The sequence below is a fragment of the Bombina bombina genome, chromosome 1, assembly GCF_027579735.1.
Source record: "Bombina bombina isolate aBomBom1 chromosome 1, aBomBom1.pri, whole genome shotgun sequence".
Lineage (NCBI taxonomy): Eukaryota > Metazoa > Chordata > Amphibia > Anura > Bombinatoridae > Bombina > Bombina bombina.
Window position 1 is genome coordinate 242,020,016 of NC_069499.1, and position 144,179 is coordinate 242,164,194.

Consider the following 144,179-nt stretch of genomic DNA (forward strand, 5'->3'; position numbering starts at 1 on the left):
TGTTCAAAAGCAGTGAGAAAAGGGCACGTAAGGAACTACAGGTAGCCCTCAGTTTACGCCGGGGTTAGGTTCCAGAAGGAATGATTGTAAATCGAAACCGTTGTAAATTGAAACCCAGTTTATAATGTAAGTCAATGGGAAGTGAGGGAGATAGGTTCCAGGCCCCTCTCAAAATTGTCATAAGTAACACCTAATACATTATTTTTAAAGCTTTGAAATGAAGACTTCAAATGCTAAACAGCATTATAAACCTAATAAAATAATCACACAACACAGAATATATAATTAAACTAAGTTAAATGAACAAAAACATTTGCTAAACAGCATTATAAACCTAATAAAATAATCACACAACACAGACTTCACTTGCATTTTTCTGCAAACAGTTCTTTCTATGCATTCCAATCTGGACTGATTTATAGACAGGAAGATCTTGTTGCTTTGAAATCTGCTCGATAGCTCAGGTCTGGTTAAACTGATTAATTTCAGCTTGCTTGGCTTTGCTGCAACACAAGCGGACAGCTCCACCTACTGGCTATTTAAATAAAGGCGCTGCTTCTCAATGCTTTTCAATAGCAGTCACATGACTGGGAAAAAAGGTTGTTATTCTGAAACGGTGTAAATTGAACCGTTGTAAAACGAGGGTCACTTGTATTTACAGACAAGTGCAGAAAGGGTCAAATATATAAAAGACAAAATTCTGGAATTACTAAGAGATGCAGCAAATGAGGAGTGGTGAATAATGAAGATGAGTCTGGTACTCACTTTGGGTTGAAGTAAGGATTTATAGTAAATTGAGGTTAAAACAGATTATTTTCATTATTCAAGAATATGAGTGTGAATTAGATTTTTACTTGTCTTATGTGGGAAAAGGCATCATTTAGATAAGAAAATATCAAGATTTTGCCAAGACATGAATGTGAGGAGTAAATGATGGTAAAGAATCTAATGTGACCCCAAGGTTTGAAGTGATGATTTTATTATTAAGATTTGAGAGATGTGGTTAGCAGAAATAGAGGAAAGAGTAGGAGCTTTGTTATGTAGATGTTAAGTTATAGATAGAAATATGACATCCAGTATGAGATTACTAAATAGGCAGTTTATAATATAAGATAGTAAAGGAGATGATAAATCTACTGCACAGAGGTAGATATGCTTGCCGCCCGTCACCCTAGTGGTGTATTTATGTTTTCTGCAGCCCCAGGCACTCAAAATTCTGCTGCCCCACTCCCACAAAAGTTTTAGGCCTTTTGAGGTCATTATTTTTTTTGGTCAAGGACTAATGTAAATATTTTATGGCATTTCCAAAATAAATGTTCACACACACATAGTCACAGACACATACAGTGTCACATACACAGACACATACACACACACACAGTCACAGACACATACACACAGAGTCACACACACAGTCACAAACACATACACACACAGTCACACACACAGTCACAAACACATACACACACACAGTCACAGACACATAAACACACAGTCACAGACACATAAACACACAGTCACAGACACACAAAGGGGCCGATTTATCATCGGCCTGTCCGACATGATCCGCTCAGCGGATCATGTCCGACAGACATTGATGAATGCCAACAGCATACTTGTGAACTGCTTGTGCAATACCGCCCCTTCAGATTCACGGCCAATCGGCCGCTAGCAAGGGGTTTCAATCAGCCCGATCGTATAGGATCGGGTGGATTGTAGACCACAGCTTCAGAGGCAGTGGACCAGTTATGGAGCAGCGGTCTTAAGACTGCTGCTTCATAACTGCTGTTTCTGGCGAGCCTGAAGGCTCACGTGGAAACAGGGGCATCAGGAGCCGTTCGGCCCTTGATAATTCGGCCCCAAAGTCACAGACACATAATCAGACACACAATCACAGACACGTACACACAGAGTTATATACATACACACATCTACCTATTGCTGCAATATATATAAAAAACACATTTCTTTAAACAATACTTCTCCAAACACAATACTAAGTGCTGAAAGCCAACAGAACTAAAGGCAATAGCTTGCTGAATAAAAGAGAGGTTCAAAGCTACCTCTAAACTGTAAGCTCCATGGGCTGTCTCTTATTATACCCCCATAGAATGTAAGCTCTTTGGGCAAAATCTCTCATTATATACCTGTATAATACTTCTAAAATAACTGTTAGCTTCTTACAAATATAGATACAAAAAATTGCTGCCCCCTCCCAATCTGCCACCGTACGCAAGTGCCATGTTTGCCTATGCCAAAATATGCCCCTGCGTCACCATATAGATGATGCTGACACCCACAAGACTTGAGTATTGAACCCCAGAGATTATGTGTTGACTAAAAGAGTAATGGAATTAGAATATATCCATGTGTCACCTCAAAATAAAATAATAAAATCAAATGGGACATGCCCAAGGGAAATACCCTAAAGGGACAGTCAGATATGAAGAGAAGCAAAAGACAGCAATGCATAGGGTGTCTTGAGAGTACGAGTGGTTGGTCGAAATTATTAAGAAGCTGAGGTGAAACTGAGGGTTATTAACTAGTAGAAAGAAGTAGCCTTTGCACTTTGCTATACAGTAAGTGAGACAGCTGTCACATTATGGAGTGTTGTCTTGAATGACTATTGGATATGGATACAGCTAGTATTGAAGCACAAAATAGTAATGAAGGGGATAATGGAGAAGAATGAAGCATTAAGTGAAAGTTTTTTTTTAAAGGGCCACTTTAATTCATTGTTTTTTCCAAATTTTATTAATAAAGGTTAAAAAATACTGTTTTATCTTTGTTTTCGTGCCGAGCTTCCTCTGCCCGCCATATTGTCCCTCTCCATTAGAATTGACAGCAACTATTGCAAATCCGTTTTTTCCCCCACCGGGGCGTTCAAACCTTTTTAAGATACGTAATGCACTTCTTCTGATCTCAGAAGCGATGCGCGTTCACTTGACGTGCATGCTCTATAGCACACAATTCTAAATTGAGCAGTAAACAAAGATCGATCGGCTGCAAGTAAGTATCGTTATTCTACTGACAGGGTATAAGACGATTGCGAATGCTGAAATGGGCATATATTTCTAATAATAGAGCCTCTCCAGAGTTGTTAATATTTATTAACTCTTTATTTGAGATAAAAAAATGCATGCGCAGAAAAAATAGCTCCACGGGTGCGCGCTTCAGACATAGGTATAGAGCAGGTGGGACCGCTCTATACGTCACCCTGTGAATAACATGAAAGTGCCGGGTGGGAGGAGGAAGTTCGAAATGGGAACCAAGTTAGTGATTGAAATATATAATAAATGCTATTTTTTTTAATTTATTTTTTTAAACGTAGCGGTTTTAATACATATGTGTAAAAGAAGTATTAGGAGGCTGCAGCTGTTCACTTTAAAAGACTTTCAAATATACTTTAAATATCAAAATGTGAATAATCTTTTTATATGCACACCTACTGAGCATGTGCACAGTATATACAGATATGAATTTTGTGATTGGCTGATAGCTGTCACATGATACAGGGGGAGGGAAAATTGGTTTAACTTTAAAATTTGCCAGAAAATATTCTACTGCTCATTTAAAATTCAAAGTAAGTGCTACTGCATTGTCTTTATATTGTGCAATTTGTCAATTAATTTATTCTATTGTATTTAGTGTTACTTTAATGATAGATGAAAAAAGTATGTTTAAGAGGGCATTAGTGTTTTTTTATTTATATCGTACATACCAATTGTTCTCTGATCTTAAATGGTCCCCAGGAAAAAAAAAGTTTTATAAGGATTTAGAATTGCCATTTTGTTAGCAAAATATTCAGGGTTTTGAATTTCAGGGCAGTCCAGGAATAAATATTTTGAAAAGTCTCTTGAGTATGTTTTTTTTGTCTCCTTTGCTGTGGCCAGTTGATGCCAGGAGTAAATAAGATACTGTAACTGCACTTATCTAAGCACTGATCTATCTGTATATAGCAGGGTCCAATAACCTGCAGTATACTTAACCCTTTAACAGTCAAGCCATTTCCACTCCTATACTGAGCTGTTTTGTAGTTTTTAGATGCTGCTCACATTCAAAACCCACAGTGGATAATTTTTCAGTGAAAAACCCACACATATTATATATTGTTGTTGGATTCTTTATTTAATCAGACACAGCAGATTTTACGTATTTAGAAGAAAACGTGAGAACATTACAACAAAATATGTGGGGGAAAATGTATACTTTTATAAAAATTGTAATAAACAAGGTTGCAGAAAAGAAGAAGGTATTATCCTTATATAATTAAGGGCCTTTGGGTATAGGTATGTAACCTCTGATCTGCACATAGGGGCTCCAATGAGTCTTTATTCAAATATATGCACATTTATTCATGCCAGGTGATTACTATTACCTTAGTGATCACGTGGCTGTTAAAACTTATATAAGGACTTTATTTAAAAAAAGAGGAGCTTCTGGAATGTAAAAAAAAAGTGACCTTAGGGGTCTCCAGTGCTTTTGATAGCCTGTTATAAGAGTATATGTGTTAATTATGTATAAGAGTATGTATTTTTTTTTTTTTTTTTTTGTGCATATACTAATACCCCCAAGACACACAATGTTTGAAAAAGCTGGGGATTTCCTTCCAAACAGTCTTGGGGGTTTCTAGGGCTTTAGGTTGCTGGGATAAAGGGGTTTAAATACTTATCCCCGGGTGCTGGGAGTGAGAGAGAGAGGGGGGTTCTCTTCTTTTCTTCTCCCTTTTTTTTTTTTTTTTTTATTGTTTTGTTTTATTTTTGTCCATGGATTTCTGAATATGTATAGTATAAAACCCCACTAATGGAGATAGATGATCTCTTGATATGGCATGTAATATTTCTTTTTTGTTTTATTTTAGATTGTGTGATGTTTTGGGCTCTGCGTCATTGCCATTTCTTGTTTATCTGTATGCTGTATTTTCCTTCATATTTGGTTATAAATAAAAATTAAAAAAAAAACAACTTACCCCATATAGGGCTTGGTGATATCACTAGCATAGCCGGATTCCTCTGGCAATGCTGGACCACATGGCCACCAGGTATGTGGGAGTAAGTTCAGGGGGTAAAGTATTTAAGTTGGTAGTACACACTCTATAATTTCATGGGGAGGGAGGGAAAACACAGGAAAAGCAGGCAACACATATAATAAATTTACACTTTGATCAAATACTTCCTTACAAAGAGTGTCACTTTATCAATAATTATCAAAATTACTTGTCAGTTTGTAATACCTCCAAACAGTCCCAAATCTTGTGGGATTGTCACAGGCTTGGAGGTTTGCGCCCTGTCCCTTATGAAGCTTCCCCAGCTATGGCAAATGGTTTCCAGGAACTGTCTCAGCTCTACCAATTGTGCTAACAAATCTACTCTTTTTTCAGTCTATTACTGAATTGATGTTAATGTCAATTTCAGTACAAGCCCCTAACCCCACAAGCACTTTATAGAAAACCAATGAGCTACATATTAATGAGAGAATTGTCCTATACTAGAGTAGTGCCATTGGTATATAAGTTCATTTCAGCTCCACTTATGCCATGTGCTACTCCTCCCAACCCTGCCCATAACATTCCACCCACGGTGCCATCCCCTGTTATGGCTCCACCCACCAAATTCTGGAAGGCCCCAGCCCACAAGTCCCCCTCACCGCCCTATCCTGAAAAGACTCCAGTAAATGGAGGTACCATCATTTTTTTTATTTTTATATCTCTCTTAATTGTGGCCAGTTAATAGCCATAATTCATTTTCCACTGTTCTAAGCAATCAGGGTCTAGCATGTTGCTGGTTTAGGCAATTTGCAGCAACCTTGCTAAATGAATTTGTCTTTGGCCTCTCTAAGAATGTGGGAAAAGCACAATTTATAAAAAAAAAAAAAGCAAAGTTGTCAGGGTATCTGTGAGTAACATTAAATAAACTACAGATGTATCATAGAATATAATATTTAATTTTGAAGTGAATTGGTCTCCTAGCAGACCAACCCCAACCCCCCATTTTCCTGAATACAATACATCCAAATGAGAACAAAGGAATAAACATTTGGTTCAATTAGAAAAAGGCAATCTATTTCAACAAGATTTTCACTATATGGCTCTGTTTAAAGTTGATTTCCTGCCCAAGATGGGTAATAAACTTATCAGACCCCTGTAAAGAACAGTCGCTAGGTCTGGGAAAAATCTCTTTAAGGCTTAAGCATATTCAAAAATTAATTACCCCTGCTGTGTTTGAATACACGAAGCTCAGACATACGTCTCAAATGGGAAAAATAGCAAGAGCTGATTACCTCTGTGGTATTAGATACACAGCTGTAGTGAGCCAAGCAGAAACATATATTGCATTGTAGCTGTTAAATTCATTTTAAAATACAACTGGGATAGTTTTCAATACTGTATAAAAATGTACAATTCCATGGATCTGAGAAATGCATTTTAGGTTTGTAATAAAATTTAATGGATAACATATTCTTATATTTTTCAGGTATCTAATAAGTACATATGTGGTTTGTGTTTTAAATAGTGTCATGTTTTTATACACTCAGCAAGAAATATGCAGATATTAAATATTTATATGGGATAGTAATAAATATGAAACCACATATGATTGCTGATCTCAAGGTATGTATGTGATGTTAAGATGATGACAAAGATATTAATTGGATCCATGCTAAAAGTCTTAAAATCCTTTTAAATACCCATATATTTTAAATGTATAAGAATTACTTTGTATTATGAGAAATATATCATATCTGGTCTTGAAATGCTCAGGATGAGTGGTGTGACGTGGTCCACTATACATGGAACATGTGACTTATTAATACTAGAAAATATAATACATTGTAAACATATAAAGGTGGCCCTTGATTTACGCCGGTTCAATTTGCGACGTTTCAGAATAACAACCTTTTTTTTTAGTCATGTGACTGCTATTGAAAAGCATTGAGAAGCACTGCATTGATTAAAATAGACAGTAGGTGGAGTTTTCCGCTTGTGTTGCAGCAAAGATATGCAAAGCCAAGCACAGAAACAGGCTGGAATTAATTAGTCTAGCTAGACATGAGCTATCGAGCAGCTTTCATCGGAACAAGATCTTCCTCTCTATAAATCAGTCCAGATTGGAATGCATAGAAAGAACTGTTTGCAGAAAAATGCAAGTAAAGTCTGTGTTGTGTGATTATTTCATACGGTTTATAATGCAGTTTAGCAAATGTTTTTGTTCATTTAACTTAGTTTAATTATATATTCTGTGTTGTGTGATTATTTAATACCGTTAATAATGCTGTTTAGCAATTAAAATCTTCATTTCAAAGCTTTAAAAATAATGTATTAGGTGTTACTTATGACAATTTTGAGAGGGGCCTGGAATCTAACTCCCTCACTTCCCATTGACTAACATTATAAACTGGGTTTCAATTTACAACGGTTTCGATTTACAACCATTCCTTCTGGAACCTAACCCCGGCGTAAACTGAGGGCTACCTGTATATGAATCTATATTAAACTGTAGCAGCATTGATGGTAAAACTGCATTTCTGGTTATCTGCTGCCGCCTATAGTTCAAAAATGGTATTACACCAAAAGGCATTTGGCTACTCAGGGAGGCGTTTCCCAAACCTATGAGATGTTCAGATCCGAGGGCGAATCAGAGACAAGCACTGGTAAGGGCCTATCAAAATCTTGTGGGAATGATTAAAATAAAGGGTGTCACACACTCTAAGACAGAAGGATACAGACAGACTCAAAGAAGCATTAACTTTTGGAGAGAAACATACATAGGCTTTGGTGCCAAGTATATTCTCTGCCATTTTTGGGTACACTTTCTTGAACGAAGAAAGATTAACAATTCTTGAGGTCTATACCTGTGCACATTGTGAGTAAACCCTCCATAGATGACCTACAAGGAATTCTGGAAACTGAATAATCATTTGGTTATGTGGTAAAGTATAAGAAACTGTCAGGGTACCTATAAGTAACATTAAATAAGCTACAGATATATCATAGATATTTGATATTTCATTTTGTAGCTAAAAATCCAATGTAGTATGAGATGGTCTTGGCTGGGTGAGACACCCCCTTCTTCCTAATTACAATGCACCCAGGTGAGAACAAAGAAGAAACATTTGGTCATTAAGTCAGGCAATTTGTTCCAAAGAGATGGTTATCCATATTCTATGAATTCCAGATCTTAGATCAGACATGAAGATTCCCTTTCCTGATTAACAGGACATCTGAGAACAAAGATTATCAGATAAATGACCTCATGCAGTGATACAGACACAATGTCTGAAAAACCACTGGATTTCTTTTTAGAAAAACAGATTAAAAAAAACAGTTCTCAGCTGAACAAACGTTTTCAAAGGAAATGGTCTTATGCACATAGGTGCTAAACTGACACCTGCTGTGTACTGAACCCACAAATTCTAGACAGCATGTCTGGATGAAAAATGGCTAAACAGAGACAAATGTGGCATTGCAACTGAAATTCATTTTAAAATACAGCCTATATCATTTTAAATACTATATTAAATGTCTATATAGGGATCTGGGGAAATGCAATTCAGTTTGTAATACATTAAATGAATAACTACATTAGTATATATAAAAGTAAATTTATGCTTACATAATAAATTAATTTCTTCTACGATATGACGAGTCCACGGATTTCATCCTTACTTGTGGGATTAATCCTCCTGCTAACAGGAAGTGGCAAAGAGCACCACAGCAGAGATGTATATATAGCTCCTCCCTTCCCTCCACCTCCAGCAATTCGACTGAAGTTAAGAAGAGAAAGGAAAAGCTAAGGTGCAGAGGTGACTGAAGCTGATAAAATAAATTAAATTTGTCTCAAAAAATGACAGGGTGGGCCGTGGACTCGTCATATCGTAGAAAAAATTAATTTATCAGGAAAGCATAAATTTACTTTTCTTCTACAAGATATGACAAGTCCACGGATTTCATCCTTACTTGCAGGATACAATACCAAAGCTACAGGACACGGATGAAAGGGAGGGACAAGACAGGAACCTAAACGGAAGGCACCACTGCTTAAAGAACTTTTCTCCCAAAACCAGCCTCAGAAGAAGCAAAAGTATCAAATTTGGAAAATTTGGAAAAAGTGTGAAGAGACGACCAAGTTGTAGCCTTGCAAATCTGTTCAACAGAAGCATCGTTTTTAAATGCCCATGAGGAATCCACAGCTCTAGTGGAATGAGCCGTAATCCTTTCAGGAGGCTGGTGTCCAGCAGTCTCGTATGCTAGACGGATGATACTCTTCAGCCAAAAAGAAAGGGAGGTAGCCGTAGCTTTCTGACTCCTACGCTTTCCAGAAAAAACAATGAATAATGAAGATGATTGAAGGATATCATTAGTCGCCTGCAAGTAAAACTTCAGGGCACGGACCACGTCCAAGTTGTGCCACATACGCTCCTTCTTAGAAGAAGGATTAGGACACAATGAAGGAACAACGATTTCCTGATTAATATTCTTATTAGAAACAACCTTAGGTAGGAACCCAAGTTTGGTACGTAAAACCACCTTATCAGAATGGAAGAAAAGATAAGGCGAATCACATTGTAATGCTGAAAGCTCAGAAACTCTACGAGCAGAAGAAATAGCAACCAAAAACAAAACTTTCCAAGATAACAACTTAATATCTATGGAATGCATGGGTTCAAACGGAACCCCTTGAAGAACATTAAGAACTAAATTCAAACTCCAGGGTGGAGCAATTGGTCTAAACACAGGCTTGATTCTGGTCAGAGCTTGACAAAAAGACTGAACGTCTGGAACATCTGCCAAACGTTTGTGTAGCAAAATAGAAAAAGCTGAAATTTGTCCCTTTAAGGAACTCACTGATAATCCCTTCTTCAATCCTTCTTGGAGAAAGGACAGAATCCTTGGAATCCTAATTTTACTCCATGAGAAGCCCTTGGATTCAAACCAAAAAAGATATTTGTGCCATATCTTATGATAGATCTTTCTGGTTGCAGGCTTACGTGCCTGAATCAAAGTATCGATGACCGAATTAGAGAAACCCCGCTTAGATAAAATCAAGCGTTCAATCTCCAAGCAGTCAGCTGCAGAGATATTAGATTTGGATGTTGGAAAGGACCTTGAATGAGAAGGTCCTGTCTTACTGGAAGCTTCCATGGAGGCAGAGAGGACATGTCCACTAGATCTGCATACCAAGTCCTGCGTGGCCACGCAGGCACGATTAGAATTACTGAAGCTCTCTCCTGTTTGATCCGGGCAATCACCCGGGGAAGGAGAGGAAATGGTGGAAACACATAAGCCAGACTGAACGACCAAGGCACTGCCAGAGCATCTATCAGTTGAGGATCCCTCGACCTGGATCCGTATCATGGGAGCTTGGCATTCTGTCGAGACGCCATCAGATCCAATTCCGGTCTGCCCCATCGGAGAATCAGTGAGGCAAATACCTCCGGATGGAGTTCCCACTCCCCCGGATGAAAAGCCTGTCGGCTTAAAAAGTCTGCTTCCCGATTGTCCACTCCTGGGATGTAGATTGCTGACAGATAACAAGAGTGGGCCTCCGCCCATCAAATTATCTTGGATACTTCTGTCATCGCTAAGGAACTCCTTGTTCCTCCCTGATGATTGATGTAAGCCACAGTCGTGATGTTGTCCGACTGGAATCTGATGAATTTGGCCAAAGCCAACTGAGGCCACGCCTGAAGCGCATTGAATATTGCTCTCAATTCCAGAATATTGATTGGAACTAGAGCCTCCAACTGAGTCCATACACCCTGAGCTGTCAGGGAATTCTAGACTGCACCCCAGCCCAGTAGACTGGCATCTGTTGTCACTATCACCCACGAGGGTCTGTGGAAACACGTCCCTTGGGACAGATGATCCGGCGACAACCACCAAAGAAGAGAGTCTCTGGTCTCTTGATCCAGATTTATCAGAGGAGATAAATTTGCATAGTCCCCATTCCACTGTCCGAGCATGCACAGTTGCAGTGGTCTGAGATGAAACCGAGCAAATGGAACGATGTCCATTCCAGCCACCATCAACCCAATTACCTCCATACACTGAGCCACTGATGGCCGAGGATTGGACTGAAGGGCTCGGCCTGTATTTAGAATTTTTGACTTTCTGACCTCCGTCAGAAATATTTTCATGTCTATAGAATCTATCAGAGTTCCCAAGAAGGGAACCCTTGTCCGTGGAATTAGTGAACTCTTTTCTAGATTCACCTTCCATCCGTGAGTTCTCAGAAAGGATAACACTGTGTCTGTATGAGATTTCGTTAAATGATAAGTTGACGCCTGAATCAAAATATCGTCCAGATAAGGCGCCACTGCAATGCCCCGCGGCCTGAGAACCGCCAGAAGAGACTCTAGAACCTTTGTGAAGATCCTGGATGCTGTGGCCAACCCGAAGGGAAGAGCCACGAACTGAAAATGTTTGTCCAAGAAGGCAAACCTTAGGAGCTGATGATGATCCTTGTGGATAGGGATATGAAGGTATGCATCCTTCAAGTCCATGGTAGTCATATATTGACCCCCCTGGATCATTGGTAAAATTGTTCGGATGGTCTCCATCTTGAACTTGTTTAGACTCTTGAGGTCTAAAATAGGTCTGAACGTTCCCTCTTTTTTGGGAACCACGAAAAGATTTGAGTAAAATCACTGTCCCTGTTCTAGTCTTGGAACGGGATGAATTACTCCCATAGTAGAGAGGTCTTTTACACAACGTACGAACGCCTCTCTTTTTATCTGGTTTACAGACAATCGTGAAAGAAGAAATCTCACTCTTGGGAGAAAATTCTTGAATTCCAGTTGATACCCGTGGGTCACGATTTCCAGTGCCCAGGGGTCCTGAACATCTCTTGCCCAAGCCTGGGCAAAGAAAGAAAGTCTGCCCCCTACTAAATCCGGTCCCGGATCAGGGGCCGCCCCTTCATCCTGTCTTTGTAGCAGCAGCGGGCTTCTTGGGTTGTTAACCCTTGTTCCAGGCCTGGTTTAGTCTCCAGGCGGACTTGGCCTGAGCAAAATTCCCTTCCTGCTTTGTGGAGGAAGAGGAAGAAGAGGGTACTCCTTTAAAATTCCGAAAGGAACGAAAATAATTTTGTTTACCCCTCATCTTAACAGACTTATCCTGAGGTAGAGCGTGACCTTTACCTCCAGTAATGTCAGAAATGATTTCCTTCAACCAAATAGCCAAAAGCTTAGATTTAGATGACACATCAGCAGACCACGATTTTAACCATAACGCTCTTCACGCTAAAATGGCAAATTCTGTATTTTTAGCCGCCAATTTAGCAATTGAAAGGCGGCATCTGTGATAAAAGAATTAGCTATCTTGAGAGCCTTAATTCTATCTAAAATATCCTCTAAGGGGGTCTCAACTTTAAGAGACTCTTCCAAGGCATCAAACCAGAAAGCCGCTGCAGTAGTCACTGGAACAATGCAGGCTGTCAGTTGTAAAAGAAAACCTTGATGAATAAATAATTTCTTTAGAAGACCCTCTAATTTTTTTATCCATGGGGTCTTTGAAAGCACAACTGTCCTCAATAGGAATAGTTGTACGTTTAGCCAGGGTAGATATAGCTCACTTCACCTTAGGGACAGTCTGCCACGAGTCCCGAACGGCGTCTGATATGGGATCAAACCAGAAAGCCGCTGCAGTAGTCACTGGAACAATGCAGGCTGTCGGTTGTAAAAGAAAACCTTGATGAATAAATAATTTCTTTAGAAGACCCTCTAATTTTTTTATCCATGGGGTCTTTGAAAGCACAACTGTCCTCAATAGGAATAGTTGTACGTTTAGCCAGGGTAGATATAGCTCCCTTCACCTTAGGGACAGTCTGCCACGAGTCCCGAATGGCGTCTGATATGGGATACATTTTCTTAAAATTAGGAGGGGGAGAAAGCGGTATACCTGGTCTGTCCCACTCCTTCTTAATAATCTCCTAAATTCTCTTAGGAACCGGAAAAACATCAGTGTAAGCGGGTACTTCTAGATATTTGTCCATTCTACACAATTTCTCTGGTGGTACCATAATAGGGTCACAGTCATCCAGAGTCGCTAATACCTCCCGAAGTAACAGGCAGAGGTGTTCTAGCTTAAATTTAAAGGACATAACGTATGAATCTGTCTGATTATGGTAACATACTTCCTGGGTCCGAAAGTTCACCCTCAGACAAAATTTCCCTGACCCCCAACTCAGATCCCTGTGAGGGTACATCGGAAATAGCCAACAAAGCATCAGAGGACTCCGCATTCACATTAATTCCTGTCCTACTGTGTTTAGCCTGTAACACTGGTAACTTAGATAATACCTCTGTAGGGGTAGTTGACATAACTGCAGCCATATCCTTCAGAGTAAAAGAATTAGACGCATTTGAGGAACTCGGCGTCGCTTGCGTGGGGGTTAATGGTTGTGACACTTGGGGAGAATTAGATGGCATATACTGATTCTCTTGAGACTGAGAATCATCCTTAGGCACACTTTCTTTACATAAAATATGCTTTTTACATTGTAAGGCCCTTTCAGTACAAGAGGTACACAAAGTAAGAGGGGGTTCCACAATGGCTCCTAAACACATAGAACAAGGAGTTTCCTCCAGTTCAGACATGTTAAACAGACTAGCAATAGCCACAATAGTCGTAAATCACCTTATTTACTGATTCAAAAAACTTTTTGCAAAACACGTACTGCGCCTTTAAGAAATAAAAAGCGCAACAATTTTTCTAAACGATCCGGTGACTGGAAAAACAACTTTAGGCCCCACCGGAGCTAATGCCTGCTGCCTTCTTAGAGAGAGAAAACTGCACGTCTGAGCGCGCGAAATAGGCCCCGCCCATCATGGACGTCGCATCAACAAACTGTCTAACCACATGGGAAGCGGTTTGAATTAAGCCATGTGGTCCCCTGTACCTACAAACTTCTAACATATAATTGCAGCCCTACTGACCTTAAATAATAAAGATATATATGTCAAGCTGCGTCTCCCAGTGCCAATATAGCCACAATATAGATATGCAAACCGTTAATATCAATATGCATAGAAAACAGGCATTTCAGTAACACCCTCAGTTTCATATAGGTCTACTGCTTACCCCTTCCCTTGCAGGGAAAAAATGTCAGCCAGTTCTGATATAACAAGTCTCCTCAGAAATAAAAGACTGAACATACCTCAATGCTGCTTGTAGCATGACACCGGTCTCCACACTGACGATTTCTCTTGCACTACCTTCAGAAGTTCTGTGGGAAACAGAATGGATCTTAGTAACGTCTGCTAAGATCATCAACCTCAGGGCAGAAAAATCTTCATTCCATTTTTCCCTGAGGAAAATAGTACTCACCGGTACCATTTTAAAATAAAAAACTTCTTGATTGAAGAATCTAAAACTAACACCTCACTTTACCTCTTCCTATTACTAACACAGGCAAAGAGAATGACTGGGGGTGGAGGGAAGGGAGGAGCTATATATACAGCGCTGCTGTGGTGCTCTTTGCCACTTCCTGTTAGCAGGAGGATTAATCCCACAAGTAAGGATGAAATCCGTGGACTCGTCATATCTTGTAGAAGAAATGCTTAAGTTATTTCAAAATAAATACAGTTTCTCTGTGTTCCAGGAAGCTAATGAAAAATGACAGGAAGAACATTAATGAATATAAGATTATCTATTTGTATAACATTAAAAATGAATATGTATAAATATAGATTTACAAGGTCCAAGTTGTTTCAAGAATTACTAACATATTTCTTGATATTTTTCCAGGCATCTAATAAGTACATAGATAATATGATGTTAGAAATAATACTGATGTTTCATATTAAAATAATCAGGATGAATAATATGACATAGTCCAATACACTTGGAACATATGACTTGTTAATATAAAGAAATTATAGTATTTTAAATAAACATTTTTTAAAGAAATGTTTATACTGTATTAGCAGTGTTAAAAAAATGAAACTGTTGTCTCTGTCTGCTGTCCCCGATGGCTTAAATCCAGTATTACAGCCAAAAGGCATTTGGCTGTTAAAAATGAAATTTCCCAGTAGCCAATCGAATGTTTCGTCTCGAAGGGCCAATCCATGCTTAGCTTCCATTGTGTGTTTCCAATTTCACCAATGATTAGAATATATAAGATGAATGCAAGAGGAGAAAAAATGCTGGCTGAACTTTTTGCTGAAACCCTGGACTGATAACTGCTGTGTGGGGACACAGTTATTTTAAGCAAATTGTGCTACTTTTCTTATCCACTTTAAAAATACCCTTATTTTCATATGAGGTGAAACAAGGAAAATTGGAATAATAAATTGGTTCATGTTGGTAATGTAAGAATTCTATAATTTGATATTTTAAAGCAAATACATTCATTGTTGCTACAATCAAACTGCAGTTAAAAGATTTAAAAGAGCATTTTGTACTTTAGTTTACATTCATAGTCCTGTATAGTCCTAACTAGTCACTCTTGTATGCTAAATAATTAATTTATTTTAGAATTTGTCTTAATTGTAGATAAATAAGAATTTATTTCAGCTTAGATAAATTGGTATTTAAACTGACTGTTTACAATAAGAATATATATAACTTCTGGTGTTTGAATTAGATTTGTATAAAATCATTTGTGGGTTAAATAGCTTAGTTGTATTAATATGAATGTTAGTGGCTCATATCTTGGTATCTCATTGTGGTATTTTAAATGCAACTCTGATTTGAGAGACTATTGTGAATAAGGTAATTTTTATGATCTTTGCATAGCATATTATAACAGTTTAAACGTGTATAGTTTGATTCAGATATGGTTTTCTACAAATATATTTTAATGTGTCTATAAATTTTAACTAATACAAAAAATTTTGGAATTTACATTAATTTTATTGTTTTGTATATGCATTTTTATTGGGGGTTTATTTTAAAGAATAATTATTAAATATATTGTATTATAACTCGGCCATATACTGACAAAACTGTTAAGTATATTTAATATTTTAAATCAAAGGTTATAGCTAGATTGCAGTTAGAAATTTTAAAAGGCCACAATTTGTATTTTAAGTTATATCCATAGTCCTGTGTAGTCTTAACTAGTGATTATTGCTAAATAATTTATTTGCTAGACAAAGGTCCTTTGTATTTCATATTTCTAAGTCAGACCTATTATTGTAAGTAAATCTCTCTGGTGTGCATTAAGTTATTGGCAACTATATATATTTTCGAACGTGCCTTAATTGTAGCTAAAAAGAGTTTATTTCAGCTCAGAGAAATTGGCTGTTAAAGCATCCTGTTATATTGTTTAACTAAGCACTGTTTAAGTTAGTGATCCATACTGGTATTTCATTGTGGTAATTAAATGTAATCCATTGTGAATAAGGTAAATTGTAAAGGTATATTTTTATGATCTTTGTATAGAATATTGTAACAGTTTAAGCTTGTATAGCTTGATTCATAATCTGGTTTCTATAAATATAATTCAATGTGTTTATAACTTTAACTAATATAAAGAATGTAGGAATAAAATATTGATTTTAATTGTTTCGTATATGCATTTTATTTGTATTTATTTTTTTAAAGAATAATTATTAAATAAATTGTATTATAACCCGGCCATATACTGACAAAGTATTTTACAGCAAAAGCAAGGAAAAAAAAAATATATATATATATATATATATATATGTGTGTGTGTGTGTAATTTACAATCTCAAAGTGTTTCATATTCTTTTGTACACACACACACAAACACCCTTGTCTATCTGCTTAAAATGTGTGTGGCTGGTTTCTCAATTTTCCAGCTAGTTCTTAAATTTCAGATACATTTGTCAACCTCTGTAAAAAAAAAAAAATCAGCTTCTAAGTATCACATCTTCTTCTGGTAATAGTCAGCAAGTGCACAAGTACTGTTTTGTTAAAAAAAAAAACATGAATTGCACCTGGTCCTGAAAAGCTTGATAAGGTATACGAGTCATTAAATTACAAGTGATGCCTCTAAACTACAAGTGCTTATTATGAAACTGATCTGTCATAGAACTTGATCATTCTACTCCCTGTCAGGTCAACTGTATGAAAAAGTACCTGATTGTGCATTACATACGTGATCCATAGATACTGACAGTCTTTGTCTTTTTACAGAGATTAATTGCTCTGTTTCTATCCAAACCAGATATGTTTTGCTAATGGGAGATAGTGGTTTGGAGTAAAATCAATTTTTCAAACAGTAACATCATTTTGAGGTACCAGTTTCTATTTAATTTTAGATCAAAGCTTTTATCATTTTCTCAATATAAATCTCTCATGGTTGTTGGGTATACAGACATGCAGGACAGCAATCCCTTCACTAATCAGACATATTACACATTACATCACATTACATAATCACAGAAATGAATGGGTCTCACAAGCAGCTCAGATCACTAATGACACTGCTACTGGATAGGGATTACACCTGCACGGTTCATTGACTCTCTAAGTGCAATCTAAGTGTCTTTCTATCTGTAGCTTTACTCATACAGGGTGCATAGCTTGGCTTTGACAGAATGTGACACTCCTATGCTGCTATCACTCAGCCCAGGGACCATGCCATTCAAAGAATTTGCACTTTCCATTGAATGTTTAGGATTCCTTGTCTTTAACCCTTTCCTAGCAGTAAAACAATGATTTCTCTATAAATTGTTTACTTGTGTGTAGTAAAACTTTATTATTTACACTTTATTATGTATTCTTTTTATATACAGTATGTTGCCTGCATTTCATACTATGAAACAAGAACAAAGTCCTTCTCTAAAAGCAAGAACCATATTCAAAACGTTTCTAAATATAACTCAGAACAGCTTTCAGAAATGACAAAATATGGGACAATTTCAAAACTAACTTGCAAAAGAAAATGAAAATCTGAACTAATACATTTGCCTATAAATAAATTATTGCTATTTGATTATATGTATTCAAGTTTGTATAAACATTCTATGTGAAATCTTTTTTTTTTCAAAGCTATTAACCGTTGAATGAATACGCACATTTAAAAGAAATCCAGAAAAGATCCAGTAAGAAAAAAAGTGAGTTTGTTTTTTTTTGTTTTTTACAGAGCTTCAGCCCAAACTACTGCATTCAATTAATGAAATTTGGCAGGGATATAGATATGATGGAACCAAATATTGCTAGTTAGGTTTGTAAAAAAGTTGCTCAATAGATTCAGAGATATGATGCCTCACATTCACGCTATAATGATCTTGTATGAGCAAAAGGAAAAAACAGAACAGTTAATTTACATTAATGGACACATGCACAGCTGGGTTATTCTATAAAAGATTGTCATAAATGTAATTTCATTTGTGGGTTTGATTGAATTAAACAGTTAAGATGATTTAGGAAACAGCAAAATTAAATGTAATTCTTATTGTGACTTTGGTACTTAGAGTGACCACAGATAGCTCATTTAAGAGGAAAGTATACTCAAAAATTGTTACTGTTTAAAAAGATAGATAACACCATTCCCCAGCTTTGCACAACCAATATTGTATGTATGTATGTATTGGGTACTTGTAAAGCGTGGCTAATCACCCGTAAGGGTCTCAAGGCGCTGCTCATTTTATCGACCTCAGAAGGATGAAAGGCTGAGTGGACTTCGCCGGGGATCGAACCTGCAACCCTTGGGTTGCTACATGATCAGCCGCAGTGCCTTAGTATGCTGAGCTATTGTTTTATAAATATACTTTATAATATATAAAACTATAAATCTCTGCCTGTTTTTAGGCCTCGGCTGCAGGCCGCCTTTATCTCAGTCCATTTTATAAGCTTTTTACAGCAAGACAGAGCTAGTTAATGTGTACCATATAGATAACTCCTGTGGAGTAACAGATGAGACCGCACTGATTGGCTAAAATGCAAGTTATAAAAAGTCCTGAGATAAGGGGGCAGTCTACAGAGACTTAGATACAAGCTAATCACATAGGAACGGGTAATAAAAGGCTTATCTATGTTTTTAAACAATCACAATTTTAGAGTAGACTGTCCATTTAAGATTGCTTCATCCTAACACAATATTTGTTCCAGAGGTCTGGCTAATGAATATTTCAGGGGCCCAACCACCAACTTCAGCATGATATTAAAGTGAATGTAAATTTAGATGATAAAGTGCCCGGTTTTTAAAAATCTGATTAAAAACAGGGGCACTTTAATTCATAAAAATTTACATTTCACTTGTGTTGTGAAAATACTTACCTTTTAATTTTGTCAGCCGCTGCATCATTCCCACGCCCGTCGCAAAGCCTCTTCCCGGGTCTAAAATGAGGAATCCGACTTCCTCCAATAACGGCGTTGAATAAGACACTGATTCCCCCTGGGGGAGGAGCCGTGATTAGAGGATAACCGATCCGTAATTTCTGACGTATGAAGAGGCTTGCGACGACCAGGGGAATTACTGGAGCGGTTGCCAAGATTAAAAGGTAAGTATTTTCACAACACGAGTGAAATGTAAATTTTGATTAATTAAAGTGCCCTTGTTTTTAATCGGATTTTTAAAAACCAGGCACTTTATCATCTAAATTTACATTCACTTTAAATATCAGCCTTATTGGCTTACATAGCTCTTGCAAGAAGGCCTATGGAAATGTATTCATGCACATAAAAACTCTTGCTAAAATATGTGATATGGAAATGTGACAATTAGAAGAGTTAAATAGAGTATTAAAATTGTTTTTGTGCATGTTTTAAACACAAATATTTTTTTAGTGATGCCCACTTGCATGGACACCTCACTGTGAACACATTTTATCAGTGGCCATAATGGTCAGTGACTACTTCTGAATTTGATATAATCATGAAATAGAAAACTACTATACAAATTATCAAATCAAAATGGCACGAGATAGAGCATCTTACTGCTATGATGAGGATCACAATATCAACTACCACTCAAGTCCATTAATGTTTTTGAATATCATTTTCAAAGGTAATGTATGTATTAGAGATAAAACTAAAATACTTCATATTTTTCTGCTTTAAAGTAACCTTAACCTCTTAACTGCAACACGCTATGTAACAATGTAACAAATGAAGGGCATTTTTGATTTATTTAATATCTTTAAAATACACTAGGGAAATTAAATGGCAATACAATTAATGTTAAGGTAAGAGTTTAAAGGGCCACTAAATATTTTCTATGCCTGTTACTAACTAACTACCCCAAATACGCTTTTTATCAATAGCATTTCATTAACATATCTCTACCGTATGTCAGAAATCTTGTCTGCAAATGTAATTGTTTTCCAAACCCACTCCGTGGGTATCCTTTGCTCTGTACCAATCCGTTTACAATACCTAGGTTTCAAAATGGCGCTTTAAACACAAAGTTATTGGTTTAAGTATTTTGAACATGCAGTGCTGAAAATAGTGGGCAGGATAACATCATCGGCGAATAAAAGATATAACTTTTAGAACGTTATGAAACTTCGTTTTGGAGAAAATATAGGTCAGTAGGTTTTAATTAATGTTTATTAACTTTAATATGTTAGTTGTTTAGCTTAAAAATTATAACAGAAAGTAATCCTTTAAGTTATCGCTTAAATGCCAAAATGTAAGGGATTTCTTGGTTTCTGTAATAAAAAGCAATGAAAATAAAATTCTAAGCTCCCACAAATAAAAAATGGCAGTGTGCTTAGTATATGCTGTCCTCTTACAATTAAATACAAGTAGCACTTTGCTATTTTCAAACCACCTTTTTCAAAATTAGCGCTAGTTACATTGTAACACTGATATCTGTCAGGAATCCCTGAATATCCCTTGACATGTATATATTTTTTTTTAGAAGACATCCCAAAGTATTGATCTAGACCCATTTTGGCATATTTCATGCCACCATTTCACCGCCAAATGCGATCAAATAAAAAAAAGTTCACTTTTTCACAAATTTTTTCACAAACTTTAGGTTTCTCACTGAAATTATTTACAAACAACTTATGCAATTATGGCATAAATGGTTGTAAATGCTTCTCTGGGATCACCTTTGTTCATAAATAGCAGACATATATATATGGCTTTGGCTTTGCTTTTTGGTAATTAGAAGGCTGCTAAATGCCACTGCGCACCACACGTGTATTATGCCCAACAGTGAATGGGTTAATTAGGGAGCATGTAGGGAGCTTCTAGGGTTAATTTTAGCTTTAGTGTAGTGTAGTAGACAACCCCAAGTATTGATCTAGGCCCATTTTGGTATATTTCATGCCACCATTTCACCGCCAAATGCGATCAAATTAAAAAAAAAAGTTAAATTTTTTACAATTTTAGGTATCTCACTGAAATTATTTACAAACAGCTTGTGGAATTATGGCACAAATGGTTTTAAATGCTTCTCTGGGATCCCCTTACTTCAGAAATAGCAGACATGTATGGCTTTGGCGTTGCTTTTTGGTAATTAGAAGGCCGCTAAATGCCGTTGCACACCACACGTGTATTATGCCCAGCAGTGAAGGAGTTAATTAGGGAGCTTGTAGGGAGTTTGTAGGGTTAATTTTAGCTTTAATGTAGTGTAGTAGACAACCCAAAGTATTGATCTAGGCCCATTTTGGTATATTTCATGCCACCATTTCACCGCCAAATGTGATCAAATAAAAAAAAAATTGTTCACTTTTTCACAAAATTTTTCACAAACTTTAGGTTTCTCACTAAAATTATTTACAAACATCTTGTGCAATTATGGCACAAATGGTTGTAAATGCTTATCTGGAATCCCCTTTGTTAAGAAATAGCAGACATATATGGCATTGGCGTTGCTTTTTGGTAATTAGAAGGCCGCTAAATGCTGCTGCGCATCACACGTTTATTATGGCTTGCAGTGAAGGGGTTAATTAGGTAGTTTGTAGGGAGCTTGCAGGGTTAATTTTAGCTTTAGTGTAGAGATCAGCCTCCCACCTGACACATCACACCCCCTGATCCCTCCCAAACAGCTCCCTTCCCTCCCCCACAATTGTCCCCGCCATCTTAAGTACTGGCAGAAAGTCTGCCAGTACTAAAATAAAAGGAATCTTTGAATATTTTTTTTTTTAAGTTTGCATATTTACATATGCTGCTATGTAGGATCCCCCCTTAGCCCCCAGCTCTCTAACTCTCCCCCTCTGCCTTATTGGGGGCAATCTTGGCTGTCTGCCAGTACCCAGTTTCCAAAAAAATAGTTTTTTTTGTTTTTGTTTTTGTTTTTCTGTAGTGTAGCTTCCCCCCCACAGACCAACACCCCACCAGCCAAACCGATCTTGTTAGATCAAATCTAATCCCCCCCTTTTCCCACTTCTAACTATAATATTTCTGTAGTGTAGCGGTTCCCACCCGCTCCCTCCTCGTGCACGCGCCCCCCCCCCCCGCCTCCCTGTGCACGTGCGCGCATCCGGCCATCCCCGCCCACGATCCCGCCCCCCTCCGCGTCACAAGGGCCATCGATGGCCGCCACCCGCCTCCCACCCACCAGCGAACTTAGCCGTCTATGTCCGGTGCAGAGAGGGCCACAGAGTGGCAATAACCGGAAAGCAGCTGGAGGCGAGCAGGATCGCTTCCAGCTGCTTTCCAGACCGAGGACGTGCAAGGTACGTCCTCAGGCGTTAACTGCCTTTTTTTTGAGGACGTACCCTTCACGTCCTCGGTCGTTAAGGGGTTAAAGGGACACTGAACCCAATTTTTTTTTCTTTCGTGATTCAGATAGAGTATGCAATTTTAAGCAACTTTCTAATTTACTTCCATTATCACATTTCCTTCATTCTCTTAGTATCTTTATTTGAAAAGCAAGAATGTAAGTTTAGATGCCGGCCCATTTTCGGTGAACAACCTGGGTTGCTCTCGCTGATTGGTGGATTAATTTAACTGACCAATAAAAAAAGTGCCATCCAGAGTTCTGAACCAAAACAAGAGCTTAGATGCCTTCTTTTTTAAATAAAGATACCAAGAGAACGAAGAAAAATTGATAATAGGAGTAAATTAGAAAGTTGCTTAAAATTGCATGCTCTATCTGAATCATGAAAGAAAAAAATTGGGTTCAGTGTCCCTTTAAATGGACATGTGAAACTAAAAGGGATATAAAACCCAACAGTTTTCTTTTATGATTCAGATAAAGCATGTCATTTTAAATGGCTTTCCTATTTACTTCTTGTATATAACTTGCTTTGTTCTCTTGGTATCCTTTATTGAAAAGGATACCTAGGTAGGCTCAAGTGCTGGGAGCTAGCTGCTTACTGGTCGGTGGTGCCTCTTGTGATTGGCTTACCAATGTGTTCAGCTAGCTCTGAATAGTGCATTGCTTTTCCTTCAATAAAGGACGCCAAGACAACAAAGCAAAATTGAAAATAGAAGTAAATTGGAAAGTTGTTTACAAATGTATGCTCTATCTGAATCATGAAAGATGTTTAAATTTCATGACCCTTTACACTTTCAGGGTTCAGCTAGAGCATGCAATTTCAGGAGATGTTTCAATGTTCTATTATTAATTTTACTTTGATCTTTTGGTATAATTTGAAAAGCATACCTGGGTAGGCTCAGGAGCAGCAATGTATTACTGTGAGCTAGCTGGTGGCTAGTGGCTACACACATATGCCTCTTATTGGCAGATGTGTTTAGCAAGGTCCCTGTAGAACATGACTGCTTTATTACAAGGTTAAAACAGTTATATGTACACATGTATGTCACACTAAAAACACTCCCCCTCCTTCCTCTCTTACAGCTGCGCACACCATTTCCTTTTAATCCCTTTAAGAATATCCATACACTTGCAGATAAATACAAATACTTTCTACTGTAGGTAACTTTAAAGCTAACTACTGTGGGTAACTTTAAAGCTAACACAGCTGTTTTGCTTTAGCGCAATAAAAATGTTTATAATCATTTGTTTAGTGACATACACAGACTTCCCCTCCCCCTCAGTGTTCATTTACAAGGCACCACGCTGAATACAGCACGTCAATTCCCTAATTCGGTCACTTCCTGGTCACTGTTGATAGATACACATTAAAAACGTCTCATGAAGTTTGCCAGTAGCTGGAAGTGCATAATCTGTCACTGATGAAAATTTGACACTATTACAAGCTGTTACTGACAATATCTCACTGCGTCACTACAAATCTATCTTACTGAGTGAGGGAGACGGACACTCAGATCTATCACTTTGAGGATCGGTCACTGAAAGATCTGAATATTTATACATCTCCCACCAACAACATCTGCACTGTACAGGGGAATCTTATTTAATATGGATCTGTCCATGAAAATATGATACTTGATACTATATCTTTCACTGAGCTCTAAAACGGCACCATCCTCGGATTCAAGTGATTATTATTCGTGTGACTGGGGGAATCCTACAGAACAATAAAATATCTGACACTGTACGTACCTAAATCTGCAGAGATACGCAGTTGATCTAATAATGCAGAAATCTTACTGGGAGCTTTCAAAGAGAAGAGCTGTCACTGCATGGATCTGCATCTCTAGAGATCTACGACTTCACAAATTTGCAGCTCGTGAAATTTGACACCACAGGATCTGACTCTCAATGGATCTAACTGCAGAGATCTGTAGCTAAGTAGATTTGGCACTGCAGGATCTGGCAGTCAGGAGGCATTACAGTGAAGGTAGCATATATTTCAGAGCTGTAACTGACAAGATAGATCTGTCACTGAGATCTCACACTATATGTATCTTGCATTGGACAGATGTGCTGCTGAAAATATCCGACAGCATGGATCTAAAACTCCAAAGCTTGTGGGATCTGATACTAAATGGAGCTTTTCCTCAAAATAATCAAACAAATAAATACAAATATGAGGGGATCTGTCAAAGATAGAATCTGCAAGTGGGGAGTTAGAACTGAGTGGGAATGAAATTGAAGAGATCTGAAAATGAGGGCACTGTACTATAGTGCATAAAATAAATATCTAGTCAGTATCAGATTCTGTCAAGATATTTCATCTGACATTAACACAATTGTAATGTCTGAAACTCTAAAAATAAATGATAAACTGCATCCTCTAGAAATAATTAAATATTTCCAAAGCAACCAATAAATATTTCACAGGCACAATTAAAGGAAGATGGATAACAAGTTAAACTTTCATGATTTAAATTGAACATACAATTTCTAAAACACTTTCCAAATTATTTCTATTATGAAATTTATCTCTTGGTCTCCTTTGTTCAAAGAGCATACTGAGGTAGCTCCAGGTGTGCGCAAGTGAACACTATGAGGTAAACCACCAGCATGAAACAGCACCAAATTTTGCTGTGTCATAAAACTGGTGATAAAGGCTGAATTGAAGAATACACGTGAAATGCAACTTGATTTGCTACGTTGGTTCAAGAGACAAGAACCAACAAAAAAATAATTAATTTGTAAATCAAATATTTCCTTCACAGAGTTTAAATTAAAGGGACTTAAAAAAATCTTACAAAATATATATTTTATGATTCAGATAGCACGTACATGTTTAAACAAATATCCATTTTGCAGCTATTATCAATTTTTTCTTCATTCTCTTGCTATCCTTTGTTGAAGGAGCAACAATACCCTACTAAAAGCGAGCTAAACACATCAGTAAGCCAATGATAAGAGGCATATATGTGCAGCCACCAGTAGCTAGCTCCTACTTCCCAAGCCTACCTAGTAACTATTGTTTTGCGAACAAAGAGTGCACATCATGATAAATATTAGAAGGGTGTGGCTAGCTGTTCAAACTTATCAGGCTTTTCACCGATACAATTTATATGCCAATAACAATGACATAAATGATCTAACTATAATTTATGCTCTTTTTTATACTTAATCGCTTTTCTTTTTAGGGCAGAATCTATATACATTTTCCCCTATATGGCAGCAGCAGTGTTTACAACGTTACACATACTGTGCACAAGGCAAGTGCATGTGCCTGTGCATACCTCTGAATGTTCTCATGGAAAGAAGTTAAAGTGATGGTAAACTTCCCCTGTGTTTGGAATGGTACCGATATTTTAGATGGAGTTTAATTCGTCAGTTGTAATAAAGATGCGCTGCAACTTACTTATTAATGTAGCGCTGAAATTCAAACTCTCCCAGCTCCGGAAGCCTTCTTCAAAAGTAATCTTTTTCTGTGAGCAAACAGTTTTGACTGTTCTCCAATCAGCGCTCTAGCCATATGGCTCTTACACAATTTTTTTTTGTAGCTAGAGCACTGTTAGCTCACAATAAAAATACGTTTTGAAGTGGGCGGCTGAAATGGGGGGTATTTGAACTTCAGCGTTACATTAAAAAGTAAGTTAAAGCGTATCTTTATTACAACTGATTAAAGGGACACTGAACCCAAATTTTTTCTTTTGTGATTCAGATAGAGCATGCAATTTTAAACAACTTTATAATTTACTCCTATTATCAATGTTTCTTCGTTCTCTTGCTTTCTTTATTTGAAAAATAAGGCATCTAAGCTATTTTTTTGTTTCAGAACCATGGAAAGCACTTGTTTATTGGTAGGTGAATTTACCCACCAATCAGCAAGAACAACACAGTGTGTTCACCAAAAATGGGCCGGCATCTAAACTTACATTCTAGCATTTCAAATAAAGATACCAAGAGAATAAACATAATTTGATAATAGGAGTACATTTGAAAGTTGCTTATAATTGCATGCTCTATCTGAATCATGATAGAAAAAAATTGGGTTCAGTGTCCCTTTAATTAAACTCCATCTAAAACATGGCTAATATTCCGGATCTGTTTATACAAATGGGAAAATTTACCAACACTTTAAAGGAATGTTAAATCCTAGTGTTTCAAAAACGCTAGGATTTACCATTGCTAAAAATAAATGTTAACGTCAGTCATGAGTTTTAACCCCTTAATGACCTACGCCGTATGCCGTACATCCTCACAAAAAATACCATTAACGACGAGGACGTACGGCGTACGCCGCCGGTCTTGGAAAGCAGTGGAAGCGATCCTGATCGCTTCCAGCTGCTTTCCGGTTATTGCAGTGATGCCTCGATATCGAGGCATCCTGCAATAACATTTCTTACCCCTCCGATGCAGAGAGAGCCACTCTCTCGATGGCCAGTATTGTTGGTGGGCGGCCATTGATGGCTTGGAACAGTAAGAGGGGGCCGGGGGTACGCACAGACGGCGGCGGGCGGGCTCGTGCACGGGGAGGGAGCTGGTGGGAACCACTACAGTACGGAAAAGTTTACTTGCAAGAAGTGGGAGAGAGGGGGGAGGGAATTGATGAAAATAAAATCTAAGTGATCTGGGAGGGGGTGGGGGGTTGTCTTTGGGGGGGAAGCTAAACTAGGGCAAAAGTAAAAAAAAAAATCTATCTTTTGGTAAACTGGGTACTGGCAGACAGCTGCCAATACCCAAGATGGCTCCCAATAAGGTAGAGGGGGAGGGTTAGAGAGCTGTTTTGGGGGGAGGTTGGGGGCTAAGGGGGGACCCTACACAGCAGCATATGTAAATATGCTTTTTAAAAAAAGATACCTTTTATTTTAGTACTGGCAGACTTTCTGCCAGTACTTAAGATGGCGGGGACAATTGTGGGGTGGGGGAGGGAAAAGAACTGTTTGGGAGGGATCAGGGTGTGTGATGTGTCAGGTGGGAGGCTGATCTCTACACTAAAGCTAAAATTAACCCTGCAAGCTCCCTACAAGCTACCTAATTAACTCCTGCACTGCTGGGCATAATACACGTGTGATGCGCAGCAGCATTTAGCGGCCTTCTAATTACCAAAAAGCAATGCCAAAGCCATATATGTCTGCTATTTCTGAACAAAGGGGATCCCAGAGAAGCATTTACAACCATTTGCGCCATAATTGCACAAGCTGTTTGTAAATAATTTCAGTGAGAAACCTAAAGTTTGAGAAAAAGTGAACGATTTTTTTTTTTATTTGATCGCATTTGGCGGTGAAATGGTGGCATGAAAAATACCAAAATGGGCCTAGATCAATACTTTGGGTTGTCTACTACACTAAAGCTAAAATAACCCTACAAGCTTCCTAATTAGCCCCTGCACTGCTGGATATAATACTCGTGTGGTGCGCAGCAGCATTTAGCGGCCTTCTAATTACCAAAAAGCAACGCCAAAGCCATATATGTCTGCTATTTCTAAACAAAGGGGATCCCAGAGAAGCATTTACAACCATTTATGCCATAATTGCACAAGTTTTTTGTAAATCATTTCAGTGAGAAACCTAAAATTGTGAAAAATTTTACTTTTTTTTTTATTTGATCGCATTTGGCGGTGAAATGGTGGCATGAAATATACCAAGATGGGCTTAGATCAATACTTGGGTTGTCTACTACACTAAAGCTAAAATTAACCCTAGAAGCTCCCTACATGCTCCCTAATTAACCCCTTCACTGCTGGGCATAATACACGTGTGATGCGCAGTGGCATTTAGCGGCCTTCTAATTAACAAAAAGCAACGCCAAAGCCATATATGTCTGCTATTTCTGAACAAAGGGGATCCCAGAGAAGCATTTACAACCATTTATGCCATAATGGTTGTGAAAAAGTGAACAATTTTTTTTATTTGATTGCATTTGGCGGTGAAATGGTGGCATGAAATATACCAAAATGGGCCTAGATCAATACTTTGGGATGTCTTCTAAAAAATATATTTATACATGTTAAGGGATATTCCGGGATTCCTGAAAGATATCAATGTCCCAAAGAAACTAGCGCTAATTTTGAAAAAAATTGGTTTTGAAATAGCAAAGTGCTACTTGTATCTATTGCCCTATAACTTGCAAAAAGAACATGTAAACATTGGGTATTTCTAAACTCAGGACAAAATTTAGAAACTATTTAGCATGGGTGTTTTTTGGTGGTTGTAGATGTGTAACAGATTTTGGGGGTCAAAGTTAGAAAAAGTGTGTTTTTTTTCATTTTTTTCCTCATATTTTATATTTTTTTTTATAGTAAATTATAAGATATGATGAAAATAATGTTATCTTTAGAAAGTCCATTTAATGGAGAGAAAAACGGTATATAATATGTGTGGGTACAGTAAATGAGTAAGAGGAAAATTACAGCTAAACACAAACACTACAGAAATGTAAAAATAGCCTTGGTCCCAAACGGACAGAAAATGGAAAAGTTCTGTGGTCATTAAGGGGTTAAAAAAGTATTCCAAAAGTAGCTTTATTTTTCTGCATGCTAGCTGTGCTAGCTGTACGGCTCTGTGCCAGTTGGCTAGCACAGCTATTGGCTAAGAGATGGAAACGACACCTCATTGAAAAAAAATGTAATCCTTGTTATGGGCAGTCGGGGGCACTTACTATTGCAATAAAGCCACAGCAAAATAATGCTACTTTGGAAATACTTTTTTTTTAAAACTCACGAGTGAAGCTCACTTTTATTTCTAGCAATGGTAAATCCTAGTGTTTTTGAGACGCTAGGATTTACTATCACTTTATTTATCAATGTATACACAGTGTAATATGCATATTTAATAACAGATCTGATTTGTTTAATTGTGCACTTTATCTGAATCATGAAAGATTAATTTTGACTTATATGTCCGTTTAAAGCAATGATGTGAAGTCTAGATGATACTATATTATGTGACATGATTTCAGTTATGTGTGTATCGCAATTGTCATTACGTTACCAACCGACAGACGTAGCATCACCTTGTACAATCAAGACATTTGTACCCCTTACATAAAAGCTAGGCTGAATAAAGATAAATCAGAGATGCCTATGTATATTTACAGAAATTCTCATAAAATATGTCACAATTTGTATTCAATTCTAGCAAAACATAAGTAAATATTTAACATTCTTGGCAAAATGGCCAAAACCTCATATGGCAATGCAATCATAAGGGTCATGTAACTGAAGTACTGCACAAAAATAATACAAGTTTAACTGCAAGAAACGTTGGCAAAACAGAAATTTATAAAAAATTTGAATTCTGTTTTACAACTTTCAATGCTTTAATGCAATATACACATGAAAGGGACACGAAACCCAAAAAAGTTTCTTTCATGATTCAGACAGAACATACAATTTTAAACAACTTTCCAATTTACTTATATTATCTAATTTGCTTCATTCTCTTGGTATACTTTGTTAAAAAGCATACCTAGGTAGGATCTGGAGCAGCAATGTAATACTGGGAGCTAGCTGCTGATTGGTGGCTGTACATATATGCTCCTTATCATTGGCTCTTCATGTGCGTTCAGCTAGCTTTCAGTAGTGCACTGCTGCACCTGGGTAGCGCTTGCTGATTAGTGGCTAAATTTAATTTAATTTTTACTTTGGTGGCCCTTTAATTTCCTTTTCAGGGTATTGTCTACTGTTCTTAAAGGGATACTAAACCCAATAGTTTTTTTTCTTTCATGATTCAGATAGAGCATGCAATTTTAAGCAACCTTCTAATTTACTCCTATTATCAATTTTTCTTAATTCTCTTGGTATCTTTATTTGAAAAAGCAGGAATCTAAGTTTAGGAGCCGGCTCATTTTTGGTTCAGAAGCCTGGGTAGCGCTTGCTGATTGTTGGCTACAAAAATCTGTGTTTTTTATATTCCTTAATGGGAGAGTAGATACCTTGAGAATTTTACATAAAATATTTAGTTATGCATAATGAAACAACTTTGCTATATACTTTAATTATTTATTTTGACCCTTTTCAGTGAGAGTTGCCAAAATCAGCCATAGAACATGTATACTGTTGTATGGTTATTTGTGAGTTGTTATATTGCTTGTGCACACATTCTACTTCTCTCTGGTTTCAAAATAATTGAAAAGAGCTTTAATTAACTCCTTTTTATTCAAAAACATTAATGCATCTAATTGCTGTTCTTTCATAAGCTTAGTACATTTTTTTCAATTCTATGCCCTGCACTTTTATTGCCTGAGCATAGCCTAGAAATCATCACCCATCATTATAGGAAAATTACAGTTCTCTCTAATTTACAAACATTTTGTAAAAGTGCTAATTTGCTTATTTTTGAAAATTGTTTATTCAAAAGCATCAGAGCTAAGGATTTCAGGAGCAGAAAAGACTCTACTGTACACGAGTTATCTGCTATCGCAATATTCCCTTTTTTTCTCTGTTTCTATAAGATAAATCTTTAGCCTCTTCTTCTATGGCCTCTTTGGGGAATTGTGTCTCAGCTGTGAGACAGAATAAATGCAGATATAAAAAAGACAAAATATACAGCTACAAACAGCACAAGGATTTTTACACCATATTTGTGGACAGGGAAAAGTTGCATAATTGAAGATTCTCTAATCTGTGAGATAAACAGAGTCTGTCTCATTATTTACTGTTTATCCAACCTGTGTCCCTACCAAATTCCCTGGAGACATTAAAGGGATTTAATAGGGTCAACACCAACATGACCTTAGGTCATGATCGTTTTAACTCTATCATTGCACTAGAGACAAAAGGCCAGTCGATTGTATACTGCAATAAAACAGTTTGGTGTAGGTATGTGTGTGTATAAATAAATACACAGTTATAGGGGTATACAATGACAAGGATTTGTGATAAAATACAAAACATAACAAAACTAAATACATCTAGTAAATGAGATAGATAAAACAGAGAACTAGATATAAAGACAGACAGACATATAGATAGATAGATAGATAGATAGATAGATAGATAGATAGATGATAGAGATAAACAGAGAGATAGTTAAATATAGAAAAAACTGAGAAATAGATATAGACAGACAGATAGCTTGATAGATAGATATATATACAGAGATATAGATAGATAAATAGATAGATAAAACAGAAATAGACAGACAGACAGACAGGTAGATTGATAAAACAGAGAAAGATAGATAGATAGGTAGATAGATAGATAGATAAAACAGAAATAGATAGATAGATAGATAGATAGATAGAGCATCAAAATAAAAATGTCTTAGAATAATTTGTTTATGAGAAGTACTAAGTCAATTCACAGTAGCCTTGGTTGGCTGACCGATGGCATTTATATTATTTGTGTGATTGCATAATCTTGTAAATACCATTCATTTTATATAACCTATTGAGGACAGAGCTAAAACAAAAGTATTAATTAAATGAACTATAAAAACAACTAACAGTTTGCAAATTCCCAAATTTTCAGGTCACAGCACTGGTTAGAAAACTGCATGGTTACAAACATCTTCCTTTATAAATCAATATATAATATTTGAGTAAAAATAGTAAATTATATTATTATTATTATTTCCAGCCCTGTAAATTGTATATGTATATACAGTATATATATATAAATATATAAAGATTATGAAAATAAATACATTCATAAATTATAGGCCCACAGATTAGTGTGTGTATGTCCGTTTTCAATTAACATGTAATGTAGTATTAGGATTAACTACATTTCAGAATAAATATGAAATAAAATGAATAATCATCTTCAAGTGAGGCAGAATAAATTACAACAAATCCATGTTCTAACTGAATATATATACAAAAGAATTAAAGATTGAGTCATCTCTTTTTTTTCATAAACCTATCCCGCCTCCATTTCTATTAATATACATAGGAAGCAAGATAAGCATACTGGGAGGTTTTTGTTGTAATTATTTAAATAAGAGGTTTCGAATATAAAGAAACATGGGAACAAAATTAACCGTGTATGTGTCATGTACTTGTCATATGCTCAAAAGGGAAAGGCTGTTGCCTGAAAGATCCAAATCATGTGCTAATGGTAGCCATGTTTATTAGACCCACAAATGCTTTTAATGTCTCTTTAGGGAGTATCTTAATGCAGGACTGAGTCTCACGTGTGCACAGAAGATAATATAACTAGTACTGGAAACGACTGCTCTGTAATGAGCCATAATTAAGAATGAGTCACTAAGTAAATGACCCTTGTAAGTGAGTAGCCATAATTAGCCACTTCCTCACTACTGTGTGTGTAAAAGCTGAATTTAGAAAACAGATGTCAAAATTATGAGTGGGAGACTAAGAAAGAAAGCAACAAACCTAAAAGCTATTAGATTAGATAGTGATACCTGAGTAAACATCAGATCTACAGACATGGCTGGGAGCTACTGGGAACTGAAAGAGTTGTATAATAGCACTCCGAGTGTCCAGGTACTTCACGGTTGCATAGCTAATTTATATATGAGTTTAAATGTGAGTGGTTCTCTGTCATTATGGCCCCGATTCTAAAACATTTGCTGGTAAAGATGTAGTTTTCCACTTCAACACACGCAGAGGCAGCCCTCATGGAATTCTATAAAAAAGGGGCTGCAAGTGGTGAGATTATTATTATTATTATCATTTATTTGTATAGCGCCGCCAAATTCCGTAGCGCTGGGTACAGTGATAGGGGTATACAATGACAAAGATTTGTGATAAAATACAAAACATAACAAAACGAAACAAATCTAGTACAGGAGGAAAAGGGCCCTGCTCCAGAGAGCTCACAGTCTATAGGTTTAGGGTGCAGAGACATAAGGTTGGGGTAACTTGTTACATCGGTTGTATTTGCAGCAGTGATCAGGCAGTTCATGTACATGTATTAGTTTGGTTCGGATGCGGGATGGAGGAGAGATGGTACGCCTCTCTGAATAGGTGAGTTTTAAAGTATCGTCTGAAGCTATACAAGGTTGGAGACAGTCTAATGGAGCGGGGTAGGGAGTTCCAGAGGACATGAGCCGCACGTGCGAAGTCTTGGAGGCGGGAGTGTGACGTAGAGATAACAGGAGTGTAAAGACGTAGGTCAGAGGTTGATCGAAGAGGACGGGATGGGGAATATTTCACGATGAGAGAGAAAATATAGTTGGGAGATAGACTGTTGAGTGCTTTGTAGGTTAGGGCTAATACTTTAAATTGTATTCTGGAGTGTATGGGGAGCCAGTGTAGAGACTGGCAGAGCGGAGCAGCTGATGTAAATCGTCGACTTAGGTGGATGAGTCTAGCAGAAGCATTCATAATAGATTGGAGGGAGGAGAGGCAGTGTTTTGGAAGGCCATTTAGGAGTAGATTGCAATAATAAATGCGTGATAAAATGAGGGAATGAATAAGTAGTTTTGTAGTTTTTGGAGTAAGAAAGGGACAAATTCTGGAAATGTTGCGTAGGTGTGAACGGCAGGACTTGGTAAGCACTTGTATGTGTGGGTTGAATGTGAGTTCTGAGTCTAGTGTGACCCCAAGGCAGCGGACTTGGGTTGAGGTGTTGAGAATAGAGTCTCCAACCATCAGAGAAATGTCAGGTGTTGGATGTCTCGAGGAGGGGGGGATAAGAAGCAGCTCAGTTTTGGACAGATTGAGATGGAGGTAGTGTGAAGACATCCAAGAGAAAATTGCAGAGAGGCAGTCAGAAATCTGGTTGAGTAAAGAGGGAGAGATATCAGGAGAGGAAAGATAGATTTGGGTATCATCAGCATATAGGTGGTACTGGAATCCAAAGGAGGCTATAAGTTTTCCAAGGCAGGATGTATAAAGAGAGAAAAGCAAGGGGCCCAAGACAGAGCCTTGCGGTACCCCAACTGAGAGAGGCATAGGATCACAAGATATGTTGTGAAAGGAAACTGAAAACAAGCGGTTTGAAAGATATGATGCAAACCAGGAGAGGGCTGTGTCTCGGATGCCAAATGAATGTAGTATTTTTAGGAGGATGGTCAACTGTGTCAAAAGCTGCGGACAGGTCAAGGAGAATTAGTAAGGAGTAATGGCCTTTTGCTTTAGCTGATAACAGGTTATTTGTTACTTTAGCAAGAGAGGTTTCTGTTGAGTGTTTAGGGCGGAAACCAGATTGTAGTGGATCAAGTAAGGAGTTAGTTGTGAGAAATTTAGTTAGCCGATTATAAACTAGTCGTTCCAATAATTTTGAAGCAAAGTGAAGTAAGGAGACCTGTCGATAGTTAGAAGGCGTGGAGGGGTCAAGCGAGGGCTTTTTTTAGGATTGGTATGATTGACGTATGCTTGAATGTGTCAGGAAATGTGCCAGCGGTGAGAGATTGGTTAAAGAGATGAGTTAGGGTAGGGGTTAGTGAAGCAGAGAGAGAGGGAATAAGTCATGAAGGAATAGGGTCAAGTGGGCAGGTTGTGAGATGAGCCAAGGATAGGAGTGCAGAGACTTCTTCCTCTGTTACAGGAGGGAAGTAGCATAGGATTTTGTTATTAGAAGGGGTGGGTAGGATTGCTGGGTTTGGTTTGAGGGGTGCGAGGTGCAGATCTCTTTTCTAATGGTGTCAATTTTATTTTTGAAGTGATCAGCAATAATTTGAAGAGTGAGGTTGGTAGTGGGTGGGGGGCAGGCAGAGGGAGTTAAAGGTTGAGAAAAGTTTTCTGGGGTTGGATGCGTGAGATGACACAAGGGAGGAGAAATAGACTTGTTTGGCCAGGCTAAGCTCCAAAGTTGTAGGACTTAAAGGATTCCAAAAGTTTTTTTCTCTCCATGTAATCTAATTATATAAATCTAATCTACATAAACGAACAATCATAACTTAGCCACTTTTTGTTGAAAACTAGCGTTATTATTGTAATTATAACATATATCATATTCGTGAATAAACGTCATAGAAGCCATACCCACTTTAACAGTGCCTGCAATGCAAATTCTTGTCTCCAATCAAAAAGCCTGTTCGTGCATATCATTAAGGCATTGTTGCGTCACCCTGCGCATGCGCTATTGAATCCCGTGTTTTGCGCATGCGCACATTGCCGCTTTGAATAAACAGAACCACAAAGCATTTACTGGCATAACGCATGCGCTCTTAAAAAGACTATTGATTGCATAGGTATTCATAGGTATATACATAATTATAGTATTTGTAATACTATTGTTTCTCTGTTTGATTTACATAAAGATATTCAATTAAAATAAAAACCTATGTATTCGCAATGAATTGATAATGAGGGTTAAGCTTATGATATTATCGTTATTATGCTGTTTCTATTATGACATTCGTATTTTAAAGTCATTTTAATGTTTGCAGTTAAATCTTGATTGTATGACATTTATCAATCTTAATGATAACCAAAGATGATATAAATAAGGTCAATAAGGGCAATTGAAAGCTTGCGGTACTAAGTTTTTAAACATTAATTTTAAACTGCATTAATATTAAGTATATCAAAAAGTATTCAGAATATGAAATTATGTTAGATGAATTAAGTATCTGAATTAAATAGGGGTTTAATTCATCAAAAGTATAAATGTAAAGTAAGAACTGAGAATTTATGCTCGTTATTGCAAGGGTCAGTCTCGCTACGCATAATTACAATCTTACCTGTTCTATAATGCTGTCACATCTGTTTCCCAGTATCGATTCAGACGGTCTGCTTGTTCAGATTAGAGTGACGTGTATGGTGACGTGTTGGATTGCTCGCGCATGCACAGTACTGCGCAAATCGGCCATATTAATAACTCAGGTTATCAAGTATTATTCGTTATTCAAACTAAAGGTTAAAACGGTGGGCTTGGAAAGCAATTCATTTTTGACATGGAATATTGATTGAACAGTAGTAATCTGACACGCAAAGCCTATTACAAATATGTATATCATAGATGTATATATCGAAATAAGATAAGTGTATTCAAAAGTTTAGTGTCCCTTTAAGGGTGAATTTATAATGTTGGAAATCAGCACAGGTGCGTGATTTCCTCCACTGCCGCTCAGCAGCCCATGAGCATCGCTGAAGATATCTGGTCTGTTTAGTGTGCCACGGTTGCCGTCGAGTGATTGATGTACGTTGAAGAGTGGAGGGTGCAGTTTTGTCAAGTGTTGATTTTAGTGCCAAATTATACCGTAGAGTCACGAGGTTTGGACAAGAGAGGGATGAAATGTCAGAGAGCAGAGGACTCAGTTGAGTGGAAAAGTCTGTGAGATCCAAGTCATTTAAATTCCTGTAAGGTAGCAGTTTTTTGGCGGCTTGCAAAGATGTAGCAGGTAGAGTAAGAGAGAAAGTTAGTAGATGATGGTCAGAGAGAGGAAAGGGGAAGTTAAGGGAGTTGGAGATGTCTCCCATACAAATAATGAGAGCTTTCTGCTAGGTAAAAGTTTCCAATGAAGGGCAAAATAGAGAGGGAAACCGAAGTGTATTAAAACTTGAATATTACGCTTCATACAAATCAAATTAGGCTGTTTTCAGTGCACTGTACCTTAAATTCGTTGTACTTTTCATATACATAGGTTTTCCTTTCAGAATAATTAATGTTTTGAATATTTTGGTGAAAAGTCGCAACTTTTTAAATGGCGGGAAAAAACAGTGAGAACTGTATTGCGAAAATGTTTATGGAGTTACGCTGGGATTTGAGAGAATATTTCATATACAACCATGGAATGCCTATGTTCAGCCCACTTTTAAGTACAAATTTCTAGCTTTATTTGCACATCCAGTGTACTATCCAGTGTACTTAAATTACAATTTACTTTGTGCATATTAAATACATTTTATTCCTTATGTTTTTGATAAAATACAATTTTTAAGTAAACAACTTCACTTAAAATTAGTAATGAATGCATCTCCTTCCCATATGAAAATATGCACTTGGCACCCTGTTTTCAGGGCAAAAAGTGGCTTTATATAATTCCAACAGGGAAATAGGACTGGCGCACATTCTTATAGAATCTCACCAGCCCAGAGTACTTGATAGAATCTGGCCCTTTATATCTACATTTCATACTATATGCAGTCATCAGTAAGTGGTATTACCTGCAATACAACTGATCTGAGTATGTGCAAAGCTCACAACTTCCCCACAATTTGAGCGACTGTCCCATTTTGGATGCTCTGTACCTGTCTCTCCTGCCACTTTCCTTTTCATTTATATGTTTAAGGTTCATAAAGTGAAATCCTAATCCCCACCCACACATAACCAGATATGCCCACAGACAGCATGGCCACACACCCACAGACCACCTCAATTCAATCCATGAACTACTGGATTTAGTGTTAAAGGGACATTCCAGTGAAAATCTAAATGCACATAGATGAATTACATCTTTGAATAAACATATTTACAATATACATTTATTAGCAAAAATGTTTCTAGTAAAAGTTATCACTATTTTAGTGTTAACATTTTTCTCTGCACGTGCATGTGAAGCATTGCTAGATATTGTCACTATACCCACATTTTAAATAATGCAGCTGCTCAGATCATCACTGGGGCTTGTATCATGTCAGCAATGAACAAATTGAGTAATTACCAGATGGTACCAGCACCTTAAGCTCTCTAAGCAAGTGCTGTGTTTAAAATGCTGGTGCACGGTGCATACTTAAATACACTTTGGAAACAGCTATAGCTTTTATTAGAAGCATTTTTGATAATGCATGTATATTACAAAATTGCTTCTGTTCAATACCGAAATGCACCCATGTGGTTTCCAATTTTGGCTGGAATATCCCTTTAACATTTTTCTCTGCATGTGCATGTGAAGCATAGATAGATATTGTCACTGCACCCACATTTTAAATAATGCAGCTTCTCAAATAATCAATGGGGCATGTATCATGTCAGATTAACAAATTGAGTCATTACCAGATGGTACCAGCACTTTAGGCTCTCTGAGCAAGTGCTGTGTTTAAAATGCTGGTGCACGGTGCATACTTAAATACACTTTTGAAACAGCTATAGCTTTTATTAGAAGCATTTTTGTTAATACATGTATATTACAAAAATGATTCTGTTCAATACCAAAATGAACCCACGTGGTTTCCAATTTTGGTTGGAATATCCCTTTAACCCCTTGAGTGCTAATGACGGCTCTGAGCCGTCACAGAGTTTCTCACTCTGGTGCTAATAACGGCTCAGAGCCGTCATGAGCACTCTCCCACCTTGAGGGAGATCTGGGGGCTCCTAACTGCTCCTACCCCGGCGATCGTGCCTGTAGAGTGACAGGCATCGCCGGGGATTCACGTGATGCGCGGTGACGTCACGCGCAATGACGTGATGACTTCACCGCACAACTTTATTTATACTTAACAATGTTAAGTATAGGAGGAGGGGGCATGCTGCTTAGAAGCCTGTATCTCAGACATCTAAGCAGCTACAGACCCCCAAGACCCACTGTTGGAAAGGTAATCGTCTAACCTTTGCAATAGTGTAAGTAAAAAATAAAAACAAAGTTAAAAATTATTTTTCAAAAATTAAAAAAAGAATTAGAAAATATTAAAAGGGTTAGTGGGACAAAGTATTAGTAATACTAAAAAGTACATGATCTAGTTGCTTATTATGTGTGTAACCCCCCACAGAGTGGTTTGCCCTATAAGAAAGTAAGCAACAGATGCATAGGCATCCATAATAAACAAACATGCACTTCCTGTTATTAAGAAAATATATTCTTAACATGGTTAACAGTTGCTCTTTCATATACATTAAAGAAAAAATGTTACAGGACCATTTTATACAGTACAAAAGAAAAACAAAGCAGTAACGCTAACGCTGAATTTCAAATGAGTAGTAGATATTTTTTCTGGCAACTTTAAAAATTACTTAAATTTTCCTTTCCCCCTGTATAATGTGACAGCTATTAGCCAATCACAAACGCATATACGTATACATTTTGAACTTTTGCACATGTTCAGTAGGAACTAGTGCCTCAGAAAGTGTGTACAGGTAGCCCTCAGTTTACACCGGGGTTAGGTTCCAGAAGGAATAGTTGTAAATCGAAACCGTTGTAAATTGAAACCCAGTTTATAATGTAAGTCAATGGGAAGTGAGGGAGATAGGTTCCAGGCCCCTCTCAAAATTGTCATAAGTAACACCTAATACATTATTTTTAAAGCTTTGAAATGAAGACTTTAAATGCTAAACAGCATTATAAACCTAATAAAATAATCACACAACACAGAATATATAATTAAACTAAGTTAAATGAACAAAAACATTTGCTAAACAGCATTATAAACCTAATAAAATAATCACACAACACAGACTTCACTTGCATTTTCTGCAAACAGTTCTTTCTATGCATCCCAAACTGGACTGATTTATAGACAGGAAGATCTTGTTCCTTTGAAATCTGCTCGATAGCTCAGGTCTGGTAAAAACGGATTAATTTCAGCTTGCTTGGCTTTGCTGCAACACAAGCGGACAGCTCCACCTACTGGCTATTTTAATAAATGCACTACTTCTCAATGCTTTTCAATAGCAGTCACATGACTGGGGAAAAAAGGTTGTTATTCTGAAATGGTGTAAATTGAACCGTTGTAAAACGAGGGCCACCTTTATATAGAAATAAAAATGTGCACATTTTAATCATGGAAATAAATTGGAATGTTGAACAGTATATTCTAAAATAGTTTTTCCTTAAAGGGACATTATACATTAGATTTTACTTTACATAGCCTATACAGTATTTTTTTTTTTTATGTATAGTTTTGCTTATTTTTAAAAAACATTGCGCTTATTTTCAGACTCCTAACCAAGCCCCAAAGTTTTAGAAGTATACTGATGTATACCTACTGCAGCTTGCTCCTGTTTGTGTTAAGAGTCTTTTCATATGCAGAGGAATGGGTAGGGGGGTGTCTGCTAACCTTTTCAACAGAGCTAAACTGGGAGCTTCTAAGTAAGTTTTTAAACGGTTTTATACTGTATTTTTAGATCAGCATCTGTGCATATTATTCTTTATAGTAGTGTCTATTACATGCAGTTATATGAAAATTGGTGTATACTGTCCCTTTAATAAATTTCCAATGACTTGCTATACCTGCTGCTGAGTATAAAATGTATGAGAAATTGCATTTTCAAGTTTATTTGTGTATATAAAATATAGCTGGTTTTGTGATTTGAAACTATAGCCTATTACAATGGGTTAAGTTTGCAGGTAAAATGAGATCTCATTATGTTATCACTTTGTGTACACACACATGCTTCCATTTCTTATATTTCTCTGTAAACCAAAGCTCAATACTTGGAGAGAGCTATGGAAAATTATCATTTTATTAGTTATCTCTTCTACGCCACAACGGGAGTGTAATTTCTTCTGCTGGCTGTGTTTATATTGCCTATAAATAGCGTGGACTTCAGTATAAAAACTTTCAGTATAGGTAGGGATACTACAGACTAAATAATCTATTTCAAATGCCGAAATTAAACTAGGTACTTGTAAATAATTTAAAGTGAAAGTAAATTTTAATAAACGTGAACGATGCTATGCATTTACCTAATCTAAAACAATAGTCACTATTTTTTTTTTCTTTATAATCATGTGTAATTGAAAAATATTTGTCTTTTATTTTTCATACCGTTTGTTATGTTCCTCCACCGCTGCTAGCTTCCTGCTTTCGTAGTCTAATACATAAGAGCGGTCCCACCCACTGTATACGAATGGAGCTGTGCTTGCTCACGTGCAGACTATTTTTTTTGTGCATGCGCAATAACACCCTCTCTGTTTGTAACTTAGTTTGATCGCAGACAATTTTTTTTGCATGCAGCTATCATGAACGCGCATCTACACTTACGGAGTAAATTCTGTGATAGCTGCATGCGCACTTCAACCTGGGGGCGTATATAAAATGGTTTGAGACGCCACTGGGGGACCAATGAATTCGATCTATCGGTATTTATCACCGCACAACAACAACAAAAAATTCATGCAGGCGGAGAAGGGGGAACAAGTTTATCGGCTTGAAAGGGATCAAAGTAGGATTTATAACACGTTTATAAAAATATTATGAATAAAAGTTAACTTATTTTTAAAAGTATTTTCATGAAATACATAGCGATCCGATATAGTTTACTTTCACTTTAATGCACTGCAGCAGGTAAAATGGATCATTGGGAACAAATTAAAGGGGAGACATTTTTTGGGTAAACTGTTCCTTTTATTTTGACTTTAGTGGCCCTTTAACCCGTTAAGGACACAGCTTTCAGTTTGCTCAATTGTTTTATGACGGAAAAATTCCGTCATATGTCCTTAAGAGGTTAAAGGGACATTAAACACTTTGAGATGATAATATAAAATGATCACGTGTATATATAAAAATGACTGCAATATATTTTCATTATTTATTGTGTCCCTTTTTCCTGTAATTCCATTCTGAAATTGTGAGCTTTTCAGTTCCTGTTAGAAATGGAAGTGCAGAACACTGTTATATTCCACACAGCCATTGGCTGCACACTCTAGTGACTTATTTATCACTGTCCCTAATTGGCCACAGCAGAGAATGTAACCTAAGTTCCTACATGGCAGCTCCCATTGTAGACACTAAAACTGTACACTTATTTTGTCAATATTAAACAACTAATGAAACTTTAAAAACTGCATCTATATGCTATTCTCAGGCTAACCTTTTCTTTGACTGCATCATTCTATCTAGCATTTATTTAGTGTTTAATGTCCCTTTAATGTCCTTTTCTGGGTTTTGTTTACAGTTCTTAATTAAAAGGAGATACAAATGCAGTGCAACGTGATAGAAAATTAAATACAAATTTAATTTACCTTTTTTCTCTCCTTTTTTTCTCTCCATATTTTGTATACAAAAACAATTTGTAAAACGTATGTTTACTCCATATTGTATGCTACGTAAAGTGCATTTTGCAGTGTGAGCAAGTGGGATGAAAAAGGTTCCTTGTCCTAAGTATCTACGGTGGGGAAAATACCCCCCCTGGAATTTTGCTCTTTAGAACAAATAATAATAATACTGATAATGATAATAATACTAATAATATTTTCAGGGCATATTTCCATTTTTTGCTTCCCCACTTAAAACATTTCTAAGGACACACATGTTCCATCAGCACATTGAGGGTCTTTCTCTATGTAGAACTATATATATATAATAAAGTTATATGCCGCTCCCCGACATCGTCACCACTATACTAAAGTTATTAACCCCTATTCCCCCGCAACCCAATGTTGCCCACACTATAATAAATATATTAACCCCTATTCCGCCACTCCCCGACATCGCCGCCGCTAAATAAAGTTATTAATCCCTAAACTTCTGGCCTCCCACATCACTACCACTAAATAAACCTTTATATTTATATTTATATATACACACACTCACAGGCCACTTTGTTAGGTAGACCTTGCCTTAAATCTTTGTGGCATAGATTTAAAAAGGTGTTGGAAACATTCCTCAGAGATTTTGGTCCATATTGACATGATAGCATCACACAGTTGCTGCAGATTTGTCGGCCGCATATCCATGATGCAAATCTCCCGCTCCACCACATCCCAAAGATGCTCAATTGGATTGAGATGTGGTGATTGTAGAGGCCATTGGAGTACAGTGAACTCATTGTCATGTTCAAGAAACCAGTTTGAGATGATTTGAGCTTTGTGACATGGTGCATTATACTGCTGGAAGTAGCCATTAAAAGATGGGTAAATAGATATAAAGGGATAGACATGGTCAGCAACAATACTGAGGTAGGCTGTGGCGTATAAACAAAGCTCATTTGGTAATAAGGGGCCCAAAGTGTGCCTAGAAAATATCCCCCACACTATTACACCACCACCACCAGCCTGAACCGTTGATACAAGGCAGGATGGATCTATGCTTTCATATTGTTTACGCCAAATTCTGACCCTACCATCTGAATGTTGCAACTGAAATCAAGACTCATCAGACCAGGCAACGTTTTTTTTAATCTTCTATTGTCCAATTTTGGTGAGCCTGTGCGATCTGTAGCCTCAGTTTCCTGTTCTTAGCTGACAGAAGTGGCACCCGGTGTGGTCTTCTGTTGCTGTAACCCATCTGCTTCAAGGTCCAAGGTGTTGTGCGTTCAGAGATGGTATTCTGCATACCTTGGTTGAAACAAATGTTATTTGAGTTACTGTTGCCTTTCTATCATCTCAAACCAGTCTGCCAATTCTCCTCTGACATCAACAATGCATATTTGTCCACACAACTGCCCCTCCTTGGTAATTTCCCCTTTTTAGGACCATTCTCTGTAAACCCTAGAGATGATTGTGTGTGAAAATCCTAGTAGATCAGCAGATTTTGAAATACTCAGACCAACACGTCTGGCACCAACAACCATGCCACGTTCAAAGTCACTTAAATCCCTTTCTTTCCCATTCTGATGCTCAGTTTGAACTTCAGCAAGTCGTCTTCACCACGTCTAGATGCCTAAATTCATTGAGTTGCTGCCATGTGATTGGCTGATTAGCAATTTGTGTTACCAAGCAATTGAACAGGTGTACCTAATAAAGTGGCCGGTGAGTGTGTATATATATATATATATATATATATATATATATATATATATATATATATATATATATATATATATATATATATAAATTATATGTGTGTGTGTGTATATATATATATATATATATATATACTACAATTGCTAGGTTTGTAAGGTTGTCTCAAAATACCAATATATGAGACAAACTGTTTAAATATGATATGCACAATACAACAAGCAAATATTAATTAAACTGCGTACAAAACCTATTTTTAATTGTATTTGCTAAATTCTGCTTTTCATAGATCACAATTAATTTATAGGGGAAGCAGATCACTGGGGAGTATAAAGTCTATCACGTTTTCTTTTTAATTCAATGAGGAAGTCGACAGTGAGGTCAGAAAGCTTCTAGCCCATAGACCAAACAACAGTGTTTAATGTTCAAACCTTGTATGAACATAAATGGATATTAAAGGGAATGTAAATGTTAATGAATAAGTGCCCTGTTTTTAAAAATACTATTAAAAACAGGGACACTTTCATTCATTAAAATTTACATTGAAGCATTTTTTTTTTTTTTTTTTTTAAATACCTTTTTCTTTACGAAACCCAAAATGGAGAGCCTCTGTCCGCTCCTCATGCTGTACTTAGCATATTGATGACATAACCGGCTTCTCCAATCGTTATGTGGCCTCACGAGCTGGACGCCTCGGGGTACATGCCATGATTGGAGGGAGCCGATTTCATCATTGCTGTGCTAAGTACAGAGGAGAGGCGAGTGGAGGATCGCCGGTCTTGGTTTCCTAAAGAAAAAGGTAAGTATTTAAAAAAAAATGCTTCAATGTAAAGTTTAATGAATGAAAATGCCCGTTTTTAATAATATTTTTAAAAACTTGGCACTCATTCATTCAACTCTACCTTCACTTTAAAGTGCAAAAAGAAAATGCTCTCATATGTTAGAGCATTTTATTATTGCACTATTTCTTGTATAGAACTGCATATGGATTAAACACATAGTTAAAGTCAACTCTAGAGCAGCAATTCTCTACTGGGAGCTGGCTAAAAACATCTAGTAAGCCAGTGACAAGAAACAAATGTGAGAAGCCACCAATCACCAGCTAGCTACCAGTAGTGAAGGATATGTACATATTATTTTTCAACAGAGAAAACTAAGAGAAAAAAGTACATATAAGTGAATTTAAAGTGTATTTTTAAATCATGTAATTTTAATTTTTTCTGTCCTTCCCCTTTAAACTATATCTTACGCACATGCATACTTACACACACAGAAATTACACAATCACACACACACTCTCTCAAGCACACATGCACATGCATTGTTTAGTGAATTAAATATAAAAAAATATTTATTTTTTTATTTGTTGCATCTATTTATTTATTAGTTTATTTGTTTTGACAAATTGACTCATCAGTTGTGAAAAAAAAAATACTTTTTGGGGGTTTTTTTCTTCCACCAACAGAGCTGTTGGTGTTTTAACCAGTGAGGCACCTGTACCTAATGATAATTAATGAACAAACATGCACTTCTTGTTACTTTTAACATCAAATTAAACAGGTAAAGGGACATGAAACCAAATTTTATTCTTTCATGATTTAGGAAGAACATGCAATGTTGAACAACTTTCTAATTTACTTCTATTATCTAATTTGCTTAATTCTTATGATATCCTTTGCTGAAAAGTATATCTAGACAGGCTTAGTAGCTGCTTATTGGTGGCTGCACATAGATGCCTCGTGTGATTGGCTCACCCATGTGCATTGCTATTCCTTCTCAAAGAATATCTAAAGAATGAAGCAAATTATACAATAGAAGTAAATTGGAATGTTGTTTAAAATTGTATTGTCTGTCTGAAACATGAAATACAATTTTTGGGTTTAGTGTCCCTTTAAGCTGCATCTTTTTAAGTATTCTATTACAAAAAAACAACAACAAATAACAAACATAATGGTTACAGCTATTAGTATAAATAAAACACACTTGGGAGTTGGTGAAAACAATTTACCGCAGGAAACAATGCAGATACAATAGTTACAAGACAAGTATCTAGCTTAGGTTTTTTTTTTATATATATATATAAAATATACTTTTTATTTTTGGTTTTAGTTTTAGCACAAAGTTGTGTCATTCAGGACGAACACAGTGACACAGACAAGATACATGCAGATAAACAGCCCATTTGATTTATGAAAGCACTATTTGAAAATCACATTTTTTAATTTGACACACTGTGTATCAAGAGGATCACACTGCCAAATGCTAAATAAAAACGCCACTTTTCATTTGATTCATATTTATAGTTCTACTAGATGATTTATAGGAGCTTTTTATCATTTTCACAGAAGCAAAATGAAAATTGAGGGCTAGATTACAAGTGGGCACTAATGTTTGCATGCGAGCAATATTAGAATTACTGTGAATGCGTTAATTTCCGTGTGTATTACAAGCTGAAAGTAAAAGCGTTCATTCGAACACAATTTAATTTAACACACATCAGGTTAGCGCGACTGAAGACCTTGTGTAAACGGTTAGAGATAAAAATAAAGTACTATGTGATCAAAATGAGTCATATAAATATTAATGACATTTTCTATATAAGGGTTCAAAGGTATTGACTGTAAAAGGCTATTATATATATATATATATATATATATATATATATATATATATATATATATATGTCCAAATAATAATTCAATCATATTTAATGTCTTTTACTGTGTATTTACTCTAAATATTTAACATTCCAATATTCTTCACGAATAGGAAAATTTTATTTTATTTTAAATAAATATATATATATATATATATATATATATATATATATATATATATATATATATACATACACACAGTATGTGTATATATATATATATATATATATATATATATATATATATATATGTATATACCAATATATCTATTCCTACAGATATATAGGTATAGATATATATATTTACATTAACATTATCAGATATAAATATATATCTAATAATAATAATTATTATTATTATTTTTTTTATGTGAAGTGCTGTCAGGTTAGCATGTCAGGTTAGCATGCAAGCAGTAAGTGTTAGTTATTTTCTTCTGCACTCTCCATTGAAGTCTATGGGGAGAATAAGTTATTATTATTATAATTATTATTGTCAGTTATTTGTAGAACGCCAGATTCCGCAGCGCTAAAGTTAGCAAGGCTGTAATATCCGAGGTTCTGAAGTTAGCATGCGTTGGGTTTTGCTCATTCGCAAAAGTTTTTACTTTTAACTTGTAACCTACACAAAGATTACTTCTGGCGGTATTAACACTTGAGTAAAAGTGCTAAATAGCACACCACTTGTAATCTAGCACTGTATCGTCTATGGTGGTTATGAGAGAAAAGAATATTTTAAATAGAATACAATCTTTGGTAATTAGATTATCTATTCAACAATCTATTTGTATAAGAAAACAATATATATTTACTAAATATAATGGTAATTAAAGGGGCATATAAGTCAATAGTATACTGGGGCTGTACAATCTCATAACAGTAGGTGCCTTGCAAAAATTTTAGCAGGTTTAGCTTATTTAGCACTAGATCAGTGCGTCACGTGCACTCACTAGGGTTGCCAGGTCAATCCAGTATCTCAACATGCTGTCCTCCAGTATCATCTATACAAAAATAGTGCCAGCTAAATGTAAAGGGTCTCCTACACCTCTATTCCTTACAAATATGGCCAAAAAAGAGTGGAATTTCTGTTACAGGCAGCCATGGAGGTGTTCACTCATGGCTGTGTGTGCTCATGTGTTACTGGCAACCAAAAGGATAAAATTACTACTCAGTTGTGAAAAAAAAAAATTATGCTTACCTGATAAATTTATTTCTCTTGTGGTGTATCCAGTCAACGGGTTCATCCATTACTTGTGGGATATTCTCCTTCCCAACAGGAAGTTGCAAGAGGACACCCACAGCAGAGCTGTCTATATAGCTCCTCCCCTAACTGCCACCCCCAGTCATTCGACCGAAGACAAGCAAGAAAAAAGGAGAAACTATAGGGTGCAGTGGTGACTGTAGTTTTAAAAATAAAAAACACCTGCCTTAAAATGACAGGGCGGGCCGTGGACTGGATACACCACAAGAGAAATAAATTTATCAGGTAAGCATAAGTTTTGTTTTCTCTTGTAAAGGTGTATCCAGTCCACGGGTTCATCCATTACTTGTGGGATACCAATACCAAAGCTTTAGGACACGGATGAAGGGAGGGACAAGGCAGGAACTTAAACGGAAGGCACCACTGCCTGTAAGACCTTTCTCCCAAAAATAGCCTCTGAAGAAGCAAAAGAATCAAATTTGTAGAATTTAGAAAAAGTGTGAAGCGAAGACCAAGTCGCCGCCTTACAAATCTGTTCAACAGAGGCCTCATTTTTAAAAGCCCATGTGGAAGCCACCGCTCTAGTGGAATGAGCTGTAATTCTTTCAGGAGGCTGCTGGCCAGCAGTCTCATAAGCTAAGCGAATTATGCTTCTCAGCCAAAAAGAAAGAGAAGTTGCCGAAGCCTTTTGGCCTCTCCTCTGTCCAGAGTAAAGAACAAACAAAGCAGATGTTTGACGAAAATCCTTCGTAGCTTGTAAATAAAACTTTAAAGCACGAACCACATCAAGATTGTGTAAAAGACGTTCCTTCTTTGAGGAAGGATTAGGACATAATGAAGGAACAACAATCTCCTGATTGATATATTTATTAGATACTACCTTAGGAAGAAACCAAGGTTTGGTACGCAAAACTACCTTATCTGAATGGAAAATCAGATAAGGGGAATCACACTGTAAAGCAGACAACTCCGAAACTCTTCGAGCCGAGGAGATAGCTACCAGAAACAGAACTTTCCAAGATAAAAGTTTAATATCTATGGAATGCAAAGGTTCAAACGGAACCCCTTGAAAAACTTTAAGAACTAAATTTAAACTCCATGGTGGAGCAACAGGTTTAAACACAGGCTTAATTCTAACTAAAGCCTGACAAAACGCCTGAACGTCTGGAACCTCAGCCAGACGTTTGTTCAAAAGAATAGACACAGCAGAAATCTGTCCCTTTAAGGAACTAGCAGACAATCCTTTCTCCAATCTCCAATCCAGTTAGGGGAGGAGCTATATAGACAGTTCTGCTGTGGGTGTCCTCTTGCAACTTCCTGTTGGGAAGGAGAATATCCCACAAGTAATGGATGAACCGTGGACTGGATACACCTTTACAAGAGAAATATAGATAGTGGGATCAAGACTGAGACCTAAGGTTGAGGTTGCCCTGTATTTCACTCCTGGCAACCCTAGCACTCACTCAGTGCTGATCTCTGGTAAGTACTCTATGCACACAGCTCAGGAGGCATATCTAGATATCAGCACTCATATAAGCTCAGAGATCAACACTGGCACATAGACATAGTGCCAGTCTCAATGTACAGAAGGCCTAAAGCAGTCTTTTGTTTTTGTAATGCTGATTAACTGAAACGGCAGAACAGTAGTATCACTGTTTACATAGAAATTAAAATAAATAAATAAACATTTTAAGTTCCCTTTCTTCCCTGATAAGTATAATGCTCAGTTTTGAGCCATTGCTTATTATGTTTGTGAAATCAATTTGTCTTTTTACTAACGCAGAAGCCAGAGCCAGGTTGGAGGATTTGCTTGTCAAAAAGGGGGGGGGGGGGAAGTATTTTAGCCACATTATAATGTCGTTCAGACAATGGGCTGTAAATTGTTTACATGGAGAATTTGCAGCATAAGATGAGAACTTAGATATCAAATCTTGCAAGACCTAGAATCTATTTTATTGTCATTCTGAAAGATGAAACATAAAGAATATGCTAATAATTAAAGGGACATAAAATGCAAAGTGAATTCCCCATATGAGCTAATAAGGTAAATCAATAGTGCTTCTATTTTTGCTGTTGTATTAAAAGTTGAAAGTAAAGTTTATACCTAAGTGAAAGCCTCAGGCTCGCTAACATCTGGAGGTTGGATAGCACGACCACACTAAATCCCTTTCACCATAGACTTCTATGGGTCACACTACAAAAGCTTTCGATTGCGCATTATCCCGAAGGTGTTCTAGGACAACTGCACTAAAACCAAGGTACGTTCAGAAGTACAATGTATATATATCTATATCTATACAGGCATACCTCGTTTTATTGTGCTTTGCTTTATTGTGCTTCACAGATATTGTTCTTTTTACAAATTGGTCTGGAACAAAAAAAAATATATAAATAAATATAATAAATATATATATATATATATATATATATATATATTATAAAAACACACAGACCTTGAAGTCCTCCCCAGTCAAACACCTTGACATATAACATATCCCTTTTAAACACTTTTTAAACATTTATTTCAATAATAAACATACATTTTACATTTAATATAAATGTAATACTTTATTTTAATACGTTTTACATTTTTTACTTGTCTTTTTTACTCTAGACCTAACACTTTACTTCAGGTCTCAAGTGGCGCTAACTTCTTTAGTGCTGTTATGTAAAAACTTTTAACTTGTAATATGAGTGGTGTTTAGAGCAGCCATGATATCCAATGAAAGGGCGCCACAGGGATGTCAGCCGCTCTAAACATTCTCTGGTTATTTGGCCTACCGGCTGGGTGGTGACCCTGGATCTAAACATTCTCTGATTATTCAGTCTACCGGCTGGGTGGTGACCCTGGATCTAAACATTCTCTGGTTATTCAGTCTACCGGCTGGGTGGTGACCCTGGATCTAAACATTCTCTGGTTATTCAATCTACCGGCTGGGTGGTGACCCTGGATCTAAACATTCTCTGGTTATTCAGTCTACCGGCTGGGTGGTGACCCTGGATCTAAACATTCTCTGATTATTCAGTCTACCGGCTGGGTGGTGACCCTAGCTCTAAACATTCTCTGGTTATTCGGTCAACCGGCTGGGTGGTGGCCCTAGCTTTAAACATTCTATGGTTATTCGGCCTACCCGCTGGGTGGTAACCCCAGCTCTGAACATTCTCTGGTTATTCAGTTTTACAATGGACTTGTAGTACCAGATTGCATGCTAATCTTAGCACTGTGCTGCCATATTGATAACATTCCACTTGTAATCTAGGACAAAATGTTTAATTATCTATAGTAAAATGAATATGTAAAATACTCTCATTATTTATTTTGCACCTTTTCCTGTGATTTAAAGGCCCTTTATAGTAGAAAATTTACAAATTATTGGGTTAGGCTTCTGAAACATTAAGTATGTACATAAATGTAAGAGTTAAGGGACATTATAGAGAAAAATGTGTGGTTTAAGTTGTTTGACTATGTAACTTTATCACTAGTGACCCTGCAACACATTGCTAAAGTAGCGCTCAGGAGCCGCAGGGAACTGCTAGCCCTGAGCAGAAACAATTCCGACCCAATCAGCAGCAGTAGTTGCATAACCCAGCTGGGCAACTTTCACTGCTCACTGGCTATCTGGCAGTTCTCTGTGGATCTCAAGTAGTACTTAAAGTGTCAGCAAACTTTAAAAATAATGTTATATAATTCTGCACATAGTGCAGAATTATATAACATATTAGCCAAACATTTATAAAACGTAATTTCCCCTATTAATTTAAAAAAAAAACCGCTGTTTCACAGACCCGCTCTCTGTTATATTTACTCAGCGCATCGGGCCAGCTGTATAGTCACAGCCCGGCCTGACCGCGCCATAAGACTAAGTGCAGCTCGCTCCTGTCACAGGAGCGAGCTGCACTTAGCTTTCCTCCCTCGTATGGGTTTAGAAGCGCTTTCTGATCTTAACATTATTTTTAAACTACGTGTTTACCCCTATGCACTTGTGATGTGGGAACATTTAACATTGCAAGGCATGTCAATCGCCCTGAAATTACAAGTGTTTTGGTGATTAATCTCGCCATTTTTGAGGTGGCGGAGAGGCAAAAGAAGCAGTTTTGGATTCTTAAATTTGTGAGAATGCAGCATAATATATTTGCCCCAATGTATTAGTTGATTTTATCTGTCACAATCGCCCCCATGTTCATACAAAGTTGCTTTTTGTGTGTAATTTTGTGTCAAAATCCACGCACGGATCAAAACTCATATGTATAAAGCTGCCATTGAGGCTAAAATCCACTATTTTTCAGTTGCAAGCCCTTTTTTTACCAAATAAACCAGAGATTGTTATAAAATTCGCTATTTATGAAAATGATCAAAATTACAACAAATCCATTTGCTCTAATTTTCGCGTCAACTTAGTGTTTTGTGACTATTTAGGTAGCAAACATAATAGAAATAAATAGGGGGTATGAGACTGACGCCAGGCTGAGTATTATAAATAAGTGGCTGGACAATTCAACCTCAATCAGTTTTTGCCATCAGTGAATGAAGATGGAGACACTATTGCATTTGTTTATCTACCGTTTACATCAACTAAGAGGAAGAAGCGCTAACCAGGCCTGGGGAAAATAATGAATGTAGAAGAGGGAGAGTGCCAAGAGTTTTCCTCCCTCGTATGGGTTTAGAAGCGCTTTCTGATCTTAAGGTTGTCCAAAGATTCCAGCTGGACAGAGAAGCTATTATTGACCTTTACAAGAAATCTCAGACTACCTTGAGCTAATGACGGCACGGTCACAAGCCATACCATACTTTTGACCACATTTCACTTTTTTTTGCAAATGAACTAGCACTGTTTTGCTAGAGCAAGCATTAGGGAGAACAAGGACATTAGTATGGCACACATGAACTAGCACTGTTTTGCTAGAGCAAGCATTAGGGAGAACAAGGACACAAGTATGGCGGAATCTGTTGATGCGCTACAAATAACCGATAATAATAACATGAACTAGAACTGTTTTGCTAGAGCAAGCATTAGGGAGTACAAGGACATTAGTATGGCACACATGAACTAGCACTGTTTTGCTAGAGCAAGCATTAGGGAAAACAAGGACATTAGTATAGCACACATGAACTAGCACTGTTTTGCTAGAGCAAGCATTAGGGAGAACAAGGACATTAGTATAGCACACATGAACTAGCACTGTTTTGCTGGAGCAAGCATTAGGGAGAACAAGGACACAAGTATGGCGGAATCTGTTGATGCGCTACAAATAACCGATAATAATAACATGAACTAGCACTGTTTTGCTAGAGCAAGCATTAGGGAGAATAAGGACATTAGTATGGCACACATGAACTAGCACTGTTTTGCTAGAGCAAGCATTAGGGAGAACAAGGACATTAGTATGGCACACATGAACTAGCACTGTTTTGCTAGAGCAAGCATTAGGGAGAACAAGGACACAAGTATGGCGGAATCTGTTGATGCGCTACAAATAACCGATAATAATAACATGAACTAGAACTGTTTTGCTAGAGCAAGCATTAGGGAGTACAAGGACATTGGTATGGCACACATGAACTAGCACTGTTTTGCTAGAGCAAGCATTAGGGAAAACAAGGACATTAGTATAGCACACATGAACTAGCACTGTTTTGCTAGAGCAAGCATTAGGGAGAACAAGGACATTAGTATAGCACACATGAACTAGCACTGTTTTGCTAGAGCAAGCATTAGGGAGAACAAGGACATTAGTATAGCACACATGAACTAGCACTGTTTTGCTGGAGCAAGCATTAGGGAGAACAAGGACACAAGTATGGCGGAATCTGTTGATGCGCTACAAATAACCGATAATAATAACATGAACTAGCACTGTTTTGCTAGAGCAAGCATTAGGGAGAATAAGGACATTAGTATGGCACACATGAACTAGCACTGTTTTGCTAGAGCAAGCATTAGGGAGAATAAGGACATTAGTATGGCACACATGAACTAGCACTGTTTTGCTGGAGCAAGCATTAGGGAGAACAAAGACATTAGTATGGCACACATGAACTAGCACTGTTTTGCTAGAGCAAGCATTAGGGAGAATAAGGACATTAGTATGGCACACATGAACTAGCACTGTTTTGCTAGAGCAAACATTAGGGAGAATAAGGACATTAGTATGGCACACATGAACTAGCACTGTTTTGCTGGAGCAAGCATTAGGGAGAACAAAGACATAAGTATGACACACATGAAATAGCACGGTATAGAGGGATGGAACTAGCACTAGGGAGAACAAAGACATTAGTATGGGACACATGAACTAGCAATGTTATGCTGTACCTAGCATTAGGGAGGACAAGTACATTAATATAGCACAAATGAAGTCACACTTTCAGGCTGTAGCTATCATTATGGCACACAAGTATATGAGTATGGCACCAAACTAGCATTGTCTGGATGAAGATATTTATGTAGATGTATATACAAATTTGATGTTTGCTAAGCGCTCCTAATATGATAAGGTAAGATAAGCGCTCCTAATAGTGATTATGGCCTAGGTCTTTACAACTTCCATGGAAAAGATTTTTGCCATGAATTAAATAAACTGTAAAAGTCCTAAGAAGGTACACACCAAAGTTTCTTCAATTTGTTAAACTGTTATTACATTTTTTTTCTGACAATATGAACACAAACATATCAGTTTATTAAAAATAGTTAACCTACATAATAACAGCAGATTGCATCAAATTATATTTACCTCTTATATCACTGTCACAGTCATCAGTATTGCCATCGATGACCTCTGTACCCTGCCTCTTGAGGACTTTTTTTTCTAATTCGGTCAAATCTGCGACATAAAATGCACGAATGCCTGTATCCGGTGCTGATTGTTTTTCTTTAGCAATTTTGGATTTGGTTTCACGCTTGATTTAATTAAACCGTTTCTTGCAGGAATCAACATCCTTCCTTGTTGGTCCTTGGGCACTCAAAGCATCACTAATTTTTTGTCAATTTATTTCTTGCGCCGGGGGTTTGCTTGACGCGACTTCTATACATGTTGTCATAATAAACTAATACTAAATCAACAAGTACCACATTCTGTTGATGTGAGAAATTTGGGTTGCGAGTTTTCTTGAATTTAACAGATTATCCTGTACTTGCTTCTCACAGCAAAAAACAAACAGAATAAAAAGTTATTAGTTCTGGAAACTACTCCTACTTATATATGTGACCTGCTTATCTTGCTGCTTGTATGACGATTTTTACACCTTTATGGTCACGTTGGATACCAAATCATCTAATAGTCCATAATCCGCTAAGTAACTTGGTACTTTAGGGCCTAGCGAAGCTTCAAAGTTATCAATAATCTGATTGTTTTTGAGACAGATTAGACGCAATATTTTACGGGGTGATTTTTAGTACATTCATGTAACGAAATTGATTTCGCTACGTGCGAATGTTGGTGGGTAAATTTGCCTAATGCGATAATTTTGACGCCTTAGTACATGGGGAAATAAGTGCCTACAGCAATATTCAAGAGGCTTTTTAAGAGGTGTGTCCTAAGACCAAGGTAGCGCTTGATTGCTGATACATATTATGTATACAGTATATTAAAAAACAAAATTTATGCTTACCTGATAAATTTATTTCTCTTGTGGTGTATCCAGTCCACGGGTTCATCCATTACTTGTGGGGATATTCTCCTTCCCAACAGGAAGCTGCAAGAGGACACCCACAGAAGAGCTGTCTATATAGCTCCTCCCCTAACTGCCACCCCCAGTCATTCGACCGAAGACAAGCAAGAAAAAAAGGATAGGGTGCAGTGGTGACTGTAGTTTAAAAATAAAAAACACCTGCCTTAAAATGACAGGGCGGGCCGTGGACTGGATACACCACAAGAGAAATAAATTTATCAGGTAAGCATAAATTTTGTTTTCTCTTGTAAAGGTGTATCCAGTCCACGGGTTCATCCATTACTTGTGGGATACCAATACCAAAGCTTTAGGACACGGATGAAGGGAGGGACAAGGCAGGAACTTAAACGGAAGACACCACTGCCTGTAAGACCTTTCTCCCAAAAATAGACTCCGAAGAAGCAAAAGTATCAAATTTATAGAATTTAGAAAAGGTATGAAGCGAAGACCAAGTCGCCGCCTTACAAATCTGTTCAACAGAGGCCTCATGTTTAAAAGCCCATGTGGAAGCTACTGCTCTAGTAGAATGAGCTGTAATTCTTTCAGGAGGCTGCTGGCCAGCAGTCTCATAAGCTAAGCGTATTATACTTCTTAGCCAAAAAGAAAGAGAAGTTGCCGAAGCCTTTTGGCCTCTCCTCTGTCCAGAGTAGACAACAAACAAAGCAGATGTTTGACGAAAATCCTTCGTAGCTTGTAAATAAAACTTTAAAGCACAAACCACATCAAGATTGTGTAATAGACGTTCCTTCTTTGAAGAAGGATTAGGACATAGAGAAGGAACAACAATCTCCTGATTGATATTCTTATTAGATACCACCTTAGGAAGAAACCCAGGTTTGGTACGTAACACTACCTTATCTGCATGGAAAATCAGATAAGGGGAATCACATTGTAAAGCAGATAACTCCGAAACTCTTCGAGCCGAGGAGATAGCTACTAAAAACAGAACTTTCCAAGATAAAAGCTAATATCTATGGAATGCAAAGGTTCAAACTGAACCCCTTGAAGAACTTTAAGAACTAGATTTAAACTCCATGGCGGAGCAACAGGTTCAAACACAGGCTTGATCCTAACTAAAGCCTGACAAAACGCCTGAAAGTCTGGAACCTCAGCCAGACTTTTGTGCAAAAGAATAGACAGAGCAGAAATCTGTCCCTTTAAGGAACTAGCTGACAAACCCTTCTCCAATCCTTCTTGGAGAAAAGATAATATCCTAGGAATCCTGACCTAACTCCATGAGTAACCCTTGGATTCACACCAATGAGGATATTTACACCATATCTTATGATAGATTTTCCTGGTGACAGGCTTTCGAGCCTGAATTAAGGTATCAATGACCGATTCGGAAAAAACACGCTTTGATAGAATCAAGCGTTCAATCTCCAAGCAGTCAGACGTAGAGAAATTAGATTTGGATGTTTGAAGGGACATTGAAGTAGAAGGTCCTGCCTTAGCGGCAGAGTCCATGGTGGAAAGGATAACATGTCCACCAGATCTGCATACCAAGTCCTGCATGGCCACGCAGGGGCTATCAAGATCACCGAAGCTCTCTCCTGCTTGATCTTGGCAATCAGACGAGGGAGCAGAGGAAATGGCCAGGGCATTCTATCAGCGCTGCCTTGGGATCCCTGGACCTGGACCTGTAACAAGGAAGCTTGACGTTCTGACGAGACGCCATGTGATCCAGTTCTGGTTTGCCCCAAAGTTGGATCAACTGGGCAAATACCTCCGGATGGAGCTCCCACTCCCCCGGATGAAAAGTCTGCCGACTTTGAAAATCCGCCTCCCAGTTCTCTACTCCTGGGATATGGATAGCTGAGAGATGGCAAGAATGAACCTCTGCCCATAGAATTATCTTTGAAACCTCCAACATTGCCAGGGGGCTCCTTGTTCCCCCCTGATGGTTGATATAGGCTACAGTCGTGATGTTGTCCGACTGAAATCTGATGAACCTGACCGCAGCTAGCTGAGGCCAAGCCTGAAGAGCATTGAATATCGCTCTTAGTTCCAGAATGTTTATCGGAAGGAGGGCCTCCTCCTGAGTCCACGAGCCCTGAGCCTTCAGGGAGTTCCAGACTGCACCCCAGCCCAGAAGGCTGGCATCTGTCGTTACTATAGTCCATTCTGGCCTGCAGAAACTCATTCCCTTGGACAGATGGAGCCGAGATAGCCACCAGAGAAGAGAATCCCTGGTCTCTTGATCCAGATTTAGTAGAGGGGGACAAATCTGTGTAATCCCCATTTCACTGATTGAGCATGTCAAAGTTGCAGTGATCTGAGATGTAGGCGGGCAAACGGAACTATGTCCATTGCCGCTACCATTAATCCGATTACCTCCAAACACTGAGCCACTGACGGATGAGAAATGGAATAAAGAGCATGGCAGAAAGTTAGAAGTTTTAACAACCTGACCTCTGTCAGATAAATCTTCATTTCTACTGAATCTATCAGAGTTCCTAGGAAGGAAACTCTTGTGAGAGGTGAGAGAGAACTCTTTCCTTCATTCACCTTCCACCCGTGAGACCTTAGGAATGCCAGAACAATGTCCGTATGGGACCTGGCGATTTGAAAAGTTGACGCCTGTATCAGGATGTCGTCTAGGTAAGGGGCTACTGCTATACCCCGCGGTCTTAGAACCGCCAGAAGGGACCCTAGAACCTTCATAAAGATTCTTGGTGCCGTGGCTAACCCGAAGGGAAGAGCCACAAACTGGTAATTCCTGTCTAGGAAGGCGAACCTGAGAAACTGATGATGATCCCTGTGTATCGGAATATGTAGATAAGCATCCTTTAAATCCACGGTAGTCATATATTGACCCTCCTGGATCATAGCTAGGATGGTTCAAATAGTCTCCATCTTGAAGGATGGGACCCTGAGAAATTTGTTTAGGATCTTGAGATCCAAGATTGGTCTGAAAGTTCCCTCTTTCTTGGGAACTATAAACAGATTTGAATAGAAGCCCTGCCCCTGTTCCTCCTTTGGAACTGGGTGGATCACTCCCATAACTAGTAGGTCTTGAACGCAATGTAAGAATGCCTCTCTCTTTATCTGGTTTGCAGATAATTGTGAGAGATGAAATCTCCCCTTAGGAGATGAAGCTTTGAAATCCAGAAGATATCCCTGGGAAACAATCTCCAGAGCCCAGGGATCCTGGACGTCTCTTGCCCAAGCCTGGGTGAAGAGAGAAAGTCTGCCCCCCACTAGATCCGGTCCCGGATCAGGGGCTATTCCTTCATGCTGTCTTAGAGGCAGCAGCAGGCTTTTTGGCCTGTTTCCCCTTGTTCCAAGCCTGGTTAGGTCTCCAGACTGGCTTGGACTGGGCAAAATTTCCCTCTTGTTTTGTAGAAGAGGAAGATGAAGCTGCGCCACTCTTGAAGTTTTGAAAGGAACGAAAATTAGTCTGTTTGGTCCTTAACTTGTTGGACCTATCCTAAGGAATGGCGTGGCCTTTTCCTCCAGTAATATCAGAAATGATCTCCTACAGTCCAGGCCCAAATAGGGTCTGCCCTTTGAAGGGGATCTTGAGAAGTTTAGACTTTGAAGTGACATCAGCTGACCAGGATTTAAGCCATAGCGCCCTACGTGCCTGAATGGCAAAACCTGAATTTTTAGCCGTTAGCTTGGTTAAATGAAAAACGGCGTCAGAAATAAATGAATTGGCTAACTTAAGAGCTTTAAGCCTGTCAAGGATATCATCCAACGGGGTCTCTACCTGTAAAGCCTCCTCCAGAGACTCGAACCAGAAAGCCGCTGCAGCAGTGACTGGGGCAATGCATGCAAGAGGCTGGAGAATAAAACCTTGTTGTATAAAGATTTTCTTAAGGAAACCCTCTAATTTCTTATCCATAGGATCTAGGAAAGCACAACTGTCCTCGACAGGAATAGTTGTATGCTTAGCTAGGGTAGAGACTGCTCCCTCCACCTTAGGGACCGTCTGCCACAAGTCCCGTGTAGCGGCATCTATAGGAAACATTTTCTTAAAAGCAGGAGGGGGAGAGAACGGCACACCTGGTCTATCCCATTCCTTAGTAATAATTTCTGAAAACCTCTTAGGGATTGGAAAAACATCAGTGTAAACAGGCACTGCAAAGTATTTGTCCATTTTACACAATTTCTCTGGGACTACAATGGTGTCACAGTCATCAAGAGTCGCTAAAACCTCCCTGAGCAATAAGCGGAGGTGTTCAAGCTTAAATTTAAATGCTGTCATTTCAGAGTCAGACTGAAATAACGCCTTCCCTGAATCAGAAATGTCACCCACAGATAGAAGCTCTCCTGCTTCGGCTTCTGTACATTGTGAGGGTACATCAGACATAGCTACTAAAGCGTCAGAAAGCTCTGTATTTGTTCTAGCCCCAGAGCTGTCTCGCTTTCCTTGTAACCCTGGCAGTTTGGACAATACCTCTGTGAGGGTATGATTCATAACTGCCGCCATGTCTTGTAAAGTAAACGCATTGGATGCGCTAGATGTACTTGGCGTCCCTTGAGCGGGAGTTATAGGTTCTGACACGTGGGGAGAGCTAGATGGCATAACCTCCCTTTTGTCAGTCTCAGAAACCTCAGGTAATAAATCTTTAAAACTTATAGAAAGGTCAGTGCATTTGGTACACATTCTAAGAGGGGGTTCCACAATGGCTTCTAAACATAATGAACAAGGAGTTTCCTCTATGTCAGACATGTTTAACAGACTAGTAATGAGACCAGCAAGCTTGGAAAACACTTTAATAAATGTGAAAAAAGCAATAATAAAAAACGGTACTGTGCCTTTAAGAGAAAAAAACTACCACATAAACTGCAAAACAGTGAAAAAAGTAGTAAACTCTACAAAATATTTACAGTGTGTATAAGGGACTAAAACAGCATTGCACCCACTTGCAAATGGATGATTAACCCCTCAGGCCCAAAAACGAATTAGAAAAACATTAAACCTGTTAACAAACAGTCAAACACACTGCCACAGCTCTGCTGTGGCTCCTACCTGCCCTTAAAAACGATTTTTGCAGGAACAAAACCCTCTATAGAGGTCATATAAGCCAGAGGACTCCTTCAGGGAAGCTGGATGTCTCAGACTGAAAACGAAAATAGGCCCCTCCCACCATGCACTCAAAGTCAGAGGGCCTTACAAAAGTACTCCTAGGAGTAATCTAACAAGCCATGTGGAAACTAGGCCCCAAATAAAGATTTATCACCCTCAGAGAAAAAAACGTTTTTATTTTTATAAATCATGCAAACGTTTTTACACTAAGTAATATAAGAATTAATATGAATATTATCCCTTTTTGCAAGCATGATCCCAGTTGTTGTTAAATCACTGTATCAGGCTTACCTTAAATATACCAGGCACTGTCAGCATTTTCTAGACCTTATCATCTCTCTAGAAAAAAATATACTGAACATACCTCAAATCAGGCAATCTGCAGACCGTCCCCCCAACTGAAGTTTTCTTTCCATACTCTTCAGTTATGTGTGAGAACAGCAATGGACCTTAGTTACAAACCGCTAAGATCATCAAACCTCCAGGCAGATTCTTCTTCTAATTTATGCTTGAGAGTAAAACAGTACAACGCCGGTACCGTTTAAAAATAACAAACTTTTGATTGAAGGTAAAAACTACACTAAGTCACCACATCTCTCTTGATACTTCCTTTCTTGTCGAGACCTGCAAGAGAATGACTGGGGGTGGCAGTTAGGGGAGGAGCTATATAGACAGCTCTGCTGTGGGTTTCCTCTTGCAGCTTCCTGTTGGGAAGGAAAATATCCCCACAAGTAATGGATGAACCCGTGGACTGGATACACCTTTACAAGAGAAATATCATTTGATGTCCCTTTAAGCTTTGTATATGATTGTATAAACAGTGTAAAAATTTTAGACCTATTTTAACGGCATATACTCAATAACTGCCGTCTATTTTTTTACTTTTCTATTAAACTTTTAGGGAATTTTCTCTGTTGCTCTATTAGCTCACTAGGCAATATTTTGTCACATATCTAACAAACAGAAAATGTAAATACTAGCAACATTAAGAAATGTGACATAGCACTAATGTGGACTTAAAATGCTGTAACTCTGTTTTTCTTTATTATGAATAAAGATGAGAACATAATTAATAGTTACATCTCACAAATATTTTTAAATATGCATTTAGCAGCTTGTTCTTTGATAAATGTCTGTCACAGACATACATAGTACATATGATACCTAGATTGAAACACAGACACCCATGCTAGTAAGCTGATTACATACCTCCCAATAATTTAATCAGTGTAGTCCGATGTGTAATTGCACAGTGCAGAGGTTGTGTCAGGGTTATAGAGGGACATAACTGGGCAGGCTCAGCTGTAAGTGTGTCATTTATCTGCAGGGTATAAGTGGTGACACACAGTGCATATATGTCTATTCAAGAGCATAGAGGCAAACAAATGAGAAAGGTATGAAATACAGAACCCACAATTCAAACTCACATGGAATGGCACGTTTACACATGTATGTTGTCACATAAGTCCTTTTTTAACGCATTACTGTTACAGGAAGCAATTTTTCACACTTCAGACATATTTGCTAGAATTGATTTTCAAAAAACATGTAGACATGTCCCGGCCACACAAATCATGCAATGGTAGACCTCCCAGCTGTCCCTACTTGAGAAGCATAGTCCTTAAAGTGCCATAAAACATTTTAAATTATGTACGTATTATAAAAGGGTAAACTGAGGTAAAACAGTGTGTGAAAAAAAAGTGTAGAAAAAGCTTATAAGTATTTTGATACAATTTCCAAAAATCTGCAAAATTACTTACACTTTAGTGTTGCCAAGTGAAGCCCACCCCCCTTATCAGTCTCCTACTCCAAAAGTTGTGGTATCATATAACAAACTGTTACAAGCAAGGGGGGGTTGAAGAAGGACAGCAGGTACTGCTGTTGTTTGTTGCCAAGAGGCTTGCTCGTTTCCATAGGAATGATGATGTATGCTTTGTGAAAGCTTCAGCATTATACTGTATACTTCATTAGTCAGGTGTCATGTAACTCTGCCCACTACCGTGTATGTGCACAAGTGAATTCTGCAGAAGCTATGGCCTGGATAGCACCTTCTATATATGGAAATGCCCAGGAGGGAGCTTTCTGCAAACAAAACTATGCCTGAATTAATGGGGGTTAAAACAGAAACGCGTAGAACCTGATAACCACACTAACGGAACGTTGACAACACTGAGGAGGTGACAACCCTGTAAACGGAGGCCATATACAAGCACTCCACCGGCTTTCAGAATGACAGAAGACGCACCCAGGAGCAGAATTAATATTTAAGCTGACTGCTGGGACATAAAAAGAAAATAGAACGAATACCCGGTAAACGGAGGCTGGGAAACTCAGCACTCCACCGAGAAAACTGGGGATCCATCCGAAACGACAAATAAACTCGACTCATCGTATTAACAGTGCACTGTTAACCAAGACAAGACAAAGACTACAGGGACATCAGTAATTTACAAGGTACTTTGTGGCCGCAAGGCTGAAGATACACGTAAAGTAACGTGTCATTGTTTACACACATACGGAATTCTGTCAGCACATACTTGCTACAAAATAGAGATTTACATTTAAACTGCCATAATCAATTTTACGCAGCTCAATATTATTTTACTCAAAGGCATACCGATCAATACAAGAGACTATAACAAGAGACCATAACATTAGTAAAAATATCTTGTGGTCAACAAAGTTTTGGGAGATATAAAGTGAACTATTCATTTATAAATACACAAAACCATCATATGGAGAAAGTCTAAATAGACTCTAATTGTATATACAAATTGCGCAAACTAATATCTCCAATACTAAGATCCATACTTTTTGCGCCAAATACATATTGCGCCAAACGCTTTCTATAAATTGAGAACGTATGATATTTCTTATCCTCTGTATAGCCATATTTTCAACATAGTGATTTTTATTGCATAGTCAATGAATTTGCATTGCCAAACAGTCAGATAGATTACAAGTTTGGCGTTATGAGTGAAAAAGCAGCGTTATGCTTCATAACGATGCTTTTTCCCTAACTCTGCTATTACAAGTCTTGTCGGTATAGGTGTACCGCACACCTTTTTGGCCATCACGCAACATCAGTACCGCACTTTTAAAAAAGTTATTTTTTCAATGGGACTTTCATAGTGCTGGTATTACAAGTTTTGCTGTGAGGCCAAAAAGAGAGCGGTACACCCTATACTGACAAGATCCGTACCGCCATCTAAAGTCAGTAGTTGTGAGTTTTACTTTACAAAGCTGTAGCATAAAACTCATAACTAAAGTGTTAAAAAGTACACTAACACCCATAAACTACCTATTAACCCCTAAACCGAGGCCTCCCGCATCGCAAACACTATAATAAAAATATTAACCCCTAATCTGCCGCTCCGGACCTCGCCACCACTTAAAAAATGTATTAACCCCTATTCCGCCGCTCCCCGACATTGTTGCCAAAATAATAAACCTATTAACCCCTAAACTGCCGCCCTCCCACATCGCAAACACTATTTAAATATTATTAACCCCCAATCTGCCGTCCGCCAACACCGCTGCTATAATAAACCTATTAATCACTAAACCGCAAGCCCCCCACAACTAAATATAATAAAATAAACTATTAACCCCTAAACCTCTGGTCTCCCACATCACTACATAAATATATTAACCCCTAAACCTAACCCTAACGTAACCCTAAGCCTAAGTCTCCAATCTGCCGTCCGCCAACACTGCTGCTATAATAAACCTATTAATCACTAAACCGCAAGCCCCCCACAACGAAATATAATAAAATAAACTATTTACCCCTAAACCTCTGGCCTCCCACATCACTACATAAATATATTAACCCCTAAACCTAACCCTAACGTAAGCCTAAGTCTAAACCTAATCCTAACACCCCTTAACTTAAATATAATTAAAATAAATCTAAATAAAACTTACAATTATTACCTAAATAATTCCTATTTAAAACTAAATACATACTTAATTATAAAATAAAACCTAAGCTAGCTACAAAATAACTAATAGTTACATTGTAGCTAGCTTAGGTTTTATTTTTATTTCAAAGGTAAGTTTGTATTTATTTTAACTAGGTAGACTAGTTAGTAAATAGTTATTAACTATTTACTAACTACCTAGTTAAAATAAACACAAAGTTACCTGTAAAATAAAACCTAACCTGCCTTACACTAAAACCTAACATTACAATAAAATAAAATAAATTAAATTAATAAAATACAATTATCTAAATTACAAGGAGAAAAAAAATATAATAACAAAAAATAAAAAACAAAATTATCAAAGACGGGACATCCATCCTCATCCAGGCAGCAGAAGTCTTCATCCAAGCGGGCAGAAGTCTTCACCTAGACGGCATCTCCTATCTTCATACATCCGGCGCGGACCGGGTCCATCTTCAATACATACAGCACGGAGCATCCTTTTCTTCCGATTGCTGCTGTAGAATGAAGTTTCCCTTTAAGTGACGTCATCCAAGATAGCGTCCCTTACATTCCAATTGGCTGATAGAATTCTATCAGCCAATAGGAATTAAAGGTGAAAAAATCCTATTAGCTGTTGCAATCATCCAATAGCATTGAGCTTGCACTCTATTGGCAGATTGTAATAGCCAATAGAATGCGAGATCAATCCTATTGGCTGATTGGATCAGCCAATAGGATGAAAGCTCAATCCTGTTGGCTGATTGCAACAGCCAATAGGATTTTTTCACCTTTAATTCCTGTTGGCTGATAGAATTCTATCAGCCAATCGGAATGTAAGGGACGCCATCTTGGATGACGTCACTTAAAGGGAAACTTTATTCTACAGCAGCGATCAGAAGAAGAGGATGCTCCGCGCCGGATGTCTTGAAGATGGACCCGCTCCGCGCCAGATGGATTAAGATAGAAGATTCCGTCTGGATGAAGTCTTCTGCCCGCTTGGATGAAAACTTTTGCCGGCTTCGATGAGGACTTCTGCTAGCTTGGATGAAGACTTCTGCCGCCTGGATGAGGATGGATGTCCGATTTTCGAAAACTGTAAGTGGATCGTCGGGGTTAGTGTTAGGTTTTTTAAGGGTTTATTGGGTGGGTTTTATTTTTAGCTTAGGGTTTGGGCAATGTAAAAGAGCTAAATGCCCTTTTAAGGGCAATGCCCATCCAAATGCATTTTTCAGGGCAATGGTTAGCTTAGGTTTATTTAGATAGGTGTTTATTTGGGGGGTTTAGTTGGGTGGGTGGTGGGTTTTACTGTTGGGGGTGTTTGTATTTTTTTTTTACAGGCAAAAGAGCTGATTACTTTGGGGCAATGCCCCGCAAAAATCTCTTTTGAGAGCCATTGGCAGTTTAGTGTAGGCTAGGTTTTTTTTTATTTTGGGTGGGCTTTTTTATTTTGATAGGGCTATTAGATTAGGAGTAATTCATTTTTATTTTTGATAATTTCTTTTTATATTTTGTGTAATTTAGTGTTTATTTTTTTGTAATTTAAATAATTGTACTTTATTAATTTAATTTATTTTATTTTATTGTAATGTTAGGTTTTAGTGTAAGGCAGGTTAGGTTTTATTTTACAGGTAACTTTGTATTTATTTTAACTAGGTAGTTAGTAAATAGTTAACTATTTACTAACTAGTCTACCTAGTTAAAATAAATACAAACTTACCATTTAAATAAAAATAAAACCTAAGATAGATACAATATAACTATTAGTTATATTGTAGCTAGCTTAGTTTTTTTTTTACAGGTAAGTATTTAATTTTAAATAGGAATTATTTAGGTAATAATTGTAAATTTAATTTAGGATTATTTTAATTATATTTAAATTATGGGGGTTAGGGTTAGATTTAGGCTTAGGTTTACGTTAGGGTTAGGTTTAGGGGTTAATATATTTATTTAGTGTTAGTAATGTGGGAGGCTAGAGGTTTAAGGTTTAATAACTTTAGTATAGTGGTGGCGACATTGGGGTGGCAGATTATGGGTTAATTACTGTAATATAGGTGGCGGCGATATTAGGAGCGGCAGATTAGGGGCTAATAACTGTATGTAGGTGACGGCAATATCGGGGGCGGCAGATTAGGGGTTAATAACTGTAATGTAGGTGGCGGTGATATTAGGGGCAGCAGATTAGGGGTGTTTAGACTTGGTTTTTATGTTAGGGTGTTAGGTTGAAACGTAACTTTTTCTTTCCCCATAGACATCAATGGGGCTGCATTACGGAGCTTTTGTTTCCGCAATCGCAGATGTTAGGCTGTTTTTAGCCGACTCTCCCCATTGATGTCTATGGGGAAATCGTGTACGAGCCTGTCAAAACACTGCTTGTATTTGGGTGAGGTATGGAGCTCCACGTAACCATATCGCCCGCACAAGCCACTTTTGTGGCAGTCGTTAATTTCCCTATAGCGCTCAAAACTCGTAATCTAGCTAAGTGTTTTTTATTGCATAGTCATTTAAATTAAATTGCTAAATTTATAACAGACAACGGTGTCTATTTTAATATTTTTTTAACAGTATGTTTTAATATTGTTTTTTATTTTTATTCTATGGGCATATACCTAATTGCATATTAATAAATATTTCGGTTTATTTATACCAATTTGTCCATCTGATTACCATATATACAGGCAAAATATAAATTCAATCATTCAGATTATAAAATTGTCTGTCAAACTGTGAATTTTGTGGCAACTATATACAGCCAACAATATAGTTTTAACCATATAGATTTAACCATTTTGATCAAAGTATTATCTGCTAATGTTGATGATTTAATCTATAAGGAGTACATATTATTTGTATTTTTTTTTTCTGCAATTAGGACTCTGGGAATCAGCAATTCACATTGTGCCACCTTATTTCTATACTTAGTTAAAACAGAAGCTGTTTTGCAGGTAAGCTTTGGCTGCATTATATATTTAGAAATGTATGCTAGCTCATACTGTTTTAAGTCCATTTAATTCTAAACTCTGTCCCATTGTCCTTGTGAGACAATTATATGTCCCTATTTGCAGAAATTCCTTTAGACCCACCTATAGACTGCTCAGATATGCCCACAAACAGCTCAGAAACACCCATAATCTCATCCACTATGTATTTTATATGTACTGCCAGTACTAAAAATGGCCACAAGCAGTGGGAAGGGGAGGGTTAGAGGGCTATTTGGGAGGATCAAGGAGGTGGGAGGGTTGTGGAGGATAACTACACTGCAGAAAAAAGAATATTAAAAAATATAAATAATAATAATAAAAATTAAAAAAAAAACTGCATACTGGCAGACTGTCTTCCAGTACCTAAGATGGTGGTAACCATTGGGGAGGGAGGGAGGAGAGTTGTTTGGGAGGGATCAGGGGGTGGGAGTTGTCAGGTGGGAGAGTAATCTCTACACTAAAGCTAAAATTAACCTTAAAATTTTCCTGATTAACCCCTCTACTGCGGGAATAATAGAAGTGTGGGTGCAGCTGCTATTAGTGCCCTTATAATTACCAAAAAGCAATGGCAAAACCATGCATGTCTGCTATTTGTAAACAAAGGGGACCCCCGAGAAGGTTTTACAATTATTTGTGCTATTATTGCACAAGCGGTATGTAAATATTTTCAGTGAGAAATCCAAAGTTTGTGAAAATGTTAATGTTTTTTTGTATGATCGCATTTGGCGGTGAAATAGTGGCATGAAATAAACCAAAATGGGCCTACATCAATACCTTGTGCTGTCTACTTAAAATATATATATATATAATTTTGACAGGTAAATAAAAAATAAAAAAACAAGGCTCTATTTCTGTTTAAATGGAGTGATAGCAAAAATGCTAAAAATTCTTCGCTATCTTGGCCAAGTTCTTTTCTGAAAGTCCCATTAGCTAAGCGGTTAATATGTTCCCAACAGTCCATTTTAACTGCTAGAATTAATTAAATTGTTTACAAATAGCCCATTTACCTTTTTTTTGTCTTGTGAAATCACTGCTTTTTCCTGTTGTATCCTTACCTATACTGACAATGTCAGTACTGGTTATAGAAAAACTATCGGCTAGATTTGGAGTTTTGTCGGTAACGACCCGAAAAACTAACGCCGGCTTTTTTCTGGCCGCACCATAAAAATAACTCTGGTATTGAGAGTCCACATAAAGGCTGTGTTAGGCTCCAAAAAAGGAGTGTAGAGCATTTGTAACGCAGCTTCAACTCTCGATACCAGAGTTGCTTACGCAAGCGGCCAGCCTCAAAAACGTGCTCGTGCACGATTCTCCCATAGGAAACAATGGGGCTGTTTGAGCTGAAAAAAACCTAACACCTGCAAAAAAGCCGCGTTCAGCTCCTAACGCAGCCCCATTGTTTGCTATGCGGAAACACTTCCTACGTCTGCACCTAACACTTTAACATGTACCCTGAGTCTAAACACCCCTAACCTTACACTTATTAACCCCTAATCTGCCGACCCCGCTATCGCTGACCCCTGCATATTATTATTAACCCCTAATCTGCCGCTCCGTAAACCGCCGCTACTTACATTATCCCTATGTACCCCTAATCTGCTGCCCTAACATCGCCGACCCCTATATTATATTTATTAACCCCTAATCTGCCCCCCACAACGTCGCCTCCACCTGCCTACACTTATTAACCCCTAATCTGCCGACCGGACCTGAGCGCTACTATAATAAAGTTATTAACCCCTAATCCGGCTCACTAACCCTATAATAAATAGTATTAACCCCTAATCTGCCCTCCCTAACATCGCCGACACCTAACTTCAATTATTAACCCCTAATCTGCCGACTGGAGCTCACCGCTATTCTAATAAATGTATTAACCCCTAAAGCTAAGTCTAACCCTAACACTAAAACCCCCTTAAGTTAAATATAATTTACATCTAACGAAATTAATTATCTCTTATTAAATAAATTATTCCTATTTAAAGCTAAATACTTACCTGTAAAATAAATCCTAATATAGCTACAATATAAATTATAATTATATTATAGCTATTTTAGGATTAATATTTATTTGACAGGCAACTTTGTAATTATTTTAACCAGGTACAATAGCTATTAAATAGTTAAGAACTATTTAATAGCTACCTAGTTAAAATAATTACAAAATTACCTGTAAAATAAATCCTAACCTAAGTTACAATTAAACCTAACACTATACTATCATTAAATTAATTAAATACAATACCTACAATTACCTACAATTAAACCTAACACTACACTATCAATAAATAAATTAAATACAATTCCTACAAATAACTACAATGAAATAAACTAACTAAAGTACAAAAAATAAAAAAGAACTAAGTTACAAAAAATAAAAAAATATTTACAAACATAAGAAAAATATTACAACAATTTTAAACTAATTACACCTACTCTAAGCCCCTAATAAAACAACAAAGACCCCCAAAATAAAAAATGCCCTACCCTATTCTAAATTACTACAGTTCAAAGCTCTTTTACCTTACCAGCCCTGAACAGGGCCCTTTGCGGGGCATGCCCCAAAGAATTCAGCTCTTTTGCCTGTTAAAAAAAAACCATACAATACCCCCCCCCAACATTACAACCCACCACCCACATACCCCTAATCTAACCCAAACCCCCCTTAAATAAACCTAACATTAAGCCCCTGAAGATCTTCCTACCTTATCTTCACCATACCAGGTTCACCGATCCGTCCTGAAGAGCTCCTCCGATGTCCTGATCCAAGCCCAAGCGGGGGGCTGAAGAAGTCCATGATCCGGCTGAAGTCTTCATCCAAGCGGGAGCTGAAGAGGTCCATGATCCGGATGAAGTCTTCATCCAAGCGGGAGCTGAAGAGGTCCATGATCCGGATGAAGTCTTCTATCAACGGCATCTTCAATCTTCTTTCTTCCGGATCCATCTTGCAGACCTCCGACGCGGAACATCCTCTTCTCCCGACGCCTACTAGCCGAATGACGGTTCCTTTAAGGGACGTCATCCAAGATGGCGTCCCTCGAATTCCGATTGGCTGATAGGATTCTATCAGCCAATCGGAATTAAGGTAGGAATATTCTGATTGGCTGATGGAATCAGCCAATCAGAATCAAGTTCAATCCGATTGGCTGATCCAATCAGCCAATCAGATTGAGCTCGCATTCTATTGGCTGTTCCGATCAGCCAATAGAATGCGAGCTCAATCTGATTGGCTGATTGGATCAGCCAATCAGATTGAACTTGATTCTGATTGGCTGATTCCATCAGCCAATCAGAATATTCCTACCTTAATTCCGATTGGCTGATAGAATCCTATCAGCCAATCGGAATTCGAGGGACGCCATCTTGGATGACGTCCCTTAAAGGAACCGTCATTCGGCTAGTAGGCGTCGGGAGAAGAGGATGTTCCGCGTCGGAGGTCTGCAAGATGGATCCGGAAGAAAGAAGATTGAAGATGCCGTTGATAGAAGACTTCATCCGGATCATGGACCTCTTCAGCTCCCGCTTGGATGAAGACTTCATCCGGATCATGGACCTCTTCAGCTCCCGCTTGGATGAAGACTTCAGCCGGATCATGGACCTCTTCAGCCCCCCGCTTGGGCTTGGATCAGGACATCGGAGGAGCTCTTCAGGACGGATCGGTAAACCTGGTATGGTGAAGATAAGGTAGGAAGATCTTCAGGGGCTTAGTGTTAGGTTTATTTAAGGGGGGTTTGGGTTAGATTAGGGGTATGTGGGTGGTGGGTTGTAATGTTGGGGGGGGGGTATTGTATGATTTTTTTTTTACAGGCAAAAGAGCTGAATTCTTTGGGGCATGCCCCGCAAAGGGCCCTGTTCAGGGCTGGTAAGGTAAAAGAGCTTTGAACTGTAGTAATTTAGAATAGGGTAGGGCATTTTTTATTTTGGGGGTCTTTGTTGTTTTATTAGGGGGCTTAGAGTAGATGTAATTAGTTTAAAATTGTTGTAATATTTTTCTTATGTTTGTAAATATTTTTTTATTTTTTGTAACTTAGTTCTTTTTTATTTTTTGTACTTTAGTTAGTTTATTTCATTGTAGTTATTTGTAGGAATTGTATTTAATTTATTTATTGATAGTGTAGTGTTAGGTTTAATTGTAGGTAATTGTAGGTATTTTATTTAATTAATTTAATGATAGTATAGTGTTAGTTTTAATTGTAATTTAGGTTAGGCTTTATTTTACAGGTAATTTTGTAATTATTTTAACTAGGTAACTATTAAATAGTTCTTAACTATTTAATAGCTATTGTACCAGGTTAAAATAAATACAAAGTTACCTGTAAAATAAATATTAATCCTAAAATAGCTATAATATAATTATAATTTATATTGTAGCTATATTAGGATTTATTTTACAGGTAAGTATTTAGCTTTAAATAGGAATAATTTATTTAATAAGAGATAATTAATTTCGTTAGATGTAAATTATATTTAACTTAAGGGGGTTTTAGTGTTAGGGTTAGACTTAGCTTTAGGGGTTAATACATTTATTAGAATAGCGGTGAGCTCCAGTCTGCAGATTAGGGGTTAATAAGTGTAGGCAGGTGGAGGCGACGTTGAGGGGGGCAGATTAGGGGTTAATAAATATAATATAGGGGTCGGCGGTGTTAGGGGCAGCAGATTAGGGGTACATAAGGATAACCTAGGTGGCGGCGCTTTGCGGTCGGCAGATTAGGGGTTAATAAGTGTAGGTAGGTGGAGGCGACGTTGTGGGGGGCAGGTTAGGGGTTAATAAATATAATACAGGGGTCGGCGGTGTTAGGGGCAGCAGATTAGGGGTACATAAGGATAACGTAGGTGGCGGCGCTTTGCGGTCGGCAGATTAGGGGTTAATAAGTGTAGGTAGGTGGAGGCGACGTTGTGGGGGGCAGGTTAGGGGTTAATAAATATAATACAGGGGTCGGCGGTGTTAGGGGCAGCAGATTAGGGGTACATAAGGATAACGTAGGTGGCGGTCGGCAGATTAGGGGTTAAAAAAATTTATTCGAGTGTCGGCGATGTGGGGGGACCTCGGTTTAGGGGTACATAGGTAGTTTATGGGTGTTAGTGTACTTTAGAGTACAGTAGTTAAGAGCTTTATAAACCGGCGTTAGCCCAGAAAGCTCTTAACTACTGACTTTTTTCCTGCGGCTGGAGTTTTGTCGTTAGATGTCTAACGCTCACTTCAGACACGACTCTAAATACCGGAGTTAGAAAGATCCCATTGAAAAGATAGGATACGCAATTTACGTAAGGGGATCTGCGGTATGGAAAAGTCGCGGCTGAAAAGTGAGCGTTAGACCCTATTTTGAGTGACTCCAAATACCGGCGGTAGCCTAAAACCAGCGTTAGGAGCCTCTAACGCTGGTTTTCACGGCTAACGCCAAACTCCAAATCTAGGCCTATGTAAACAATACTGTGGTGAAGAAATCACAATCCCAGTGAGGGTGGGACAGAGATACTAAAATGTTTATTTTCCATTCTCTAAGTATTGGTCTCACTGTATATAGAGAGATAAGATAATAAGGATTTTGTGTTAATATATAGGGGTCGATTTATCAAGCTGCGGCGGACAGGGGTGTAGATATGTGCCCATGTCCGCCGTAGCTCGCCTCTGGCGGGCTGAATTCCACTGCCGGAATTCAGCATTGCACAAGAACGCAATTTTGCGCTCTTGTGCAACACCACCCCCTGCTTGCGCACAGCCAATCACGCGCGGGCAGGAGCTGTCAATCTACCCGGTCAGACAAGACCGGGGAGATTAAAATTTGCCACCTTAGAGGTGGTAAAGAGGTCAGGGAAGCAGAGGTCTGATGACCGCTGCTTCATAAATACGGACTGCAGGTTCTCTTGTAAGAACCTGCAGTCGTAAAGGGCCAAAGGCTGGCGAAGTCTTTGATAAATCGACCCCATAGAGATAAGCTAATGAGGTCTGCTCTCCCTGTAAGCTGCATCCCTTGGATTGGGTTGTGGTTTCAACTAGCAGAGGCAGCTATTTCATACACAAACATATACCTAAAGGATCAATTTCCCATACATTTTAAATTCTGCAGCTGGTATAACAAGTAATTGTAAACACATTAACGGAAAACTAATTTTACTTTACACTTTGACCCATTAAAGGGACATGATAATCAAAAATTCTCTAGGCTTCATGTAAAAAAGAGTAATTACATTTATTTTACAGTTTGCTATTTGTAAAATGAATTTTCCTGGGCTGTCTATTTTTATTCTGCGGGCGTTGTCCCTGTCAACCAATGACACAAGTAATGCACTTCCTGTTCCTTCACTTGAAATTTAAATTAACTTTACTTTTTCATGCATAAAATATTGTTTACGTGTTATCTGTTGCTCTCATATACAAGACAGAAAATCTTTGTGAGTACAATATTCCTTTAATAAAATCTAACAGAACAGTACTACACAGTGCCTCACTGAATCCTACAAAGGGATATTTTACATTCAGAGATCTGTGTTTCATAAATTAGCATTTATTTCCTTTCTCAATATTAAGAAGAGACAAACTTGTATGGGATACTGGTCAGTAATGCTGGGATTGGCTGTGGGCCACATTACATTATTTATGCACTTATGATAAAGATAATGACTCAAAATCAGATTATAGTCAGACTGTTTAAAAATGACATAGCAAATTACTAAATATTACAACATTTTGTACAAATACAAATGTCCCTGGCCTCCAGCTCTGCAAAAATATACAAGGCAGAGTTAATAAGGAGTTCTCGGGGTTCATCAATTACCTGTGCCTATGGCAGCACACAAACTAAATACACAGCTATATATATTGACAGTGATTGAAACAAAATGTAATCATATTCAAAAGTATACACTCACTTTTAAACAAAGCTGACAATACAGGCTACTAGTAAAGAAGTGAAAAGCCATCACTATTTGTGCAGCAGGCTAAAATAAAAAATGACCCTAAATGCTAAACAAAGACACTGACAGGCCTATATTGTTCTAAGCCAGGAAAGAGTTAACATTTTCTTCAGCTTGATTTACCGAGGTCAACAAAGGTTTCAGGCACCATTAATAACAAAAGCTACAGGAGCAAGTTTGTTTCTATCATCAGGGTTCTCTGGGACAGAATGAAAACATGGAGGTTATTTGTCAAAGGAAGTTAAACAGTGTTAATAACTGATTTGTCTGCTTTAGTGATGATTAGGAACATGGGCAGAAAATTAACTGTTTCTTTTCTGGTATAGGAATATAAAAGTGAATTTGAAAAACAGAGCAGTTCATTACAAATTCAACCATTTTTTTCAACGTTTGCATTTTGAAAATTGTTCCTTAGAGAAGTTATCAGAGGTTTTGTTGAGCACACAGACAGCTGCACATATGCCAGTAAGCTGTTGGTACATGTAACAGACATTCGCACATGACCTTTTGTTTAAAAAAAAAATAATCTAGACAGTCCCATTATTTTCAGGAAAGAAGGGATTTATGGCACCAATATGTATTTGCATCAGTCTGCGTACGACTGTATTTGCTGTGTGATTGGCTTCAGTGTATATGGGTGATAACAAGTTGGTGCGAAGAAACTAAATAAATTAAATAATAATCATTAATTACTTTTTTTTTTTTAAATAGCAATTTTGAACAATAGTAAATCATTTTTATCAGTGAACTCTATCACTTTGCAGAAGTTTATTTTCGGTCAACTGTGTACGGCACTTTAAAAAAATTGATAGATTTAAAATAGAGTAGTTACCTGATATACAGCTTGTGGCCTGGGGGTGGCAGGGGGTGCTCATAAACCTCCATCCTGTCTTCTGTCAGGTCTCCCTTATATTGTAGCTACCCTCTATTGTACCCCATAGAATACATGTGCTGTCACAGAGAGAGTTTAGATTGCCATTTGTATCATTGTACCCCACAGAATACATTTGCTGTCACAGAGAGAGTTTAGATTGCCATTTGTATCATTGTACCCCACAGAATACATGTGCTGTTACAGAGAGTTTAGATTGCCGCTTGTATCACTGTACCCCACAGAATACATGTGCTGTCACAGAGAGAGTTTAGATTGCCGTTTGTATCACTGTACCCCACAGAATACATGTGCTGTCACAGAGAGAGTTTAGATTGCCGCTTGTATCACTGTACCCCACAGAATACATGTGCTGTCACAGAGAGAGTTTAGATTGCAGCTTGTATCACTGTACCCCACAGAATACATTTGCTGTCACAGAGAGAGTTTAGATTTCCGCTTGTATCACTGTACCCCACAGAATAAATGTGCTGTCACAGAGAGTTTAGATTGCCGCTTGTATCACTGTACCACACAGAATACATGTGCTGTCACACAGAGAGTTTAGATTGCCTCTTGTATCACTGTACCCCACAGAATGCATGTGCTGTCACAGAAAGAGTTTAGATTGCCGCTTGTATCACTGTACCACACAGAATACATGTGCTGTCACAGAGAGAGTTTAGATTGCTGCTTCTATCACTGTAGCCCACAGAATACATGTGCTCTCACAGAGAGAGTTTAGATTGCCGCTTGTATTACTGTACCCCATAGAATACATGTGCTGTCACAGAGAGAGTTTAGATTGCCGCTTGTATCACTGTACCACACAGAATACATGTGCTGTCACAGAGAGAGTTTAGATTGCCGCTTGTATCACTGTACCCCACAGAATACATGTGCTGTCACAGAGAGAGTTTAGATTTCCGCTTGTATCACTGTATCCCACAGAATACATGTGCTGTCACAGAGAGAGTTTAGATTGCTGCTTGTATCACTGTACCCCACAGAATACATGTGCTGTCACAGAGAGAGTTTAGATTGCCGCTTGTATCACTGTACCCCACAGAATACATGTGCTGTCACAGAGAGAGTTTAGATTGCCGCTTGTATCACTGTACCACACAGAATACATGTGCTGTCACAGAGAGAGTTTAGATTGCCGCTTGTATCACTGTACCCCACAGAATACATGTGCTGTCACAGAGAGAGTTTAGATTGCCGCTTGTATCACTGTACCACACAGAATACATGTGCTGTCACAGAGAGAGTTTATATTGCCGCTTGTATCACTGTACCACACAGAATACATGTGCTGTCACAGAGAGAGTTTAGATTGCTGTTTGTATCACTGTACCACACAGAATACATGTGCTGTGACAGAGAGAGTTTAGATTGCCGCTTGTATCACTGTACCCCACAGAATACATTTGCTGTCACAGAGAGAGTTTAGATTGCCGCTTGTATCACTGTACCACACAGAATACATGTGCTGTCACAGAGAGAGTTTATATTGCCGCTTGTATCACTGTACCCCACAGAATAGATGTGCTGTCACAGAGAGAGTTTAGATTGCTGTTTGTATCTCTGCACCCCACAGAATACATGTGCTGTCACAGAGAGAGTTTAGATTGCCGCTTGTATCACTGTACCACACAGAATACATGTGCTTTCACAGAGAGAGTTTAGATTGCCGTTTGTATCACTGTACCACACAGAATACATGTGCTGTCACAGAGAGAGTTTAGATTGCCTCTTGTATCACTGTACCCCACAGAATACATGTGCTGTCACAGAGAGAGTTTAGATTGCTGTTTGTATCACTGTACCACACAGAATACATGTGCTGTCACAGAGAGTTTAGATCGCCGCTTGTATTACTGTACCCCACAGAATACATGTGCTGTCACAGAGAGAGTTTAGATTGCCGCTTGTATCACTGTACCCCACAGAATACATGTGCTGTAACAGAGAGAGTTTAGATTGCCACTTGTATCACTGTACCACACAGAATACATGTGCTGTCACAGAGAGAGTTTATATTGCCGCTTGTATCACTGTACCCCACAGAATAGATGTGCTGTCACAGAGAGAGTTTAGATTGCTGTTTGTATCTCTGTACCCCACAGAATACATGTGCTGTCACAGAGAGAGTTTAGATTGCCGCTTGTATCACTGTACCACACAGAATACATGTGCTTTCACAGAGAGAGTTTAGATTGCCGTTTGTATCACTGTACCACACAGAATACATGTGCTGTCACAGAGAGAGTTTAGATTGCCTCTTGTATCACTGTACCCCACAGAATACATGTGCTGTCACAGAGAGAGTTTAGATTGCTGTTTGTATCACTGTACCACACAGAATACATGTGCTGTCACAGAGAGTTTAGATCGCCGCTTGTATTACTGTACCCCACAGAATACATGTGCTGTCACAGAGAGAGTTTAGATTGCCGCTTGTATCACTGTACCCCACAGAATACATGTGCTGTAACAGAGAGAGTTTAGATTGCCGTTTGTATCACTGTACCCCACAGAATACATGTGCTGTCACAGAGAGAGTTTAGATTGCCGCTTGTATTACTGTACCCCACAGAATACATGTGCTGTCACACAGAGTTTAGATTGCCGCTTGTATTGCCGCTTGTATCACTGTACCACACAGATTACATGTGCTGTCACACAGAGAGTTTAGATTGCCGCTTGTATCACTGTACCACACAGAATACATGTGCTGTCACAGAGAGAGTTTAGATTGCCGCTTCTATCACTGTACCCCACAGAATACATGTGCTGTCACACAGAGAGTTTAGATTGCCGCTTGTATCACTGTACCCCACAGAATACATGTGCTGTCACACAGAGAGTTTAGATTGCCGCTTGTATCACTGTACCCCACAGAATACATGTGCTGTCACAGAGAGAGTTTAGAATGCCGCTTGTATCACTGTACCCCACAGAATACATGTGCTGTCACAGAGAGAGTTTAGATTGCCGCTTGTATCACTGTACCCCACAGAATACATGTGCTGTCACAGAGAGAGTTTAGATTGCCGCTTGTATTACTGTACCCCATAGAATACATGTGCTGTCACAGAGAGAGTTTAGATTGCTGCTTGTATCACTGTACCCCACAGAATACATGTGCTGTCACACAGAGAGTTTAGATTGCCGCTTGTATCACTGTACCACACAGAATACATTTGCTGTCACAGAGAGAGTTTAGATTGCCGCTTGTATCACTGTACCACACAGAATACATGTGCTGTCACAGAGAGAGTTTAGATTGCCGCTTGTATCACTGTACCACACAGAATACATGTGCTGTCACAGAGAGAGTTTAGATTGCCGCTTGTATCACTGTACCACACAGAATACATTTGCTGTCACAGAGAGAGTTTAGATTGCCGCTTGTATCACTGTACCACACAGAATACATGTGCTGTCACAGAGAGAGTTTAGATTGCCGCTTGTATCACTGTACCCCACAGAATACATGTGCTGTAACAGAGAGAGTTTAGATTGCCGTTTGTATCACTGTACCCCACAGAATACATGTGCTGTCACAGAGAGAGTTTAGATTGCCGCTTGTATCACTGTACCCCACAGAATACATGTGCTGTTACAGAGAGAGTTTAGATTGCCGCTTGTATCACTGTACCACACAGAATACATGTGCTGTCACAGAGAGAGTTTAGATTGCCGCTTGTATCACTGTACCCCACAGAATACATGTGCTGTTACAGAGAGAGTTTAGATTGCCGCTTGTATCACTTTACCACACAGAATACATGTGCTGTCACAGAGAGAGTTTAGATTGCCTCTTGTATCACTGTACCCCACAGAATACATGTGCTGTCACAGAGAGAGTTTAGATTGCCTCTTGTATCACTGTACCCCACAGAATACATGTGCTGTCACAGAGAGAGTTTAGATTGCCGCTTGTATCACTGTACCCCACAGAATACATGTGCTGTCACACAGAGAGTTTAGATTGCCGCTTGTATCACTGTACCCCACAGAATACATGTGCTGTCACAGAGAGAGTTTAGATTGCCGCTTGTATCACTGTACCCCACAGAATACATGTGCTGTCACACAGAGAGTTTAGATTGCCGCTTGTATCACTGTACCCCACAGAATACATGTGCTGTCACAGAGAGAGTTTAGATTGCCGCTTGTATCACTGTACCACACAGAATACATGTGCTGTCACAGAGAGAGTTTAGATTGCCGCTTGTATCACTGTACCCCACAGAATACATGTGCTGTCACAGAGAGAGTTTAAATTGCCGTTTGTATCACTGTACCACACAGAATACATGTGCTGTCACAGAGAGAGTTTAGATTGCCGCTTGTATCACTGTACCCCACAGAATACATGTGCTGTCACAGAGAGAGTTTAGATTGCCGCTTGTATCACTGTACCCCACAGAATACATTTGCTGTCACAGAGAGAGTTTAGATTGCCGCTTGTATCACTGTACCCCACAGAATACATTTGCTGTCACAGAGAGAGTTTAGATTGCCGCTTGTATCACTGTACCCCACAGAATACATGTGCTGTCACAGAGAGAGTTTAGATTGCCGCTTGTATCACTGTACCCCACAGAATACATTTGCTGTCACAGAGAGAGTTTAGATTGCCGCTTGTATCACTGTACCCCACAGAATACATTTGCTGTCACAGAGAGAGTTTAGATTGCCGCTTGTATCACTGTACCCCACAGAATACATGTGCTGTCACAGAGAGAGTTTAGATTGCTTTTTGTATCAATGTCGCTTGATATTTTGGTGACACTGAAATGCTGTAGAAATTGTGGCATTAAACTTCCATTAGAACAAAATGTCATACTTAAGCAATGTACTACTGAATGCAACAGACATGAAGCGTTTAACATTTGCAACTAATTCTGTGGGATTCTGAGTGGGAAATTAAAAGAATACAGACTATATAATTAAACCCTGTTCTCTGTACTAACTGCCTGTAACATGACTGCTTGGGCAGGGACCAGCTGCACCAGAAGGACCTTCATAGACCCTGGGCTAGAAGAAAGTGAGAGTGCCCAGGCACTGCTGTGATGACATGAGTGCCAGACAGCAGTGTGTGGCAGCTGTGTATGAGAAATGTGTTATGCGCAAAGGACAGGCACAGCATTTATACTAAAGCAAGGCAAGTGGGTTGCTACACTGTGAAATTAAAAGGGTTATAAAAGTAAAAAAAAAACTTCATGCTCAAATTTGTTAGAGCATGTAGTTTTAAGAGCATCAAACCTGCAAGGGGTTGATCCCAAGCAGAAACCGCCACTGATCTAATCATGCACCTGGTGCTGCTGATTGGATTGCAGAGGTTAAGCACAGAGTAGCGCAGGGTCAAATCTCGTATTATGACGGTCGGTCGGTTTTTTTAAGGGGACTTAGTTTTAAGATATGTCTTAAGGGTTGGAGTTAAGGGTTGGAGTTTCTTATTTTTTGTAATGTAAGTTTATTTTTTTTGCAATGGTAGTTTTTTTAATGTTTGTATTTTAGGGGGTGTTAGGTTAAGGGTGTTGGGGGGGGGTTAGCTCTTAGGAGGTTTTTTGCTTTGGGGGTTGTAGTGGTTAGGGAGTTAATAGGTTAGGGGGTACTTTGCAAGGGGGTTGTGGTGGTTAGTGGGTTAATAGGTTAGGGAGTTTATAGCAGTGGGCAATGTGGCAGTTTAGGGGTTAATAGTGTAGTGGGATCATTTGTTGTGGTTAGGGGGTTAATAGTCTAGTGTGGTACTTTGCGACGGGGGTGTGGTGGTTTAGGGTGTTATTAGAAGTGTGCGATGGGGATGGTATAGTTTAGTGCAACTTTTTCTTTCATCCAAACTCTTTAAGTAAACTTTCAAGTCGTGTAACAAGTTTGAGCGTAAAATGCGATTGTGTTTGAGCAATCGCATTTACTTTCAACCTGTAAGACAAGCACACTTTTGTGCTCAACAGGGCCCACTGAAAGTATAGGGGGCGCAAATTATCACAATTTGCCGCAAACAAACTTGCGGTAATGTAAACACTGCTCCACTCGGAATACAGAGTTGAACGCAAAAAACACTGCAATCTCGCAATCGCGATTGTGCTACACTTGTAATCTAGCCAAAATGAACTGAGCTTCACCTCATTATCTTATTTACACAAAATCATCCTTATCTCTCTCTCTATATATATATATACACAAAGAGACCAATACCTAGAGAGAATAATGAAAATTAACATTTTAGCATCTCTCTGTCCCACACGTTACTGGAAGTGTGATTGCTTCTATACTTTGTTGTGTACATACCTTTTCTATAATCAGCCCTTAAGTATTGACATTTTCAGTATAGGTGGGGATACAGCAGGTAAAATTAGCTATTTCAAATGACAACATAAAGGTAAATGATCTGTAAACAATTTTATAAATTCCAGCATGTAAAATTGCACATTTGAGGGGGGGGGGGGATCACAGTACACTGTCCCTTTAACTTTGTGTTTAATCCCTTTGCAGGGGTTAAACACATAAGCGAGGACAGTTATGCAATAGTGAAAAGGGGTTTATTGCTTGTAGCGCTTGTATAACACGAAAGTAAATGCAATCGTTTGAGCTCAGTTGAAGTTAACATGCGTTAGGATAGCGCGTCCTCAGAGCTCTGGTTAACTGTGTCACAAAACACATCAAAATATATTACAAAGTATAGTTACACTCATAATAACACTATCAAATAAAAAGGAATGCATTAAAAAAAGTTATAAAGGCTCAAAACAAATATAAGTATAGATATATATTTTACCCAAAAAATAAATAAATATATATATAAAATATGTATTTATTAATTAATAGAACATATTCTGCAATGTGCAGAACATTGAAATGTGAAATATTCTTATTTTCACATCTGGTTAGCACCCATGAAGCCAGTAGGGTGTTTTTTACCCCCACTTTTTTTGCTCCATTGACTTCAATGGGGGGATACGTTAAGACAATCGCAATATTCGTATTGTTGCGCACATTGGGTTAGCGTGCAACCGAAAGCATTTTACTTTCAATTGTAATACAAGCATTATCACGAAACATGCAAAAAAACTTACTTCAAGCGGAGTTATCACACGAGCGTTAAATAGCGCTCCACTTGTAATCTGGTCCATAGTTATTTGCAAGCAACAGTGGGTTTTTTAGTTCCTTTTTGTTTATGTGTTGAACTAGATTTATCTTTTTTTTTTATTATTCAAACTGTCTTTTAATTTATTTGGCAACTCACTTATTCATTAGGATACGTTTGATCTTGATAATAGAAACATAAGCTTCTATCCATTTAGTTTGGAATATAGACATAAAGAGTATCTTCTCTGAAGAATGCTTTCATCTCGTGATTAAAGGGACATTAAACACTCATGCACCTCCACCTAATTATGGGTGCCACCATGTTGGAACTTAGGTTATACTGCAGGTATCTGAAGCAGAGTTACTGCACATGTGAAAAGACATCAGCACTAGAATGCAATAAAAGGTCCATTTCAACATGGCGGCATCCATTACTAGCAGGAGGCAGGGAATTACCTCAATACTACAGTATGCTTATAAAATAATATAGTGTTTAATGTCCTTTAAATGATTCCACTGCATCCATTTAGATAACCCCCCACGTGTTGACATGGAAGAATAGCTGCAGGACCTCCATTCTATCCCCCCTCCATCCTTTCCATACCCCCTCTCCTATTTCACTGTATTCTGATTGGTCTCACTTCTTTCATTCTTTGCCTTTTGTTTTGGGACAATATCAACTGGTTAATTTATGCTTCCTAGTAAGTTTGCAACAAGTGACTGCTCGATGTGGACATTATTGAAATAGATAGAGCTGCAGAAGGACTAAATGATTCTCTCAATGCCTCTATAAGGCTACCTTGGCTTATTTATTCTAAGAATGGTTCATTTTTTGTCTGTTCCATATTAATTGTATATTAACGGAAAATTTAATAAAGACAAAAAAAAAAAAAAAAAACAAGCTTCTATATATTTTTTTTCAAATTCAGACATTTTTTTGAATGGAGCCATAGTTTGCAAGTGAGCACTTTATTTTCTATTACAGGTGTGGTGGCTTGAGTAGAAGATCGAGCAGCCAGCATCTGATTCTGACACATTAGGGACAAGAAATCCAAATTATTATTTAAGTTTTCTATTTACTTCAATTATCAAAGTTGTTTCATTCTCATGGTATTCTTTATTGAAGAGCATACTTAGGTAGGTAGCATAAACATGTCTTTAGAACTACATGGCAGCAAACACTGCTGCCACCTACAGGTCCTGCAAATGTATAACATTGTTAAAAGTATTCATGCAAAAATGATGCCCTCTGGTGCTCCAAACGTGTACACACTCTTGAGCTTGCTTTTCAACAAAGGCTACAAAAAGAATAAAGTACATTTGATAATAGAAGTAAATTGGAAACTTTTTGTTTAGATTGTTTGCTCTATCTGAATTGTGAAGGAACATTTTTGGGTTTCATTTCCCTTTAAGGTAAGTACAGACATCTGACACAAATGATAAGAGCATTAACCCATTACATCACCTGTGGCACATAAGCCTTTATTTGTGCACTGTAGTGTTTAAAGGGACAGTAAATGCCTTGCAATTACAAGATTTTCTTCAGTTATGAAATAAATTAACATATTAAGTAAGTGTGATCTTTTTTAAAGGATTAACACCTTGTTTGCTGCAATTGTTACTTTTAATAGCCAAACTCGTGCCTTATTTGGAGGAGCCAATGCAGAATTGCTTCTGTAGTAGACAAAGCTAGCCACAGTCATTTTGTTTGCAAAGCATGCTTTCTTTCTGTAGTTTATATTTTATCATCTCTGCTACAGACAGTTAGGGACAGATATGTAGCAGAGTTAGGTTTAAAGGGACAGTAAACACCTTGAGAGTTTTATATAAAATATTTAGTAATGCATAATTAAATGACTTTGCAATATAATTTAATTATTTATCCCCCCCCCCCATTTTCATGTAATTTAGCTCTGATAATTGAGCAATTTCTAATACTCAGAACTTGAAATACACTCTGCTGACTTCTCAAGACTAACTCTTCTACATATCTGTTCCTAATTGGAATTAACTGATAACAACTGCAAATAAATGCATTTTATACTAACTTTATGGCAGTGGCAACCCTGGTTGTCTGTGGACTAAAGCCCAGATTGGTTTCTACAAATAAGGCAAATGGTCAGTGGAGTTTGGCTATTGATAAATAATTGCAATAAAAAGGATGTTAATTGTTTTAAAAATGTTAAGGATCATGATATCCCTTTAAGAAGACCACCCTATGCTACCCTATGTGCTCTTAGAACTGGAAAACTCACAATTATAATATTTAAAGAACATGAAAATGTGACAAAATAAATATATTATTGTCCTATTACAATCTCAAGGTGGCTGGCTACTGTCCCTTTAAAGGGATACGTCTTGTTTGTGTTTTGTCTCACGCTCCCTAGAGAGACCAAAAAACTAAATCTGTAACTGTGATTTTCAAAATGTTGCAAATTGCCTAAACCATTTATTTGTATTTGCAGTATTTGCAGGTTACAGCAATATTTTACACAAATGCATGAGGTTTTTAACACCCCTTTAATAATTAAGCACTAGACTGCAAAACTAAAATGACAGCACTGGTAGCAGTGAGAATAAAAAAAAAAAAATATTAATTAGGTATAGAAAGGTACGATGGGTATGCAATTTGTTTGGGTATGCAAATGTTTGCCTGGTGCTTTAAACCACTGGTTTTTAAACCTGTCCTCACCCCTCCCTAACAGGCCAGATTTTGAGGGTATCTTAATTGGAGCACAGGGGAAATAATCAGCTGATTGGTAAACATGGTTATTAACCTGCTCTTACCCAAGGTAATCCTGAAGATCTGGCCTGATAGGGAGGCCTGAGGACAGGATTGAAAACAAGTGCAACAATTAAAGTGAAGGTCAATTTCGATGAATTAGTGCCCAGTTTTTAATAATCCTATTAAAAACAAGGGCACTTTAATTCAATAAAATTGACATTTCACTCGTTTTCTTCTAAAACTTACCTTTAAATCCTGACAGCTGCTGCAGCGCTTCCTCCGCCCGTCGCAAGCCCTCTTTGCGGGTCCAAAATGAAGAATCTGGCTTCCCCCAATCACAGCGTTGGCTCAGGCCATGAATCCCCCCGGGGGGAAAGCCGTGATTGGAGGAAGCCGGATTCGTCATTCTGACGTAAGAAGAGGCTTCCGACGGCCAGGGGAATCGCTGGAACGGCTGTCAGGATTAAAAGGTAAGTTTTAGAAGAAGACAAGTGAAATGTCAATTTTGATGAATTAAAGTGCCCTTGTTTTTAACTAATTCATCGAAATTGACCTTCACTTTAAATCCTGTCTGAGAAAGTGCTATAAACTCTACAAACCTAGTGAGGTACCAGCATATTACAGGTGCTCTTCCTCACTGTACCTAACTGACTAGGCAGTAATATCTCCTACGTTCTTTGCCAGGTAAAGCAGATGGCAACAAAATGTTGTACACAGAGGGGAAGCCATTCCACATGCAAATCTGATCTCTAACAATACAAGGAAACATATTCCCACGTCTAGAGCAAGTGTTAAATGACACTTTCCATATTCTTACAACTTTTGAATTAAGCAGCAAAACTAACTGCAAATGTATACTGTATAGAAAAGGTATTTCCTTCAACTTCTAGCTATTCAGTTTCATAGTTTGTGCGTAAAAATATAACCATTTCTGCTTAATTCTGTTCTTTGGGGAAAAAGTATCTCTTCTACAGAATTTACTAAACAGATGTTGATATTTAGAAAGTTGTTAAACGACCATTACATATAGTAGAATTGCATAAAAACAAATGCATAACAAAAAGACAGTGCAATAGCACAATCTAAATTTCAAATGATTAGTAGATTATTTTTCTCACAAGTTAGTTCATTTTTCCTTCCCCCTGTATCATGTGACAGCCATCGTCCAATCACTAAATGCATATATGTATATACAGTGAATTCTCTTGAAGATGATCAGTTGGTGCCTCAGGAAGTGTGTATATAACAAAACTGTGCACATTTTGATAAAAGAAGTGAATTAGAAGTTGTTTACAATTGTGTACTCTATCTGAATCATGAAATATTTATTTTGACTTTAGTGTTTTCCAGGCATTAAAGTAATATTTATGTATTTATGTACTCCATTTATTTTTTTATTAGTGTGTGTATAATATATATCTAACAATGTAATATGCTGTGGGTTCTCAGTACATACAAGGGGTTAACTAAAACAAAGGCTTTCAGTTAGCATTGTATACAAGTGTCAGAGGTTGGACAAAGATGAGACAAACAGAGTGCGCTCCTGCTGTTCCTACACTGCTCTCCAGCAGCTTCTGGGAGAATGACTGGAAGGGGATTCCAGACCCTCCCTAAAGGTTCATCTCTCTCTCACATTACACTTGTTTTCTGTAATTCTGGTCTCAGAATCCACAAATTAAAATGGTGGGAAAACAAAGATCAATAGGACCAAGCAAGCAATACAAGGGTAGAGAATAGACCTGTCACTCTGTACTGACCATATCAACTTCATGTAACCTTCTGAAGGTCACACAAGGTCATTCTACTGAAGCCATTTAATAATGTCTATCTATACTAATTGTCCTCATCTGTCATTTCAAGACACCTAAATATACCACTCAGAAATTTACATTCACACACATAAACTGATATTTTTGTCTAGATCAGACACATTATTTGTACTATATATTTTCTAGAGGTTTTATAATGGTCAGGACACAAGAGCCCCTGACTGGGTGTTGTACCAAAAACTGGTGGCAAACCAGAGAGCAAGACGAATATAAAATAAGAACCTAAGCGTCCCTGTACTGCAGTCCACCTAGAGAATCAGAAGTGAGTCATTATATGTTAATAATACATTACTCAAATGTCCCATATATGTACCATTCTGAGTTTTTTACACACACACACAATTAATTTTTTAACTTTATTAATCCCAGTTTGAGGGACAACATAAACACATTTTGCTGACCTTTACAATTGTGCAGTCAACAAGTCTCATACATATGACTGAGCTGGACATTCTGCACAAATCACAAAATAAAGAGCTAACATTATCATGAAATCGATTTATGTTAAATTACGCAATCCATTTGTGTTTTGAATAGCATAAGTAACATTTATAAATAACAGAAAATGTTATAATATTGCGATATTACACTGACAACGTCCTCGGCATGCTCTCAAAACTCATTATAGGATAAAACACAATCCTGCTAAAGCTTTTTGCTACAGCACTGCACAGCTGTGACCTGCACTAGAGTAAAATAATGGGGCACAAATATGAATTCAGACACCAACAGTGACGGTATTTTACCCAACCCCCACACTGTAGCATATCCAGCCTTATAGGGGTTAAACACCTAGGCAAAGTTATACTTGGTACCCACACGTATTGTTGCTCCCAAGCTTACTGACAAGTATGTGTGACTGCTGCTCTTCCATTAGACAAAAAGTGTTTTTCAGTGACATACGCACATATGCTCTGAGTGCCTGTGCACCAGTATTTAAGCACTACACCTTCTCAGAAAGTCAGTAGTGGTATAAATAAAGGCTTCACAGGCACAATATAATACAACTATCAGTTTTCTGAGCTTGAATACTGGTGCACGGACCCTTACAGCATATGTGCATATGCCAATAAAAACTGAGTAATAACGTTTACTAGAAGAATTTTTGATAATGGAAGTATATTGCAACAAATGTTTCTATTTAAAATTTCAATGCACCCATGCACATTTCAGTTTTGATCTTTCTATCTATTTAAAGGGACAGGAAACCCCAACATTTTCTTTCATGATTTGGATAAAACATACAATTTTATAAAACTTTCTAATTTACTTTTATTATCAAATTTGCTAATTTGCTTCATTCTCTTGTAATTCTTTGCTAAAGAAACAGTATTGCATTACTGGCAACTATCTGAAAACATCTAGTAAGCCAATCACAAGAGACAAATGTGTGCTGGCACCAATCAGCTGCTAGGATATGTGTGTATTGTTTTTCAACAAAGAATACCAAAATAACAAAGCACTTTTGAAAATAGAAGTTAATTTAAAAGTGTCTTAACATTACATGCTCTATCTGAATAATTCAAGTTTAATTTTAACTTTCCTATCCCTTTAACCATTTTATAGAGGATTACATTTTGAGTTTAATGTCCTATAATCAGATATGGTTTTTCAAAGGACTAATCCATGTCTGGGCCAAAGCCCTTGCCCTATAGCCGCTTATAGAAGTTTATCTCCCAGTCCCTACAATCAATATGCCACATAACAGCTCCATGACTAACATCGCTCCACATGGCATACAATATACTGTATGTCCCTAAAGAGCCTAAACTGTACTGCAAGTAAAGAAACACCCTAATGTAAAACTTGTATCTCCTAATTTGTTAAAGTGTGTCAGTTTTGCATTACTGAGCCTAAGTTACCCCTTATTCAAGTAGGTAAAGTCAATAACCCCAATCATTTCCCAGAGGCCTTCTGGACCAGGGAGGTGAGGGGTCTTTTCATGTCCTCCCATGAGAAATGGTTACAACACAATACACAATAACAGCTTTACACTAATATAATTTTTACATTTTATAACCACATATACATAAGAATCCTTTTGCTTATACAAAGTGAAAAGAATATCACTACTGATATTTAATGTATTTAACCAGAACACAGTTATTTACATTTTAAAATGTTCACAACATCATCAAAGCATTTTTTTTATTTAATAGAAAAACCAACAAATACCTTTATCAATAACTTTTCTTTTTTTCCTTACTGTTGAATGTGACAAATAAATACTTATTTATTCTCTTTCTCGTAGACACAATATTCTATTATTATTTTTTTAAGTAACCTACTACCAAACTTGAGATCATGATTCCTTTTTCTGGTGTTGTTCTTTAAATAAAAATGCCTTCAGCCTAAGCTTTATTAACCCCTTCGCTGCTGAGCCATTTTCACTCCCCCCTGTAGAATTTTTTTTTTTATATGTTTGCATTCACACTTAGAGGCCTATTTAACAAAGGTCTTGCGGATCTGATCCGACAGTGCGGATCAGGTCCGCAAGACCTCGCTGAATGCAGAGAATACGCTCTCCATATACTCAGCATTGCAGCAGCAGCTCACAAGAGCTGCTGGTGCAACGCCGCCCACTGCAGACTCGCAGCTTATCGGCCGCCAGCAGGGGGGTGTCAATCAACCCGATCATACTCAATCTGGTTGTGGCACTTCCTGTCCAACTGCTCAGAGCAGACGGACAGGGTTATGGAGCAGCGGTCTGAAGACTCGCCAGAAACATGGGCCCACGAGCTCCATACAGAGCGTGATAAATGGGCCTCTTAAAGTTCAATATTTTTTTCTGTGGGTTAGTTCATTTTTCCTTGCCATCGGCCAATCACATGATGCATATATGTATATACAGTGAATTCTCTTGCACATGCTCAGTAGGAGTTTGTGCCTCAGGAAGTGTGTATATAACAAGACTGTGTACATTTTGATAATGGAAGTGAATTAGAAGTTGTTTACAATTGTGTTCTCTATCTGAAACATGAAAGATTAATTTTGACTTTAGTGTTTTCCAGGCATTAAAGTAATATTTATCTATTTATTTACCCCATTTATTTTTTTATTAGTGTGTGTATAATATATAGCTAACAATTCACCTTCCTAAAACAGCACAATTTAGGATGTTATACCTTTATTTACATATATTTATATATTCAAATTTAGAATACAAAATAATAAAAGAACATTTAGTTTCTAACTACATACCATCTTGCAATATTCGCAGACAACTAGTATGTATGAAACATCTAACATACAAACATTACATACATTTAAAATTACACAATAGGGGTTACATATTGATCTAAATGTCACATTTATTTATAGATTTACACAGTTATCCCATTCACTTTGATTACTAAAATGTTTTATTAGTTCAGAGACACACGGCTCTATGAGTCTAAACATCAACAACACAACAAAATAAGGTTAGTGGCTACTGTTATCATTATTATTATGACAATCACTTTATCGCTATAAGGACCAGAAACCGCTTATTTCAATTGTGAAACCTCATTCTTTCCAATGTGGGTTCTTATGGTATTTTATTATGGTGAAGGAGTAATAAAATCCTTAACCCTCAAAACAGAACCAATGATGAGAGGTATTTGTCATTTTTCACCCCTATTTTTTTCTCCCATATGCTTATGGATTTGTTAGCTGATCACTTTAAACACAGAATTGTCAGAGAGACACCTGGGCATGTGGCCCCTCCTTTCAAATCATGACATCACCTCTTTCAAAAGAAGGGTCTCTTGCCCTATTGTAGTGCTTATTTTGGGGTGTTACAGTCCATTTTTAAAGTCCAGAGCACCATAAAAGGCACTAAGTAGACTGTGACAGATGATTGACATTTCTATGGATATGTGCTCCTTTGGGTCCACTGCCCCAATACAATAATTACATTAGGTATTATTGTTTATAGAACTAAGTTACAAACACTGCTGTCATAGAATGTTACAGGCACTTCACTGCAGCAAAGTTTGCAGTTATGTGTAACTGCTGTAAACATTGTAGCAAACACTGCTGACATGTGCACGCTCCTGAGCTTACCTAGGATTACTGTTTAACAAAGATACAAAGAGGACAAAGCAAAATTGATAATAGAAATAATTGTGGAAAGTTATTTAAAATTGAAAGCTCTATCTGAATTGTGAACTTTTAATTTTGACTTCATAGGGCAGTTGGAAGTATTAAAGGGACATGAAACCCACATTTTTTCTTTCATGATTTAGAAAGAGCATGCCATTTTTAACAACTTTCTAATTTCATTTAATTATCTAATTTGTTTTATTCTCTTGATATTCTTTGCTGAAAAGCATATCTGGATAGGCTCAGTAGCTGCTGATTGGTTCCTGCACATAGAAGCCTCATGTGATTGGCTCACCCATGTGCAATGCTTTTTCTTCAACTAAGGATATCTAAAAAATGAAGCAAAATAAATAATAGAAGTAAATTGTAATGTTGTTTAAATTTGTATTCTCTATCTGAATCCTGAAAGAAAATTTTTGGGTTTAGTGTCCCTTTAAGCTGCACAGTTTTCCTCTAAGGCCGGAACCTGACAGCTTTGCACACTGTGTTAAACTGACTTATTTCAATCCACTAAGGTTAAACAAATGTTATCGTATGAATTCTGAGAATTTATGAGTAAAGTGCAACTACATCAGACATCAGGGGGTCGATCCGATATAAAGCGTCGCCCGCAAAAGCCGGCGACGCCAATAATTGCGCGGATTTGGTATCCTATATACGGCGTAAGCTAGAAGTTACGCGCGTATATTTCTGCCGTCGCCCGCAGTTTTTTGGGCCATAGGCAGGTATACCAAACCCGCGCAGTTTGGTATCCAATATGCAGCGTAAGGACTTACGTGGCGAAAATGGAGAAAACTTACTCCATTTTCACCTCGCCACAAAAAGCAGCCGTAAGAAGCCTTACGCTGACTATTGGAGCCCCGTAACTCCCTAAACTAGCTGCTAAAATAAACCTAACACCTAACGCATGCGCAATGTCTATCTCCCTGTCAACCGCGATCTTCTAAAATAAACCTAACACCTAACGCATGCGCAATGTCTATCTCCCTGTCAACCGCGATCCCCCCCCCCCCCGAAATCCCTAATAAAGTTATTACCCCCTAAAACGCCGCTCCCGGACCCCGCCGCCATCTACATAAACTAACCCCCTACTGTGAGCCCCTAAAACCGCCGCCATCTACCTTATCTATCCCGTAATCTGACCCCTTACACCGCCGCCACCTATATAAAAATGATTAACCCCTAATTTAATCTACCTACCCCGCCGCCAGCTATGTTATCTATATTAACCCTAAGTATATTATAGTTAATATATTTATTACATTATATATATTAACTATATTAACCCTAATTATATTAGGGTTAATATAGTTAATATAGTTACTATAGTATTTATATTAACTATATTAACTCTATCTAACCCTAACACCCCTAACTAAATTTATATTACATTAATCTAATTAATTTATAAACTAAAATATTCCTATTTAAATCTAAATACTTACCTATAAAATAAACCCTAAGATAGCTACAATATAATTAATAATTACATTATAGCTATGTTAGGGTTAATATTTATTTTACAGGTAAATAGTTAATTATTTTAACTAGGTATAATAGATATTAAATAGTTATTAACTATTTAATATCTACCTAGTTAAAATAATTACCCAATTACCTGTAAAATAAATCCTAACCTAAGTTACAAATACACCTACACTATCAATAAATTTAATAAACTACAAACATCTATCTAAAAATACAATTAAATTAACTAAACTAAATTACAAAAAAAAACAAACACTAAATTACAAAAAATAAAAAAAAGATTACAAGATTTTTAAGCTAATTACACCTATTCTAAGCCCCCTAATAAAATAATAAACCCCCAAAATAACAAAAATTCCCTGCCCTATTCTAAATTAAACAAATTTCAAAGCTCTTTACCTTACCAGCCCTTAAAAGGGCCTTTTGTGGGGCATGCCCCAAAGAATTCAGCTCTTTTGCATTCAACAAATACAATCCCCCCCCCATTACAACCCACCACCCACATACCCCTATTCTAAACCCACCCAAACCCCCCTTAAAAAATCCTAACACTACCCCCCTGAAGATCTCCCTACCTTGTCTTCACCACACCGGGCCGAACTCCTGATCCGATCCGGGCGATGTCGTCCTCCAAGCGGCAAAGAAGAATTCTTCCTCCGGCGATGTCATCCTCCAAGCGGCAAAGAAGAATTCTTCCTCCGGCGACGTCTTCCTCCAAGCGGCAGCAAAGTCTTCATTCTTCCGGCGGCATCTTCAATCTTCTTTCTTCGCTCCGCCGCCGCGGAGCATCCATCCCGGCCGACTGCTAAACTTGGAAGGAGGTACCTTTAAATGACGTCATCCAAGATGGCGTCCGCCGAATTCCGATTGGCTGATAGGATTCTATCAGCCAATCGGAATTAAGTTAAAAAAAATCTGATTGGCTGATTGAATCAGCCAATCAGATTCAAGTTCAATCCGATTGGCTGATCCAATCAGCCAATCAGATTGAGCTCGCATTCTATTGGCTGTTCCGATCAGCCAATAGAATGCGAGCTCAATCTGATTGGCTGATTGGATCAGCCAATCGGATTGAACTTGAATCTGATTGGCTGATTCAATCAGCCAATCAGATTTTTTTAACTTAATTCCGATTGGCTGATAGAATCCTATCAGCCAATCGGAATTCGGCGGACGCCATCTTGGATGACGTCATTTAAAGGTACCTCATTCCAAGTTTAGCAGTCGGCCGGGATGGATGCTCCGCGGCGGCGGAGCGAAGAAAGAAGATTGAAGATGCCGCCGGAAGAATGAAGACTTTGCTGCCGCTTGGAGGAAGACGTCGCCGGAGGAAGAATTCTTCTTTGCCGCTTGGAGGATGACATCGCCGGAGGAAGAATTCTTCTTTGCCGCTTGGAGGACGACATCGCCCGGATCGGATCAGGAGTTCGGCCCGGTGTGGTGAAGACAAGGTAGGGAGATCTTCAGGGGGGTAGTGTTAGGATTTTTTAAGGGGGGTTTGGGTGGGTTTAGAATAGGGGTATGTGGGTGGTGGGTTGTAATGGGGGGGGGATTGTATTTGTTGAATGCAAAAGAGCTGAATTCTTTGGGGCATGCCCCACAAAAGGCCCTTTTAAGGGCTGGTAAGGTAAAGAGCTTTGAAATTTGTTTAATTTAGAATAGGGCAGGGAATTTTTGTTATTTTGGGGGTTTATTATTTTATTAGGGGGCTTAGAATAGGTGTAATTAGCTTAAAAATCTTGTAATCTTTTTTTTATTTTTTGTAATTTAGTGTTTGTTTTTTTTTGTAATTTAGTTTAGTTAATTTAATTGTATTTTTAGATAGATGTTTGTAATTTATTACATTTATTGATAGTGTAGGTGTATTTGTAACTTAGGTTAGGATTTATTTTACAGGTAATTGGGTAATTATTTTAACTAGGTAGATATTAAATAGTTAATAACTATTTAATATCTATTATACCTAGTTAAAATAATTAACTATTTACCTGTAAAATAAATATTAACCCTAACATAGCTATAATGTAATTATTAATTATATTGTAGCTATCTTAGGGTTTATTTTATAGGTAAGTATTTAGATTTAAATAGGAATATTTTAGTTTTTAAATTAATTAGATTAATTTAATATAAATTTAGTTAGGGTTAGATAGAGTTAATATAGTTAATATAAATACTATAGTAACTATATTAACCCTAATATAATTAGGGTTAATATAGTTAATATATATAATGTAATAACTATATTAACTATAATATACTTAGGGTTAATATAGATAATATAGCTGGCGGCGGGGTAGGTAGATTAAATTAGGGGTTAATCATTTTAATAGAGATGGCGGCGGTGTAAGGGGCTTACATTAGGGGTTAATAATTTTAATATAGATGGCGGCGGTGTTAGGGGCTCACTTTAGGGGGTTATAGATATAATATAGCTGGCGGCGGGGTACGGGAGCGGCGGTTTAGGGGTTAATAACTTTATTAGGTTGCGGCGGGGTAAAGGAGCGGCGGTTTAGGGGTTAATAGCTTTTTTATTGTTAGGCTAGTGAGGGGGGATAGCGGATAGAGGGTTAGACAGTGCGGGCTATGTTAGGGAGGCGTGTTAGACAGTGCGGGCTATGTTAGGGAGGCGTGTTAGACAGTGCGGGCTATGTTAGGGAGGCGTGTTAGACAGTGCGGGCTATGTTAGGGAGGCGTGTTAGACAGTGCGGGTGTTTTAGACTTTAGTCAGGTTTTATAGGCGCCGGCAGATTCTAACGTGGCGCAAGTCACTGGCGACGCCAGAAATTTGTACTTACGCAGATTTCTGGACATCGCTGGTTTGTGAGACTTACGGCACGTTAGCATCTGACGGCGACCTATATGGGATGGCTCGAGTTGCGAGCTGAAACTGCGGGCGACGCCGGTCTCCTCGCTTGCGCCGCAAACTGCGATCTATATCGGATCGCGCCCCAGGTCTTTCTCTTAGGAAACTTTACATCATTTAAAGTAAACGAGTTTGATCGTGTGCAATCAAATTTAACGCATGTTGGGTTAGCGCGACTAAAGACCTTGTGAAAAGGCTAAGACAATATAAGACTTATTAAGTAACTATATACAGTATATAAATATATATATCCTTTGGAGTCCTTTCCACTCAAATACCTTGAAACACAAATAATAATTTTTATTCAATAATAATAAAATATTTAATAATGTGTTTTACTGTGTATCTGCTCTAAATATTTTACATTCCAAAGATTTTTGTATAGGGGAATATAATATATACATATACACACATACTGTATATATATATATATATATATATATATATATATACATACAGTGGGGGGAAAAAATATTTAGTCAGCCACCAATTGTGCAAGTTCTCCCACTTAAGAAGATGAGAGAGGCCTGTAATTTTCATCATAGGTATACCTCAACTATGAGAGACAAGATTTCTGGCTCTCACAGACCTGTATCTTCTTTTTTAAGAGGCTCCTCTGTCCTCCACTCATTACCTGTATTAATGGCACCTGTTTGAACTTGTTATCAGTATAAAAGACACCTGTCCACAACCTCAAACAGTCACACTCCAAACTCCACTATGGTGAAGACCAAAGAGCTGTCGAAGGACACCAGAAACAAAATTGTAGACCTGCACCAGGCTGGGAAGACTGAATCTGCAGTAGGCAAGCAGCTTGGTGTGAAGAAATCAACGGTGGGAGCAATAATTAGAAAATAGAAGACATACAAGACCACTGATAATCTCCCTCGATCTGGGGCTCCACGCAAGATCTCACCCCGTGGGGTCAAAATGATCACAAGAACGGTGAGCAAACATCCCAGAACCACACGGGGGGACCTAGTGAATGACCTGCAGAGAGCTGGACCAACGTAACAGAGGCTACCATCAGTAACACACTACGCTGCCAGGGACTCAGATCCTGCAGTGCCAGACGTGTTCCCCTGCTTAAGCCAGTACATGTCTGGGCCAGTCTGAAGTATGCTAGAGAGCATTTGGATGATCCAGAAGCGGATTGGGAGAATGTCATATGGTCAGATGAAACCAAAGTAGAACTGTTTGGTAGAAACACAACTTGTCGTGTTTGGAGGAGAGAGAACACCATACCTACTGTGAAGCATGGGGGTGGCAACATCATGCTTTGGGGCTGTTTCTCTGCAAAGGGAACAGGACGACTGATCCGTGTACATGAAAGAATAAATGGGGCCATGTATCGTGAGATGTTGAGTGCAAACCTCCTTCCATCAGCAAGGGCATTGAAGATGAAATGTGGCTGGCTCTTTCAGCATGACAATGATCCCAAACACACCGCCCGGGCAACGAAGGAGCGGCTTCGTAAGAAGCATTTCAAGGTCCTGGAGTGGCCTAGCCAGTCTCCAGATCTCAACCCCATAGAAAACCTTTGGAGGGAGTTGAAAGTCTGTGTTGCCCAGCGACAGCCCCAAAACATCACTGCTCTAGAGGAGATCTGCATGCAGGAATGGGCCAACATATCACCAACAGTGTGTGACAACCTTGTGAAGACTTACAGAAAACGTTTGACCTCTGTCATTGCCAACAAAGGATATACAACAAAGTATTGAGATGAACTTTTGATATTGACCAAATACTTATTTTCCACCATAATTTGCAAATAATTCTTTCCAAATCAGACAATGTGATTGTCTGGATTTGTTTCCACATTTTGTCTCTCATAGTTGAGGTACACCTATGATGAAAATTACAGGTCTCTCTCAACTTCTTAAGTGGGAGAACTTGCACAATTGGTGGCTGACTAAATACTTTTTTTCCCCACTGTATATATATCCCAGGGGATTAGCACTATCATCTTCCAAAATCAATGCCAGAGTGTCAGGAACATAAATAACATAGAAAAAACTGCAGATCCGCACTTTCTGGACTTTTGAAAATGAAAGTTTATTGTGACGTTTTCGGGGATCAAACCATTCCCTTCCTCATATCACAGGTCTGAGAAAGGGGATAGTTTGATCCCTGAAACATCACTGTACACAAAGAGTGCAGATCTGCAGCTATATATTTACACCGTTTCAGAATAACAACCTTTTGTTCCAGTCATGTGACTGCTATTGAAAAGCATTCAGAAGCAGTGCATTGATTAAAATAGCCAGTAGGTGGAGCTGTCCGCTTGTGTTGCAGCAAAGCCAAGCAAGCTGAAATTAATCAGTTTAACCAGACCTAAGCTATCGAGCAGATTTCAAAGGAACAAGATCTTCATGTCTATAACTCAGTCCAGATTGGAATGCATACAGGGAGTGCAGAATTATTAGGCAAATTAGTATTTTGACCACATCATCCTCTTTATGCATGTTGTCTTACTCCAAGCTGTATAGGCTCGAAAGCCTATTACCAATTAAGCATATTAGGTGATGTGCATCTCTGTAATGAGAAGGGGTGTGGTCTAATGACATCAACACCCTATATCAGGTGTGCATAAGTATTAGGCAACTTCCTTCCTTTGGCAAAATGGGTCAAAAGAAGGACTTGACAGGCTCAGAAAAGTCAAAAATAGTGAGATATCTTGCAGAGGGATGCAGCACTCTTAAAATTGCAAAGCTTCTGAAGCGTGATCATCAAACAATCAAGCGTTTCATTCAAAATAGTCAACAGGGTCGCAAGAAGCGTGTGGAAAAACCAAGGCGCAAAATAACTGCCCATGAACTGAGAAAAGTCAAGCGTGCAGCTGCCAAGATGCCACTTGCCACCAGTTTGGCCATATTTCAGAGCTGCAACATCACTGGAGTGCCCAAAAGCACAAGGTGTGCAATACTCAGAGACATGGCCAAGGTAAGAAAGGCTGAAAGACAACCACCACTGAACAAGACACACAAGCTGAAACGTCAAGACTGGGCCAAGAAATATCTCAAGACTGATTTTTCTAAGGTTTAATGGACTGATGAAATGAGAGTGAGTCTTGATGGGCCAGATGGATGGGCCCGTGGCTGGATTGGTAAAGGGCAGAGAGCTCCAGTCCGACTCAGACGCCAGCAAGGTGGAGGTGGAGTACTGGTTTGGGTTGGTATCATCAAAGATGAGCTTGTGGGGCCTTTTCGGGTTGAGGATGGAGTCAAGCTCAACTCCCAGTCCTACTGCCAGTTTCTGGAAGACACCTTCTTCAAGCAGTGGTACAGGAAGAAGTCTGCATCCTTCAAGAAAAACATGATTTTCATGCAGGACAATGCTCCATCACACGCGTCCAAGTACTCCACAGCGTGGCTGGCAAGAAAGGGTATAAAAGAAGAAAATCTAATGACATGGCCTCCTTGTTCACCTGATCTGAACCCCATTGAGAACCTGTGGTCCATCATCAAATGTGAGATTTACAAGGAGGGAAAACAGTACACCTCTCTGAACAGTGTCTGGGAGGCTGTGGTTGCTGCTGCACGCAATGTTGATGGTGAACAGATCAAAACACTGACAGAATCCATGGATGGCAGGCTTTTGAGTGTCCTTGCAAAGAAAGGTGGCTATATTGGTCACTGATTTGTTTTGTTTTTGTTTTGTTTTTGAATGTCAGAAATGTATATTTGTGAATGTTGAGATGTTATATTGGTTTCACTGGTAAAAATAAATAATTGAAATGGGTATATATTTGTTTTTTTTTTAGTTACCTAATAATTATGCACAGTAATAGTCACCTGCACACACAGATATCCCCCTAAAATAGCTAAAACTAAAAACAAACTAAAAACTACTTCCAAAAATATTCAGCTTTGATATTAATGAGTTTTTTGGGTTCATTGAGAACATGGTTGTTGTTCAATAATAAAATGAATCCTCAAAAATACAACTTGCCTAATAATTCTGCACTCCCTGTAGAAAGAACTGTTTGCAGAAAAATGCAAGTGAAGTCTGTGTTGTGTTATTATTTTATTCGGTTTATAATGCTGTTTAGCAAATGTTTTTGTTCATTTAACTTAGTTTAATTATATATTTTGTGTTGTGTGATTATTTTATTAGGTTTACAATGCTGTTTAGCAAATGTTTTTGTTCATTTAACTTAGTTTAATTATATATTTTGTGTTGTGTGATTATTTTATTAGGTTATTATTATTATTGGTTATTTGTAGAGCGCCAACAGATTCCGCAGCGCTAATAGGTTTATAACGCTGTTTAGAATGTAAAGTCTTCATTTCAAAGCTTTAAAAATAATGTATTAGGTGTTACTTATGACAATTTTGAGAGGGACCTGGAACCTATCTCCCTCACTTCCCATTGACTTACATTATAAAATGGGTTTCAATTTACAACGGTTTCGATTTACAACCATTTCTTCTGGAACCTAACCCCGGCGTAAACTGAGGGCTACCTGTATATATATACTCCATTTTGTAAGTATGTCTTTCAATAAATGTTTATACCTGTCAGTGTATGCATATTTATATATATATTTTATCCTAATACTAATGCACATTTGGTGTGTGAGATGCTCTGAAAATAAGCTTCAATTACTTAAAATATGAACAGGAAGAAACTTGGCAGCTATGCAGAGAGTGACAGGAATAAAATGAAGCACATGTGCACTAAAAAGCAATGTCATATTTTAAATGGTGAACGTTTTTGGCGCAGTCTGTGTGATGACATGATGAGATGTATTCCATTAATCTTGCATTGGTGCTGAGACAAAAACGATCACTTTGTTCCACTACATAATTATGATCAGTCAAATCACACAGTTATTAAAGGAACACAGGAAGTTGGATGAAAATAGCAACTCCATTCTATCAATTATTTGTGTAATTTTACACAATCAGACATAAGGTGGAAATATAGGAAACCCAATACAAACTCCCTGATTATGGATACTCACTAACAAGGAATGTTCATTTGCAATGAATTTGTAAATTTTGTAAAATCTGTTATGCGCTTTTAATCTACATAAACACCAATATAGTAAAATCACTGCTAGGTCTGGGAACTAAGCAAACATGCAATATATTCAATTATTATTTAAAGGGACATGAAACTCAAAATGTTTCTTTCATGATAACATTTTGTTTTATAAAAAATTATATTTGTTCTCTTGGTACCTGTTGTAGAAAAAAAAATCCTAGGTAGGCTGGAGCACAGGTGAAATAATCAGCTAATAACATGGTTATTAAACTGCTCTCACCCAAGGTAATTCTGAAAATCTGACCTGTTAGGGAGGCCTGAGGACAGGTTTGAAAAGCCCTGCTATATAGTATCTATGTGTTATACAATATCCCCATGCCATGCAATATCCCCATGCTATACAATATCCCCATGCTATACAATATTCCCATGCTATGCAATATCTCCATGCAATACAGTATCCTCATGCTATACAATATCCCCATGCTATACAGTATCCTCATGCTATGCAATATCCCCATGCTATACAGTATCCTCATGCTATACAATATTCCCATGCTATACAGTATCCTCATGCTATGCAATATCCCCATGCTATACAGTATCCTCATGCTATACAACATCCCTGTGCTATACAGTATCCTCATGCTATACAATATCCCCATGCTATACGATATCCCCATGCTATACAATATCCCCATGCTATACAATATCCCCATGCTATACAATATCCCCATGCTATACGATATCCCCATGCTATACGATATCCCCATGCTATACAGTATCCTCATGCTATACAATATCCCCATGCTATAGAGTATCCCCATGCTATGCAATATCTCCATGCTATACAGTACCCTCATTCTATACAATATACTCAAGCCAGGACTCCCACAACAGGTCATCCCAACATCATAGTCATATGTACTTCTTAATACTGGACCAGTACGTTCCAGATTATGAGTCTCCTCTTTCCCACCCCCACCCCCTTCCCTTTCTGTTTTTAGCTATACAGTATCCTCATGCTATACAATATCCCCATGCTATACAGTATCCTCATGCTATACAATATCCTCATGCTATACAGTATCCTCATGGTATACAGCATCCTCATGCTATACAGTATCCTCATGGTATACAATATCCCCATGCTATACAGTATCCTCATGCTATGCAATATCCCCATGCTATACAGTATCCTCATGCTATACAATATCCCCATGCTATACAATATCCCCGTGCTATACAGTATCCTCATGCTATACAATATCCCCATGCTATACAGTATCCTCATGCTATGCAATATCCTCATGCTATACAATATCCCCATGCTATACAATATCCCCGTGCTATACAATATCCCCGTGCTATACAGTATCTTCATGCTATACAACATCCCTGTGCTATACAGTATCCTCATGCTATACAATATCCCCATGCTATACAATATCCCCATGCTATACAGTATCCTCATGCTATACAATATCCCCATGCTATACAGTATCCTCATGCTAAACAGGATCCTCATGCTATACAGTATCCTCATGCTATACAATATCCCCATGCTATACAGTATCCTCATGCTAAACAGGATCCTCATGCTATACAATATCCCCATGCTATACAATATCCCCATGGTATACAATATCCTCATGCTATACAATATCATCATGCTATACAATATCCCCGTGCTATACAGTATCCTCATGCTATACAATATCCTCATGCTATACAATATCCCCATGCTATACAGCAGTGATTTTTAACCTTTTTTTTTGCTGTGGCACACTTTTTTACATTAAAAAATCCTGTGGCACACCACCATCCCTATTTTTTTTTAAAAATCACACATTGTAGCCTAATACAGCATATATATATATATATATATATATATACATCAAAAACAAGCAGCACTCCAAAGGTCTTATATCCATATGTCACCTTTATTTATGTGAACGTTTTCGGGCTACAAAGAACCCGTCCTCAGACTTACAAGGATATAAGACCTTTGGAGTGCTGCTTGTTTTTGATGTATTAATATTTTGGCTCTAGCACCCAAGGCGCATATATGCAAGATCTGGAGTGCACTTTGCTGGACATTTCTATATATATATATATATATATATATATATATATATATACACACATACACACACACACATACTGTATGTATTGTGCTGTTATGCCATGCCTCCTACAAACTATACCCCTGCACTAGGAGTAAAAAACAAGTAAAGTTTAAAAAATATTTCACACTGTTGTCAGTCTGCCGCGGCACACCTGAGGATCTCTCACGGCACACTGGTTGAAAAACACTGCTATACAGTATCCTCATGCTATACAATATCCCCATGCTATACAGTATCCTCATGCTATGCAATATCCCCATGCTATACAGTATCCTCATGCTATACAATATACCCATGCTATACAGTATCCCCATGCTATACAGTATCCTCATGCTATACAATATCCCTGTGCTATACAGTATCCTCATGCTATACAATATCCCCGTGCTATACAGTATCCTCATGCTATACAATATCCCTGTGCTATACAGTATCCTCATGCTATACAATATCCCCATGCTATACAGTATCCTCTTGCTATACAATATCCCCATGCTATACAGTATCCCCATGCTATGCAATATTTCCATGCTATACAGTACCCTCATGCTATACAATATACTCAAGCCAGGACTCCCACAACAGGTCATCCCAACATCAAAGTCATATGTACTTCCTAATACTGGACCAGTACTTCCAGAAACCTACAAATATAGTTAAGTATTTAACAAATAAAAAATCTGGGGTTATGACTTAACTTAAAGGGTTAGTCTAGTCAAAATTAAACTTTTATTATTCAGATAGGGTATGCAATTTTTAACAACTCTTCAATGTGCTTTTATCATAACATTTTCCTTTGTTCTCTGGGCATTCTTTGTTGAAAGCTAAACCTGGATAGGCTCATATGCTAATTTCTAAGCCTGAAAACTGCCTCTTATCTCATTGCATTTGACAGTTTTTCACAGCTAGACAGTGCTAGTTCATGTGTGTTATATAGATGAAATTGCTCTCACTCCCATGGAGTTATTTATGAGACAGCATTGATTAGCTAAAGTGTATGTCTGTCAAAAGAACAGAGACAAGGGGCAATTTGCAGAGGCTTAGCTACAAGGTATTCACAGAGGTAAAAAGTATATTAATATAACAGTGTTGGTTATGCAAAACTGGGTAATGGGTAATAAAGGGATTATCTTTTAAAAAAAAAATAACAATTCTGGAGTAGATAGTCCCTTTAAGACTGTAGAATGCTCATAAGTCCCCACAATTACTTCATAAAATAGTTGACAAACTTTGAGCAAATAAATTGAGGCCATACAATGTAAATAAGTGATCTATCACTCACTTATAATGTAGCCAATGTAGGGAGGAAAGGGGGAGCTACTTATCATCTCTCTTGCAAATGCAATCACAGACGTCCACCAAATTTGTATAACAAAATACACCTTATTTAGAGATAAAGATTAATAAAAGGTAACAGTAACATTTTGGGATACAAACCATTAACCATGATACTATAATAAATGGTCTAAGGGCTTGACAAACCCAGGTAACAGAAAGCCACTGGCGCCTTAAAATTAGGCTCTGGTGTCCTGGTTTAGAGTCCCAAAACACCAATGGTTGCCCCCCCCCCCCCCACTTCTCCCCACACCTAAAATGTAGCCTGGTGTAGCTGGATCCTCTCTAGGTTACACAATTGGAAAATACAAATAAAAACTTTGGCCAAGACCACCTTCTAATACCTCCTGCAAAGCTCCTTTACCAATGATGCAACATGGGGAGAGGATATTGTCACCTAGTTTTTTTGCACAAGTGTGATGCCAACCAGAGCAGTCAGTAACATGGAGGACAGATTGTGGCCAGCAGCAGCAGCTCTATCCGCAAACAAAATAATCATATTGATATCCAAACATTTCTGGCGCCTAAAATGATGGTATGGCTATTAGATTTTGAACAAATTTGTCAAGCCCTGAATTAAGTTATGATAATGGGATAAGTTAAAGGGACATGACAGTGAAACTTAAAGGGACAGTTTACTCAAAGATTTTCTCCCCTTTAATTTGTTCCCAATGATCCACTTTACCTGCTTTAGTGTATTAAATTGTTTACAAGTAGCTCCTTTACCCTTATATTGGCATTTGAAATTGTTGATTTAGCATGTGGTATCCCCACCTATTCTGAAAGTTTGTGGCCGCGCGTACCAGCTATAGATAAGCTTTGTAAACACAGCCAGCAGAAGAAATTACACTCCCAGTCGGATATAGTAGAGATAAGGTAATACAATGTTGATTTTCCATTGTTCTCTCAAAGTACTGGTGATTGTTTTAAGGCAGATATAAGATAAAGAAGCAGGTATATGTTCACAATGTGATACAGTAATGAGATCTGATTATACCTACAAGCTCAACCCATTTTATTAGGTTGTGGCTTCAAAACACAAAATCAGAGCTTTCATATACAGAAATAAACCTTAAAAAGCTAATTTTCATAATTTTTTTACTCTGCAGTTGGTAAAAAAAGTAATTGTAAACACATTAAGGGAAAAACTATTTTACAGTATACTGTCCCTTTAAAGGGACACTAAACCCAATTTTTTCTTTCATGATTTAGAAAGAGCATGCAATTCTAAGCAACTTTCTAATTTACTCCTATTATCAATTTTTCTTTGTTCTCTTGCTATCTTTATTTGAAAAAGAAGGCATCTAAGCTAAGGAGCCAGACAATTTTTGGTTCAGACCCTGGACATCACTTGTTTATTGGTGCTGTCCAATCAGCAAGCACAACCCAGGTTGTGAACCAAAAATGGTCTGGCTTCTAAACTCACATTCTTGTTTTTCAAATAAAGATAGCAAGAGAATGAAGAAAAATTGATAATAGGAGTAAATTAAAAAGTTGCTTAAAATTGCATGCTCTATCTGTATCATGACAGAAATGGGTTCAGTGTCCCTTTAAACTTGTATGGATCAGATTAAATGTGACCTATTTTAAAATGTTATCATTTTATCCTTTTGTATCCTTTGTTGAGAAGCATATTTAGGTAGGCTTAGGATTGCTTCTCTGGAGTTGACTTTATTTACTCTACTCATTTGCAGGGATTATACACTTAGTTATATGTAATCAATAGTGCAATAATTAAATGATCTAGCACATTACAGCCCTTTCTTCTTCTTTTTTTCTTGTCTCTTTATGGGCTGATAGCACAAATCATTGTATAACCGTGGAAATCTAATAAAGGTATTTTATTATACAAGTGTAGCTGAACTGCTGTGGTTGGATTCACATAAACTGTAGAGACAGCCAACCTTTCAGAAGCCACAAGCGGAAGCTTATGCAGATCACTCATATCCATTTTAGCATCAGTCGTTCCCATATACAATAGCAGGCAGGGCTTGTTTATGTCCCTGTCCCATACTGAGAAAAAGGAATAGATAATAATGCATTTTGTAACCTTACAACAAAGCTGTCCGAAAGTTTTTAGAAGTTCTGGTAGCAGCGACCTGCCAGATATGGAAAATATGTCATACTGTATACTATTCTGTATATCCAGTAATGCAATGGGAAAAGGGTATTGCCTATTAATTTTAACAATTTTGAAAATCTTAGAATATTCTAGAAGGGCCATTCTCATTTTCTGTCATTTATAAAAGTTAAATAAGCTATCTAAAGCACAAATTAGTTGCATAATATAACATACATTGATTTACAAACATTACAAAAATGAATATTGGTTCATTTTAGCTTAACATTGACTGAAATTGTAATCATAGTATGATTCGGAAAAGATAATCCAAGTGGTGTGTCACGCTGTCTCAAAGTGTGATTTTACAACTCCAAATAAGACATACAAATAGCTAACCATTGACCCGTGAGGAAATCAGCACTTTAGTACTAAAATGTACTACAAGTAATAAATGATTCTCAAAATACTGTTTACTCATCTCGATCAATACATCCAATAGAACAATACACCCCATATTTACTACAGTGAAGGTCAGCAAGACAGGAAGTTTACTCTAAGACAGGATATTTACTCATTTTCCAAACCTCATTTACTATGTTTATTAAATCTGCCCATGTAGTCAAATTTTTCTAAGATAATTAAAGTACTTTCCCCAGTTTGCAGTTTGCCCATAGCCTGGTATCATTGATTATTTACTCTTCACTCACAGTATAAAAAGCCGTTGCATCTTAGTCTTCTCAGATAAGGTTATTTGATGCCTGACAGTGTCAATATATGAAGTGAAATGAGCTCTTTAGTTATTTTTTTATAAATACTTTCAAAATCAGGGGAGTTTGAAAAACTAAAGAGTTCTTATAGCGGGTGTGGAAAATGTATTTAACATAAATCTATAAACATCCAGACAGACTTGTATAAACAGTTTTATATTAACACAGATTAAAAATTGTAAAAACCCTGGTATCCATAGGAACAATTCACATTAAATTGCATTTGAAAAAAGAAAGAAAGACACCTCTAGGAAGCTGATTTATTTTCCACGTTTTCTTCCAAACAAAAGACTGACAGTTTAAAGGGATATTAAAAGAACATGAAACCCAAATTTTCTTTCATGATTCAGATAGAAAATACAATTTTAAACAACTTTCTAACTGACTTATACTATTAATTTTACTTTATTCTCTTGGAATCCTTTATTGTAGGAGCAGCAATGCACTACTGGGCTAAACACATCAGTAAGTCAATGATAACTGGTATAAACGTGCATCCACCAATCAGCCGCTAGCTCCCAGCTCCTGAGACTACTTGGGTATGCTTTTCAACAAAGGATACCATGATAACAAAATTAATTAGACAATAAAAGTAAATTGGAAAGTTGTTTCAAATTGTATGTCTCTCTCTCTCTCTCTCTCTCTCTCTCTCTCTCTCTCTCTCTCTCTCTCTCTCTCTCTCTCTCTCTATATATATATATATATATATATATATATATATAAAAAAGTTCCACAAAGGCAAGCACTCACTGGCGATTTAACAAAAAAGCAGTTTTTACTGTGCAACAAGCAATTACTAATTACTGCACAGTAAAAACTGTTTTTTTTGTAAATCGCCAGTGAGTGCTTGCCTTTATGGAACTTTTTCTGTATATGGAGTTGGTGGGCACCCTGGGTGTTGGTATGTTATGAGTGTGCTGGGTTCTCTTGGACTATTGTATATATATATTAGGGCTGCACAATTAATTGTGGATTCGATTTTAAATCACGATTAATCTCAGCGGTTTTAAAACCGCGAGAATATGCTATTTTTAGCCCCACCCCATTTGACGTCACCTATGACGTACGGGAGGGCCGCCGACTTGCCGTGCCCGCCTTGCGACATTGAGGCGATTAACCGGGGAGCGCTGTGGCTGATGCGGGTTACAGGGAGGGGGTGCACTGCAACTGATGCGGGTTACAGGGAGGGGGGGGGTGATTTACTGGGGTGGGCTGTGGCTGACGTGGGTTGCAGGGAGGGGGGCAGACTTACCAGTGAAACGCTGTGGCTGATGCAGGTTACAGGGAGGGGGGTGCGCTGGGACTTATGTGGGTTGGGGGCTGATGGTGGTTACAGGCGTAGCTTATGATGTTAAAGGGGGTGCTTATTGGGGGGGTTACAGTGGGAGCTGATGGGACTTATGTAGGTTATAGAGGGGGGCTTATGGGGGTTACAGGGGGTGCGGTGTTACAGTGGGAGCTGATGGGGCTTATGTAGGTTACAGAGGGGGATTTATGAGGGTAACAGGGGGTGCGGGGTTACAGTGGGAGCTGATGGGGCTTATGTAGGTTACAGAGGGTGGCTTATGGGGGGGGTTACAGGGGGTGCGGGGTTACAGTGGGAGCTGATGGGGCTTATGCAGGTTACAGAGGGTGGCTTATGGGGGGGTTACAGGGGGTGCGGGGTTACAGTGGGAGCTGATGGGGCTTATGCAGGTTACAGAGGGGGACTTATGAGGGTAACAGGGGATGCGGGGTTACAGTGGGAGCTGATGGGGCTTATGTAGGTTACAGAGGGTGGCTTATGGGGGTTACAGGGGGTGCAGGGTTACAGTGAGAGCTGATGGGGCTTATGTAGGTTACATAGGGGGGCTTATGGGGGTTACAGGGGTGCTGACATTAAAATTGCGATTAAATCGCAATCGCAATCCCCCCCCCCCATATCGCCCAGCACTAAGATATATATATATATATATATATATATATATATATATATATATATATATATATATATATATATATATATATTAGGGCTGCAACTAACAATTATTTTCATAATCGATTAATCGGCCGATTATTTTTTCGATTAATGGACTAATCGGATAAAAAAAGAATCAATAATTCTTTCCTATATTTTAAATAAAATCAACATACTGAGTGTTACAAATATAAACTTCAGACTAAAACTTTACATTAACACTGTTTGTCCAATTTTTAAGCAGCAGAGCACAGTTTTATAATTAAACAAAATAAATCCAAAAACTGTTTGAAAAGAGGTAGAACTTGAAAGATTAGAATATCACTGTTAATAACATTCTGTTATTCACTTTTTCAGAAACTTTGCATTAAAATGCAAAAATCTCAACATGTCCACATGCTTCTGGCTAAGGCTGGTTTTCTGTGTGCAGCTATATTTCCTGCAGCAGAGAAGAGGCACTCAGATGGTGTTGAGGTGCTTGAGATGTATAAGTTGGGTTTTGCCAATTTCACCAGAGTGGGATATTTATCTTTGTTAGCTCTTCACCAATGCAAAGTGTTTTTCATCTTGGCAAGGGACCTCTCAATAAAGTAACCCTTGACTTCATTCTAACATAAAAAATATCTTGAATATCTATATGCAATGGTAAATAACCAGCTATAATGTTAGGGGAAAATATCTAGTCCACTCTAAAAATAACAAATATATACTTCTAAAGGTTAAATCTGGTACATATTATCACAATTTATTAAAAATATAAAAAAACAAATCAAAAGCGCTAAGGACTATATATCAATAACAGGACAAAGCCTTACACGTTTATTTATAAAGCTAATAATTGTGCAAACAGATAATAGTGCACATCAATTTAAATAACTCCCATCAATCTAGGGGCTAGGTGTAAATAACAATCTTGGCACTATATCATGAAAAGCATAGTTCCAAATCACCTGATTTAATATAAACAATCCAAATGATGACTATTATATCTGGGTTGCACATAAGTCAGGGGTAGTTGTAAACGTATACTGTCCTGAAAAAGGGAAAAGTAGATGTCTGTAGACGTCCTTTAGGCTAAGGACATAACCATAAAACACAATACCATATGCAGGAGTTCATTGGAGTAAAGTAGCTGGTGTTGTGCACAGACCAACTAATTGCAAACCAACTAATCGATTATGAGATTCGTTGACAACTATTTTCATAATCGATTATTATCGATTATGACGATTAGTTGTTGCAGCTCTAATATATATATATATATATATATATATATATATATATATATATATATATACTGTATGTACGAGAATGTGCTGAATAAACCTAATTTTTCTTCCCATGCTTGTGGAGGCCTATCCAGCCAATAAGCTATTGAAACTCACTATCAGTTATATACAAATATGCATTGTCTACTGGTTTCATTATTTAACTCTTTCACTGCTAAGCCATCACACAGCCTTGTGCTGAAGCAGTTGCTAATCTTTCACACCCTTTGCACTTAAACTCTAATTTCAGTTCTATAGCTGTGTGTTATCAACACTAATCATACAATTATTTTTTACAAGACCAAGCACTTTTAGAAAGTACTTCACAGAATTACTAAAGAATGGCAAAAAGAAAAACATATAACGCAATATGCAGTAGCATCATTTCCCTTTACCAAAACACCAATAATTATGATTCTTTAACTAAAAATGAGTCATTGAAAAACAAAAGATAACATGCTTGGTCACTATGTACCACCTTGTATTATTAATAAAATATATAGCCATAACAATGCTGGCAACATTTTTAAGCTATAGAAAATAAGACTTCTTAGAGAGGTCACTTAAAAGCACATTCAGGTATTTTTTATATGAATTGGAGCGCAAAACCCAAAAATTATCTTTCATGATTCATATAGCATATATTTTAAACAACTTTCCAATTTACTTCTATTATAAAATTTGTTTCATTATATAGTTATCCTTTGTTGAAGGAGCAGCTATGCACTACTGGGAGCTAGCTGAACACAAAAGGTGAACCAATGGCATGACGGATTTAAGTGCAGCCACCAATCAGCAACTAGCTCCCAGTAGTGCATTAATGCCCTGAGTCTATCTAGGTATATTTTGAAACAAAGGATACCAAGAGAATGAAGCAAATTAGATAAAAGAAAAAAAAAGGAAAGTTGTTTCAAATTGCATGCTCTATCTGAGCCGTGAAAGAAAAAGTGTGGGTTTTATATTGCTTTATCCACAGCATTGCAGATTATTTCCATACAATGTTTTAATACCATTTAGTTATGCATAATGAAACAACTTTGCAATATATTTTCATTATTTATTTTGTACCCTTTTCGTGTAATTTAACTATAAAACTTTCTAATTCCCAGAACTTGAATACACTCTGCTGACTTATCGGTGCTAACTCTGCTACATATAACTTCCTAATTGACTTTATTAGATAAGAGCTGTAAATGAATTAATTGTATACTAACTTTATAACAATGATTAGCCTTGTTGTCTGTGGACTAAAGCCCATACTGTCTCCTACAAATAAGCTAAATGGTAGGTGGAGTTTGGCTACTGAAAAATAATTGCAGTAAAAAGGATGTTAATTTGTTTTAAAAACATTAAAGGGAAACTGAACCCACATTTTTTCTTCTGTGATTCAGATAGAGCATGAAATTTTAAGCAACTTTCTAATTTACTCCTATTATCAAATTTTCTTTATTCTCTTGGTATCTTTATTTGAAATGCAAGAATGTAAGTTTAGATGGCGGCCCATTTTTGGTGAACAACCTGGGTTGTCCTTGCTGATTGGTGGATACATTCATCCACCAATAAAAATGTGCTGTCCAGAGTTCTGAACAAAAAAAAAAGCTTAGATGTCTTCTTTTTCAAATAAAGATAGCAAGAGAACAAAGAAAAATTGATCATATGAGTAAATTTGAAAGTTGCTTAAAATTGCATGCTCTATCTGAATCACAAAAGAAAAAAAAATTGGGTTCAGTGCCCCTTTAAGACTTGGCTGATATTTTATTCTATAGAAACACTGCAGAATTGTCTTGTAATTACAAAGGGTTTACTGACCCTTTAACTCTGCACTGTTTTACACTCTTGGGACATATCCCTTGAAAAGCCTCTTATTTTATTTCCTTGTAGTTACCAATTAAGGACATATATAAATAAATTACTGAAACAAATCAAGCAATTCCAGTGTAGTGTGTAAGAGCATCAAGGTTTTAGCTTCTATGGAGGCAGTGGAAAACCTACAATTTTCACATTTATATTCAACATAAAAGCAGGCAAACGTCTTGCAATAAATTAACATAGGGAGAGAGTTTGAAAATAGTTTGAGTGCACTAAGGGCTTTCTTGCTGCAAATATTTTTCAATAACAAAACTCCGCCCACCACTTGTTTTATTGAAAGAGCCAATCCAGATCGATGTATTACGTATTATTATGGCTAGCCAGGGTCATTATGTTTGCAAAATCACCATCCTTATCTGATGATCTGTGCTGGAACCAGTTAGGGACAGGAATGTAGCATAGTTACATTGTGGTCAAAATTGAAATGCACTTAGACAAATTACATTTTTTAAATAGAAACATATTTACATATAATGTCACAAATACGTTGTGTCAAAGTTATCACTGTTTAAGTGTTAGCATTTTCTATGCACGTGCAGTACACCAACATCTTAAACACTGCAGCTGTTCAGAAAGCCAGTGAGGCTTATATCATGTCAGCGATGAAGTAAACCAGATGATACAAGCATCTTGGTCTCTCTGGTGCACAAAGCATACTTTAAAACACTCATGAACAACTATAGATTCTACTAGAAGTGTTTTTTCTAATAATTGCATATTGCAAAAATGCTTCTATTAAAAATGGAAATGCACCCATGTGCATTCCAATTTTGACTGAAATGTCCCTTTAAGCTTTTGAAATCTGTGACTTCCAGTTGTCAGAATTGCAAAATTCTTTGTGTTCAAAGGGACAGTTTACTCTACTTTATTTTTTTATCCTCTTTAACTTGTTCCTAATTATCCATTTTACCTGCTGAAGTGTATTAACAAATAGATTATTTACCTTTATTTCAGCATTACAAATAGCTGATTCTGCCTTTGGTATCCCTGGCTATAATGAAAGTTTATATGCTTAAGCAAAGGCTATAGAAAAGCTATGTAAACATAACCAGCATAAGAAATTACAGCCCAATTGGGAGGTAGGGGAGATAAGCAATAACATTTTATTTTTAGTTGTTCTCTCTAAGTATTGGGCTTTGGTATACAGACATAGATAATATAAAGAATCATGTGTGTACAGGAAGTGATAAAATACATTTGGGGTTGTGATTTCAAAGAACAAAACCAGCTATTTATTATAAAAAATAAACCTAAATAATTTTCCATACATTTTATAGTTGCTGGAAACACATTAAAGTGAATGTCAAGTTCAAGTTACTAATAGTGCCCCACGGCATTGTATAGACTATTAAAAATTAACAAGGGTTTAATTCATAAAATCTTTTATATGTATATATTTTGCAGAATTTTTACCTATTTACCGCTGCGATGATAAGCGCAGCTCTCCCGTCTGCCATATTGTCAAATTGATTGATAGATGACGATTTGTAAAATAACTAATCCTTGTTTCCCCCCTGGGGCGTTCAGCCCCTTTGCGTAAACGTCACGGCCCGGGGGGAAACAAGGATTGGTTCTTTTACAAATCATCATTTGTCAATCAATTTGACAAAATGGCGAACGGGAGAGCTGCGCTTATCGTCGCAGCGGTAAATAGGTAAAAACTCTGCAAAATATATACATATAAAAGATTTCATGAATTAAACCCTTGTTAATTTATAGAAGTCTATCTAATGCCCTTGAGGCACTATTAGTAACTTGACTTTAACTTTAAGGGAAAACTATTTTACAATACACTGTCCCTTTAAATTACAAAATGTGGCAAAACATGTATATTGCAAAGTTATTTGACATCACATAATTACTTGTATATAAAAAGCCTACAAGACGCTAGGCAGGGTATCTAGATATCACTTGGGTAGCAATGCTTATGCAGGAGTGGGATCGAGTAAAGACAGCAGCTGTACAGCCTTGTGGGTGGAGCCATTTAATGAGTGTTGTATTATGGATGTGGGAGGCTTTCTCTGCACAGCTCGAAACTTCTGAACAAGGCGACTCACCCTCTATTAAACATTAATCAGTGAAGCAGAATCCATTCATTCACAAACTGTCTCCTGCAGGACTTGTTATCTGGTGCCACAAATGACTGTAACTGAAAATGTCACAGGCCAAATTATACCCATGATACTCTTATAAAAATATGCAGTTATCAATGTACATGCAGACTAGATTGCTTTTGCACCAACCTGTCTAAAAATCTATTTTCATATGTAATAGTTATTCTATCTCTATCTGAATTTCCAATCTTGGATTCACAGCTAAAAAAAAAAGTTATTTTACAATAGCAGTCTAATTTATTTAAAGGGACAGTCAAGTCCCATTTTTTTTCATGATTTAAATAGGGCATGCAATTTTAAACAACTTCCCAATTTACTTTTATCACCAATTTTGCTTTGTTCTCTTGGTATTCTTAGTTGAAAGCTAAACCTAGGAGGTTCATATGCTAATTTCTTAGACCTTGAAGACTGCCTCTAATCTAAATACATTTTGACCACTAGAGGGCATTAGTTCACATGTTTCATATAGATAACATTTAGCTCATGCACGTAAAGTGACCTAGGAGTGAGCACTGATTGGCTAAACTGCATGTCTGTCAAAAGAACTGAAATAAGGGGGCAGTCAGCAGAAGCTTAGATACAAGATAATTACAGAGGTAAAACGTGTATTATTATAGCTGTGTTGGTTATGCAAAACTGGGGAATGGGTAATAAAGGGATTATCTTTCTTTTTAAACAACAAAAAATCTGGTGTTGACTGTCCCTTTAAAGGGGATATTGAACAGTAAATGCATGCTAGGCATAAGGATGTATTCAAAGCAAAGATTAGCCTTAGAATATTACATAGATATATCTTTTACAATTATATTACTTGTTTAGATATAGAAGATATAATAAGTGTAATGGTTTATTTTCTAAAGAGTACTTTAGTATGTATAAAGTAATGGGCTCTGCCATAATTGAACTTAAAGGGATACAAAACCCACATTTATTATTTCATGATTCAAATAGAGCATGCAATTTTAAGCAACGTTCTAATTTACTCCTATTACCAATGTTTCTTTGTTCTCTTGCTATCTTTAGTTGAAAAAGCAGTAATCAAAGCTAAGGACCGGCCCAATTTTGGTTCAGCACCCTGGATAGCCTGATTGGTGGGTACATTTAGCCACCAATCAGCAAGCACAACCTAGGTTCTGAACCAAAAATGGGCCCGCTCCTTAGCTTACATTCCTGCTTCTTAAAATAAAGATAGTATGAGAACGAAGAAAAATTGATAACAGGAGTAATATAGAAATCTGATTAAAATTGTATGCTCTTTCTGAATCATGAAAGAAAAAATTGGGTTTAGTATCCATTTAAAGTAATGGTAAATCTGAGTGTTTAAAAAACTAAAAATAAGCTGTTGTTTCAGTCATTTAAAAAAGGGTGCTAAACTCACCCTTCTGTGCTGCGGCTCGCTAAAGTCAGGGGCACAGCGCTCTTTACCAGTGAGGAGACGTTTCCACATCTAAACCAATAGCCGTGCTGGGATGTCAGATGAAATGTACTGCTATTGGAAACGTCACCTCATTGAAGAAGACTGCTGTGCTGTGGGCGGCCAGAGCCGCTAACTTTAGAAAGCTGCCGCGGAGCAGAGACGGTGAGTTTAGCAACTTTTTTTTATAACTGATAACTGAAACTACAGTTTATTTTTAGTGATGGTAAAGCCTAGCTTTTTATAAATGCTCGGATTTACCATCACTTTAAGTTTCCAGTTTAGAATAAAAAATACAAAATATTATATCTATTTGAAAACCAATTATAATATTTGTAAGTTGGTACAGACTCTTGTTAGGAAATCAATTTATATAAAAAAAGAAGTAGAAATCAAACCAATTCATATGATTTCTCAATATACAGAGAATTCAGAACTCCTTTCTAAAAAAATAGAAAATATTTATTTACATAACCCTCTTTAACATTTCCAACATGTCAATGCATATCAAAACTAATTCCTAATTCATAAAAAACAACTCTCATAAAAACAAAGAAGCATCCGCCATAGTCTATATAAGAAACCTCTATCAAAAAAATATTCTTCATGAGATGTATCTCCCAGATAAGAGGTTGTCTATCACAGTTCTTATAAATGTCTTATTGCTTTAAGAAAGCAGTGCATTATTGTTGCAAAGAAACAGTTGCTGCAATTCTTTATGGATCCATACAGTTGAAATCTTCAAATCCGGACCACTGTCTCTTAAAGGCTTTGAAAAAAGCACAGCTCAGCTAGATCTCCAAGCCAAATACACAGTTGAAATTTTCAAATTCTGACAACTTGTCCCTTTAAGGCTTTTAAACATTTCAGCTGTGTATTTGGCTTGGAGATCTTTTTTGAAAACCTTAAAGGGACATAATACACTAGATTTTTCTTTGCATAAATATTTTGTAGATGATCCATTTATATAGCCCATCTAGGTGTGTTTTTGTAAAAATATATAGTTTCTCTTGTTAAGTGTATCCAGTCCACGGATCATCCATTACTTATGGGATATTCTCCTTCCCAACAGGAAGTTGCAAGAGGATCACCCAAGCAGAGCTGCTATATAGCTCCTCCCCTCACATGTCATACCCAGTCATTCTCTTGCAACTCTCAACATAGATGGAGGTCGGGAGAGGACTGTGGTGTTTTATACTTAGTTTATTTCTTCAATCAAAAGTTTGTTATTTTTAAATGGCACCGGAGTGTGCTGTTTATCTCAGGCAGTATTTGGAAGAAGAATCTGCCTGCGTTTTTCTATGATCTTAGCAGAAGTGACTAAGATCCATTTGCTGTTCTCACACATTCTGAGGAGTGAGGTACTTCAGAGGGGGAATGGCGTGCAGTTTTGCCTGCAAATATGTGCAGTAAAATATTTTTCTAAGGAATGGAATTGACTAAGAAAATACTGCTGATACCGAAGTAATGTAAGTAAAGCCTTGAATGCAGTGATAGCGACTGGTATAAGGCTTATTAATAGATACATACTCTCATAAAAATGTGTTTTAAAACGTTTGCTGGCATGTTTAATCGTTTTTTAACGTACATTGGTGATAAAACTGTAATGTTAGTATAGCCTTAAATGCAGTGAAAGCGACTGGTATCGGCTGATTAATAGAGATACATACTCTTATAAAAATGTGTTTTAAAACGTTTGCTGGCATGTTTAATCGTTTTTTGACATATGTTTGGTGATAAAACTTATTGGGGCCTAATTTTTCCACATGGCTGGCTTAAATTCTGCATAGAAACAGTTAACTGAGGTACTGTTGTAATATGAGTGGGAGGGACCTAATTTAGCGCTTTTTTGCACAGTTAAAATTAAAAAATGAATCATCCAGATTCCCTCAGCAGTCCCATGATTACTACAGGACATCTCTAAAGGGCTAAAAAGACTTCCAAAATCGTTTATAGGGAAGGTAATCCACAGCTCAGCTGTGGAAGTTTTGTTGTGTCTGTTTAAAAACGTCTATGTCGTTTTTTTTATCTGTTTTTTGCATTAAGGGGTTAATCATCCATTTGCAAGTGGGTGCAATGCTCTGTTACCTTTTTACATATACTGTAAAAATTTCGTTTGATTTACTGCCTTTTTACACCGTTTTTCAAATTTTGACAAAATTTGTTTCTCTTAAAGGCACAGTAACGTTTTTTATATTTGCTTGTTAACCTGATTTAAAGTGTTTTCCAAGCTTACTAGTCTCATTATTAGTCTGTTCTAACGTGTCTGACATAGAGGAAGCTCTGTGTTCATTATGTTTAAAGCCATGGTGGAACCCCATCTTAGAATGTGTACCAGATGTACTGATTTCATGTTAAACAATAAAGATCATTTTTTGTCTTTAAAAACATTATCACCAGAGGATTCTGTCGAGGGGGAAGTTATGCCGACTAACTCTCCCCACGTGTCAGACCCTTTGACTCCCGCTTTAGGGACTCACGCTCAAATGGCGCCAAGTACATCAAGGGCGCCCATAGCGTTTATTTACCAGAGGATTCTATCGAGGGGGAAGTTATGCCGACTAACTCTCCCCACGTGTCAGATCCTTCGACTCCCACTTCAGGGACTCACGCTCAAATGGCGCCAAGTACATAAAGGGCGCCCATAGCGTTTATTTTCAAGACATGGCAAAGGTTGTGAATAATACACTGGCAGCGGTATTAGTCAGACTACCTGAAATTAAAGGAAAGCAAGATAGCTCTGGGGATAGTTACAGAGCATACAGACGCTTTAAGAACCATGTCTAATACTGCCTCATAATATGCAGAAGCTGGGGAGCTTCGGTCTGTGGGTGATATTTTTGACTCAGGGAAGATGATTTAACCTGATTCTGATATTTCTACATTTAAAATTTATGCTTGAGAACCTCCACTTGTTGCTCAGGGAGGTTTTAGCTGCTCTGATTGACTGTGTACAATCGCAGTGCCAGAGAAATTGTGTAGACTGGATAAATACTATGCAGTGCCGGTGTGTACTGATGTTTTTCCAATACCTAAAGAGGTTTACTATAATTATTAATTAGGAATGGGATAGACCAGGTGTGCCGTTCTCTTCCCCTATTTTTAGAAAAATGTTTCTAATAGTTGCCGCCACACGGGACTTATGGCAGACAGTTCCTAAGGTGGAGAGAAGAGTTTATACTCTAGCTAGCGTACCACTTACCCTGTCGAGGACAGTTGTGCTTTTTTTTTTAGATCCAATGGATCAAAAAATTAGAGGGTTACCTTAGGAAAATGTTTATTCAACAAGGTTTTATCCTGCAGCCCCTTGCATGCATTGCTTTTGTCACTGCTGCTGCGGCGTTCTGGTTTGAGTCTCTGGATGAGGCTTTACAGGTAGCGACTCCATTGGATGAATACTTGACGAGCTTAGAGCACTTAAGCTAGCCAATTCCTTTGTTTCTGATGCCTTGTTTTTTTTGTCTAAACTAACGGCTAAGAATTATGTTTTTACTATGCTGGCACGCACAGCGCTATGGCTTATATTATGGTCAGCGGTCGTGACTTTACTAAATAAGCTACTTATCTTCCCTTCAAGGGGCAGACCCTATTCGGCCCTGGTTTGAAGGAGATTATTGCTAATATTACTGGAGGAAAAGGTAACGCCCTTCCTCAGGACAGGTCCAAATCAAGGGCCAAAAAGTCTAATTTTCGTGCCTTTCGAAACTTCAAGGCAGGCGTGGCATCAATTTCCTCTAAGGCAAATCAAGAGGGAACTTTTGCTTAGTCCAAAACGGTCTGGTGACAACCGGACCTGGAACAAAGATAAGCAGGCCAAGGGGCCTGCTGCTGCCTCTAAGACAGCATGTAGAACGGCTCCCTATCCGGTAACGGATCCTGTAGGAGGCAGACTTTCATTTTTCACCCAGGCGTGGGTGAGAGAGAGAGGCCCAGGATCCCTGGGCATTGGAAATTATATCCCAGAGGTATCTTCTGGATTTCAAAGCTTTTCCCCCCCAAAAAAGGGGAGATTTCCCCTTTCACAATTATCTGCAAACCGGATAAAGAAAGAGGCATTCTTACACTGTGTACGAGACCCATCCAGTTCCAGGGGAGGAACAGAGATAGAATTTTTACTCAAATCTGTTTGTGGTTCCCAAGGAGAGGGAACCTTCAGATCTATTTTGGATCTAAAAGATCTTAAACCAATTCCTTAGATTCCATCATTTAAGTTGGAAACTATTCGTACCATTTTAACTATGATCCAGGAGAGTCAATAGAGGACTACAATGGATTTGAAGGATGCTTATCCTCACATTACGATGCATAAAGATCACCATCGTTTTTCATGTTTGCTTTTCTAGACAGGCATTACCAGTTTGTAGCTCTTTCCTTTGGGTTAACTACAGCCCCAAGAATCTTTATGGAGGTTCTGGGGTCGCTTTGGCGGTCCTTAGACCGCGGGGCATAAAAATGGCCCCTTATTTAGACGACATCCTGATACAGGCGTCAAACATCCAAGTTGCCAAGTTTCATACGGACGTAGTAATGGCATTTCTGAGATCGCATGGGTGGAAAGTGAACAAGGAAAGAGTTCTCTATCCCCAATCTCAACGGTTTCCCTCCTAGGGATTCTGATAGATTTTGTAGAAATGAAAATTTACCTGACGGAGTCAAGGTTGTCAAAGTTTCTAAATTTCTGCCGTGATCTTCATTCCATCCGCGCCCTTTGGTGGCTCAGTACATGAATGTAATCGGCTTAACGGTAGCGGCAAGTGACATAGTATCGTTTGCACGCCTACTTTTCTGATCGCTGCAACTATGCATGCTCAGTCAGAGGAACGGGGATTACACAGATTTGTTCTCCTGTTAAATCTGGATCAAGAGATCAGAGATTCTCTTCTCTGGTGACTATCTCGGGTCCATCTGTCCAAGGGTATGACCTTCTGCAGGTCAGATGGGACAATTGTTACAACAGATGCCAGCCTTTTAGGTTGGGATACAGTCTGGAACTCCCTGAAGGTTCAGGGATAGTGGACTCAGGAGGAGACCCTCCTTCTAATGAATATTCTGGAACTGGGAGCGATATTCCATACTCTTGGCCTCAGTTAGCAACTCTGAGGTACATCATATTTCAGTCGGACAATATCACGACTGTGGCTTACATCAACCATCAAGGGGGAACAGAAGTTCCCTAGCGATGTTAGAAGTCTTAAAATAATTCACTGGACAGAGACTCACTCTTGTCTATCAGCTATACATATCCCAGGTGTTGAGAACTGGGAGACGGATTTTCTAAGTCGTCAGACTTTTCATCCGGGGGAGTGGGAATTCCCTCTGGAGGTGTTTGCCAAAATCAAGCATGAGAGTGCTTTGGCGTTTTTGACAGCGCCTGCGTGGCCACGCAGGACCTGGTATGCAGATCTGGTGGACATGTCATCCTTCCACCACGGTCTCTGCTTCTGAGACAGGACCCTCTACCTCAGGGTCTTTTCAACCATCTAAATATAACTAATCTGAGTTGGACTGCCTGGAGACTGAACGTTTGATGTTATCAAAGCATGACTTCTCCGAGTCAGTCATTGATACCTTAATACAGGCATGAAAGCCTGTCTCTAGGAAAATTTAACATAGATATGGTGTAAATATCTTATTGTTATGAATCCAAGGGTTACTCATGGAGTAAAGTCTGGATTCCCAGGATATTATCTTTTCTCCAAGATGATTTTGAGAAAGGATTGTCAGCTAGTTCCTTAAAAGGACAGATTTCTACTGTCTATTCTTTTGCACAAGCGTCTGGCAGGTATTCTAGACGTTCAGGCCTTTGGTCAGGCTTTGGTTAGAACCAAGCCTGTGTTTAAAACTGTTGCTCCGCCATGGAGCTTAAACCTGGTTCTTAAGGTTCTTCTAGGAGTTCCGTTTGACCTTTTTCATTCCATAGATATCAAACTTTTATCTTGGAAAGTTCTTTCTTGGTAGCTATTTCCTCGGCTTGTAGAGTCTCCGAGTTATCTGCATTACAATGTGATTCTTCTTATCTGGTCCTCCGTACGGATAAGGTAGTCCTACGTACCAATCTGGGTTTTTACCTAAGGTGGTATCTAACAAGAATATCACTCAAGAGATTGTTGTTCCGTTCTTGTATCCTAATCCTTCTTCAAAGAAGGAACGTCTATTACACAATTTGGACGTGGCTCGTGCTTTAAAGTTTTTTCTTTCAAGCTACTACAGATTTTCATCAAACATTCACCTTGTTTGTTGTCTATTCTGGACAGAGGAGAGGTCAAAAGACTTCAGCGACCTCTCTGTCCTTTTGGTTAAAAATCATAATTCATTTATCTTATGAGACTGCTAGACAGCAGCTTTCTGAAGGGATTACAGCTCATTCTACTAGAGCTGTGGTTTTTACTTGGGCCTTTTTAGAAGGAGGCTTCTGTTGAACAGATTTACGAGACGGAGTCTTGGTCTGTGCTTCATGCTTTTTCAAATTTAACAAATTTGATACTTTGCTTCTTCGGAGGCTATTTTTGGGAGAAAGGGTTTTTTACAGGCAGTGGTCACTTCCGTTTAAGTACCTGCCTTGTCCCTCCCATCATCCGTGTACTTTAGCTTTGGTATTGGTATCCCATAAGTAATGGATGATCCGTGGACTGGATACACTTAACAAGAGAAAACATAATTTATGCTTACCGGATAAATTTATTTCTCTTGTAGTGTATCCAGTCCACGGCCCGCCCTGTCTTTTTAAGGCAGGTTTAAATTTTAATTAAACTACAGTCACCACTGCACCCTATGGTTTCTCCTTTTTTTGTCTTGTTTCGGTCGAATGACTGGATATGACATGTGAGGGGAGGAGCTATATAGCAGCGCTGCTTGGGTGATCCTCTTGCAACTTCCTGTTGGGAAGGAGAATATCCCATAAGTAATGGATGATTCGTGGACTGGATACACTACAAGAGAAATAAATTTATCAGGTAAGCATAAATTATGTTTTTGCTTATTTTTAAATAACATTGTGCTGATTTTCAGACTCCTAACCAAGCCCCAAAGTTTTTGAGGTATACTGATGTATACTGACTTCAGACTGCTTCTGTTTGTATAATGGGTCTTTTCATATGCAGGGGATGGGGGGTCTGCTATCAGCCCCTTTCAGTGGGTGTCCCAGGCTTATCTCATTAACAGTGTTAAATTGGGAGCTTCTAAGTAAGTTTTTAAAAGGTTTTACACTGGATTTTTATATCAGTATCTGTGCATATTATTCTTTAGTAGTTTATATTACATGCAGTTAAATGAAAATTGGTGTATACTGTCCTTTTGAAGTTGTCCGGATTTAAAAATTTAAATAGTGTGTCCTGTGCTTTTCTGGCTAGTAAATTGTGTTGCGACATGAATAACTGTTTAATTATATGGATCCATAAAGAATTGCAGCAGCTGTTTGCAACAATAATGTGCTGCTTTCTTAAAGCAATAAGATATTTATAAGTACTGTGATAAACAAACCTCTTATCTGGGAGATATGTCTCATAAGAAAGATTTTCTTGTATGGGCTATGGTGGATTTTTTTTTTTTCATGAGAGTCATTTTTTATGAAATGGGAATGGGTTTTGATATGCATTTAAATTTTGGAAGTGTCATAGATGCATATTTAAATAAATATTTTCTATTTTTTCATAAAAGAGTGCTGAGTTTCCTGTCTTTTGAGAAATTATATAAATTGGTTTGATTTCTACATCATTTTTTATATAAATTGATTGTTTTCAGTTTATCTTTTCTCTTCTGCTGTGGACAATTAGGGACAGATATAAAACGGCCAAAAGAGTTTGCAAACAAGACTGTGTGTGAAAACCCTGTTTGTTATATAAATACTTTAACAAGCTATAATACTGATAAAAGCACATGCTTTAAATTATTAGAAATAGAATATGTAATTTTATCACAAGATAATGTTGTGTTTAACCTCCGCAAAGGTAAAGCACTGCTTAGGAGCCGCAGAGCACTGCTATACCTGAGGGTAAACTGATAATGATCCAGCTGTGCGACCAATGTTGCTGATTGGATCAGCAGCAGTTTCCACTTAGGACCAGCAGTGTTTTGTGCTCCAGAGCAGTACAAATTCTAAGAGTTAGTGGCTCCCTGGTTCCTGGGTTTGTCAAGCCCTGGGTTAAGCACATATCATTTCACCTTTGCTAGTGATAAAATGACATGCTCTAACAAATTATATCATATAATTTAATCACTATAATGTCATCTTTAACAAGCCTATTTTCCACACAGCCTTTTTTGCACAGTCTCTTTTATTTTATATCTATCTCAAATTGTCCTCACTAGGAGTGAGAGATAAACAGAATAACTGAAGTTCAAACATGATGGGGCCTATTACTTTATAGAAATTTTAGTTAAATTACAGGAAAATAAAATAAATAATTAAAGTATTTAGCAAAACATCTTAAACATAATTAAAATATTATATTACAACCTTCTACTGTTTAATATACTTTTAAAGAGACAACCTATTTTATATCTAGGATCAATAATGCAAAAATGACATTCACTTTTTCTAAATACGGTGTATGTTGGAATCTGGGATGACTTTTTCCTTACTACATTAGCAATATTTCTCTATAAGTAGCGTATATGTGCTGAAAAAAGAAAACTAGGGTAGATCCTGTATGAATGTTTATCTAAATTCTAATACACAATAACACAGGAACATCATTATGCATTTATTGGCATCCGCAAAAGCAAAAATATTGATATATATATATATATATATATATAGAACATCATTGTGGATGTGATTAGTATGTGCAGAGGTCCTCCATGCAAAATAAGTAAATAAATTCATAAATAAAAACCCAATGAACAGCGAACAGGTTTGACATTTCTGTATTATATGGATAATTGAAGTCTTGCTCAGAGGAAGACAGTTTTATGGAGGGGAGTGACACTAGCTGGCCAACAATTTTATAGACTGAAAACCAGCTCTGGTCATTATATTTTAGTCTATGTGATTAGATGTCAGTCTAGGTCTTTAGAAGCCATACAAAATAAACTGAAACACCCATTAGGAGCAGTCTTAAGAAAGTCTCAATAATTGGGAACAGACCTACTAACTATAAAATAGTTATACTCAACAGAGTCAACAATGGTTTACTAATTAATAATGTGCCAACCTTTCTAAGTAAAAATCAGATTTGATCATAAGAAAGCATGACTTATCCATAAGAATGCATGCTTGCTATTGTCATTTAAACTCCCTTGCCTCTCCATTCTTTAGTGAATTATGTCCTTAGCATAACAAGAACTAGAAATGTTGGAAACGCTGTTAGGTAATTAGCAGGATGGAGCTGTCTATTGGAATATTATATATAATGGTAATGGTTTGAAAGACATATTGCATTATATAATAAGTATATAGAGTGGGATGTATGTGGAATGACATTGTATATGGGGTGGAACTACAGGACTCTGTATAGATGGTACTCTATAGTATATGGCACATTTTAGTCGGCACAATCTGAGGATCTGAATATTATAACGACTAAACAGCACTTAACATTGTATTAAATTATACAGACAGATAATATATATCAGCTGACAGTGTCTGGTAACAATATATGTAAGAAACAGTATACTGGATACAACTCTATAGAAGGAACTGTAAATAGGAAAGCATTGCACATGGGATGGTACAGTACATAAGATGGAATTCTGAACACGCTGGTACTATAAAATAGACTCACATACAGTTTGAAACTACATATAAGTCACTGTACAAAGGTTGGCACTTTAAAGTAGAATGAAAATAGGCTGTGTGTAGAATGACTGTTTTACAGGGTGTCAATGACAATATAAACAGGAAGGCAGAGTACATATGCAATAGCCTTTGCATGGGGTCATATATATCATATATATATATGATGGTACTGTATATACGTTATTTTTTTATTATGGGGCTGGGGCATGTTATAGGGTGTAGCACTATACATAGTAGCAGTTTATAAAGGGTGCTACTCTACATTGTAGCCAGCCCAGTTACCCATGCAAGGCCATAACTAACTCTATTGGTCCTAGTATCTGCCCCCAGTAGTATGCCTGCGAGTTCCAGAAGTCATCATGCACAGTAATACCCCAGGGTGATGCCCACGTCATGTTAGGCAGCAGGTGTGTGTCACCGAGAGTGGCAGTGACAGGACAAGCTGCAATGCAAGAACATGGCTAATTAAACTCACACAGAAATGATACCGACCAGGCTGCACTTACAGCATGGGGTACTTACCTGTGCAGTAGTTAGGGTAGGGGCCACCTCCCGGGGGCACACAGCCAGCGCCATCTTTCCAGCTCTTTCTACAGTCTCAATTTGCATTAAAAGAAAACACAGAGAAGAGGAAGGAGGAGAGCAGCAGCCATCTGTAAGGGAGGAGGAGTGTTAGAAAGCAAGGAAGGGAGGGGAGAGAGACAGTACCTAGAGGAGAGATAGAGGGGAGTAAGACATCATGGGGGTGGGATAATAGTAGTCATGAGAGAGACAGCATGTTGAGTTTGAACGGTAGAGGTGACAGTAGACTGACTGACTACTGTGGGAATAGACGAGAAAGGGGGCGTTCAGTTCTTATAAAGCTGGAGAGGAATCAGTATGTGGATTAAAGAGAGAGAAAGTATTTGTGTAGTGACAAGATACGCCAAAGAGAATTGAAATGAGAAAGGATATAAAAAAGAGAGTGGGGGTTATACACCACGCTGAAGAGAGAGAGAGATTAGAGGAACCTACAGTATAGAGAGATGAGTGCGCGGGAAAAGACATCTTGCACATGAGAGATTAGATGACGTTATAGTTTCTCGAGAATAGAGTGTTATAGAACACACAGATGAGAGAGACATTATCGTGAGGGTCCAGAAGTGCGAGTGTCAGTATCCATAGGTTATATACAGTAGAGGAAGAGGAAACCACCTGCATGATAAAGAGTGAGAGGGTTTGGGATACAAAGTGATGGAGTGACAGGCAGCATCAATAGGAGAGGGACAAGATAAGGAGAAACAGCTTGCCGAGGGGTGACAAAACAATCACATAACAATAAGAGAAGGGGGCAAACAACATAAATATGAGACAGAATCAGATTGCAGAAGAGTTAGTCAGAGCATGCAAAGTTATGGGAAAGTCAATAAAAGGAGTAGAGAGACATGAGGGAGATACATAATGCTATAGATGGTAAAGGAAAGAATTCAGGGAAGAAAAAAGAGACTGCATCCATATGGGAGAGACATCGTGTATATAAGCCATTCATGAAATGAAGAAGGGGAGACACCTAGGGAAGGTAGCAGTTTATGAGAGTGAAAGGAGAAAACGGCCACTGTACAAAAGTCAAACAGAATCGATGCAGATGAGACAGATACAGGTTATAGAAAGAGAAAAAAATATTTAATGAGAGTAGAGAGATGAGTACATATGAGAGAGACACAAGGGTTCAAATATAACCCAGAAAAGGTTGCATTCACAGGTGGAGTATTGTGTGTTTTTATAGAGGGACTAACAATATAGAGAGATACATCATGTTTAATGGACTGTAGTTTGTTTCCAATGACTTGTTATACCAGCTGCAGCATATAAAATGTATGAGAAATTGCTTCTTTAGGTTTAATTTTGTATATAAATTAGTTGGGTTTGTGCTTTGAAATTACAACTCCTTAAATATATTGAGCTTGCCAAAATAAATGTAAATTAGCTATTTGTAAACAATTCAATGTACTCCAGCAGGTAAAATGTATCACTGGGAACAATTAAAGGGGATAACAATTAGGGTACACTGTCCCTTTAATGATTGGAGTGAACATCCAGAAAAGAAAGGAAGGAGAGAGCATATGTAAAGTTACAGCAGGTGGGGAAATGAAGAGATATATGAGTTCTAAAGATACACCATACAACAGTAAGTGGCTAATTTGACAGACCACACATAGCTTAGAAAGGAGAGAGAGCATACAGAGAATAGGGGCCACATACTCAGTTAGGGCAAGGACGAGTCTGCTCATGTGAGTGAATAGGGCTTTTTTTATAGGAAAGAGACAGGAGAGGAAAAGACAGAGCAAAGCAGCATACAGAATAGATTGGTCAAAAATTAGAATTAAAGTAATATATTTATTTGGGGCTAGACTGTTAGCAGGATCAGGCTGATATATTACATGATATGTATCCACTGTAAATGTCACAGTGACCTAAGATAAACTGCACCCTGAGTGGCACTAGCTTTACAAACAAGCATATATTTTTTCCAGCTGTTGTTCATTCTCAGTTGAGTGCATATTTTCTTCTCTTTCTTTTTATCTAATGGAAGGGGACAGAATGGAGCAAAGAGGGGCTGAGAGGGAGTGCATCCAAAAGAGAAACAGGAGCTGGTATTCAGTTATAACGTTGAGGAGTAAAGCCAGGTTCATAAGAAAATGTATTTAATGGGTAAAGTATTCTAGAGAGGCACTGGGGTGGTGTCTGGGTATAAAAGACAAGGGTTGTAACAAGGGTATTAAACCTGCTATACAAGTATGGAGATTAACCTGTAGAGCAGTTCTGGGATTGTGACGTAACCAGTGGTTCCCAAGAACAAACAAAAATATTAGTTTAGATTTATAGACAATCATGAGGTTGCTGAGGACCTTGTAAAGGTGACATCGTGCTTATTAATAATTGAGAATTTCTTCACCTCTCCTTTCCAGCGTTATATTATTGCTAGTTCCTGCTAGTAACATCTATAGTTGCGTTAAAGGGGCATGAAACCCAAACATTTTCACTCATGATTTAGGTAGAACAAACCATTTTAAACAACTTTTCCATTTACTTCTATTATTTAATTTGAGTCCTTTTCTTGTTATCCTTTGCTGAAATGTTTATATAGGAAAGCATAGGATAGTATAACATAGGTTCTAGCTGCTGATTGGTGGCTGCATATATATACTGTTTGTCATTGGCTCACCCATGTGTTGAGTTAGATACCAGTAGTGAATTGCTGCTCCTTCAACAAAGCATACCAAGAAAATGAAGCACATTGAATAGAAGTAAATTAAAAAGTTGTATGTTCTACCTAAATCATAAAAGAAAAATGTTGGGTTTCATGACCCTTTAAGTGTCCAAAAGTTGCCCCATGAGGAATGCTGAAATCTGCTAAATATTGCATAATACCAAAGAGGTAGCCTTATTAAAAATAATTATTATTGACTATTATTTGTTTAGGAATTGTATAGTATTGTAGTTAATCTACCATATTTTTTTTCTTTCTATGCAATATATCTCTATATAGGTTTACACTTTAGTAAATTTATTTTTCTAGAAGGTATTTGTAACATTATTTAAAGGGCCATTATAGTGATACAATCACATGCTCTAATTCGTTAGAGCATGTCATTTTATCACCAGCGATATATATTTTTTAAAAGTAGAGAACCCAAGTTTTTGATCTAGGCCCATTTTGGTATATTTCATGCCACCATTTCACCGGCAAATGCGATAATATAAAAAAATCATTAACTTTTTCACAAACTTTGGGGTTCTCACTGATATTATTTATATACTACTTGTGCAATCATGGCACAAATGATTGTAAAAGCTTCTCTGAGATCCCCTTTGTTCAGAAATTGCAGACATTCATGGCTTAGTCACAGGTTTTTGGTAATTAGAAGGACGATAATTGCAGCTGCGCACCACAATTCTATAATTCCTAGCAGTGAAGGGGTTAATCATGTAGCTTGTAAGGTTAATTTTAGCTGTAGTGTAGAGATTACCCTCCCATCTAACACCTCCCACCCCTTGATCCCTCCCAAACAGCTCTCTCTCCCCCTCCCCTCATCCCCACCATTTTAGGTACTGGCAGACAGTATGCAGTTTATTTGTTTATTTATTTTCTGCAAATTACTAATCCTCCTCATCCTTTCCACCTCCCTGATCCCTCCCAAACAGCTCTCTAACCCTCCCCCCTGCTACTATTGACTGCCATCTTTGGCATTACAGCTGTCTGCCAGTACCTAATTTATAGATTTTTTTTTTATATTTGTTTATTTCTTCTGTAGTGTAGTGCTCCTCTAACCTCCCCTCTCCCAGTGATGATTAGGGTACACTCCCCCCCATTCCACCACTTTTCTGAAAGTAGCGCCCCATCCCTGCTCCCTTCATTTTTTTGTCTGCAGAGTAGGGGCATCCCACTCCCCCCCCCCCCCCCCCCCCCCCGTCTGCCGCTGGGCCAACCACCTGCCTCCCGCTCTCCCTCCCACACCTCCCGCCAACACCAGCAGATGATCGTTACAGACTGTGACACATATTGGGTTAATTGGTAAAGGGACAGTAAAATCTAAATTAAATTTTCATGATTCAGTGAGAGCATTCAATTGTTAACTAGTTTGCAATTAACGTTTGTTATCTAATTTGCTTCCTTCTCTTGGTATCCTTTGTTTATTAGAATGCCTGGATATTGTTAGGACAGCAATGCCTCTTGCCATTGGCTTACCTGATGTGTTTAGGTAACTCCTAGCAGTGCATTGGGTTTCATGTCCCTTTAAGGAATTTTTTTTCTAATTTAATTTTTTTATTATTTTACTTTTTAATTAAGGATACAGTTAAATGTTTAAAAAACTACACCCTTCCAAAATAAAACAATGGTTTTATAAGGATGCTAGTTATTTATTATTAGTGAGGGTATAGGCAGTAATTTGGCTTATTGACTTCAGTATTATCTATGTAGGTAGATGAAAGCTTCTGAATGTAAGGTTGGAATTTACAATTATTTCCTACCAGTTTTTTATAATATTATTATTATTTTTTTTATAAAGTATTTTATTTGTTTTTCCAAAAATAAGTAAGTACAACAGCTGTACGACCAAGGCGTACTACATTTTCAGGCTCTTATATAAATACAATTGTGTAGATAAAATATAACAAATATACGGCTAGATTACAAGTTTTGCGTTAGCCTTAAAAAGCAGCGTTGAGAGGTCCCAACACTGCTTTTTAACACCCACTGGTATTACGAGTCTGGCAGGTACAGGTGTACCGCTCATTTTTTTTCCGCGACTCGAGCATACCGCAAATACACTTACGTAAATTGCGTATCCTATCTTTTTAATGGGATTTGCCTAACGCCGGTATTACGAGTCTTGGAAAAAGTGAGCGGTAGACCCTCTCCTGTCAAGACTCCTACCGCATTTAAAAGTCAGTAGTTAAGAGTTTTATGGGCTAACGCCGTAACATAAAACACTTAACTAAAGTGCTAAAAAGTGCTAAAAAGTACACTAACACCCATAAACTACCTATTAACCCCTAAACCGAGGGCCCCCCCACATCGCAAACACTTAAATACATTTTTTAACCCCTAATCTGCCGACCGGACATCACCGCCACTTCAATAAATATATTATCCCCTAAACCGCCGCACTTCCACCTCGCAAACATTAGTTACATTTTATTAACCCCTAATCTGCCATCCCTAACATTGCCGACACCTACCTACATTTATTAACCCCTAATCTGCCACCCCCAAATATACCTGTAAAATAAAACCTAACCTAAGTTACAATTACACCTAACACTACAATATAATTAAATAAATTAACTACAATTAATTACAATTAAATTAAATAAACTAAAGTACGAAAAAAAACAACTAAATTACAGAAAATAATAAAATAATTAAAAAAAATTAAACTAATTACACCTAATCTAATCCCCCTAATAAAAATAAATAAGTCCCCCAAAATAAAAAAAATCCCTTCCTTATACTAAATACAAATAGCCCTTAAAAGGGCTTTTTGCGGGGCATTGCCCCAAAGTAATCAGCTCTTTTACCTGTAAAAAAAGATACAATACCCCCCCAACATTAAAACCCACCACCCACACACCCAACCCTACTCTAAAACCCACCCAATCCCCCCTTAAAAAAACCTAACACTAACCCCCTGAAGATTGCCCTACCTTGAGATGTCTTCACCCAACCGGGCAGAAGTTGTCCTCCAGACGGTCCGAAGTCTTCATCTTATCCGGGCAGAAGAGGTCCTCCAGACGGGCAGAAGTCTTCATCCAGGCGGCATCTTCTATCTTCATCCATCTGGAGCGAAGCGGGTCCATCTTCAAGACATGCGACGCGGAGCATCCTCTTCTTTCCGACGACTAACACTAAATGACGGTACCTTTAAGGGACGTCATTCAAGATGGCGTCCCTTCAATTCCGATTGGCTGATAGAATTCTATTAGCCAATCGGAATTAAGGTAGAAAGAATCCTATTGGCTGATCCAATCAGCCAATAGGATTGAGCTTGCATTCTATTGGCTGATTGGAACAGCCAATAGAATGCAAGCTCAATCCTATTGGCTGATTGGATCAGCCAATAGGATTTTTTCTACCTTAATTCCGATTGGCTGATAGAATTCTATCAGCCAATCGGAATTGAAGGGACGACATCTTAGTCGTCGGAAAGAAGAGGATGCTCCGCGTCGGATGTCTTGAAGATAGACCCGCTCCGGATGGATGAAGATAGAAGATGCCGCCTGGATGAAGACTTCTGCCCGTCTGGAGGACCTCTTCTGCCCGGATAGGATGAAGACTTCGGACCATCTGGAGGACCACTTCTGCCCGGTTGGGTGAAGACGCCTCAAGGTAGGGCTATTTGTAATTTAGTGTAGGGTAGGGCTTTTTTTATTTTTGGGGGCTTTTTTTATTTTATTAGGGGGATTAGATTGGGTGTAATAAGTTTTAATTTTTTTTAATTATTTTATTATTTTCTGTAATTTAGTGTTTGGGTTTTTTCGTACTTTAGTTTATTTAATTTTATTGTAATTAATTGTAGTTAATTTATTTAATAATAGTGTAGTGTTAGGTGTAATTGTAACTTAGGTTAGGATTTATTTTACAGGTATATTTGTACTTATTTAGCTAGGTAGCTATTAAATAGTTAACTATTTAATAACTATTGTACCTAGTTAAAATAAATACAAAGTTGCCTGTAAAATAAAAATAAACCCTAAGCTAGCTACAATGTAACTATTAGTTATATTGTAGCTAGCTCAGGGTTTATTTTATAGGTAAGTATTTAGTTTTAAATAGGAATTATTTAGTTAATAATAGTAATTTCTTTCATGTAATTGGCAAGAGTCCATGAGCTAGTGTCATATGGGATATACAATCCTACCAGGAGGGGCAAAGTTTCCCAAACCTCAAAATGCCTATAAATACACCCCTCACCACACCCACAATTCAGTTTTACAAACTTTGCCTCCTATGGAGGTGGTGAAGTAAGTTTGTGCTAAGATTTCTACGTTGATATGCACTTCTCAGCATTGTTGAAGCCCGATTCCTCTCAGAGTACAGCGAATGTCAGAGGGACGTGAAGGGAGTATCACTTATTTGAATACGATGATTTCCCTAACGGGGGTCTATTTCATAGGTTCTCTGTTATCGATCGTAGAGATTCATCTCCTGCCTCCCTTTTCAGATCGACGATATACTCTCAATTTACCATTACCTCTACTAATAACTGTTTTAGTACTGGTTTGGCTATCTGCTATATGTGGATGGGTGTCTTTTGGTAAGTATGTTTTTTATTACTTAAGACACCTAAGCTATGGTTTGGCACTTTATGCATTTATATAAAGTTCTAAATATATGTATTGTACTTATATTTGCCATGAGTCAGGTTCATGTATTTCCTTCAGCAGACTGTCAGTTTCATATTTGGGGAATTTAAACATTTTAAGAAATGTATTTCTTACCTGGGGTTTTAGTCTTTTTTTCAATTGACTACTTCTTGCTATTGCGGGTATCAGGCCCGCGGGTGCGTCAAATGCTAAACTTTGGCGTCATTAGTGTGTCATTTCCGGTTATTTTTGGCGCCAAAAAAGTTTACGATACGTTGTGCGTCATACTACGTCATGAATTTTTTTCATTATTTCAATACCCCATTGATGTTTGCCTCTTGCTTTTTTCTCTATCAGAGGCCTATACTTTTGCATTTTTTCCCATTCCTGAAACTGTCATATAAGGAAATAGATAATTTTGCTTTATATGTTGTTTTTTCTCTTACATTGAGCAAGATGTCCCAATCTGATCCTGCCTCAGACGTTTCTGCTGGAACATTGCTGCCTGACATCGGTTCTACCAAAGCTAAGTGCATTTGTTGTAAAAGTGTAGAAATTATTCCACCAAATGTCATTTGTAATAGTTGTCATGATAAACTTTTACATGCAGATAGTGTTTCCATCAGTAATAGTACATTGCCAGTTGCAGTTCCTTCAACTTCTAATGTACATGATATACCTGTAAATTTTAAAGAATTTGTTTCTGATTCTATTCTGAAGGCTTTGTCTGCATTTCCACCTTCTAATAAAAGTAAAAAGGTCTTTTAAAAATTCTCATTTAGCTGATGAAATTTCAAATGACCAGCAACATAATAATTTATCCTCTTCTGATGAGGATCTATCTGATTCAGAAGATCCTTCCTCAGACATTGACACTGACAAATCTACTTATTTATTTAAAATAGAGTATATGCATTCTTTATTAAAAGAAGTGTTAATTACTTTAGATATTGAGGTAACCAGTCCTATTGACGTTCAGTCTAATAAACGTTTAAATGCTGTTTTTAAACCTCCTGTGGTTTCCCATGGGGTTTTTCCTATTCCTGAGGCTATTTCTGATATGATTTCTAGGGAATGGAATAAGCCAGGTACTTCTTTTATTCCTTCTTCAAGGTTTAAAAAATTGTTTCCTTTACCAGCAAAATCTATAGAGTTTTGGGAAAAAATCCCCAAAGTTAATGGGGCTATTTCTACTCTTGCTAAACGTACCACTATTCCTATGGAATATAGTACTTCCTTTAAGGATCCTTTAGATAGGAAGCTTGAATCCTATCTAAGGAAGGCCTATTTATATTCAGGTCATCTTCTCAGACCTGCTATTTCTTTGGCTGATGTTGCGGCTGCCTCAACCTTTTGGTTGGAGACTGCAACATGCTAATAATTTTATTTGTGATGCCATTTTTGATATTATCAAAATTGATGTTAGATCCATGTCTTTAGCTGTATTAGCTAGAAGAGCTTTGTGGCTTAAATCTTAAATGCTGATATGACATCTAAATCTAGATTACTATCTCTTTCTTTCCAAGGTAATAATTTATTTGGTTCTCAGTTGGATTCTATTATTTCAACTATCACTGGAGGAAAAGGAGTTTTTTGCCTCAGGATAAAAAGCCTAAGGGTAAATCTAAGGCTTCTAACCGTTTTTGTTCCTTTCGTCAGATTAAGGAACAAAAACTCAATCCTCCTCCCAAGGAATCTGCTTCCAGTAGGAAGCCTTCCTCAAATTGGAATAATTCCAAGCCATTTAGGAAACCAAAGTCTGCCACTAAGTCTGCATGAAGGTGCGGCCCTCATTCCAGCTCAGCTGGTAGGGGGCAGATTAAGGTTTTTCAAGGATTTTTGGATAAAATCTGTCCAAAATCATTGTATTCAGAGCATTGTCTCTCAAGGGTATCGAATAGGATTCAAAGTAAGACCTCCTGTGAGAAGATTTTTTCTCTTACGCATCCCTATAAATCCAGTAAAAGCTCAGGCTTTATTGAAGTGTGTTTCAGACCTGGAGTCTTCAGGGGTAATCATGCCAGTTCCTCCTCAGGAACAAGGTTTGGGGTTTTATTCAAACCTATTCATTGTACCAAAGAAAGAAAATTTGTTCAGACCAGTTCTGGATCTGAAAATTTTGAATCGTTATGTAAAAGTAACAACTTTCAAGATGGTGACTATAAGGACTATTCTGCCTTTTGTTCAGCAAGGACATTATATGTCCACAATAGACTTGCAGGATGCATACCTTCATATTCCGATTCATCCAGAACACTATCAGTTTCTGAGATTCTCTTTTCTAGACAAGCGTTACCAATTTGTTGCTCTTCCATTTGGCCTAGCAACAGCTCCAAGAATCTTTTCAAAGGTTCTGGGTGCACTACTATCTGTAGAAAAAAGGAAATTATAGGCGCTAAAGGACAGTACCCAGCTTAACTAGTGAATTCCCCTCCAAGAATACAAAGTGGCAAAAGCAATGTGAAAAAGTGAAGTTAAGCGCTCAAAGCACGGGTATATCTAAGAGATGTGTATTTAAATAAAGGGACCAGTGTCCAGTATGTAATCAACGAAAAAATATATTCATCAAAGTATTTATATGTAATAATATATAGAAAGGAATATATATATATGTACCAGAACAGAGACAGAGGCGTAAATATCGTTCAAATGGAAAATTTCCAAAGGCAATTTATAAAACAGAGGTGTCAAGATGTCTAAAATGATACAAAATGATACAATGTAAAACAAAAGGGACGTCTCCCTTAATAAATGTATAGATACATAAAATAAGCATAAAAGAACAATAAGAAAAAGTACTTGCGCTTTAGCGAGAAATGTACTGATATCCCAAGATATTGACTTGCCAAGTGACAAGAAAGTAACTGTCCAGTTGTAGGCTTAAATTGCCTGTATATGGTGGTTGGCGTTACTGGATGAGAGAAAAAGGGCGCCTTTTTGTGTAAAGGTGACGTGACGTCACGTTTTAAAATGGTAGGTGATGTTGCCGTGGCAACCCCTATTCCTAAATCTGTAAGGAAATCCTGGGGGATCTAAAGATAATCTTTGCGTTCACGAAAGATGATAGCTTTGTTGTCGTGAGGAAAGACTAGCAGGATCTTGAAATTTAGAAATGGGTCTTTGCGGTCGCTAGTAGCGACTAGTTGATCCTTTGTTGAAGGACTTGGCGGTCGCAAACAGCGACTAGGAGATCCTTCCAGTTGAAGATAAGGTGGTCGTTAGTAACGACTTGAGGATCTTTTAAGAAGTGTAGGTTGGTCTTTGCGGTCGCCGGTAGCGACTGGTTTATCCTTTGTTGAAGAACTTAGCGGTCGCAAGTAGCAACTAAGGAATTCTTTGGTTTAGGATGAGGTGGTCGTTAGTAACGACTCGCGGATCTTTTAGGATAAGTAAGATGGTCTTTGCGGTCGCTGGTAGCGACTGGGTTATCCTTTGTTGAGGAACTTGGCGGTCGCAAGGAGCGACTAGGAAATTCTTAGGAGACAGTCGGTTTTGTGGTCGCTAGTAGCGACTAGGAGTTTCTTTGTAGCAAGGTTGGTGCCAAACGGCACAGCAGTTGGTGGAGTTAGTTGTCAGTTGGTGCCAGCATGCACATAGAAATTCAAATGGAAAGTCTGAGCTGCAGTGCACAGGAAGTAAATGGGAGGGTCCCTTTTGTTTTACATTGTATCATTTTGTATCATTTTAGACATCTTGACACCTCTGTTTTATAAATTGCCTTTGGAAATTTTCCATTTGAACGATATTTACGCCTCTGTCTCTGTTCTGGTACATATATATTCCTTTCTATATATTATTACATATAAATACTTTGATGAATATATTTTTTCGTTGATTACATACTGGACACTGGTCCCTTTATTTAAATACACATCTCTTAGATATACCCGTGCTTTGAGCGCTTAACTTCACTTTTTCACATTGCACTACTATCTGTAATCAGAGAACAGGGTATTGCGGTGTTTCCTTATTTGGACGATATCTTGGTACTAGCTCAGTCTTTACATACTGCAGAATCTCACACGAATCAGCTAGTGTTGTTTCTTCGGAAACATGGTTGGAGGATCAATTTACCTAAAAGTTTCTTGATTCCTCAGACAAGGGTCACCTTTTTAGGTTTCCAGATAGATTCAGTGTCCATGACTCTGCCTCTAACGGACAAGAGACGTTTAAAATTAGTCGCAGCCTGCCGGCACCTTCAGTCTCAGTCATTCCCTTCAGTGGCTATGTGCATGGAAGTTTTAGGTCTCATGACTGCAGCATCGGACGCGATCCCCTTTGCTCGTTTTCACATGAGACCTCTACAGCTTTGCATGCTGAATCAATGGTGCAGGGATTATACAAAGATATCACGATTAATATCCTTGAATCCCAATCTACAACACTCTCTGACATGGTGGATAGATCACCATCGTTTGGTTCAATGGGCCTCTTTTGTTCGGCCAACCTGGACTGTGATCTCAACAGATGCGAGTCTTTCAGGTTGGGGAGCTGTTTGGGGATCTCTGACAGCACAAGGGGTTTGGAAATCTCAAGAGGCGAGATTACCAATAAATATTTTAGAACTCCGTGTAATTCTCAGGGCTCTTCAGTTTTGGCCTCTGCTAAAGGGAGAACCGTTCATTTGTTTTCAGACAGACAATATCACAACTGTGGCTTATGTCAATCATCAGGGTGGGACTCACAGTCCCCAAGCTATGAAAGAAGTATCTCGGATACTTGTTTGGGCAGAATCCAGCTCCTGTCTAATCTCTGCGGTGCATATCCCAGGTGTAGACAATTGGGAGTCGGATTATCTCAGCCGCCAGACTTTACATCCAGGGGAGTGGTCTCTCCATCCAGATGTGTTTTCTCAGATTGTTCAGATGTGGGGTCTTCCAGAGATAGATCTCATGGCCTCTCATCTAAACAAGAAACTTCCCAGATACCTGTCCAGGTCCAGGGATGTTCAGGCGGAAGCAGTGGATGCACTGACACTTCCTTGGTGTTATCATCCTCCCGCCTCTAGTTCTCCTTCCAAGAGTCATCTCCAAAATCATCATGGAACAGTCTTTTGTGTTGCTGGTGGCTCCAGCATGGCCACACAGGTTTTAGTATGCGGATCTGGTGTGGATGTCCAGTTGCCCTCCTTGGCCACTTCCGTTACGGCCGGACCTACTATCTCAAGGTCCGTTTTTCCATCAGGATCTCAAATCATTAAATTTGAAGGTGTGGAAATTGAATGCTTAGTTCTAAGTCATAGAGGTTTCTCTGACTCAGTGATTAATACTATGTTACAAGCTCGAAAATCTGTCTCTAGAAAGATTTATTATAGAGTTTGGAAGACTTACATTTCATGGTGTTCTTCTCATAAATTCTCCTGGCATTCTTTTAGAATTCCTAGAATTTTACAGTTCCTTCAGGATGGTTTGAATAAGGGTTTGTCTGCAAGTTCCTTGAAAGGACAAATCTCCGCTCTTTCTGTTTTATTTCACAGAAAGATTGCTATACTTTCTGATATTTACTGTTTTGTACAGGCTTTAGTTCGTATTAAGCCTGTCATTAAATCAATTTCTCCTCCTTGGAGTCTTAATTTGGTTTTGAAGGCGTTACAGGCTCCTCCATTTGAGCCTATGCATTCTTTGGACATTAAACTACTTTCTTGGAAAGTGTTGTTCCTTGTGGCTATCTCTTCTGCTAGAAGAGTTTCTGAGCTATCTGCTCTTTCTTGTGAGTCTCCTTTTCTATTTTTTAATCAGGATAAGGCAGTTTTGCAGACTTCTTTTAAATTTTTACCTAAGGTTGTGAATTCTAACAACATTAGTAGAGAAATTGTTGTCCCTTCCTTATGTCCTAACCCTAAAAATTCTTTGGAGATATGCTTACATTCTTTGGATGTGGTAAGAGCTTTGAAATATTATGTGGAAGCTACTAAAGATTTCAGGAAGACTTCCAGTCTATTTTTTTATTTTCTGGTCCTAGGAAAGGTCAGAAGGCTTCTGCTAGTTCCTTGGCTTCTTGGTTGAAACTTTTGATTCATCAAGCTTATTTGGAGTCGGGTCAGGCCTCGCCTCAGAGAATTACAGCTCATTCTAATAGATCAGTTTCCACTTCGTGGGCTTTTAAGAATGAAGCTTCAGTTGATCAGATTTGCAAAGCGGCGACTTGGTCCTCTTTGCATACATTTACTAAATTCTACCGTTTTGATGTATTTGCTTCTTCGGAAGCAGTTTTTGGTAGAAAAGTTCTTCAGGCAGCTGTTTCAGTTTGATTCTTCTGCTTTTGATTTAAGTTTTTTTCTTTCAAAGATGAAATAAACTTATTTTTGTTTTGGGTTGTGGATTAATTTTTTCAGCGGAATATGGCTGTTTTTATTTTTATTCCCTCCCTCTCTAGTGACTCTTGAGTGGAAGACTCCACATCTTGGGTATTGATATCCCATATGTCACTAGCTCATGGACTCTTGCCAATTACATGAAAGAAAACATAATTTATGTAAGAACTTACCTGATAAATTCATTTCTTTCATATTAGCAAGAGTCCATGAGGCCCACCCTTTTTATGGTGGTTAAGATTTTTTGTATAAAGCACAATTATTTCCAAATTTCCTTTGTTGATGCTTTCTACTCCTTTCTTTATCACCCCACTGCTTGGCTATTCGTTAAACTGAATTGTGGGTGTGGTGAGGGGTGTATTTATAGGCATTTTGAGGTTTGGGAAACTTTGCCCCTCCTGGTAGGATTGTATATCCCATATGTCACTAGCTCATGGACTCTTGCCAATATGAAAGAAATGAATTTATCAGGTAAGTTCTTACATAAATTATGTTTTTATTTATATTTATTTAAATTATATTTAAGTTAGGGGGGTGTTAGGGTTAGACTTAGGTTTAGGGGTTAATATATTTATTGTAGTGGCGGCGACGTTATGGGCGGCAGATTAGGGGTTAATAAATGTAGTTAGGCTGCGGCGACATTGGGGCGGCAGATTAGGGGTTAATAAATATAATGTAGGGTTCTGAGATGCTGGGGGCATCAGATTAGGGGTTAATAAGTATAATGTAGGTGGCGGCGGTGTCTGGAGCGGCATATTAGGGGTTAATAATATTATGCAGGTGGCGACGATGTCAGGGGCGGCAGATTAGGGGTTAATAAGTGTAAGATTAGGGGTGTTTAGACTCGGGGTTCATGTTAGGGTGTTAGGTGTAGACATAAATGTATTTTCCCATAGGAATCAATGGGGCTGCGTTAGGAGCTGAACGCTGCTTTTTTGCAGGTGTTAGTTTTTTTTTTCCAGCCAAATCTGCCCCATTGATTCCTATGGGGAAATCGTGCACAAGCACGTTTTGCCAGCTCACCGCTACCGTAAGCAGCGCTGGTATTGAGGTGAGTTGTGGAGCAAAATTTTGCTCTCCGCTCACTTTTTTGCGGCTAACGCCGGGTTTAAAAAAACCGTAATATCAGCGTTGTCTGTAGGTGAGCGGTGATCTGAAACTGCTTGTTAGCCCCGCAAGCCTTACCGACAAAAACTCGTAATCTAGCCGATAGTGACTACAGGAGAAACAATATGCAAAAAGGAGATCCCATCTCATCCTCAATCTCCTAACAGGGGCGATTGGGACCGTCTGTACTTATTGGGAAATGGAGGGGATGTGGGGGGATAAAGAAAAAGGGGAGGGATCGTAAGAGGGGAATTAGGGAACTGAGAGAAGTAAGGGGAACAAGGCCAAAGGTGGAGTTTTCAGGCCGGGCGGAACCAATCTGGGACAGCGGGCGCTTCCTGTAGTCAGGATGGGAAGTTATCTTAAGTCTCGAGGTTAGGGAGCCATGAGATGTCAAATCTACTCTTCCATTCCGACCACACTAGTTCAAAGAAGTCAGACATTCCACTAGTGTAGTATATGTTTTTCTCCATAGAATAAATGTATGCTATGGTGAGGACAATATCTGACCACGCTGAGGGATGCACTCTTTTCCATGATCTGGCTATATTAAGCTTGACAGCTGAAAAAAGATATATGCAGAGTGTTCCATTGTGTCTGGGCAGTTTGCAAGTGCCTAAATGAAATAAGGCTGTCTCTGGGGCTCTAGGGAGGGAAATACCCATATTCGCAAGTGTGGCGAAGCACCTACTCCAGATAGGCTTAAGTTTGGGACAGCTCCACCATATATGAGTCATGTCACCCATGCGTGAACATTCTCTCCAACAGATCGGAAAGGCCTTAGGGAAGATTGTGGCAAGCCGTGCTGGAACATAGTGCCAGTGTGTGAGTAGTTTAATGTAGGTTTCATAAGTGGTGACACAGTGGAGTGCTTTTTTTGTAAGCAGAAGCGTACGGTGCCATTCCTTAGTGGGAACAGAAAAGTCTAACCTCTGTTCCCATTTATGAATGTGAAGGGCTTCCTGTTCCATAATAGTGTAATGTAGGGATAAAGGTTTACCTAACCGGAGCCCCTGCTGCCACCTGGCTTCCCATATGGTTAGTTGGCGGGAAAGTGAAGGCTTGAAACCCCAACTGGACAAAAAGCTAATAACCCTGGTATATTCAAATTTCATGTATAGTGGAATAGGTGAGGAACTTTCGAGTTGGTTAAAAGTAACAAATGCATCTCGAGGGGACGTGGACCAAAGGTCCGCGACCCTCAGGATACCCAGCCTGGCCCAAGATGCCGGGTGTGAGTCCGGTAGGCCAGAGAGGAGGCCAGCCATGGAAGTAATTGGAGATGGGTGGGGGGCTACTTGAGTATAGTGTCGCATTTGTTCCCAAGCGGCTAAGCATTCACAAATTATCAAGTTTACTACTGCGAGATTTCTCCTACAGTGTGGAGGTGTCCATATCAGGTCCCTCAGGGTTAAGTCATATGGCAAGGAAGCCTGTTCAATCGTCCTCCATTTACTATCGGAGTCTTTTACCCCCCACTGGGAAATGTGCGTGAGCATGGCTGCCTCAGCATATCTGGAAATGGGTGGGGAGGCCACTCCCCCGTGTATTCTGGGGTACTGCAAAAGTTTATGGGCAACTCAAGGGGGTTTTCCCTGCCAAATGTACTTAGTGCATGCGCTCTGAAACTGGATAAGGAGGGTTCTAGGTACCCTGATGGGCAAACATCTCAGCACGTACGTTAACTTGGGGAGGTAGCTCATCTTTAGGGCGGCTATACGTCTGAACCATGAGATGCTCTTGTAATCCCACTTCTGGTTTAGAGCACAAAGTTTGGCCAAACGGGGTTATCGTCTATTATTTGGGAGAGTGAATTGGACAATTTGACTCCTAAATGGGAGATATAGGTATTGTTGGGTACAAATTTGTATTTATTGTGCAAGCTTTTAGAAATGTCCTCAGGTAAGCCATATGTGTATAATTCCGATTTATTGCGATTTAATTTGTAAAATGAGAGGGAGCCAAATGTCTCTAGCAAGGACAGAAGCCTAGGGACCTCCTTCAGGGGTCTGGAGGATAATATTGTGGTGTCATCGTCAAACAGGGCCACCTTGTGAACCGTACCATGAAGTGTAACTCCTGCGATTTCCCTGTCTGCTCTAATGGCAGCAGCTAAGGGTTCAATAGCGAGCGCAAAAAGGATGGGGGAGAGGGGACAGCCCTGTTGAGTGCCGTTTGAGATGGAGAAGTGAGCGGAGCTAAACCCCAGTCCCCTGACCAAAGCCGTAGGAGCCGAGTACAAGGTCCGCACAGCTTGTATAATCTGCGTCGGGAACTGGAAGGTTTCCAAGACCTTCCACAAGTATTGCAATGATGGAGGCCTCAAGAAACTCACTGCTAAATTTACTCTTGTTTATTGCCAGATTATAAAATCTGGCAAGGATAGGTGTAATCTCATGAAGATAAGTCTTATAGAAGATTGCGGTGAAACCGTCAGGCCCGGGGCTTTAAGAGGTTTCAGGTATTTAATAACCTGTTTGACCTCCTGACATGTGATGGGGACATCAATACTTTCAATATGGGCCTCGTCTAAAGTAGGAAGTTTCAAGGAGCGCAGAAATGGGCCTATAGTTTTGAAGGAGCCGGCCGAAACACCGCCTCATCTTGAATGTTGTAAAGTTCAGAATAATACTTATTAAACTGCTGGCCAATCAGGGACGGGAGTCTGAAAGATTGTGTGCCCTGCTTAAGCTCATGGATGTGGGAAGCGCCTGTGCAGTGCCTAAGTTTGTTAGCTAGTAGGGAGTCCGCTTTGTTACCTTTTGAGTACATAAGGTGCTTTAGTCTAGGGAGGTTAGTTTGGGTCTTGTTAAATTCTAAGTGACATATGTGTCGTCTAAGGTCCTTAACCGCTAGTTCAATATCTGTGTTATCTGAGGTGCGTCTTTGGAGTTCAAGTGCCCGTAACTTACAGTGAGTTTGTGACAGGGAGAGGCCTGCCTGTTTCCTCAGGAAAGCCTGCTTGTGTATGAAAAGACCTCGAGTAGTGGCCTTAAATGCCCCCCATATCATGTCATCATGAATTTCAGGGGTGTCATTGATGTGGAGGGTAACATTTATTTCCTTTCTTATCTCCTCCCTAAAGGGGGTGGCCAACAGAATGTGATGGGGTAACCTCCAGATGGGTCTAGGTCTGGTAGTGTGTCTTGAGTCTAGGTCCATTATGACTAGGTCGTGGTCAGACCATGGGCAGATACAAATGCTCGTGGAGCGTATAAAATCCAGGGAGTCAGGGTGGCAGAAAAAGTAATCCAGTCTAGAGAATGTGGAATGGGGATGGGAGAAGTGGGTGTAATCCTTATCTAAGGGGTGTAGGGATCTCCAAATGTCAAAAAAGTTAAACTGGGTCATAAGCTCTCTGAATCTACGACTTGTTGGGTCAAGACCAGTGGAACTCTTCCTGGATGGACTCGTTTTCCTATCAAGCCCGCTGTCCCACACCATGTTCATATCGCCAGCCAAAATCACCTTTCCCTGTTTAAACTGTTCTACTTTATACAGGATTTTCCTTAGACATCTTGGTTGTAGGGTGTTTGGGAGATAAATGGAAACTAGTGTGTAGGTGACGTGGTCTAAGTTACACACAAGGATAAGGTATCTCGCTTGTGGGTCTCTAATCACGTGAAGGAGCTCGAACGCCACTCGTTTATGAACCAAGATGGCTACACCTCTAGCTTTTTTGGAGTAGGAAGCAACCTCCATAACAGGGAAATCCCTGGAAATGTACATGGGGGAGAATCAGCCAGGATGTGTGTTTCCTGGAGGAAGGCCACATCGGCCCTATGATAACATAAGGTTCTGGATAGCAGGCTCCTCTTACCAACAGTGTTCAGGCCCCTGACATTATGGGTCAGGAACCTGAGGGA